Source organism: Arachis hypogaea, chromosome 10 (genome assembly GCF_003086295.3).
Source record: "Arachis hypogaea cultivar Tifrunner chromosome 10, arahy.Tifrunner.gnm2.J5K5, whole genome shotgun sequence".
In the NCBI taxonomy this organism is placed as follows: domain Eukaryota; kingdom Viridiplantae; phylum Streptophyta; class Magnoliopsida; order Fabales; family Fabaceae; genus Arachis; species Arachis hypogaea.
In genome coordinates this window covers 114,035,714-114,171,199 of record NC_092045.1, presented here as the reverse complement: position 1 = coordinate 114,171,199, position 135,486 = coordinate 114,035,714, and the positions used below count along the sequence as shown (strand labels likewise).

The window sequence follows — 135,486 nt, the reverse complement described above, 5'->3', positions numbered from 1 at the left end:
AATTATTTTTTTTAATGATTAGTTAGTCAATATAAAATATGACGTTATCTGATTAAATATATATATAAAATAATTTTATATATAAAATTATATATAAAATAATTTTAATTTTATAAAATAATTTTATACTAACAGTATATTAAAATTATATATATATATATATATATATTAATAAAATTAAAACAAGGATTCAATTTTCATATATTATCGGTAAAAATTTTATTCATGCAATAGTTATATTATTTCGTTATTAAAAATTAATTATATAAAATTAGCAGTCACTAAATAAATTATATAAAATTAGCGAATGATAATGTATCTCTAAGAAAAATAAAGGGTGTTGTAGTGTCTTTTTAGAAAATATTCTGCTATTAGAAATAAGAAATAAAATTAGTAGGTTTTGAGTTTTTATGTTTAGTAGGTTTTAAGCTTTTAGAAAATATTTTTGCAATTATTTTATACTATGAGTGTGACATAATGAAACGCCAACGAATTATATATTTACTTAGATCTTGCGAATTCGAGACTTATTCTTAGCTTAAAAAAAAAAAACGTGACATGGTTAAACACTTAAGACAAACTCGGAAAGTATACTTATGGCAAAAACAGAAAAATATCTAGTAGAAGAAAACCGGACTCCGTTGTTGAATGCGAAAGGTGAAACGAAAAGACAAGTGGACACGTGTCAATGTGAACATAGAAGCAAGCCCACCACGCCTTTCTCTGGTCTCTAAAACGATAACTACGTTGTGAATTACCTTAATCCACCTGTGATTTCATCTTTTCCCTTGTTTTGCGTCCACGTACATCGCCCTTTCATTCCACACACAACACTACTTTAATTACAGATCTAATCAATAATAATTATTATATTTTTGTGTGTTGTTAGATCTAAGCTATTATTATGGACGTGGATTACAAATAAATCAGCCTATCTATATATTTATTTATTCACTAATCTTCCCCTCTAGGCTCTAAGTCTATTAAAGCACCTTGATTTTGTCATCCTCCCTGTTGAAATCAGCAACAGTGGATAAAGAAAAAAGTTGCCACCTATTTTACTATTTATATTATTTTGTGTAAATTCTTTTATAGGATGGGTATTTTGGTAAATTCGACTATGGGGTCGTCGTCCCAGGTCTCAACTCAAAACAGGGGGTCGCCTAACCGCCAGTTTCCAAACAATTCTATGGGGGCGCGAAGTGGATCTAAATATTGCTTTTTCTTTTATTTTTTTAATTTAATTTTTATACACTATTAATTTTTAAAAATTAAAAAAATTACACAAATAATTAATTATATATTATTATATTAATAAAAATAATTAAATTTTAAATTAAAATTATTTAAATATAAAAATACATATAATTATATCTATTTTTTTAAATAATTATTCACACATTTAATATAAAAAATATTTAATTTTACTGATATTATATTATTAAATACACATATAAAATTATTTTATAAAATACATCAAAATTAAAATTATATTCATTTTTTTATTTGATCTTGTTTTGATTCTTCGTAGTTGCAATAACGGTTGTCACTTGTCAACATGGCACATTGGCACTACATTCCTAAAAGAAAATAGCCCATGGTTTTCAATCTTAGATTTCTCTCTCTCTACACTTTCTCTCACTCTAAATTAATTCCATTATTCTTATCTCTCACTACATATAAATATCACCTCCAATTTCTCCCAATCTTCTCTTACATCTTCAGAAACCTCATCGTACTGTAGCAATTTTGATACACGTTTTATTTAAGTTATTTGGGTCATTTTTGCAGAAAATATCAAAGATTCTCTTTCTTTCTCTTTCAGTCAACCATTACCTATTTCATTCTTTAGTTCCAAATCAAATTTATAGTAATATCAAAACTACCAGAAGAGTTTCCATTTTTGAATCACTCCAAAGTTGTTGAAGAAGAAGAAGAATCATCAAATTTAGAAGTCCATCTCCAAGAGGAAAATGTTGATCCAGCTGAAACACTGAAGAAAAAATAGAAGTTCGTTCGTTCATTCATTCATTCATGGAGGGTGGTTTAAGGATTGGTTGTGCAAAAAGGGTGATCGCGAAGAAGAAGAAGCCTTATCGGAGAGTAAAGAAGGCAGTGCCTAAAGTTCCAAAGGCACTTGAGGATCTTTTCCTTTCATGCAGAGAAACATTCAAGGGTCCTGGAACCGTTCCTTCACCACAAGATGTTCACAAACTCTCTTGCATTCTTGGTACGACATATATGATTTCATTTCTTTGGATTTTCATGTTCTTTTATAATTACACTCACAGGTTGATTATGACTAATTAATTGGATTTAATTTCCATTTACGTGTACTGGCTATTTGATTGTTTTAGCCTTTGCACTACATATTTCTTTTTCTGCCCAAGTCTTTTATTTATTTATATTTTGTAGAATTTTATGCTTAACTATTTTCCAATTTTATGCCTAACTATTTAATTATGTAATGATCTAATGTCAAGTTGCTGACTGCGTGTATTTTCATCCAAAAGAATTGCACCGAGTGCATCGAAATTAAACTCTACCTAGATAATGTAATGACATTTCAAAGTTTATTGTTTATGAAAATATAGACATTTGAGGACAATGCACCTTTCTTGTTTTTGCTAAAAGTACATTTGACAACATCAATTAGGAGAAAAATTGAGGGGATTTATTTCCGTCATTCAAGGTCCTTAATTCTTGATTGATTTATGACTTTCTCTGAAATGGTGTGTGGTTAACAAAACAGATACCTTGAAGCCAGAAGATCTTGGACTAAGCAAAGACTTGCCATTCTTCAATCCTGAAAACCCCATCAAAGATAACCCAAGGGTCACCTACACAACAATATACCAGTGTGATAATTTCTCGGTATGTCTTGGGAAGATTCATCAATCTAAAATGATGTTAATGTTAGGATACTTACTAACTTTCTTTTGTTCTTGCAGCTCTGCATCTTTTTCCTACCAGCAAAAGGAGTAATTCCTCTCCACAATCACCCGGAAATGACAGTTTTCAGTAAGCTTCTATTGGGGAAAATGCACATCAAGTCTTATGATTGGGTTGATCCTGAGATCACTCGCCGTCTTTCGCAGACACAATCACAATGTATGTATTAAATTTGTTAGTCTTGAGTTAATGAGATTGAGAATTGAGATATACACTAGCTTCTCAAATCTAACCCATATTCTAAACCTTGTCTTGCAGTGAGACTGGCAAAATTAAAAGCTGACAACGTCTTCACAGCGCCGTGCGACACTTCGGTTCTGTATCCAAAGACAGGAGGTAATATCCATGAATTCACAGCCATAACACCATGTGCTGTGCTTGATGTAATTGGTCCTCCTTATTCCAAAGAAGACGGAAGGGATTGCTCCTACTATAAAGATCATCTATTCACTACATTTTCCGGTAAGCAATCCCTTCATTTAGACAATTACTCGCTTTGATTCAAACTGATAAATTGTTTTAACTTATATTTGGAATGAATGGTTTCATGACATGGTAAAAAAATCAAGCAAACTCAAAAGAGTCTTTTGCTTGAGCGGGAGTATTAGAGACATAACTATTTATGGTGTCTCATCTTATTAGCTTAAGCTTTTGGGATGAAATCGGATGAATGATTTCATGACACATCCATTCATAAATGTATGTTTGCATGCAATTTGGATTCATAAATTTGTTAATATGAAATGAAAAAAGTGTTGTATAAGGAATTGTCACTTCTTAGACATGTAATTCATGTCTTCACAAGCAGGATGGATTTTGTTCTTTGTTTAGGAAAAGGCCTCACCTTTAAGGTTTGGTTTGGTTGGATAGATATTTGTTCCTAAAATTTTTGTCTGAATTTAATTTTGATGACATTTAGACATATATTGTCACATCAATAAAAATAACTAATTTTCAAATCCGCTGCTTAATTATCTAACATCGCATAGCATTAAAATTAAATTCTTTTTTGTTCCATAAATAGAAAATCAATGTCCTTGTCTCTGTTTTTTGTCAATGTATTTCTTAGATTAAGAGACGATCTCTAAACACAACCTAATATTTTATTTAGAATTACACTATGGTGAAATTTGGGTGATTAAGCTAATTAATTATGCTAATTATGTAGATGGCAAGGAAGCTGAGGTGAAAGAGGAAAGTGATAGGTACGGATGGTTAGAAGAAATTGAGATGCCAGAGAATTCAAGAATGGATGGAATCAAGTACTTGGGTCCTCCAATTACTGCAGACAGAGAGTTGTAGATCAATGATATCTGTTCCATTTAGGTCTTAGTTCTTACTTCTTACTGTTCATAACCACAGGCATATACAAGTCACCTACCACTTCGTCATCTGTTTTCTTGTGTTGGTTTTAGTTTTTTTTTTTTCCCTTTCAATTTGTTTGGGTGCTGTCGGTTGTAGATGTTTAATGATACCTACATGTTTAATCACGTTGAAAGTAAATCTCAAATCGGTAATTTCTTGTTACTACCTTTAGTTTTCATGTTCTAAGTCATTTGCATAGTAATTAAGAAATCTAAAGCTTGGAATCAGTTGTAAAATATTTTACTATTTTATGGAGGGTGAAAATAGAAAATGCCAAATAGAAGTATATCAAATGTGGAGAGTAATAAATGAGTTTAATTAAAAATTAATTATTTTTCAGTTAATTAATTTTTTATTTTAAATTTTTAATTTTTTGCATAAAACTTGTCTCATGAGTGGCTGTAACGAGTTGACCTACTTAACCTAGCTAAAATCCTAAAAGTAAACTGTTCAATTATAATTATAACTATGTATATGAATTAATAAAATATTAATAACATTTGATTAAATAATGTCTGTACAAAATTATTTTTTATTAATTATCCAATTCTTCTATTTATTTCTTCCCTACTTATTCTCTGTTATTCAGTTAATAATTAACTGAATTATTACTTTGGACCAAGTTGAACTATTGGTGACGAGGTGGGTTCGGGTTAGACCAGTTTTTGGAATATAACATCCATTTTTTTTGTGAGGTATTTGGTGTTGTGACGAGGCTTAGCGCCCAAGAAAATTAAAAATGATAAAACGGGGTAATGATACCCCTCTAGCATCATCATCTATAATGTTGATACCCCTCTAGCATCATCATCTATAATGTTTCTTAGCCTTGCTGGCCAATGAGTTATTACAAGGCGGAATTCGAACTCTCAACACTTGCTTAAGTGGACTAGTGATTTAACTACAGACCAACCTAACTTAGTTCACATACAAGTGTTTAGTCATGGCTGGTGTGTCCAATTTAGCATGGAAGGCCCAATAACTTTATTTGCATGACCACACTGTCCAAGATTGTGTCATGCATTTTCATGATCCGTCTTCAAGAAGCTACGCCTTGTCCTATCAAAACCTAAACACCTTACGGCTTACGTGATCCTACAAATGGTTAATTATTTCCTATCTTGTTATTCTTTCTCTGTTCGCATCATTCTTTAACTTTAAGGTAAGAGTATGTCCGTAGCCCCATGTTTTCATGTTTCTTCCTCTTCTTCGGGAAACTTTGTTAACTCATGTTTAGATTTAAATTTTAGTAGCACGATAGCGGTTAAATCACTAGGATCTAGTTATGCATTATATATATGTTCTAGGGCTTTGTCTATGGAGGGAAAAGTATAATATGGATCATGAAGGACCAGGTAAAAAAATTGAATTTGCTTTAAAAAGAGAGATCTGTTTGTAAATAGCATGTTGTAGCAAAAAAAAAAAAAAAAAAATAGAAAAAATTGATATTTATTCCAAGCCTGCACACCACACATGTCAAATCCTTCCCCTTCTCTGCACAATTTTTAAAACTCCAGTCACCTAAACGAACTATATCTATTAATCACGGCTTCCTATCATTATAATTAAATTTTCTTTCTTTCTTCTTAGAATAATTAAATTTTTTATATAATTTTTAATTTAATTTTAATATAATATCAGATTAAATATTTTATACATATATTTAATTATGTATTATAATTAAAATATTTTTTTATATTTTGTCTTTAAGTTTGATTATTTTATTCTATTATTTTATTCAGTCTCTATTTTTAAAATAAAAACTTATTTAAACGTCTATAGATGTAAATTATTTGTTAATACGTATTTTAATAATTTTTTATAGAAAATAAATTGTGACAAAAAAATAACTTTTTTCTTTAATTTTTTAATTATTTTTTAATGTGACTTTCAAAAAAGAGATTTAAAAAATGGAAAACAATTTAACTACTATAAAAAAAGTAAACAAAAATATTTTTATTAATCATAAAGTATTTACTTTTTTTAATTTATAGATGTTCAATAAAATTTAATGTTTATTTTAATAATTTTATACAATTAAAAAATAATTGATTTAAAAAATAGTGAATATAAAATAAAAATAAAAATAAAAATTAAATAATAATAAAATATTTTAAATGATATATTTTAATTAAAAATTATAATATATGATTATGTAATATAGCTTTTTTTTTTTAAAGTGTAATATATAACAAGAAATAACATGTCTTAGTAGTGGTCAAGTTGTCTCTCATCTTTCAAATTCTCTGTTAGAATCCCAACCCAGCTATAATGTTGAAGATAATTGTATTTTTTAAGGTGTAAAAAATAAAATTAAGTGTTAGGAGTTTAAATTCCGTTTTGTGTATGCAGCAATTCATTGTTCAGCGATTTTTTAAATAGAACTCAGTTCTGTAACAGATTAGTTCTTAACCTATCGGGTTAGGAAATATCATGACTAAAAATAAATTAGTAAGATTAAAAAATATAAAAATATTAAGATTATATAAAAAAAAAGCAAGAAAGTTTTATATAATGATTAATTTGATCAATTTCGTCATGTAATTTCTATATATATTTTCTTCGAGTTATATTTGAAAGAATAAATAATTCTCCTTTAGACTAGTAAAAAAAATATCCAAACCATCAATAAAAAATATAAGATAATGTCTAATTTTAACTTATTTTTATTCATTTTTTCTGACGTGTTTCATTACTTGCAAATAAATATAACAAATCAAAAGAAATTAAGAAAATATTTATCGGAGTTGTACTAAAAATATATTAAACTAAAAAATATCCATTCACAAAATCTTTTTTTCATATTTGAAACAATGCTCGATAAAGAACATTGATATTAAAATCGGGTCGGATTGACTAGTTCGACCCAAAAACCGATGAATCGGATCCTAAGTCAATCTGATCCGATGATCTAACTATACAAGACAACAAATCGATACGAACCGGTCAAATCTAAAGTGAATCGGTCAAAACTGGTAAGACCGGTTCAGCCAAACCATTTGAATTTTAAAATTCTCCAAAATGTGAAAGATAGGGTTCAAACCCCCCATCAAGAAAAAAAATGACACTCAAAACCACCACGCTGTTAAGTTTGTTATTAATATATATGCAAATTAATATAATATATAAATATCTTTTAGCAAATAATTTACTTCTATTTATTTATTTTAATTTTAGTTATAAACTCGTTCATTCTTAAATTAATTATATTTTTATTTAACAATAATTATAAACTTACTTATTTTTTTTATAATTATATAATATCTATTAATATTATTTTTCAATAAATACTTGTAGTATATAATAGTATAATAGATATAAACTAATTAATAAATTATTGAAATTCGAAAATAATTGTTATTTTAATATAAAAACAAAATGAAAATATTTATGATAGAGTAAAATTAACAAAATACCTATTGTTCCTGTTTCTTATTATTTTAGAATAGCTAGATATTTTTAAAATACTAGTAAAAATATGTATTTTAAATTTTAATTTTAAATTTTTTACTATGTTTTGTTTTTTATTTACATAGGACCGGATCAATCGGTTCAACCCGTGACCCACCGGTTGAACAAATAACCCAGTGACCCAGTGATCTAACCGATTCGATCACCGGTTCGATTCTGACAACTATAATAAAGAATATAGGTCAACAAATTAATAAATTGCTTTAATTATAAGGGACTCGTTTGCTATTAGAAAATATTTTGGGTCACACTACAAACATACATGGGTATGTCTAAAATCACCCCAAACATGTTGTGTGTATTAGATGTACTATTTTTTATGAATTATTAGATTTTATTAAATAAAAATCAAAGGATATTATGAAAGAAAAGTATTGATAGACTTTATAAATATAAAATATATTAGTATATACATACATAAATACATTTTAATACAGAATATTTTAAAAATGGCAAGTATAATCTTTTAGTTTAAAATAAATATAAAATATATAAATACATAAAAAATTAATATAATTTTTTTTATATTATAAAAGTTTATTGCATAATAATTAATCTAAATAAATAAAAAGTGTTCGGATATTTTATATTTAATTATTTAAAAAATAAAAAATTTTGTTATTATTTAAAATATTGTCTATTAAAGTATTGTCATTTAAAGTATTTAATTATGTAATAGGATATTCTCCATTGATGTTCTTATATATTAACCTTTGATTTCTATATAATATAATCTAATGGTCTATATAAATGTGACATATCCAATAAACATATAATTATTATGTTCATTTTAGACATACCCAACAAACATAAATACTTTACCACCGTAACATTGGCCACAAATTAGGAATCTTATCAATAGGTCTTTAAAGAACTATAAAAAATATTTTATTATTATTTTATTTTTATTTTTATTTTTATTTTATATTCACTCTTTTCAAAATTAATTTTTTTAATTGTATAAAATTATTAAAATAAACATTAATTTTTTCTGAACATCTATAAATTAAAAAAGTAAATGCTTTATGATTAATGAAAGTATTTTTGTTTACTTTTTTATAATAGTTAGGTTGTTTTCCATTTTTTAAGTCTCTTTTTTAAAATTTACATTCAAATATAATTAAAAAATAAAAAAAAGATTTTTTTATCACAATTTATTTTCTATCTAAAATTATTAAAATACTTATTAACAAATAATTTATATCTATGAGATGTTTAAATAAATTTTTATTTTAAAAACAGAAACTCTGGATAAAAAAATAGAATAAAATAATCAAATTTAAAGATAAAACATAAAAAATATTTAATTTGATATTATATTAAAATTAAATTAAAAATATATAAAAAATTTAATTATTTTAAAAAGAAAAAAATTAATTATAATTATGGAAAGACGTGATTAATATATATAATTCATTTAGGTGACTAGAGTTTTAAAAATTGTGCACGGAAAATTTGACATGTGTGATGTGCAGGTTTGGAATAGATGTGAATTTTCTCTATTCTTCTTTTGCTATAAAATACTATTTACAAATCGGTCTATCTTTTTAAAGTAAATTCAATTTTTTTATTTGGTCCTTCAAGATCCATATTATATTTTCACCATCGAAGAACTCTCCATGTTCTAGAGTCTTAAAAGGACTAATTTTTTAAAAGATCTGTTGCTGACTAATGAATTATTATATACATAAGCTAAGATTTAAATTCTTTATATTTGTTTAAATGGATTAATGAACTGACCTCAACTAAGTTGGTTCATTGCTTTTAGAATTTGTACTTAAAGGCTACACATTTGGCAAGATTTATGAAGAAATTTTTTGCATCGGAATGATAAGTGATTAACATATGTAATTAAAACAAAAGTCTCAACCAATCCCTATCTCAAATTACAAACCGGAACTTTCATAATCAGCTAGACCCTCATATTATCCAAAACTTTTGTTTTATTAGATTTTGAATAATAATAATAATAATAATAATAATAATAAATAAATAAATAAATAAATAAATAAACCTCTTAAATGCCAAGAACCACCCTTGCGCTCGTGTCACTTCTATTCCCACCCAGTGGCTGTTCTTTTTGGTGAAACAAATAGAAAGTATTCTAACTCATAAAAAGGTATAAATTTGAGCATTATTTCATAGAGAACATGATTTTCCGAGGAATAAATTATCATTTTTCATCATATAAATTTGAGTTCTGATAATCCTAATTAAAAAAAATATACACTAATTCAATACTCATAAAAAACTACAGAGATGAGTAATATTCAATTGTTAATTTTATGGAATTAATTATCACAACATTGGATAAATAACAAATTACTAAACCTATTTCATGATCAGAATCAGAACAGTGAGGACTCCCGTTTTGATTCTGAAACAATAATTTACTCTTTTTGAGTAACTTTGGTAGAAATTCGAGTGCAATTAATTTCATCCGAAACTGATTATCATCTAACGATATTCAGCTATCAACTTTACACGAATTAAATACCAGTCACTTTTCTAGACGCCAAGATTGCATACACTGGCGGAGTTTCCAGCAGCGACTAGTGACTTGTAGATCTGAACTATCACCTTCTCGTCGTACTCTTTGGGATGGGCCGGCCCAAGCGCACCAAGAGCTACAGAGTACGGCCCACCGAAGCCCGTCGCGGAGGCATTCATGGTCATGACACGGGAGTTGGCGAAGCCGAGCATCATCCTGACATAAGCATCCCTCAGCCACAGCAACATCTTCTTTGGCGAAGGGACTCTTCGGATTCGGATCTTGGGCGAAACCTTGACCCGCCATCCCCAGAATCGGGTCCGACGCCGTGACCCGAGTTGCTCAGACTTTGATCTGCGACCCGAGCCATGGAGCTTGCGGTAGCGCCTCCTCTTTTGGAAATCCTTGAAGCTCTTGTAGACGCTCACTGTGATGCCTTCCATTGGAGTTAGAGAATGAGAATGAGATTGAAATGAATTAGTTAAGGAAGTGAAGGGAGTAATAATGGTGGTAGGTGCATGTGGACAGGGACACCGTATAGTAGACATCATACATTAATACATGGGTTTGTGCTAAGCATTCCTTGTACATTTGGTTCGGGATTCTTTTGGATTTTCTGTATACCTATTAGAAAAAAAATTATATGTATTAAAAATAAAAATAAAACTTTTTATTTTATATAAAAAATATAAATGTTAGTTTTAGTATATTTATTATGTATTTATTAAAATAAAAAATAAAAAAATTTATTTATAATAATTTTATCAGATCTTCTTACTTTCAACTAAATTCTTATAGGAGCCGCCAAAAAGCACAAGCCCGAAAACACAATATGTGCTCCAGCCACACCTTCATAACTCCAAATACTTTTCCATTACTTACAAAAAGTGAGCCACCGGTTCAGGTACAAGAAACTATCATTACCGCCTGGACAATTAGACATCCAACCCGTAATCGCAACGACCCAATTGCAAGAGCGGAGCTCTACCAACTGTGCGCTGCCGAACTTATTCCAATTCAATAAGAGATCTCAATATTATGCCTTGAATAGGACTCGATGTTTGCTCGCGGCAATTGTAGCGTCTCGGGAGAATTGATGACTGCATCAAAGATGCACTTGCTATTGCTAATACTAGTACATCGGAGAATTCTGAAGACGTTGAAAACATCTTTTTATAAAGATATTTTTTAATAATTAAAATTTAACACATATAATCGATTAAATTATGTTATTTTTATCAAAATTAGGCTAGATAAATTGATTTGACCAAAAAATGGTAAATCAAATCTTGAACTGATCTAAATTAATATTATTTTTTATAAAAAATGACTATGATACCTTATTATATATATTAATTTTGAGAATTTTAAATTTTAATTTTTTATTTTTCTATCGTAGGATTAGGATTTAATTAGAATTATATATATATATATATATTAAGAGTATTTTAATCATTCTCTATAATAAGGGTATTATAGTTATTTTTTATAAATAATATTAATTTAGGTACATTCAAGATTTGATTCACTATTTTTCGGTTAAATCAATTTGTCTAACTTAATTTTGACAAAAATAACATAATTTAATCAATTATATATGTTAAATTTTAATTATTAAAAAATATTTAAAAAAAAAGCGTTTAGGAGCCTTTAGGCTCCCAACTCTTATTATATTTACCAATTACTATTCCTAAAATTTCTACTCTTAATGCGTTGACAAATTAAGAATGTATTTGATTTGTATTTTTATTTTTATTATTATTTTATTAATTTTATGAAAAAAAATTAAAAATAAAAAAATTTGAGAAAATAAATCAAACCGAGTCTTTAATTTCTAAATTCAATACAATATTAAATAGTAATAAATAACTCTCCTAATAAGGTATTTTCTCTCAGATTAATTTCTTAGAGAAACTTTGTCTATGAAAAGGTCTATTCATATTGAAGTTGTCGGGATTCATAAATTGTAAGTACTTTTAAATATGCTGATATAAATATCTCTCCAATATATCCATCTGAAGAAACGAAAATCTCTCCAAGTAATTTGATTGTGCAAGAATAAAAAATATTTGCCTTGTAGAACAAAATTCCTTGCATTATTGTAACATGTACTCCATATTACATCAAAATGAAGAAACTGAATTTCCAAGCATGCGCATACTTGTAATGTATGTATTTTATCTATTTCTTATATATTCATATGATTTTAAAAGAATTTAGATCCGAGTAAATTTTTATAATAGTTTTTGAAATTTATGAGATTATTTAATTTAATTTTTGAGATTTAAATTTTATTATATAAATTTTTAAATTAAATTTCAGCCACCATAGTAGTCTTTGAATAATTTTTAGTAATAATTAAGTCATTTCAGTGATGACGTGGCTACAATGTGCCTTGATGGTCCCTCGGCTACCCTTTAATTTTTTCCTTTTTCTCTCTCTCCATCATACTCTTTTCCTTTCTTTCTCCATCATATTCTTTTGAAAAAATGCTCAGAAATTATTATGGTACCAAAAACTCAATTTAAAGAATTATTAAGGTAAAATTAAAATCTTAAAAATTAAATTAGATAATTCTGTAAATTTTATGGACTGTTATAGAAATTTACTCATTTAAATTTTTTAAAATAAAAAAGTTAGTAAAATAAAAAATTAATCACCATTAATTTATATTTTTTAAAATATATAAATTTTATTATTTTAATTTAAAAATGATTAATTTTTATTTTATATTTTAGAGAATGTTGATCCGGTTTAGGAGGTGAGGCAGACGTGACATATTAAATGGGCAACGCAAGCTGGTACCTATATTTCGTGCACATTTAGTCATCACTCTCTTTTAATGAGTTTGGTAGAACTTAGAAGTTGCATACTTGCATGTGCTGATAATTTAATTATTTGTGGCCAACTAATTATAATTTATTAGTTTTGAGCATTTGTTGTATCATTGTAAAGGCTCATAGTTAAATGCACACCCCAACAATTGTTTCTGACTTCAATATAATGTTTCTAACTTCTTAAATTTCAATATTGTATGTTCCTCCAAAAATTGTTTTTATTTTATTATTTGTATATTTCCAGATAATCTACTTAGACCCACCAATTACTCCACATATCTTTTCAGTCTTCTTCGAATTCTAATTTCAAAATATTTCAGTCACATAGTCTCCTATTTCCTTATTTGCAATTTTGTATGGTGCACAACTTGGTAATTAAGTTTCAATGAAAAATGGCTAATGATCAATTCATTGTAGTGATAACATTAACAGAAACACGGACATATTATGGTGGGATTTATTGTTGGATTTCTCGACGGTAATAGAACAAATTAGAAATATAAAAAATTACCATTGAATATGAAAATTTGAGATTAAATCTTACGTAATTCTTGCGCCAAAAGTTGACTCAATTTGAGTCGAATGTTACTCTCAGTAATAGTTGAACTAAAGACATTTGATTAGAGGTAAATATTAAATTAGTATTCGAAAAATTTTGACGCTCATAAAATGATATCTGATTTTTATTATTGACAAAATAATTTTTTAAGAAATTTAAAATTTAACAAAAATAACCCATTGTCAATTGAGTTATATTGAGTTAAAGTTTAAGAATGATGTATAATTAACAGTGATCATAATTACAAAAATTACTTATTTTTTTAAGTGAAGAACTAGAAGCTCTCATTTCAGAAGTTTTCATTTTCGATTGAATCAATTTCGGTATTCAGTGACAGTTTTTCGTTGGAGAATTACGAACGGAAGAGACTGAAAATGCAACAACAGAGAGAGATGAAAATGAATCTAAAGAAGGCGAAAGGAAAGAAACCGGGACGAGTGACAAAGGAGAAAGAAAAGAGAAATTGGTGGGGATATGCAGTGAGAGAATTAGGGAAGAAGAAGAGAAAAAATAGATTAGGATTTTTATAAAATTAAAATTAAAATCTACTCATTCTTTTATAAAAGTTTGGAGGGGTCATGACCTGTCATTGTTTATGAAAATTATTATCGAAATTTTTTTACAAATAATAAAAAGGGAAATCTATCATGAGAATACTATCCAATGCTAAGTTAAAACCGCATCATTTTTATCATTGAAATCGTTACTATCAAATTAATTCAATCGAAAATCTAACACTCATATACCCTAAAATTCAAACTTCACGCCTCCTCTCTTCCTCTCCTAATTTTCGAGCCCTGCCCTACTTGAAATTCTCTCTCGTCTTCAAACCATCATCTTCTTCTTCATCACTTCAAACTTTTCAAAATATCTAACAGTAATAATTACTATTTTGTTAAATCTAGGTTAGTATTTAATGTGAAAAATTTTTACTCTAAATTCGACAATAATTATTGTTAGACAAAAAATTTGATAGTAATATCCATTTTTATATTTTGCGTCGAGATTTTTATTGTTGAAAAAATTTCAACAGTAAATTTAAAGATTAATCTAATGGCAACTGGCGAATTTTTTAAGTATAAAAGACGTTGAATGGTCGATTAGAACTAATTAAGATTATTTAGAGTATATATTTTAAAACTTGTACTTGAATAAATATATTAGAAAAATATTAAAATCCTCAAATATTTGAATTTTTGTTCAACAAAATCTTATTTATTAACATTCTATGTTTTTGGTTCAATTTTATTCTTCTTTTTGTTGCTTCAAGTAAGTACATTGAATCATGTAATATAGTGCTAAACGACTCGTAATCTTTGGCATCGGTGAATCACAAGATCCTTGTAATTATTACATAGACATAGTTGACTTTTCCTTTTATTATACAGTCTTACATTGCATTTTCGTAACGTCTTTCGTTATTTGGCATTTTGGCCAAGTGAAATTGTAATTCTCTGAAGTTGCGTAAAGAAGTACATATTTTAGGAATTTTAACTTTTAGCAAAATTATGTGCACTCAGCTTAAATTCTATCATTTTGAAATATATTTATTAGGATTAAATAAATTATTTTTCTTAAGATTCGGTTGAGAATGGTGGATGGTGGTGTGCATGGAAAGTCATGGAAGTCTTGAATTATCATGATAACAGAGCTGAGAAATAATTTTCTAATTTCGAATATACTCTTTTAGGTATATATCAAATCTTATAAATATTCTTGGAATTTTGAATTTTTATGTTACGGAAACAAATAATTTTATGAGATCAATTAAAATATTCTTAAAAATTATATTTTCTCTCATGTTGCACCATTCTAACACAACATAACGTTAATCTATCGTTTAACAAAGGAGAAAAAAAGTAAAAAACAATATGTTCCGGACCTAAGACCTGGGACTGTAGTAGGACCGAATACGATCCGACTCAAACAGCTTTCACTATTCATAATTATCAGGCCTAACCATCTTTTGGATATCAAGGGGATCCCTCTAACAGAAAAGATAAGACAACCTTTCATAGCTATAAAAAAGAGTCCCTTTACTCCCTCATGTATGATCATTCTTCTCTATATACTTACTTTTTACTTTTCTAGTTCTCTAACTTGGGTGTTGGAGTGTCATTGTAGGTACTACCCTCACTCTGAGGATCTTGCCTTGCCACCTTGCCAGACCAGCAGACACCCAATCCATCTCATCCAACCGAACCATCAAGCAATTCTCTTGTATATTGGTGCTGGCTGTGGGGATCGCTAGGATCCCAGCAGTCATGGCAGATATTCTCGAAGAACGTTTCTTGGATATCGCTGAATCAATCCCCCACCACCAACCCGAGCAACTCGAGCCCTCGAACCACGACGACCATCCAACTCAAGGAAGGATAGCCAGCATGATCCAAACTCGCATGACACACAACCAGCCTAGCCCACATTCGCAAGGAGATAACTGTCAATCCAACAAAAGCAGGCCGGTCGACGGCTTAGGAGAGAATATGAACCGAATAATCCAAGAACTCTGCCACCGAATGCAATCCCTAGAAGGCAGAGTCGCCACTAACGAGTGCTACAAACCGGAGCACATAGGCGAAGCGATCTCCTGGACCGCCTCCTAACGGGTTAACTGGTCAAGAACCCCAGTTCACGATCACGGGAGGCATAAGGATAGGAGCAGATCTCGCGACTCCGACCCTGACACATACCGATATGATTGTGATGAATGACGCCAAAGGGAACCCAAGTGGAGAAGAAGCAATCACAAAATAATGGGAGCCATCTCGTTTACCGAAAAAGTCTTAAGGGTCAAGCTGCCAAAAGGTTTCGACAAGCCAACCGATATGAAATAGGACGACACTAAAGACCCCCAAGAACATCTAATGGCCTTTGAGGCCAGAATGAATCTAGCAGGAGCTGCTGACGCTGTCAAATGCCGAGCCTTCCTAGTAACGCTAGGCGGCCCAGCCATTCAGTGGTTCAACGCGCTTCCAAATGGCACAATTTCTTGCTTCGCTGACATCTCCAAATGATTTATGGCCCAATTCACCACACGGATTGCAAAGGCAGAGCATCTAATTAGCTTGCTTGGAGTCACCCAAAAGCCAAACGAGTCCACAAGAAAAATATCTGAATAGATTCAACAGCGAATGCCTCCAGGTAGATGGATTGAAGAACTCAATGGCCAGTTTGTGTCTAACTAATGGACTCATGAAAGAAGATTTCAGGAAGCACCTCACAATCAAACTAGTATGGACAATGCACGAATTTTAGAATGTAGCAAGAGAATTCATAAATGATGAGTAAGTGAGCCAGGTCGTTACAGCCAATAAACGACATCATGACAACAGAGCACCATGATTCAATCCTTCAGGTAAGGAAGCATCGAAAGAACAAACCAAAACACCCGCCACTAGCCGGCCTCCCCAAATGGAAAAGTTCGCAAACTACACACCCTTGCCGGCCTCGATCACCAAAATTTATCATCAGATAGCAGAACGAGACATGCTTCCGAAAGCCAAACAGCTGAAAGAGCATGCGAAGGGAAACAAAATTCTATATTGCGACTATCACTAGGGTTATGGACACAAAGCCCAAGACTTTTTTGACCTCAAGGACGCTCTCGAACAAGCCATTCAATAGGGCAAACTTTTTGAGTTCGCCAACATCATCCGAGAGTCCCGGAGGACCAGAAGGGAAAGATCACCCAAACAAGAAGGAAGAAACCACAAGGCGGTATGGTCAGGCAACATGAGAACCTAGATACTAACCCGACCATTGTAGTAAATATCATCACCGGGAAGGACACGTCAGGGAAGTCCAAAACCGCAATAAAAAAGGACATCCGTGTCTTGGCCGTCAAGGACAAAAAGAGGACACCCCTGCTATAAAGATGATAACATTCTCTTCAGATGACTGCCAGAACGGCACACTGGAGGAGGATGCCCCCTTCGTCATCTCAGCTAGAGTCAAAACCGGACTGGTAAAATGCATCTTTGTGGTCACAAGAGCCGACTCAAACATCCTGTTTAGGGTAGTCTTCAACAAGTTAGGGTTTTCGAGATGAAAATTTACAAAGCCTTCGCAACAGAATAATCGGACACGGAGACAATTTTCTCAAGTCAGACGTATCCATAGTTCTGCCCATCACCATTGGAACCGGTAGTCAAAGAAAACTGCGCTCTTCGATTTCGTAGTCTTGAAAGACTCCGCGACCTATCATATCATTCTCGGCATGAAAACTATCAATGACCTCTCTGCCTCCATATTCACCAAATTCCTGGTCATGAAGTATCAAACAGACGACAGAACCATTAAAACTATCCATGGGGATAAACAAATAGCAGTAGAATGCAACAATGCTAGCCTAGCACTCTGAAAATGCTCTCGCAATGCGACAAGAATCTTCCTCACTGGCCTAGGCACGCTGCAAGACAACTTGCCGAGACCGAAAGCGAAAGGAGACATGGAGACGTTAAAGATTGGGCAGTCTAGGGAGGAGATCACTTACATCAACTGGAACCTGCCTTTCAATATGAAAGGACCACTAATCAAGATGCTAAAGGAGAACAGAGACTTTATCACTTTTACGCCTGCCAATATGCCGGGAATAGACCCAGAGATAATGTCTGATCAACTAACCGTGGATCCCAAAGCCAAACCGATGACCCAAAAAAGAAAAAAATGTCCCCAGACTGAGCAAAGAAAGTGAGAGAACAAGTTAAGGGCCTACTGGAAAGAGGATTCATCCGAAAATTGCCCTACGCTACTTGGCTAGCGAACGTCGTGTTAGTCAAAAAAGTAAACGGAAAGTGGTGAATATACGTCGATTCACCAAAAGATGCCTTCCCCCTGCCCAAAAGATGCCTTTTCTGTGCCCAACATCGACGGCACATTGCATCGGAACACTAATATCTTAGATTCATGGATGTGTACTCTAGGTACAACCAAATACCCACGCACGAATTGGATGAAGAAAAGACCGCGTTCGTTACACTGGAAGGAACGTACTGCCATACCATCATGTCGTTTGGCCTAAAAAATACAGGCGTAACATATCAAAGACTTGTGATAAAAGTTTTCAAAGGTCTTTCAGGAATGAAGCTGGAATTCTACATAGACGATATGTTGGCCACGAAGAAAACTGGTGATGAGCTCATCAATGACCTCAAGTTGATACTCGAAACCCTAAGAAAGTATCAGATGCAGCTCAACCCATGCTGAGAAATTCCTAGGCTTCATGTTCACGCAACGTGGGGTGGAAACCAACCCGAAAAAATGTCGAGTGATTCTCGAGATGAACAATCCGTCAAACCTCAAAGACATTCAAAAATTGACTGGACAACTAGCTACCTTTTTCCGGTTCCTTGGAGCTTCAGCACAGAAAGCCCTCCCGTTCTTCAAACTTATGAAAAAAGGCATCCACTTTCAATGGGGACCCGAGTTCAAAGAAACTTTCTAGCACTTCAAAAGGGTGTCAATGGAACCCCCCATCATTTCCAATCCCAAAATGGGGGAAACGTACTTCTATCTCGCCATAACGAAAGAGGCACTAGTGGCAGCGTCGGTCCGTAAAGACAAGCAAAAAATCCAAAAACCAATATCCTTCATTAGCAAGGTGTTTTAAAATGCTAAATCTCGATACTCTCATATCGAAAAACTAGCCTACGCCCTGCTTACGGCTTTCCGATGCCTTCGTCAGTATTTTCAAATCCACCCCATGGCAATTCGAACAGACCAAGCAGTCAGACAAGTCCTTCAAAAGCTGGACATGGCGGGACGAATGCTCGCTCGGTCGGTGGAGCTATCCCAGTATGAAGTCAAATTTGAGCCCAGAAACGCGATCAAGGCTCAAGCCATGGTAGACTTCGTCGCTGAGATGACCCCGAGGGGCGAAACGCCTGAGCCATGAAGGCTACACGTCAACAGATCGTTGAACGTAGGCTCCAGAGGAGCGGGAGTAATATTGGAAAATGAGAACGGAATCTACATTGAACAGCGAATTCGATACGAACTTCGTATCTCCAATAACCAAGCTGAATATAAGGCCCTCCTGGCTAACTTAACACTAGCAAAAGAAATCAGCGTAAATTTAAAGGCTCTGAAGGTCTACGACGACTATCAGGTTGTCAGCTCTAGGTAAAAGGAGATTACCAAGCACAATATCCCTTTTTACAAAAATACCTATCCAGGGTGAAAGAACTGACCACCGAATTCGATGTAGTAATGGTTTAGCACATTCCCAGAGAGAAAAACGCAAGGACAGACCTGCTATCCAAACTAGCAAGTACCAAGCCACACTCCAGAAATCGATCCTTAATCCAAAAATTCTTACAGACGCCTCCCATCTTGTCGTCAAGCCTGACCTACATGCCTTTTTCTGACCAACCGACCTAGACAACCCCCTCGTCCAGTACCTGGAAAAGGGTGAACTACCCGAGGACCCGACGGAAGCGAGTCGCATAAAGCAAGATGGGACCAAATAAACTATCATGGCGAGACAACTATACAAGAGGGGACTCTCCCAACCCCTTCTCAAGTGCATAGAACCAAAATAAATAGACTACATCCTGCGAGAAATCCATGAGGGGTATTGCGGCCACCACATCGGAGGCAAAACACTGGCCCAAAAGATTATCCAGGTTGGATACTTTTGGTCGACCATAATCAAAGACCCCCTCTAGCTAGTTAAGACTGCAAGCAATTTTAGATACATGCCGACTTCAACCAGGCAGCCCCACATCAGTTCAGATCCATATCGGCGAATCGCCCCTTGGGGACGTAGGGAGTCAATCTCATGGGGCCCTTCTCAACGGCCCAGGGGAAACTTCAATTCCTCATTGTTTCCATCGATTACTGTACTAAGTGGATCGAAGCAGAGGCATTATCAGCAATAATGGCCACCCAATGCCAAAAGTTGTTCTAGAGACAAGTCATCACCTGATTCGGCATTCCTGGAGTCGTAATCTCAGACAATGGCACCCAGTTCGCAGATAAGTGATTCAGGGAATTCCTAGAACGACTCAGAATCACCAAACAATTTAACTCGATAGAACACCCACTTACCAATGGCCAGATAGAAGCGGCCAACAAGATAATCCTGAAAGGGCTAACAAAGATACTAGACAAAGCTAAGGGACTGTGGAACGACGAGCTAGGATCTGTTCTCTGGTCATCTCGAACTACTCCTCAAAGCTCAACTAGAGAAACACCCTTCAAGTTGACGTACAGCATGGAGGCCGTCATTCTGGTTGAAATAGGAGAACCAAGCTCCAAAAGAAACATTGAAGGCCACGACGAGGCGACAGAGTAATATCTCGTAGATGAGGTCAGAATCATCACCCATCTAAGATACCTCACCCTAAAGCAAAGAGTCAGCTTGAGGTATAATAAGGATGTCTTGAAGCGGAAATTCAAACAAGGAGACCTGGTCTTCCGACGAAATGACAGCAGCCCCCCAACGCTGGGATAAGAGACGCTGGCTCCAAACTGGGAAGGACTCTACCGAATCAAATCTGTGATCAGGAGAACGACCTACAAGTTAGAATGGCTTATCGGCAACGAACTACCGAGGTCATAGAACATTGCGAACCTACAACGCTACTACCTGCAAATCACTCTCCCAACTTGGTAACTTGGAATATTTGTCTTGCTAGTTATGTTTTTCTTTTTCTTTTTTAAAAATCCTTTTCTTTTCTTTTCTGAGTTCGAGCACTCTTTGATACCCAAAATTGCGGGGAGGTTTTAACGAGGCCTACATCCCTCCAAAACTCTTAATAAAACTTTCACATTTTTTTTCAAACATTCATTTTATCTTTCTCGAGTGAGTGAAAACCAAAAACTATAAAATGGAAACTCAGAAAAACAAAAAGGCTACCCCAAGGACCGATCACCCCCAAGGCAAACAAAAATAGATATCCATAATAATAACTAAATCAAAGTTGGCCCACCAAGAGGCCCAAGAGTTCATAACAAAACGGCCCCAAAGAGGCCACCAAAAGCAAGTATATACACCGAACACATGACTTACAAACTGAATAATTTTTAAACAAAATAAAATAAATTCACTCAAGGTCCACAATCTACCCATCCTTCACGGTTCGGAAGACTCCCATGACAGATACATCAACCTTCGGAGCCAGCACCTGGACCTGGGCCTTCAAAGCCTCTTCAATTGCAGAAACAGTAGCCTGAGCAACAGGCAGCAATTTGGCATTCTGCTTTTTTAGACCTTCCATATTTGCCCTTACAACATTAGCGACAGCTTTCTTCGCTTTAGCAATCAACTTCTGAGCAGCAGTCACCTGAGTTGTGAGGGCAAGCTCCCAATCTGACAGACGCTGAATCTCCGAGTTAGCACTTTTTGCTTCCTTAACCGCCTTTGATTTAGCAGCCTTAAATGCCTCTAACTAGGATTTTAGAATGCCAATATCTACCCGCGCTTAGCAAAGTTTCCAGAAGGAGATTCTGAGCAAGCATTGGTTTTGCCTTTCAAACTAAGGCTGCAGAGCATAGCAGGACACGATACACTGACTTGGCCTGTCAGGAAACATCACAATCTTTGAAAAACGTCTTCAGTCCTGGGCAACAGATGCTGAAAAATAAACCCGGGCACATAAAAGGAGCGATCCATCATCCAAGAAACTGTGCCCCCTTGCCACTTCCTACACCACTAACGCCCTTGGCCGGCCTCTTGCGTTTCCTATCAGGCTCAGAAACCGTGATCTCCTGAAGATTGTCATCCTCATGAGTTCCCTCAATAGCAACTTCCTAAGAAATAGTCTGGAAACTAGGGAGAGAAGCAGCCTGGATAGTCGAATGGGAGGTCCTATCACCCCCGCTCCCTGAGCCAACAACAAAGGCAGCCTTCAACCTAGCCAAAGTCATTTGACCATCAGCCATCCCAACTACAAAACAAAAACAAAATAAAAATAACATGTGACAAAATCGAAAACCCAAAAGCATAAACCCTGAAAATACCCAAAAAACCTACCAACATAAGACATGCCTACCTCGAGATTCCCCATAACATCTCGAGGATTCAGGGACCTGTCCCCAAATATCACCAACAAAACATCAGCAATATCTTTCTCGAGCGATAAACCTTTGTATGTTATCCTTGTCAAGTAAGAAGCCCCTGCCTCGAAGATCCAATAAGTGGAAATTCGACACTCCCCTTCCAAGGTCAACCAAAATGAGTGATGCCTGATGCAAATTTTTACAAATCACAAACTACCAGCAAGTGCACCAAATCTTATCAAGTAATATCATGGTGAGTGAGTTATCGTTCCCATGAGGATTAAAAGACTAAGCAACAATGATTAATTGATTGTTCTAATTTGACAAATCAAATAAACAGAGGAATGAATGAGGAATTCAAAACGTGTAACAAAGAGCAATAAAACTAGCAATCAATGAGTGAAAGAAGACAATAATGGTGAGAATGTTAAGGTTTCAGAGATGTTCACCCTCTAGGAAAACAATCTTTATGTTCATTTATTTAAGGCATGCAATGATCAATCAGGACAAATCACAATTAATCAAATTCCAATTCCTTGGTAAATTAATTTCTCTTTAACCTAATTAATCGCTAATTCCTTAGTCAATTATTTAAAAAAAGAGGTGAAGTACAATTCTGATTTAATTTCAAATAAGATTCAAGAATAGTCCTTAGGTTGAATTATATGTTACCTATCCAAGCTAGTCCTAAACAATTGAAACCTACAAGAAAAAATTATTTTCAAAAGTTTTATAATCCGAATTTTATGTCGCTTGTTCAAACTAGAGCAATTGAAAATTAATACGTGCCACACACTCTTTGAAACACTATTCCTAATTAAATCAAAAAGTAATGAGAACGTGTTTTCAAGCTAATTCCAATATTACTTTTTCCAAAACAATATTTAGAATTCAAAACAGAGTTAAAATATTTTTCAACAATTCTAAATCTTTAGAGATGAAGAACGAAAACTCAATCATGAAATGATCAAAGCATAAACCTCAAATAAAGTAAAATACTTTGATTAACAATCCATAAAAAGATGAACAAAGCTCATAACCTTAACAAAGGAGATTAGTTGCTCAAGATGAAAAAAAAGTGTGGTGTAATGTGGTGTCCCTGTCTGTTCATGCACAATGATTTATTAAAACTTAAAAGCTAAACCTAGAATTCAAACTCAAACTAAATAAAAACAAAATCAAATCTAATCAAATCAAATTTTTTTAATAATTCTTAATTAATTAATGATCTTTCTTGTAATTGAAATTCAAAAATTGATGTGCCTTGTTGAAATCATGGGCTTAAAACTAAATCTTGGGCCATCCAATTAAGTGCTTGAATAATTGAAAGATTTGGAAGAATTAGGAAGTGATTTATCAAGGAATCACAAGCCCCGGGAGTAGCTCACTTTGGTGTGTGAGAAGCATGAGATGGAGGCGTGAAGCGCAGTGATGATTAGATTTTTGACGGTTTAGAATTTCACCATTGAAATCTCGTTGCAAGTATAGTTTCTAAACCAACACAAATCCTTTCATACAAAAATTTGGTTGTCACTAAGTGCAAACCCCTAAAATCAATAACCGAAGTATTTAAACCTCGGGTCGTCTCTCAAAGGACTTGCAGGGTAGTGTTCTTGTTATTGGTTACGGACTTGTTTATTTTGGGGTTTTAGATGAGAAACATGAATAGTAAATGGTAAGAAAACTTTATTAACAAAATGGTCTTGGCAAGATTTGGTTGTCAAGGGTCTTCATCATTATCACTAGCCACAAGTATGGTAGTTGCAAGGATTAATCCCACTTAGTCATCCTTAAATCAATTAACAAAGGAAAGTCAAGTGAGTTATATCAATCCTAGTCCATAAATCCTAGCTTCCCACTAATTGGATTAATGAAGGCTAGAGTTAATGGCTATCAACTATCAATCAATTGGACACTAGTGACTCAAGAGATCCTAAGTCACGTTCTCAAGCCAAGAACATAGAATTCTACTCTAACATCCTCTCAAGCATTTCATCAAACACTTGGAGGGTAATGAAAGAAAGCATTTTTATTTGTAAGAATAAAAGGAATCAACAACTAACAATTACAAAGAATTAACAAAACAACAATCAACAACATCACAATCACATAAATTATCTCAAATTGCATTATTAAAAGAAAACAAAAGAACAAAAATATCTCAATTACAAAACCTAGAAACAAAATAAGAGAAATTACAACAAGAGGATAGGGATAGAAAGAAGAACCAAAGTGTAGCAATCATCAATTGAAGGTAGAAGTAGAAGGAGACTTGAATTAAACCTAGAACTATGAGATCCTAATCTAACCCCAATTCCTAATCCTAATTCTAGAGAGAAGAGAGAGCTTCTCTCTCTAACTCTAACTACTTCTAAAACTAAACTATGACTAATGATCAAAGGTATCTAAAGTATATTGATTTCTCTTCAATACTTGACTTAAATAGCATCAGAAATGAGTTGGATTGGGCCCACAAGGCTCCTAAAACCGCTGGGGACGATTTCATTAAAGTGGGCCGCGGACAGAATCGGCGCGCGCGCGCAAAGTGGGCGTGCGCGCCCTTGAACGCGAAGTAACATATGGCAAAATTTATATCATTTCGAAGCCCCGGATGTTAGCTTTCCAACCCAACTGGAACCGCATCATTTGGACCTTTGTAGCTCAAGTTATGGTCAATTAAGTGCGAAGAGGTCAGGCCTGACAGCTTTTTGGTTCCATCATTTCTTCATGAGTTCTCCAACTTTACATGCTTTTTCTTCATTCCCTTGATCTAATCTTTGCCTCCTAAATCTGAAATCAATTAACAAACATATCAAGCATCTAATAGAATCAAGGGGAATTAAATTTAGCTATTTTAGGTCCTAAAAAGCATGTTTTCACTCTTAAGCACAATTAAAGGAAAATATACAAAACCATGCTATTTTATTGAATAAATGTGGGTAAAAGGTTATAAAATTCCCTAAATCAAGCATAAGATAAGCCCTACAAATGGGGTTTATCACGCAGCCCAAAATACAAGGAGTTGGAGGCCTCTGTGAACTATGCGTGAGGTGCACACAACCATGCGTGAAGTGCATGAGGAGAAGGCAAAGCTGGGAGCTCTTTGTTGAGTATGTGTGAAGCGCACAAGTCCATGCGTGAGGCGCATGGCATGGAAGGTAGCTCTTGGGTGTCTCTGGATGCATGCGTGAAGTGCCTAGGCTGAGGCGTGAAGTGCATGGGGAGAAGGCAAGGAGAAACAGCTCCTGGAAGGTGAGGTTGTTGAGGCGTGAAGTGCATGCATGGCAATTGCACTTGAGATAAGGATGCTTTCAACACTGGAGGAAGCTGTCTTAAACGCATATCCACTATAGACTATTATATATTGTTGGAAAGCTCTAGAAGTTAGCTTTCTAAAGCCACTAGAACTTTCTCATTTGGACCTCTGTAACTCAAATTATACTTATTAGAGTGTGAAGAGTTCAGGGACTCATGCGTGAAGCACATAGGTTGCTGCGTGAGGCGCAGGGAATTTTGAGCTTGAGATGGGGCTGCATTCAATGCAGGATTTGGGTGTGTTAGAAGCATGTCCACTATGGATAATTATATATCGTTGAAAATCTCTAGAAGTTGGCTTTTTAATTTTGCTTAAACTACTTCATTTGGACTTCTTTAGCTCAAGTTATGCATGCTGAGAGGTCAGGGTTACAAATTCTTTTTGAACTTCCCTTGGCTTGTTTTCAATTCCTGGTTTTGTGGGAGATTGCTTTCTTTTGCATGCCATCTTTCTTAGTTCTCCCAGGAGCTTCTTGGGTTGTCTCTCCCTTCTTTAGTCCCAATGTTCCTCTTGCTTGCTTCTTTTCATCTTTATTTTTGCTCATTTCAACATTTTCCTACACATACCAAAGCTCAAGAGGACTTCAAGAAATATTGATTAGAGTAGAAAAAATCTCAATTATAACAAGAAAATCACTAACTTCATTCAAAAAAATAATAATAAAATAACTAAAGATGCTCATGCATCAATGTCCTAGGGCAGGACAAATCTTAAAATACTCTGCCTTGAACCCATTAAACAAATCCTTGAATAAATCGAAGATCCGACGATTCGATTGGCCCGAAAAGAAATATAACCCTTGTGATGCCTTCCTTCCTTACGAGGAATGGTGCAGAGGAAGAAATATAAAAAAATCTCGACCCAAATAGGGATCTCCAGGAAAGTACAATCCAAATCGAAAGTCCGAATAGTATCCCAGCTATTCGGATGTAGCCGACTTGGAGCTGCAAAAACCTAGTTCAGAAGGGCTATAATGAACTCATAAAAGGCAACTGAATCCCTACCTTCGTGAACAACGATTTGTGCACCCACCTCCAATCAAGGACAGTAAGTAAATCTAAATTAAGGTAGCATACTCTCTTATTCACATCGTCGAGTAAGAGCTCCTACTGCTGCTCTACCTCCACAAATGGCTCCCTCTTCCCGGAGCCTCCGAAGATCATCTTCGACCAATCTGGAGGGCGTACCCGACACGTCAGAAGTTATCTAATGATAACAGTTCGGTACACCCCCGGCCGGGAAGATGGGTCCCGGGTTCTCCTGAACCGCCTTCTGTGGCATCATACCTATATTCAAAGGGGCACCACCATCAGCCCACTACCCAGAATTTCAGGAAAGTATACATCCTAAGAACAAACCCGAAAGACAAAATCTTACCAGTTTTAAAGCTACAAAATTGGCATCCCCATTCTTTCTATACCACCATAAAAAATTTCCCATAAGAACAAGAATAAAACAACAAATGCAAAACATAAACAGAAGAAGAGGCACCAACCTGTGTCAAAGATTGAAAGGGGAGAAGAGCAATGAAAAGCACGGTCACAGGGGAATGTGGAACCACAAATCCTCGAGAACAATAATGAACAAACAAAGGTTCAAAGCAGACGCTCTCACAAACAAAAAAGAAATAGAAAGAGAAAAGAACAGTTATAAAGAAGGGCAGAAAATAAAACCCCTAAGACCATTCAAATAGTAATACGGAGGGACAAGGAGAAAAAAGGGAAAACAAAGAAAATCCTTCTCTCTCCCATCACGTGCCATTATGACACCTCAAGAAACGCAACAGACAGGTACAGGAACAGCCCGGCACCCTTTCCACGACATCCCAAACTGCGGGATAACTGAACTCATCAATACCAATATCGAGACCAAGCGAGTATGCTTTCACCCTCAGGGAGGCAACTGTTCCGGGCCTAGATCTAGAGCTATAGTATATCCAAACACGATCTGGCCCAAACAACTCCCGCTTTTCATAACTGCCCGACCTAACCACCTTCCGGATATTAGGGGTCCCCTCCACCAAAAAAGATAAGATAACCTTACAAAGGTATAAAAGGAGAGTCCCGTCACTCCTCCAGGTATGATCACTCTTCCCTATGTACTTACTCCTTTTCTCTTTAGCTCTCTGACTTGGGCGTCGGAGTGCCATTGTAAGTACCACTCTCACTTCGAGGATCTGCCTTGCCACCTTGCCGGATCAGTGGACACTCGATCCATCTCATCCAACTAAATCGTAAGATAATTTTCATGTACATAATAAATTTTTATTCTTTGAAAATTATTCAGAATAAATTTTAATAAACAAAACAATATTTTTTGGCAATTTCTACCCAACTCCCTCCTAAATAAAAAGTTAGTTATTTTTTATAATATGTTATTAGTTATTGAAAAAAATAAACTGAATCATCATTGTAAATATTAACCATATCTCTAACTTGGGTTTGAAAAATCAAATCAATTAACTTTGTTTTACTCAAATTTTTGTTCCATTATTAATAACAAATAAATTAACAATTTTTGAGTTTTGTTTCACAATCTTAATTCAAGGAGCGGAAACGATTCCTTTTGTGGGTGTCTAAAGGTCTCAATTGTAGTTTCGAAAGTAAAATTAAAGATAAAAAGAAAACATACAAGGTGCTGGAGGCAAAGTAAAATGCAGAATTTAAAAGAGAAAGAAAGAAGAAGAATAATAATAAATAAAAAGTAAAGAACTTTGATAAAAAATAGAAAATAAAGTACAAGTTTGAGTTCAGACTTAAGAGGAATTACTTAAGATTCTCAGTTTTATTTTGTGATGCCAGAGAGGCTGAGAGCGTTTTTGAGTCTCCAAGTGTTTTCCAAGAAAAACTGAACTGATTACAATATTTTCTTAAAACTCTATTTATAGACTAGCCTAATATCAGTTAACAGTTACCAAATTTGAATTTTTTGTAACTGTTTTCGCACTTGTTTTCTTGACGACTGTCCTGTATCCTACTTTGATGCACCATGTTGATAACTGCTCCTGCATATAGCACGTCCTATAATTCAGGCTTAATTCAAATTTTGAATAAAAACGGCATCTTTGCTAGTGAATTAGAAGTTTCCCCTAATATATTGAATCTGGCTTCATAAGTTAATAATAATATTATCTTATATTTATTTATTTAAAACAAATTATTTTTTTCCTAAGTGATAATAATTTTTTGCCTAACAAGATGCCCCCAAGATTTCTCACTTGAAGATATGCAATGATTGAAAGTGAAAAAATTTAGTTGTTTATTGACATTTTTCTTATTTTTTATATTGAGAGTCAATTGATATTTTAGACACATCCGCTTGACAGATTAAATGCCTACTAGTAATAGACTTAACAGAATTTCTAAGTCTATAAAAAATTTTACATTAATAGTTGAACTGTCAATGGGGTCTATTCTTTTGTATAAAATTTTTAAGTGTATCAAATGATATCTGTTCTAATTTCGACACATTAAATGTGTATCAATTGACCTTTGTTTTGACCTTTAATATTTCAGTTAAGAGTTTTTTGACACACGCTTTCATTGTTTTAATCGACACAATTTTTCTAACTTCAGAAGTAACAGAATCTTAACTTTGTGAAGTCGTTTTTTTCATATGTTAAACTCTAGGTATCAATTAAATTTGATAAAATTTTTAATCCTATAAAATCTCCACACTAACATTCGAATAGTTTTGACTCCAAGTGCTAATAGATTCAACAGAATTTCTAAGTCAATTAGGCTTTTGTATTTATGAAGTACATACCCAAATGTCAATGAGAGATTATTTTTGTCCAAAATTTTAAACTTGATGCATCTCTTTTTTTTTTTCAGACAAGTCACTTTTCTTATACTTCAGAAATTTCTTTTCGATCATCCTCTATATGGCTTATTTAATGAGATGTTTGATGAATATTCAATCTCTCTTTTATCATCTCTTTATATTTTGCTTCTTTCTCAATTTTTAACTGTTCAATTTGTCTAACATATTCAGCAAGTCGAGTCATGTCATGATATTGTTGATTTACAAGTTTCTTTTTAATTCCAAATTCTAATCCATTTATGGCAATTTTGACAATTTCAGAGTCTGGAACTGGAGTACAACATCTATTTCTCATATTTTTGAATCTAGCCAAATACTTATCAATTGATTCTTTGACATTGCGTTTGATGGAGAATAAATCACTTAAACTAATTCTTAATTCACTACGAAAAAATTGTTTATGAAAATCTTTTTCTAATTGCCTCCAAGAGTGAATTGAATTTGGCTTTAGATTAGAAAATCATATAAAGGCATTTCTTGTTAATGAAGAGGAAAAAATACTCATTTGATGCCACTTCATTGATTTTGACAGTATAGCGAGCAATGTGCTCTACTGACGATTCTTCATCTTCCCCAGAAAATGTAGTTAATGACTTAGGAAACTTTCATCCCTCAGGTAATTCAGTTTGTTGGATAAATTTAGGAAAAGGAGACATAAACTGAGGTTGATTTGTACATCCAACACTAAATCCTAATCTTTTTAGAATTTGTTCAATCACTTGATTGACATCTTGCCCCCCAATATTATTTTGCCCAAGTCTTTCTAACATATCATCAGCATTTCGACCATGTCTAGGCATATGAACATCATAATTAGGAATTGCTCCACCGTTCTGACTGACATTATCAAATCTTAAACTCAAGTTGTCATTTTCTTCTAAATTTACCACAGTAGCAATCCTATTGACTTACCTATTTAATTGTTCAATTCTAGTGTTTCTGTTTTCTAAAAGAGGATTTAAAACTGTCACCATTTGATGAGTTAACATGTTTACAAGATCATGGTGGCTTTCATCCATCTGTTGCCTAATATTTGCTAAAGATCCCACAGTTTGACTAGGTTGATTAACAGGCATTGCTCTTGACATGTTAGAAAATACAGGTCTGGACTTTTCTACCCTAGTGACAGTTGACGTAGTAGAATTAGATGCACTGTTATTTCCTGTATTAATAGCATGTGAAAAATTTTGTTGTGATACGTGTTAATCTGACGTCCCAAAAACAGGTACATTTGACATGCCATATGGATTTTGATAAATAGGATTTTGAAAAGTTGAGTAAAGAGGCACAGGAATCCTTGTGTCACCATGGAGGGGACATACCCTGGTGGCATGCCATATGGCGGCCACCCCACAGTATTTATGTGAGTTGCATTTAACTCTGTATGGGCATGGCCAACGCCATCATGCCTCACTGACATCAAGGTAGGCTCTGCATTTAAAATTACAGGAGAATTTTCAGATTCATTTCCTCTAATCTCATCACTAAAAGTAGAAGAAGATGCTGCAGATGTATTTGACATGTCAACTGACGTTGATTTCTTGGTCTCTGAAAACACAATCTTCCCACTACGTAACCACATACAAATTCAAAACTTTTGCTGCAGATGTATTTGACATGTCAACTGACGTTGATTTCTTGGTCTCTGAAAACACAATCTTCCCACTACGTAACCACATACAAATTCAAAACTTTTGATTTTTTTTTGATAAACTACAATCTATTGACAAGGTCCCACCGGACGTGCCAATTTGTTTTACTCAAATTTTTGTTCCATTGTTAACAACAAATAAATCAACAATTTTTGAGTTTTGTTTCACAATCTTAATTTAAGGAGCGGAAACGACTCCTTTTGTGGGTGTCTCAAGGTCTCAATTGTAGTTTCGAAAGTAAAATTAAAGATAAAAAGAAAACATACAAGGTGTCGGAGGCAAAGTAAAATGCAGAATTTAAAAGAGAAAGAAAGAAGAAGAAGAAGAATAAATAAAAAGTAAAGAACTTTGATTAAAAATAGAAAATAAAGTACAAGTTTGAGTTCAGACTTCAGAGAAATTATTTAAAATTTCCAATTTTACTCTGTGATGCCAGAGAGGTTGAGAGCATTTTTGAGTCTCCAAGTATTTTTCAAGAAGAACTGAAATGATTACAATATTTTCTTAAAACTCCATTTATAAACTAGCCTAATATCAGTTAACAGTTATCAAATTTGAATTTCTTGTAACTGTTCTCGCACTTATTTTCTTGATGACAGTTCTGTATCCTATTTTAATGCACCATGTTAATAACTGCTCCTGCATATAACACGTCCTATATTTCAGGCTTAATTCAAATTTTGAATAAAAACAACTTCTTTGCTAATGAATTAGAAGCTTCCCCTAATATATTGAATCTGGCTTCATAAGTTAATAATAATATTATCTTATATTTATTTATTTAAAATAAATTATTTTTTTTTTAAGTGATAATAATTTTTTGCCAAACACTTACATAAAAGCATTCAACATTTGGCACAAGAAACTTGGTTTCAAATTTGCCGTGGTCATTGTCATCAATCCACACATGGAACACAAACAAGAAAACCTTCAGAGTCACTACTAATCTTCCAAAAGACGATTGTAATTTGCCAAAACTTTCCGGTCAAATTCAATTTGTCTCCTTTAAATTATTGAAAAGTGTTATTATGGAATCAGCGTCTCTTCATTCTGAATTCCAAACGAACCCTCTCTCAACTCCTTTCTTCTCCTTTCTCAACGATTTCTGTCATGACTTTGTTTTTCTACAGGAGCTCGTCATAATGCAGAAAGAGATTTGTTGATGTTCAATTTTATTTTTTAATTTTAAAGTTTCTCTTTTTAAATTTTGATTTTTTTTTTGTTGGAACATATTAAAAGAATGGTTAGTTTTGTAAAAAGATGAAATCCTATAGTAGAATTTCTTTCTAAACTCTTGTAATTTGTTGAAATGAGTTTATTCTAATTAATTAATTTAGTTTTTCTAACTTAAGTAAAGAAATATTTAAAATAAACTATGATGACTCAATCTATTTCTTTTAATAATTATAAAGCATATTATAAAGAATCATTATCCTTTTATTTATGGGAGAGTTAAATAGAAATTATTTTTATTTTTATATTTTTTATAATGTGTAACAACTTATTTTTTATATTCTATATCATTAAATAATTATATATGTATCTAATTATTTAACCTGTTAGCAAAAATAATATTAGATAATTTTACAAAATTTGTATATTATTTGTGTATTAAAATTAAAATTTTCGTGTATACATATACAATTATATTAGGTAACTAATGACTTTCTTGAACAACATGAATAATAGACTCTAAAATTGGCCCAATTCAAGTAAAACACATTAAACCCTCAAATTACTCACCTATATCTTAATACTAAAATAACCATTCGCATACCTAATGAATTAAACATACGATATATTCATTATTCACATTATTTAATATTTTTACTGTCTATCTATACTTCTCCATATATATATTTCTTTTAGTATATACATTGTAAAGATAATTTGGTTTGGCTGCATGTCCTTAAAATCATTTGTGTATGCTGACGTGGCACTGTCAGCTCTTCATGTGATGTGAGAATAGAGTGAGCACAATCTCACTGTCAAGAGTACTCTTCTTCACTAGTTCAATGATCACAAATAAAATGAAAGAAAGAAAGAAAGTGAAAAGAAAGAAAGGCGGCAAAAGCAAAAGACACAAACAAAATGAAAGGTCACACAAACAAAGTTGAAGTGTGACAATAAAGCTAACTAAACTAGCTATTAGCTAAGGCTTACCGCTCCTTGAAAGCAAAGTGTACATCACAGTACTGTCTCCCAAAACCATCTTTAACAAATATTAATTAATCAACAATATTTATCATCTCAAAATTATGACAAAATAAAGTTTTTATTTGATTCACAATTCTTTTGAATGCTAAAACACTAGATAACAAATATTAGCATTATGTTTCGATATGATTTCTTTGGAAACTAGCAAAAAAAAAAATACACAATACATCACATGTAAAATATGTTACATAGAAAGTACATTCATAGAAAATATTTTATTTTATTTTATTAAATTAATAGCATCCCAATTTTCGTATTAAAGCATGCAGCCTAAGAAATACTAAACGAATTTCGTAGCTCAAAGTAGCTATGGTTTTACAAAATCTGTGGAATCCACATGATGAAATGTGGATATGTTGAGGAATTATATATAGTGAAGAATAAAGGGTTAGCTTCTATTGAAGAATCTCTCTTTTGCTTTTTTTTTTCTCGTTGAAAGCCATGACTTTCCTTTAGGCTTAGCTTCCAAAGAAAAAGAGATGATGAAAACATTTATACATCATTTTGAAAAATATTAAAAGGTCATTAAAATTTATTGTTGTTGTCATTAAGTTAATTATTAATATTTAAAAGTATGAGATAATATATTGTTAGATTATTAGACTAAAGAAATTGAACCGATGACTAAATGACAATAAAAAATAATAAATTCTGATGGTGCTAACATTTCTGGTTCATTTATTGTTTGACAGTGATGAAATGTCGGTTTCTGAGTTAGTAGTGTCCAGTGTGTGAGTTTGTGACCCCCCGTTCATTTTCATTCAACCCGTGTCACCAAATTTGTCTTGGCCTTTGCAGAGAAAAAAATGATTCCCATGCTTCACTAAGATTTTTGGTGATGTGAAATTATTGTAAGGTGCAAAATGCTACTTCTCAAGGCATTTACACTTGTTTGTTTTCTTTCCATTTGTTTTCACTTCATTGTTTGAATTTTGTTTATTCATCACTCACTTTGATAGGATAAAACTTTTCTCCAAGTGCTTCAACTTTTCTTTTTCTTTTTTCTCTTTCTTGTTTACTTGAGCAGCCACATTCTGTTCTTGGTACCCTGCAAATGGCAAAAACACTTCATCCTTCAATGCTTCTCATTCTGGTAACAATTACACTCTCAATTCTCGATTCGGAGCAACAAAGAATTCAATCAACGCAATCTAAGGCGCTTCTAACAATCCAACGGCTATTAAACTTCCCTGCTGTTTTAAGCAGCTGGAACAGCAGCACAGACTTCTGCAGCTCAGATTCAAAAACTTCTCTAACTGTTGTGTGCTATGAAGGCACCATAACTCAGCTTAACATCGTAGGCGAAGCGAAAGCTTCGCCTCTTCCGAAAACTTTCTCAGTTGATTCCTTTGTCAAAGCACTGGTAAAGTTTCCTACATTGAAAGTACTCACACTGGTTTCTCTTGGCATTTGGGGTCCCTTGCCTGCTAAGATAGCTCGTTTGTCGTCGCTCGAGATACTTAATCTGAGTTCAAATTTTCTCTGTGGCGCCATCCCTCCCGAGCTTGCTTCGCTTTCTCATCTACAAACACTAATTCTTGATGACAACATGTTTGCCAGCCGTCTTCCAGACTGGCTGGATTCCTTCCCGGCCTTAACCGTGCTGAGTTTAAAGACTAATTCATTCAACGGTTCGCTTCCTGATTCGCTCGGTCAGTTAGAGAATCTGCGCGTTCTTTCGCTTTCTCATAACAGGTTTTATGGAGCAGTACCTGATTTAGGCCGGTTGGTGAATCTAGAAGTGCTGGAATTGGATGAGAATGCTTTTGGACCTGACTTTCCGAAACTTGGAAACAAGTTGGTTACTTTAGTGCTAAGAAACAACAAGTTTAGATCTAATATCCCTGATGAATTAAGCTCATACTATCAGCTCGAACGATTCGATATCTCTTCGAATTCTTTCGTTGGGCCCTTCCAGCTGCAACTGTTATCACTTCCATCTATTACTTATCTAAACATTTCTGGAAACAGATTAACAGGAATGCTTTATGATAATGTTTCTTGCAACTCTCAACTCCAAGCAGTGGATTTATCCTCAAATCTTTTGGCTGGAAGCTTACCAAAATGTTTGGAGTCGAATTCGAATGGAAGGAGTGTCCGGTATGCTGGGAATTGTCTCGAGGAGACGGATCAAGATCAACACGAATCGTCTTTTTGCCACACTGAAGCCATAGCAGTGGGAATATTGTTACCTGAAAGGAAGAGGCACAGAAGAGTGTCTAAGGCAGTTCTTTCAAGTGTGATAATTGGTGGAATTTTTGGACTTGTAGCTGTTTTTTCATTGATTTTGTTTATTGTTAGAAGAGGAAATTCCAAAAGCAAAGTGAAGAAGAATCCTCCAACAAAATTGATATCAGAAAATGCAGCTTCTGGATACACCACTAAGCTACAATCTGATGCAAGTAACTTTTCTTTCTTTCTCCCTTTGAAAATGCTCAAATGATATTCACTAAGACTTGATGATAACCATTTTGCATTGTAATCAAAGGGTATGTATCTCAAACAATGAAGTTTGGATCTGTTGGTCTGCCACCTTATCGAGCTTACTCACTGGAAGAGATTGTGGTAGCTACAAACAATTTTGACTCAGCTCGTTTCATGGGTGAAGGTTCTCAAGGACAGGTATATATATACCAACTCTACTTCACTCCATCTTGTTTTCTTAGTTATATGAAAGCTTCTGTTTCATGAATATTTTGACACATTGCTTAAGTAGACGAATAAACTGACCGGTTAATCAATCCAAGTTGGTTGATGCACGTGTACTTTGATTCAAAGAAAAATTGAAATCATAATGCATTCTGTCAGATGTACAGAGGTCAACTTAGGGATGGTTCACTTGTTGCCATAAGATGTGTGAAAATGAGGAAATGCTTCAGCACTCAAGACTTTATGCACTACATAGAGCTGATATCAAAGTATAGGCATCTCCACTTAGTCAGTGCCCTTGGACACTGCTTTGAATGCTATTTAGATGATTCAAGTGTCAGCAGAATATTCCTTGTCTTTGAATATGTACCCAATGGCACACTCAAGAGCTGGATCTCAGGTAATTCCCAAACACCAAGGATTAAGGTAGCATTTGTCTTCGGAGCCGAAGACTAAGATTTAGTATTGTGTTTTGGTGGTCAGAAACTAGAACTAAAATTTCAGTATTGAGACTCAAAATTTCAGTCATTTTAATGTTTCTAGAAAATGAAGATATAGGAGAATGAAATTTTTTAAAATGGAGACCAAAATTTTAATAATATTTCTCTTTAAAAATATCTTCATTTAACTTTTTAAATTCTAAATCTATCGCTTAATCTTTATATTTATCTTAAATTAAACATAATAGTGAGACATAACTTAATCCAGGATATTTTATACTAAACACAATACAGAGACTTAATTTAGTCTCTGTTTCTTAGTCTATCCTCTTAAACTTCATTGGCACTTGTGAAGTTGAGGAGTCACATCTTTTTATCTTTGCATGTTATTTGGCAGATGGACATTATAGAAAATCACTGAGCTGGACACAACGGATAGCAGCTTCAATTGGAGTAGCAAAGGGAATTGAATTTTTGCATACAGGGCTTGTCCCTGCTGTATTCTCAAACAATATCAAGATAACTGATGTTTTATTGGATCAGAATTTTGTTGCAAAAATCAGCAGTTACAACCTACCTTTGTTATCTAATATTGTAAAGGTACCAATAAATTAGTCCTTAATATAATGTCTTTCTCTCACAAGTTTGATAGATCTTTTTTGTTATACCAAATTGTTGAAATAACATTTTTGTTTCTTTTTCTGATAAAGATGTTATACTGTTTTCTTAGTAAATTTGGTCTATTCATGCCTGATGCAGAGTGGAAGTGGAAATCTTTCCATTGGATTCAGAAGTCCAAGCTTTAAACAAAGGTGATTTACTAGAAAATTTTTCTGATAACAAATGTAACTATATATGGTATGACAACTCATTAAGAATTGACAAGTGATGTTATTTTGCAGTTTAAGATATGAAGATAAGTCAGATATTTATGACTTTGGAATAATACTACTTGAACTCATTCTTGGAAGGACAATAAAACCAAGGAATGTAGACACCTTAAAGGACCTGGTAATAAATGGATACTGATTGATTTATATATTATTCAGTATTTTTAACATTTTTATTTTCTTTCTTTACATTTTTTAAAAAAAAAATTAAGTTAGAAAAATTTGTAATGTCCAAAGTCCATGCAGCACAGAAATTAACCAAGAATATCAATTATTTTTTAAAAGAGTAAAGTATGGTTTTTGTCCCCAACGTTTGGGGTAAGTCTCAAAGTTATCCCTAACGTTTCAATCGTCATATTTAAGTCCCTAATGTTTCAAAACTGACTCAATGTTATCCTGCCGTTAGAGATCCGTTAACAGAATTGACGGCGGGACAAAATTGAGACGATTTTAAAACGTTAGAGACTTAAATATGACGAAAATGTTGGGGACAAAAATGATACATAGAAATAAATTTTAATTTTATCCTTCAATAATATCAATATTTTACTATACATAGTATTCAATTATTTTTTAATCACATCTAAATAAATTACAATTAATCATATTACTTTCATTTTAAATAAATTTAATTTTTTTTATAGTTTAACTCTTAAAGATTTTTAGTTATTATGAAATGTTTGTAGAATGACTAGTATATAAACCGACAGAAAAGAAAAAATAATATATATATATATATATATAATAAAATATAAATTATACCTTTTGTCTCTAATGTATCAAAATTCTTTAAAATTATAAAAAAATATTTAAAATGAAAGTAATGTGATTAAATGTAATTTATTTAGATGTAATTAAAAAATAATTGAATACTATGTATAGTAAAAAATTAATATTAATTATACCTTTTGTCTCTAATGTATTAAAATTCATTAAAATTATAAAAAAATTAATTTATTTAAAATGAAAGTAATGTGATTAAGTGTAATTTACTTAGATGTGATTAAAAAATAATTGAATATTATATATAGTAAAAAATTGATATTATTAAAAGATAAAATTAAATTAAATTTTATTTTTATGTATTGTTTTTGTCCCTAACGTTTTTCTCCTATTTAAGTCCCTAACGTTTTAAAATCGTCTCAATTTTGTCCTGCCGTCAATTCTGTTAACGGATTCCTAACGGCAGGACAACATTGAATCAATTTTAAAACGTTAGGATTTAAATAGGACGATTGAAACATTAGAGACAACTTTAGAACTTACCCTGACAAAAACGATACTTTACTCTTCTTTAAATTATGAGAGTTCCTATAGTCTATTTTCTTCGAATTAATATATTGAAATATTTCGCAAAAAGATTGATTTTATCTAAAGATTTTCCGCACGCATAAATAAAAAATGTAATCAATTTTGACTCTGTACTTTTGTGTCTCTATCTTCAATGTCTTACTACTGAAATCGAATGCATTAACATATTTAGAGTATCAATAATGCTAGAGATAGTCAAATTGTATAGATAATAGTAGTTTTGTTGAATAACGGTTCACTATATTTGCAATACAATATTTGTGACTCTGATGGTTCCATTGATGATGGGATTGTGAGGTAGTTGCAAGCAAGCATAACATCAAACGATGAAGCTCGAATGAGCATCATAGATCCGGCGATTCGCAAGGCGTGCTTGGATCAATCACTGAAGACAATGATGGAGGTGTGCGTGAGGTGCCTGGCTAAAGATCCATCAGAGAGACCCTCAATAGAGGATGTTCTATGGAACTTGCAGTTTGCTGCTCAAGTCCAAGATGCATGGAGAGTTGACTCTCAAAGTCAAAGCAGTGATGGCTCTTCCATATCACCTTTGGCGTCGCCACCAATGAACTTCCATTAGCAGGGTCACTGCTTAGTTTAAGATTTAGGATTTAGGATTTAAGATTTAAGATTGACCTAAGTTTTTCAATTTATTTTTCTTCTTTGATATATCTTAAGTTTAAGCCTTGAATATGAATGGTTAGAGATTGTGAGTTTTCTGAGTTTTAAAGCATGAGAACTGTACAACTTCATCATGAATTCATGATGTAACAAAGTACGAGTTACAGGTTAGTTTAATACAGAATCGTTAATTAAAATGATTGATAATTATAGAAATTAGATTACGAAAGATTGTCATCTTAATCTATTTCTATTATTAATTAATAAACACTAATTAATGAATATGAAGTTGTGAAGTTTACATCTAAACATTTATATTACATGATAAATGTATGTAATATTTAGATATTGTGTTCTATAGTACGTCATTTTTTAACTATTTGATACAAAAATAAAAAAATGGGATCTACTTTTATTTTTCTCATTTTTTAGATAAATTAGACAGTAATAATTTAGATATCATGATTTTTTTATTTGTATTTAGATTTTTGGTGACTTAAATAAATTAAACAAAGAAAAACAAAACAAATAAAACAAGGAATTGCTTAAATAGGGGGACAGTCCCGCTTAAGACTACTCTTAAATTCCTCCCAAGGTGAAAGAAACTCCACATGCGAAAGTTGTAACTTCATCGCCATTTTTGCCATAGTATCTGCTATCGTGTTTGCATCTCTCATAATCAAACGAAAGTCAACACGCTAATTCCAATGCATGATATCTCTTATTTTGAGTACCAATGGATCACTAAACCCAAAACTATCTTGTGTAACAAGATTAAATGCTTCCACACAATCCGTCTCACAAATAACATCTCGTTGACCCACATCCCAAGCTATGAGATATCCTCTCCAAATAGCAAATAATTCTCCTTGAAGAATACTATTACTCTCAATCATTCCCAAACACCCCTTTTGCCAGCTCCCATTACAATCTCTAATAACACAAGTACAACCAACACTATCACCTGAACCAAAATAACTAGCATCACAATTAATCTTAAAAGTACCAATGGATTGAGGATTCCAAAAACCATTTAAAGTAGAGGGAAGGGACATACGTTGTAATTCAAAAATATTCCTAAGCTCCTTTTCTGAAGTTAATGCCAGACAAATCACTTTTTCCGGAGGCCAAGTTTCATGGGATTAAAGATGTCATTATTCCTTGCTCGACATATCCACCAAAGTCCCGAAAAGAACTTGAACGGATGCTCTCTGCTATGATACAAGAACCAGTTCTTTAAATCCAAAGGATGACAAGAAATATCCAACCTATGCCAGACAAGTTGAGCTTTTGGACAATCCCGAATACAATGTAAAACCGATACCTAGCTAGAAAGACATCTTGGACACCTATCCGATGACGACATCCCTCTTCTAAAGCGAAAACTTGCAGTAGGAAGAGCCTCCTTAAGACACAACCAAGCCAAAAACTTATGCTTTTCAGGAACAAGTTGACGCCAAAGCCAAAGCCAGTTCTCCCACTCTTCCCAACCAAACAGCTACTTACACAACCACAAGTAACCATTGCGTGAGTCATAGACTTTGGCAGCAAACCCACTCCAATACCAACCCGCTTCCTGACCTGCTTGTTCATCTGGATTGTAAGAGAGAATATTACCTCTCAGATTTTGAGGTAAAGGAGAATAATGAATATCCAAATGCCACCTACCAACCGACCAAATATCCTGTATCCGGAGATTCGAATAAGAAATGTGAACATAATCAATCTCATTAGATAACCGTCCTTCTCTCCTCCAGCTAGAAAACCAAAAATTTTGGTTCAAATCTCCAATACACCAAGCAAACTCATCCTTCAACACTTCCCAAGCCTTGCAAAGACACCTCCAAATGGGAGAGTCCTTATTCTTAAAATAACTAAAACAGTCATATAGAGATGGTCGGTATTTGGTATCCAACAATTGGACCCATAGCTTGTTTGGCTGCTGGAAAAAAGTCCAAACTAGCTTCCCAAGAAGAGAAATATTTACACAATAAGGATCTCTAATCCCCAAACCTCCATATTTTTTTGGAGTAACTAGTACCTTCCAACTAACAAGATTCAATCCTCTTCCATCAACTTGTCCTTTCCAAATAAAATTCCTCATCATAGACTCCAATTTACTAATGATTCTTTTGGAAAAAATAGAGACCTGCATCTGGTACGTGGGAATAGCGGCGGCAACAGAATTAACCAAGCAGAGTCTACCAGCCCGATTGAGTAAACTCCCTTTTCAGCTTGCTAGCCTACTCCGAATCTTATCCAAGACACCATTGAAAGCTGAACGAGTCACCCTAGAATGGCTAAGGGTAACTCCAAGATACTTGCCAAAGTCCTGGACAAATCTGATAGAGGATATCCCAGTGAAAACCTCTTTCTTTGTTGCAGAGATTCTTGGAGCAAAGCGCTTTAGACTTCTCCACATTAATCTTCATCTCAGATGCTTTGCAAAAAGTCTCTAAAACCAACATCACATTTTGCACTTGTCTCTTTGTAGCTTTACAGAATAGAAGCAAGTCAGCCGCAAATATTAAGTGGGATATTCTTGGTCCCCCTCTAAAAATAGCAACTGGCTCCCACAAGCCTAAATCAACCTGATGACTAATAAAACATGGCAATCGCTCCATACACAACTGGCTAGGAGTAAAGCCATTCAGATGACTCCCGTTCCAAAGAATAGATAAGGAAGAAGCAGTGACACAATTCATAATTAAATTAAGTGTAGGAATAGAAAAACCAAAGCTCTTAAGGGTATGAGCTAAAAACCTCCAGTCAACTATGTCATAAGCTTTTTCTAGATCAATCTTAAAGGTCAGTGTGCCTTTCTTTGATTTAGTCTTCTTCATAAAGTGGAAGACTTCTTGTGCAATAATGATGTTGTCAGGAGTTCCTCGTCCCGGAATAAATCCTCCTTGAAGTGGGCCAACAATCTCCGCAAGATAAGGACGAAGCCTATTAACAAGGACCTTCGTGATGATCTTGTAAACTACATTGCAGAGATTAATCGGCCTAAAATCTTTCATAGATACCGGTGATTCAACCTTTGAAATGAGAACCAGTAAAGTCTCCAACATTCTCAGATCAAGAGTAACACCAGAGAATGCCTGCTTAACCATCTTCCAAATATCAAGACCAATGATCTCCCAATATTCTTTGAAGAAAAAAGCTTGAAACCCATCAGGACCCGGAGCTTTAAAAAGTTCATGTGAAAAACAGCTGTTCTGACTTTCTCCATAGTAACTGGTGCCGTAAGATTATTGCAAGCTTTCTCATTCAGAGAAGGAAGAGGCACATCACCAAGGCAACCCAAATCAACATCATCCAAATGACAGAATAAGCTTTTATAGAAAGACTCTACTTCTTGACTCAGAACCTCTAGACCAGTTTTCCACACTCCATCCTTGAGAAAAAGGCCATGAATCTTATTATGCTTCCTTCGCGCAAGAGTTTGAATATGAAAGAATCTTGTCTTCCTATTCTCGAACCTTACCCACTGCTCTCTGGACTTTTGGAACCATATGATCTCTTCTTGCACTAGAGTATTATTATAATTATCAAGCAAATGTTGCTCTTTCTGACACAAATAAATATTATCCACCACTTCCAAACGCTTTTGTAAGTAATTAATCAGCTGCTCTAATTCACATTTCTTAACAAAAATATTACCAAATACCTTCGAGTTAAACTCTAGTGAATTCTTCTGTACTTCCGAAAGCTTGCCATGAATCCCTCTATTACCAGACCACCATGAGTGGTTCACAATATCCCTATACCCAGGATGAGTAGCCCAAGCAGCAACAAATCGGAAAGGTCGATTCCCTTTAGGCTGAGGACGACCTTTACAACGCACCAGAATAGGGCAATGATCAGACTGGAGCCTATTTAAAACTTCTACATAAGCCTCTGGAAAGATAGATAACCAACTACTATTTATACAGACTCGATCAAGCTTTTTTGCCACGTCAACATAATTTTTTACCCTCCTGTACCAAGAAAACCGCCTCCCAATAGTCTTCAGATCAAACAAACCACTATCCCCTAATGAAGTAGCAAACATGTCTGCTCTTTGATGAGAAAATTGATAGCCCTTATATTCATGAGAAAATTTGACTTCATTAAAATCACCAAGAACAATTCAAGGTCCTTGAAAAATCATGGATTGTGCAACAATATAATCCCAAAGGAGAACCCTTTTATTAAATTGAGGACTGCCATAAATACCACTACACCTCCAAATTAAATTATCAAAGTGAACCTCCACAGTAACACCCTGATCAAAAGCATCAATGAACTTACAACAAACACCCTTCATAGAGGATAGAAACCAAATACTTCCCTTATGCCCCTCCGCTTCTACTATACCAATAGAGTGATACCCCAACCTTTCCCAAAATAATTTTAAATGCTGAAAAGGAGAGTGAGTTTCAACCACAATAAAGAAAACATGTCTAAATTTCCTAACAAGTTCCTTACAATACACCCGGACTAACTTATTAGAAGCACCCCTAATATTCCAAACAATCATATTTAAACTATCCATAAATAATAGCATTATGTTTTCTACATGAATAATTATGTTTTGCTATTATTTATATGAAAAAATATTTACTTTGGTCTGTAAAGTTACACTTGAGTCTTAATTTAGTCATTAAAATTTTAATTAACTCAATTTAATCTCTAAATTTTTCAAATTTTAATCACATTAGTTCCTATCGTGATTTTCATTCATAGTCAATTGAAAAGTTTAGGGACTAAATTAAAACAATTAAAATATCAAAGACTAAATTGAGACTCAAGTATAATTTCAAGAACCAAATTGAATATTTTCTGTATGTATATACTTGTGCCATACATTTCAAATAGCCAAACTTTGGGTATAGTTAATTATATATGTATAATGATAGGTGAATAATTAAAAAAAAATGAATTGTCTAGAATAAATAAAAAAGAATATGACCTACTATAAATGTAAGATTATACTTTATTGCCAAAGTATTCACACTCAAAAGAGTTTTCAATTTGTGTAACACTGACCAAATTAAAGAATAAAATCAAAACCAAATGGTCAAAATAAAATTAAAATCAAATGAAAATCTTGATGGCAAAAAATATTTTTATTATTTAATAATTTTTTTTGTAAATAAAAATCACATAGATAATGTTCCTAAAACCTATGACTTTTATTAAAATTTATTGTAATACAGAAACATTTTTATTAAAAATAGCATATTATAGTAAATATCATATATTTTATTAGTGAATTATATAAAAAGATTGTTTATAAAATATACCAAATATTATACAAAAATATTTCGAATATATTTTAAATTATTTGTATATAAGAATTCTACTTTTACAATGTTTTTTCTTTAATTTAAACATATTTTTAACATTAAAAATAAAATTAAAACAAATAAATTCATCGATCTTTCCAAATATACATTATTCGATCAATCCTAAAAGTTTAATAATTGGTACAGGGTTGTCAAATGTAGGGGTGTGCATGATCCGACCCGGATCCGAACACTTTAAGAGTTATTTTGGTGTAATTTTATCAAGTTTAGAGTCGGGTAAGGGTCTCAAAAATAGACCCGATCATTATTTTGGGTCGGGTCTGGGTCATGTCTCAGGTCGCTCGAACTCGACCCAGTAGTCCGGTCATCATACACAATATTTTGTGTTATTAGTGATGGATGATGGATATTCTTATGTGGAATTTAAGTATTGTAAACCTTATTATTTTGTGTTATTAATTATTATAAAACTATAAGTTAATGTTTTATGTTTTAAATGCATAAGATTTTAGACTAATGCATAATATTGTGTTATTTGTATTGATTTAAATATTTGGTGTTATTAGACAATATTAGTATTGATTATGGTTATGCTTTAATTTTAGAGAAGAGTTGGTTCTTATTATATTTTTCTAAGTGAATTTTACCATGTCAAATAATGATTGGAGTCTTAGAAATATAGATATTTTCACATGCTAGCTTATAAGAAGGTATTAAGGTATAATGTAATATTAACGGCTCGGTTTTTACCCGGTATAATCGTGGCCCGAAAATGTATAGATTTCATCGAGTTTAGGGTCGGATTCGAGTATAATAAATAGGCTCAGTATATATTTCGGGTCGAATCTGAATCACATCAAACTCGATTTCACCCTACACACCTAGTCAAATGAGTAGACGGGTTGGATTCAAGCAGATTCATCACCATCGGTAAAACAAAACTAAAAAAGATGGACTAGCCTGAATTTTAAACAAGTTAGGAAAATATCAGCTCAATTCGATTCGTTTATTTTTTTATTTTTTATTTTTTAAATATTCCTACAGAATTTTAGTATTTTTTAATTAATTTTCATACAGATAAAAAAACTATTGATTCATATATTTTCATAATAAACTATCTAAAATCTAAAACGTAGTTAACAAATATATAATACATAATATATAAACTCATTAAGCTTCGTTAAAATGGATGAGAAGAGTAAAGTCTGAAAGAGGAGAGTTGAGAGCTTACTCATGTGTGTTTGTTCGATCTGAATCTGTTTAACTCAAAAATTATTGTAGGCCAGTTAAATTGATCTGCTTCTAAACAAATAAAAAAAATACCATCTCAATTTGACTCGTTTGATTCTTTCTTTTCTTTCTAAAAAACCATTACATAATTTTAACAATTATTTTACTCAAATTTCATATCAATAAAAAAAATTGTCATATATTTAGGGATGATAATCCAACCCTTATCCGCTCCATCCAATCCGGTTGATTTACGAATAGGAGTGAACGCAGATCGGATAGGATATGGTCAAAATTTCGATTCGATCCGCACTAAAATACTACTTCTAAACAAATAAAAAAAAATATCATCTCAATTTGACTCGTTTGATTCTTTCTTTTCTTTCTAAAAAACCACTACATAATTTTAACAATTATTTTACTCAAATTTCATATCAATAAAAAAAATTGTCATATATTTAGGGATGATAATCCAACCCTTATCCGCTCCACCCAGTCCGGTTGGTTTACGAATAGGAGTGAACGCAGATCGGATAGGATATGGTCAAAATTTCGATTCGATCCGCACTAAAATAATCGAATCAAATATCCGCAGTTTTTAAGTTTAGATTCGATCCGCATATTTACGCATCAGATATCAAATATATCCGCAAAAGACAAAAATATTTTTAAAAGTTTACTTTTATTAAAAAAATAAATAAAATTTATTTTTCTATTCTTTTAAATATGTTTACTTTTAAAATAATATTAAATATATTTTTTTTAAATAATGAATTAAAATAATTTGAAATAAAACATAAAAAAATATTTACTTATTTATTTCTTTATTTTTGCGGATACGCGAATATGTATATCTCTACACAAAATTCGCAATTCGATTCCATTAGTATGTGAATTAGATCCGATCTGATCCATATCCGCAATTTTCAGATCGGATTTAAATAAATACCGCGGATCTATGAACACCCCTATTTGCGAATTATCTGCTCTGATATATATATATATATATATATATATATATATATATATATATATATATATATATATATATATATATATATATATATATATATATATATATATATATATATATAAGATAAAAAAAAAGTTTTGAGGGGGTAGATTTTTATTCAGGTGGATCAAGAGTCGGATTTTGGCTTTACTCGTTTCAGTATATATATAATATAATATAAAAGATAAAAAAAATGTTTTAAGTTTTAAGAGATTATAGAGTGAGTAGGAGATGGGGTGGATAGCAATGGGTTAGGATACAAAATTTTGCTATTCGCGAGTAGTAGCAAAATAGATTTTTCGTAGAATCGGATAGTCGTGTAAAAATCTGTCACGATGTCATCCTTATATACATTCATATATTTTCATAATAAACTATCTAAAATTTTAAAATAGTTAACAAATCAACGACACATAATATAAACTCATCAAGTTTGGTTAAAATGGGTGAGAAGGGTAGAGAGTTTAAAAGAGGAAGAGTTGAGAGTCGCAATGAGAGAGTGTACTCGTGTCTGCTTAATTCAAATCTATTTAACTCAAATTATTCGAGTTGAGACAAAATTTGTGTTATAGTGTTTGCCCTATATATGCTTAGTGGATACAAAAGAGGAAGAAATGAACAAAAGAGAAAAGCAATCTTTGGTAGTCGTCTAGCCATGACATGAATGCATGTTTGGTGTTTTGCATATGAATCCCCACACACGCGAAGAGAAGCAAAAAGACTACACAATTCTTGTGTGCTTGCTTCCCCACCAAAGATAAATTATAAATATCCTTTTCAATTATCTCATCATAACAACCACTATTTAACCGTTATAATAATATTTATACATAACGCCTAACAAACAAACACAAGTATTTTATGTGCTACACTTCCATACAATAAAAAGGGCCACATTAGCCACACCATCATCACTCACTTCGCACGTGCTCCTCACACACACAACCCTCACCAACCTTAACGTTTTCTTCTTTCACAGGGCCACATTATTCACCATGCCAATCAACTCACAAGACCAACGTGCATTGACGCCCCCCAAAAATTTCCATATAAGGATCAACTCTCTATTCCCATCTAATTAATCACATACCATACAAAGATATTTCAATTCATATCCCAATATGGCTGAGCCACAAGGTGGTGGTGCTGAAGGAAGCAGGCGTAGAAGCACTAGTGCCGCAAGGCGTGGCGCGGCGGCGCCGACGCAAGAGGGAGCGCCGCCGCCATCTCCGAGTAGTCCATGCGGCGCTTGCAAGTTCTTGAGGAGGAAGTGTGTTGCAGGATGCATCTTTGCACCCCACTTTAGCTCGGACCAAGGTGCCGCTAAGTTTGCGGCGGTTCACAAGGTGTTTGGTGCTAGCAATGTGTCGAAGCTTTTGTTGCATGTTCCGGCACACCGCCGCAATGAAGCGGTGGCGACTATTTGTTACGAGGCTCAGGCAAGGCTATCTGATCCGGTTTATGGTTGTGTGTCCACCATTCTCTCTTTGCAACAACAGGTTAATCTTTAATTTTGCACTTGCTTTTTACAACTCCTGGTTTTTTTTTAGTTGTTTAAATTAAAGCATGCTTGCATGAATTCAGTGACACCAAGTAGCTATATGGATCGTCAATGCAGGTAGTAATGTTACTGGTTTGCAATTAAAACTCAGAAAGATAATTGATTTCAAAAAAGAATTAACAATGATGGAAGATGTTTGGACATAAACAAGAACAATTTTATAAGAAATTAATGTATTAATTAATACTAACACGTCTATTAATTTATTTTTTTTATAAATTAAATACGTAGAATAATAACAAATATAAAGCAAGTCAAGATAGTAAATATATATTTAATGTTCTAATTAAGAAGCTTTATTACATTCAAACTATGCACACGGACACTTTCCTGAATTATTATATCAGCTCACATTTTAGAATATTTGTCTACATTCGTCTGTACGCGTGGCTACGGTATCTAACCGTATTTTAATAAAAAAAATTACAATAAGTTTAAATACACTTATATACCATCATATATTAACGTATTCAATATTCTTAACATGTATTTTTAAAATGAGTTTATAAATAGTATATGTTATTTTTTATAAAAATAAAAAATATTTAAAATACTTTATATAATTAAAAGTAGACATTAAAACAGTTAAAAAAATATTTTATATTTTAATATTAATAAAATATAAAAATATTATTATAATTTATTTAAAAAATATTTTATATTTTATATATAAGATGTATTCCCAAAACACCAAAAATATATCTGCGTGTTCCGTGTTATATCCGTATCCGTCTATCATAAGATTTGAATATCATAAGATTTGAATATACGAAATAGTGTGTATATATATATATATATATATATATATATATATATAATGAATAACATTTCAGACAAAAAAAAATTGTGCTTCAAACTCTTCCTATATTCCAATAATAGATGACAGATTACAAAAAGTAAAATCTCTAAAACAACATCAACTAAGTTTTAAAGTATATACGTATTCTTGTACTAAATATTATATTATTAAAATATACCGTATATTGAAATTGCATATGGAATAACAGGTGATGTACATATCACGTATTCATTCTCGTAGTTATGCTCTAAGTTTAGGATTCAGGATTATATGTCGATTGACGCAGTTATATGCTCTTGAATGACTAGCTCCTAACTTGCATCCTACAAAACATGTACTTGAATGTTTAAGGCATTCTTACTATTCTTATAAATTTCTCCCCACCTAAAAAAATCATAAGAAAAATAAAGACCTGGCTAAAATTCCTAATTAGCACCTTCAATTTTATAAAATTTATTATTAAATTCTCTTTATTTTTTCACCACTAATTATAGATCCATCATCTATAAAATAACGTCATTATATATAAGAAAACAGAAGCTCTAAATCTTTTGAATATAAAACTCTGATATCATATCATGAAACTAATCATCCTAAAAATTTAAATAGATAAGAAGAGACAACACGAATATTATATTTCTAACAAAAACTAAATTTTCTCTTGGACCAATTCAGGTGGCATCTTTGCAAGCAGAGGTGGCTATGACTCAAACTCAAGTGATGAATGGAAGGATTGCATATGCAAGTGTTCTTGACACCACCCAGCAGCAGCAACAGCAACAACAAGCACTACAGCATCACCACCCAAACATGATCAACACTCTGGGGCTGTATCCGGCATTCTCAAACAGCTCATCTGCCTCCACAACTAACCTTATGAACATCACCAACTTCAACCCTGCTACCGGTGGTTTCGACCTCTCAATGGAGGCGGCAACAGCACCCTCATCGTCTCACAGCATTCATCCACTTCATCATAATAGCAATTTCTCTCGCTTGTCTCAATATGATGATGATGATGAACAAGAAAGCAAGATTCCTCCGGTCTTTAACCCTGATCTTTAGTAGCTATTTATATTCACCGTAAAAAACCATCAGTTTTTGTTTAATGTTTGGTCTTCCTTTGATTTACTCTTTCTATGACTCTGTCAGTTTCAAGTTTACATGCGAAAGAGAATTGAGTTTGGGGGGTATAGTTGGGGGATTAATAAATGATAAATTTACCTAAACTTTTTCCAACTAAATGAAGTTTTAAGTTTATAATATAAATTATGGTCATTGCTTGATTGATGGAATGACAATGCAATTCCCTTTTTACTTAAGCATGTTGTTAATTGTATACAAGGAAGGCGGAAAATCCTGCTTTGTAAAGCATTAAGGATTTAAGTTAGATTAAATTTAGGTACTAAACTCAAAAAACATAATGGTTTCCTAACCCTAACTTACCTCATTTGAGAAGGAGTATGATGCAAATTGTTTTAGCAACATCCTCTTAAAATATAAAATTGTCTTCTTTTAATAATTTGTTTATTTAATTTATTATTATTCCCTCCTTCTTCCTTTCTTTTAATAGTTTGAAGGCAATGACTCCCTCCTCAATCAATTCAAAAGAACCTTTTACTTTGTTGCTTTCTACCCCAAATACGTTCGCCAACTCATGTTATATATAACATTAACAAGGCACTAAATATAAAAAAAAATGACTAAAAATGTACATTTAAAACTAGGTATATTTAAGATTTATTCAAGTCAAATGAGGTTGACCTAAAGGAAGAGTTTATCCACATTAACTCATTTTGTAAAAGCTCATGCCAACAAAAACATCGGTATTCCTTTCACAACTAATCCATATCCTTAAACAAAAACGTGTCTCAAGTGTCTTCCGAAGGCAAAGTTCCAAAGCATGAAGGGCTGCTGCAAAAGCATGGCAGACCATTGGCCTTTTTCCTGATTTCTCCATAGCTAAATGTAAGCTCTTCATCTTTCTGGATATCTTTCGAAGCAAAGAAGCAGAGGCGGGGGAACAAAGCTCCTGAACTTCTAATTAGCTTTGTGCTTAAGTTACCACCATCACAAGAATGATTAACAAATCGGGCAACATTTCCTATTCTTGTGGCATCAATATTCAATCTCAAGCATACGTTTCCAGATGGAAGATGTTCCCTTACAACCAAAAGCGCAGAAGAGAATCTACCATGTGATGATTTTTCATCATAACATTGATGTCTCCTCCGCGCTTCCTTGGTTGTCAAGAGTTCGCCTTTTCCAAGCAGGAAACCATGAATCAGTTTTACATTCGTATGATGTATTGGATACACTAAAAGAAATCCAAGTGTGAGAGCACAACTTAAAGAATCAAGGAATTATTAGCAACCAAGGTAGTTAACAATGACATCCTAACCAAAATACAAAATACTTCTCAAATGTGTATATATGCATGATAAGCAAACCAACCTTGGAAAGACATCTTATTAAACACAAACTCTTAACTACAAATGCATAATGATTTCAAAAGAATCAAAAATAAAAAATCAAAAGAGAACAGCTCAAATAGATAACTTGTGCAAATATCTGGTTCAAATCCCCAAACAGAGATAGCTAAAGCAGACAGATCGCATATCAGACAACTAAAGCACCCGACAGTGAAATAAAATTGATCAAAGCAATTAGCATCAACAAAAAAATTATCAAACAGTCATAAAACTTCACAACCAGAGAAAAATTAGAATCATGTGACTCGAACAAAAAACAGAGCACTGAGTAAAACTCAAAGCAAAGTCAGAAAAAGAGAAGAAGCAAACTAGAAGAACAGGTTGTACGAAAAAGCGAAGAACAAGACCATCAGATTGAAAGACAAGCTCAGAAGAGTTTGACCGATGGCACCCACAAATTTGAAGCAAGCACGCAGAGTTCACTTATCAAGCATTTTGAGGATGGGACCAGTGGCCCTAAGACTTCATATTTATATTTCAGGGCAGGCTCTTCAGTTTAATGTTCAGAGATAAACAACTCCTAACTTGTTATGTGCAATCCCATCAACCCCACAATCAAACACATCGATCTCAATCTCATACAGAGACCAAAGGAGTTCCTAAAATTACTTGTAGGCAAAGCAGCATTGAAAAATAATAGAGAATAAGGAATCGGATCATAAAACACCATAGAAAATACTAGAACGTGGCTTGAACTAATATTCATACAACTTTATAAAGGGCAAGAAGACATCCGATCTCATAATTGAGAACCATTCAGTTCTGTCTATGTCAACTGCCTTTCACATAACCCTTCTAAATAGAAGGTTGCAATTGAATGCCTCACTTGATGACACCAGTGAACTTACAATAACTTCTTAGGTTCATTTCCAGATTTCAAATATGCATTCTGCGAAGATACTGATTTCACCTCCTATATGGATTGCCATAAGCAAAGAGGCCTCTGTCTCTTTCTAAATAAAGACCTCCTTAGTCCTTATAGCTTCAAAGCAACCTAGGTGAGTACTTAACCAGCACAAAAATTCAAACAAGAAAGAGACTTATGCCACTAGTTAAAGGACACTCCTACAACATCAGTCAAGATTCAATAACTTGAACTCATACTTGGATTTCAAGTATTCAATGATATACATAACATTGATTGCACCTCCAATATGGGTAGCAAAGACCAAAAAGCAGAGAAACCAGTGCTTCTAGGACTATCTAGTATCTATTGATCTATAACCTACAGCCAACTCAATCAAACAAACTAACAATTTTCATATCTATAAAAATACTTCTCCTATCAACCAGTGCATTATTTCATCACTAGGCCCTGTTTTGTACATTGTATAAGGCATGATAGAATTTTATTTAACACTATCAAATCGAATTTTATCACATGTTTGAAGCTATATGAGTTAAACACTAAACTTAAAAGAAGAAAACACAAAGAAATGATTTAGCAGATACCTGCATACTCAAACAAGAACTCCTCTTTCCGAATCCACTGGTCAGAATGCAAACACCACCCTTTCCTTGCATCCCTCACAATCTTCACCCGAACAGCAACCCCATTCTGAGTCAACCGGTTTCCGCACTCTGGTCCGCACCCACATCCCGGCCCGCACTCACTGCCCACGTCATCCAGCCCACCCAAGCCCAAACAAGGGCAGTCGGAACCCACACCGCCACAAGCCTCGCAGTCGCAACCAGACAACACACTCTGACCTAACTCGTCGACCAAACTCACCGATTCCGCGGGGATCCGACTCGGCGCGGAGGCGAGAGGAGCAGCGGCTCCCCAGGGTTGGCGGAGGAGGCGGGATGCGGCGGAGGGAAGGATGAGGGAAGGGGTGTAGAGGAAGTAGGCGTAGGGGTAGTGGTCGACGGTGTTGCGGAAAGGGACTGGAAGGTTCTCGAAGGTTCTAGATGCGTCGGAGGATCGGCGGGTGGTGATGGAGGCGGAGGCCTTGTGGAGGGATGTAGAGGTTATGGAGACAGCGGCGAGTTCCGGTGGGGTTAGCCATGGAAGGATGAGGTCGGCGCATTGGAGAAGTGGGTCGTTGGAGCAGCTGGCTTTTCTGGGAACTGTCTCTTCTGCCATTAACATGAAATGCTCAACACGATGATAAAACTAATTTAAATTAAAAGATGAAAACTTTATTTTTCAGAAGGAAAACAAAAATTAAGATAGTATTATTTCGAAAAAAAAAAACATTATTATTGCAAAAATTATTTTTTAAATCATTTACTATGTCTTTCACATGGTTCTTCAATTCTTAAATCATTTACTCAATAATCAAGTTTGATCCCTCGATAATTATTTTGTGAAATGAGAGAGAGACACAGAGATGAGACGAGAGAGCTTGCTATAATGTGAGAGAAATTATTAGTGTGAGTTTCAAGCTAACTAAATTAGTTAGAGTTATACAATATATATATATAGCAAGTGTTTACACTTAAATAATAACTTAACTAACAACTAATTGCTATACAAATGGTCTACCATATACCAAATCAAGCATGGGAAGTTTGGACACACATTTTTGTTGATCTTAAAATTCTAATAAAAAACAGTTTTGATTGATTGAATTTCTACGAGATCATTTTCATCTAGAACCAACTCATCCACATAAATCAATATCACAGTAAAGGAAGAATCAGAATTGAATTTAGTGAAGAAGGAACAATCATGTTTGGATTGTTTGTAGCCATGATTGAAAATAACAGAACAAAGTTAGATTTTATTATCTACTAGCTTGTTTAAATTCATATAGAGACTTGTCAAGTTTACACATCAAATCAGAGAAAGAAAAAGTGGCAAGTTAAGTAGTGGACGCGTATAAACCATTTTTGTTGAGATCCATAGATCAATATATTGTTGGTTATGATACCATGTTAAATGATAAAGAATAGAGAAGTAAAAATGTGACAGAGAAAGAAGATGAGAAGAGAGAACTAGTTGTAGTGTGAGAGAAATGATTAGTGTGAGTTTCAAATTAACTAAATAAGTTAGAGTTGTTACAATATATATATATAAAATATTTACACTTAAATAGCTTAACTAGCAACTAATTGCTATACAAAATGCCTACCATCTACCAAAATGCAGATGAAATATCATCTAAGTTAGGTAACATATTTCATTGACTTTCGTGAGTAGTTATCAAATTTGGACCATTTCAATAGTCGGACCGAAAATTCAATTATTCGATCATCAATTTGAGATGGTTCATCATTTAGACCGATTAAGTAATTAACTCAGTCAAATTTAATTAGACTCGGTGAAATATGTTCAAAATTAGGGGGTAAATGCGGATTGAATATGGTTAAAATTTCAATCTGATTTGCACTAAAATCATTGGATCAAATCCAATATTCGTAATTTTTAAGCTTGCATCCAATTTTATCTGAACCGCACAACTTATTTTTATTTAAAAAATATCAATAAAATACTATTTTCTACTATTTTAAATATGTTTACTCTTAAAATATTATTAAACATATTTTTCTTAAATAATAAAAATAAAATAATACAACATATATAATAATTATTACTTTATTAGTTGAAATAAAACATAAAAAGAATATTTACTTATTTATTTATTTATTCTTGCGAATCTGTGAATATGCGGATACCTATATGAAATCCGCAATTCAATCCTATTAGTGTGCGGATTGGATTCGATCTGATCTTATAGTCTTGCGGATCAAATCGATATCTGCAATTTTTACATCAGATAAATATCCGCAATTTTACATATATACGAATCAGATTCAATTCATGAACACCCCTATTCAAAATTGGTTTAAACTAACCTAGTCAAACTAGAAAAAAATATGATTTTCTATACATAATTTTTTTTATTAAATGTATTACGTAAATGAAAAATTATATTCACAAATTAAAAAAAACATTAACTACAATATATTTTCTATTTCTATAACTTCTATTTTTATTTCTTTCTATAAATATTTTTAAAAAATATAATAAATATAAATTAATTGATGAGTTATGTTATTAAAATTTAAAAATAATAATTAATTAAATACAAAATAAAATTAAAAAAAATATATTTATTATAAAATAAAAAATTATATATAATTATTTAATTATGACTGAATCAATCAATTCAATATATAATCTATTAATTAAACTAATAATCTAATGATCTAATAATTTAACCGGTTTAATTATATCTCCAATTCTGATAACTATACTTCTGTGATGATCAATAAAATCCAAAACTAACTCTTAAATATATCACCAGGGTAATACAGCTCTTAAGCTATGACTATGATGATCATCCTATGATTCTTATACTGCTCCTTTAATGTGATGTTTTCTTCTTCTCTCTAGACATTGTGATCTTGTATTGATCTATTTGAGTGAATTAATTTATTTAAATGTTTATATAGTTGTGAGTTTAAGTTAATTAGTTTTTATATAGAATATATTTTGATGGATGTGAACTGCCTCTACTTAATCATTTGTTATATGCCTTTAATTTGTAGTGTAGGCCGTTGCTTATATATAGTTTCATGAGATTGTTGGATTGTAGACAAACATATTATTTTTAATTGTCAAATAGTTAAGGGTGTTGAGCATGATTAATGCGCAAACAAACATAGTTGAAACAATAATATTGAATAATAGTATAATACTGACAGCTTGGTATAGAAAATATTTTAATTCAACTTAAAAAATTATATCATATAATATAATCGAGGATGAGTGTTGTGTGAGAATTATTATTATTTTAAGGGTTAAATAAGTCAGAATGTAGAAAACATTTTTTTGTATCAATAAATATGTATGCAAAGATTAATGGAAGCAAGATCCTTTTCGTGTAAAGTGTATTAGATAAGCAGCCTTTAACCAAACAAGATTGCGAGCTGCAAATAAATAAGATTAGTCATAATATTATATTATTAGACTACTAATTAACATTATTTTATTACTGAGGCCACGCCGATTGAATCTATTACCATATTTAAATCAAATTTGGTTGCAGATCCCAACTACAATGACAACGACAAGAGAAAGAACCGAAGAATGTAAATCTACCCACATGACCACATGGCCTTCCCAAACATATGGATTATGATAGATCCACACGTATGCATGCACCTATGTCAAAATATCAGACCCCTATCCTTGCCTTGTCTCACTAGATTTGCATATTTTTTTTTAAATTTAATTATTTTGTCAATTCTATAATTTTATCAAAATTTTAATTAAATTTTTATATATTTTTTTAATTAAATCTTTATATCATATCAGATTTTATAATTAAATTTTTATTATGACAAAAATATTAAAACAATTAATAGAATATTCTATTAAATTATATAAAATATTTAGTCAAATGTTAGGCATATTTATTTTGCTTATCCCAGCATTTTTATTACAATAGAGATTTAATTATAAAATTTAATATAGTATCGAAATTAAAAAATATAAGAATTTAATAAAAATTTAATAAAACTATGAAGACTGATAAAATAATTAAATTTTTTATAAGAAATATTTAAAAGTAAGAAGAAGTTATTATTTTTAATTATTAATTTAATTTTTTTATTTAATAATTTAATAACATAATTTTAGTTTATATTTTTTAAATATTAATGGTTAATTGATGGTCAAAAATTTAAAATTAATAAATTCTATTGATTATTTAATATTTCTCATTTCTTATATAATCTTTTTTAAATAAAGACAAGTTTTGAGAAGGGTTATACGAGAGAGATAATTTCTTATTTGTTATTTATTAGACAATTTTTTAACTATACATCTATAGTAACACAAATTGATGTGTAGTGAGAGAATTAAAGACATAAAATGAAAGGGTAATGTTAGGGAGACAAAAAAAATAGTCAAAATTTGTCTTATATAGCATTTATTAATTGTCGCAACAATTAATAAATGTTAAATAAGACAAGTTATGACTGTTTTTAGCTGATTTTCTTTGGTTATTGTACAAGATGTCTCTGGTACGGGTTGAGAGATGGATCGGAAACTTGCGGGTCAAAGCGGATGCCGGATTATCTGATTGGAACAATGGGGGGTGGTACCTGCAAAGACACTCCGACGCTCAAGTCAGAATGGATCCAAGAGGTATAAGATGTGAGGAATGAATGAATACCTGAGGGGGCTGGGGCTTCCCTTTATATAGGCGATGGAAATAATTATCTTATCTTATCTTATTTGGTTAAGATAAGGGAGGTATTTGAATTTGATTGTTAGTTAGAAGCTCTAGTGGGCCGGTTCCAGGCTTTGTAGAAGGGCGAAAGGGGTCGGACCCGGGTAACCGGGTTCAGGGACCGTTTCGGGTGTAGGATCCGTGGGCCGGATCCGTAACAGTTGTCCCCGGAGCGAGAGAGTGAAGGTGCTCGGTCTCATCACTGAAGGAACCTTTTTTCTCGCCGTTGTGGTTTGGCAAGGAGATTGTTGTTTGATTTTTTCGGTCGAGGTCGGGGATTCGGAGAGTTCCTGACCGTTTCATGGTAAGGCGAGGAGTGCGTTATTTGAGCGTCTCATCCCATGCTGGGTTTGATGACCGTTCCGAGGAAGGGCTTGGAGATCAGATCTGGAATAGTTCTGTTATTTAGATATCCGTTTTGTTGATTGGATATAGTTCTATTGGCCTCGAGAAAATCAATCGCCGGGCTGCCATTTTTTATTGTTTGGATACCCGTTTTATTATTCGGATATCCATTTTTGTTGGCCTTGGGGCAATCGATTCCCGGGTAGCCATTTACTTAGTTGGATATCCATTCTGTTATTTGGATATCCATTTTGTTGGCCTCGGGATAATCGATTCTCGAGTAGCCATTTACTTAGTTGGATATCCATTTTATTATTTGGATATCCGTTTTATTGGCTTCGGGGTGATCAATTCCCGGGTAGCCGTTTACTTATTTGGATATCTGTTTTATTATTTGGATATTCGTTTTATTGGCTTTGGGGTGATCGATTCCCGGGTAGTCGTTTACTTATTTGGATATCCGTTTTGTTGGCCTCGGGGTGATCGATCCCTGGGCCGCCATTTTTTGTTATTTGGATACTCGTTTTGTTATTTGGATATCTGTTTTGTTGGCCTAGGGGTGATTAATCCCTGGGTATCCGTTTACTTATTTGGATATCCGTTTTATTATTTGGATATTCGTTTTGTTGGCTTCGGGGTGATCGATCCCTGGTTTGCCGTTTACTTATTTGGATATCTGTTCTGTTATTTGGATATCCGTTCTATTGGCCTCGGGGTGATCAATCCCTGGGTCGCCATTTTTTGTTGTTTGGATACCCGTTTTGTTATTTGGATATCCGTTTTGTTGGCCTAGGGGTGATCGATCCCTGGGTAGCCGTTTACTTATTTGGATATCCATTTTATTATTTGGATATCTGTTTTGTTGGCCTCGGGTGATCGATCTCTGGGTAGCCGTTTACTTATTTGGATATCCGTTTTATTATTTAGACATCCGTTTTGTTGGCCTCGGGGTGATCGATCCCCGGGCTGCTATTTTTTTATTTGGATACCGATTTTGTTATTTGGATATCCATTTTGTTGGCTTCGGGTGATCGATCCCTGGGTAGCCGTTTACTTATTTGGATATCCATTTTATTATTTGGATATCCGTTTTGTTGGCCTCGGGGTGATCGATCCCCGGGCCACCATTTTTTTTATTTGGATACTCGTTTTGTTATTTGGATATCCGTTTTGTTGGCCTAGGGGTGATCGATCCCTGGGTAGCTATTTACTTATTTGGATATTCGTTTTATTATTTTGATATCCGTTTTATTGGCTTTGGGTGATCGATCCTTGGGTAGCCGTTTACTTATTTGGATATCTGTTTTGTTGGCCTCGAGGTGATGATCCCCGGGCCGCAATTTTTTTTTATTTGGATACCAGTTTTATTATTTGGTTATCCGTTTTGTTGGCCTAAGGATGTTCGATCCCCCGGGGTTGCCACGTTTAGTTCATGCCATCAGACGAGGAAATGCTTTTGAAAAAATGAATTTCATTTGTGGTTTGGTCCAAGTTAAAACCTCCCAATGTGGGTAGAAAAGAGAGCCTCGATCTTTGTGGAATTCCAGAATCTTGAGAGTTTGGTCTCATCTAGTCTTTCGAGCCTGTAGGCTCCTTTTTTTATTACCGTCTTGATTTGGTAAGGACCCTCCCAGTTGGGCGTGAGCTTCCCTTCTCCGGGAGTGGGTGGACCGATGTCGTTTCCTCCCTCGATTCTGCGCGGACTTTGGTCTTGGCGTGCATCGAGGTCGGCGAGGAAGATGCCTGTCGCGTTTCGGAATCTCTTGCAGAGGGGCGAGCTGGTGTTCTCACACTCTACCACGACTGTCCGGTCCCCGTATATCATTTCGATAGTGCCGTTATCAGCCTGAAACTCATGATTAGAAACTTGGTGAAAATGACGGCGGATAAATCGTTAATGGTTTTTCTTCCGAAGATGATGTTGTTGGCGGTAGAGTCCTTGAGGACGACAAACTCGGATAGGACTGTCGTCCTCTGGCTACCGTCCCCTATTTTAAGGGGGAGTATGATGGAGCCGTCAGGTTTAAGGAAGTTATTCCCGAGCCCGGTTACCCCATTACGGTGGGTTTGTTGGTTTTCGTTTCGGAGCCTGAGTTTGTCGAAGGCTCCCCAGAAGAGGATGTTAGAATCCGCTCTGATATCAACTAATATTCTCCTAACTAGTCCTGTTCTAATCTTTGCTGAGATGATGAATAGGGCATCTTCCACCGAGGTGCCGTGTTGGCAATCCCCGGGGGAGAACGTTATTGCTTCAGTGGTGATGAGCTTTGGTGGTTGGTTTCTTACTGTCAAGACTTTAAGGTCCTTCTTTAGCGCTAATTTTGACTTTTTTAGTGTATCATTGTCCATAATGACGTTTACGACTATGGTCGGGTCCGTTTCTGGGCTTTTCCGATGGGCTTGCCTTTGTGTCCTTGGGTTGCGTCCTTCACGTTCTGGTGACCTGTCCCTTTCTGTGCGTTTCATTTCCCTGATAATCTTGGTGAACTCGGGGAGCTTGTCGTCTCGTATGGCTTGCTCCAGAGTGTCCTTTAAGTCGAAGCAATCCTATGTTTTGTGCCTGTATCCTCGGTGGTAGTCGCAATATAGGCTTTTGTTGTCGCATGTTCGTTCCTTAAGTGGACGAGCCTTTGGGAGGACGCCTCAGTCCGCTATTTGTGGTAGATCTCGGTGATGGGAGCTGGCAAGGGGGTGTAATTTGAGAATTTCCCGACTCTGGGGTGTCGGTTTGCATTTTTCCGGTTTGGGATGTTCCTTCTCTTTTTCTCTTGGTAGGGTATTTTGCCGAGGTGCCGTGATGTTGTTCTGCCGTTTGTTGGCAACCATGACTTGTCTGACCTCCTCATTGTTTATGTATTCCTTAACGACGCTCTGAATCTCGTGCATAGTCCAAATTGGTTTGGTGGTGAGATGCTTTCAGAAATCCTTGTTCATGAGCCCATTGGTCAGACAGAGGCTTGCGACTGAGTCCATAAGTCCGTTGACCTTTAGGCATTCGTCGTTGAATCTGTCCAGGTATTTTCTCGTGGACTCATCCTGTCTTTGGGTAACTCCTAACAAGCTGATGGGGGTGTTTGGCTTTGGTGATTCTAGTGGTGAACTGGGCCATAAATTTCCTCGAGATATCGTGGAAGCTGGTTATGGACCCCTTTGGGAGGGCGTTGAACCATTTGATTGCAAGTCCAGCTAGGGTTACCGAGAAGGCTCTGCATCGGACCGCATCAGCAGCCCCTTCCAGGTTCATCCTGGCCTCGAAGGCCGTCAGGTGTTCCTAGGGATCTTTGGTTCCGTCATATTTCATGTCCGTGAGCTTGTCAAAGCCCCTGGGGAGTTTTTCTCTTAGGATCTTCTCCTTGAAGGGGGTGGCCCCCATTATCACGTGCTCGCTTCTTGTGCGCTTGGCTTCCCGATGTCGACGGTTATCCTCCGTGTTGCGTCAGTGTCCTGGGTCGCGGGAGACGCTGCGATCATGTCTTTTGCCGTGTCGCCGCTCAGGTGACCTGTGGCAAGATCTTGACCTGGAGGTAGCGTGGCTTCTACTTTCCGTGTGGTGCCGTTCCTTGGTAGTAACTCGGCCTTCGAGTTCCTGCACCCGAAGGAAAAGGTCCATGATTATCTATGCCGCCTTTTCTCCTAGGTTGTTGGGAGCTCGTGTTTCGATGGCTGTCCGACCATTCGGCGGCGGTGTTGGTTGGTGGACAGCGCTTGCGACCCTTCCCTGGGTGGGGGGTTTGACCTCCCGGCACTCGGGAGTTGGGCTTCTGGTCGGTGAGTTACGGTGATGTCTTGGGGATCGCTCCTCAAGTTCATCCGCCATGTTGTCACGACCTGTTGTGTCTGGCTTCATGGGGGGATCAGGTTTTGGAGGTCCTGTGGCTTCCGTGTTCCGTGTGATGCCACTCGGCCCTCGAGATTTTGCATTCGAAGGCAGAGGTCTTGATTTATCTGGATCGCTTTTTTTCCAAGCCGTCGTGGGCTCGGGGTTCATGCTGTGGACGACCTTCCCCCTTTGGTTGTTGCTGGGGTGAGGTTGGCTGGCGAACAAAACTCGTCACTCTTTGGTGAGTGGGAGGGATGGTCTCCTGACGTTCGGGGGTTGGGGTTCGTGTATGTGAGTGGTGAGGGTCAGGGGATTGCTCTTCGGGGATATCCGTCATGCCGTCACGACGTTGCAAGTTTTCCACAGACGGCGCCAATATACAAGATGTCTCTGGTACGGGTTGAGAGATGGATCGAAAACTTACGGGTTAACGCAGATGCCGGATTATCTGACTGGAGCAATGGGGGTGGTACCTGCAAAGACACTCCGACGCTCAAGTCAGAATGGATCCAAGAGATATAGGATATGAGAAATGAATGAATACCTGAGGGGGGCTGGGGCTCCCTTTTATATAGGCAATGGTAATAATTATCTTATCTTATCTTATTTGGTTAAGATAAGGAAGGTATTTGAATTTGATTGTTAGTTAGAAGCTCTAGCGGGTCGGTTCCAGACCTTCTAGAAGGACGAAAGGGGTCAGACCCGAATAACCAGATTCAGGAACCGTTTCGAGTATAGAATCCGTGGGCCGAATTCGTAACAGTTACCAAATATTTTCGAAATGAAAAATAAAACTAATGATATTAGGTAGCGTTTGTTTTGAGGTACTGAGACAGAGACTGAGAGACTGAGATTCAGTATCGTGTTTGTTAGTTCAGAGACTGATACTAAAATTTCTGTCTCTGTCTCTAAAATTTTAGTATTTCAGTACCTTCAAAAAGTAGAGACACAAGGGACTGAAATTTTTAGAGATGGAGACTGAAACTTTAATAACATTTTATACCTAAAATACTTTCATTTCAATTAATTAATTCCAATTTTACCCTTAATTCCAATTTTACCCTTTGTACAAATTAAATTAGAGTTTCATTCTTGTTTCAATTACTGTCTCCCATTTTACACCAAACAGAATACTAAAATTTATTCCAATCTCTGTCTTTTAGTCTCTGTCTCTCAGTATCAGTCTTTCCATCTCTGTCTCTCCACCAAAAGGTATAGTGTAAATAAAAGTTTATAACAGTTTATTTAGACATTATTGTAACCTTTGGTTGTTTGGCAATTGGCATAGTGAGTAAAATGTCTCTTTTCACAAATTTAGCGATTAATTTATCTCATAATTTGAAAATTTAGGGATTAACAAAGAAAGATAAATAACTCAAGTAGTTACTACATACTAAAAACTCAATGAGGACCAGTTGAGTTTTTATTGGGACAAAAAAAATAGTTTATTCGTTATTGGGACAAAAATATTATTTATATACTAAAATTAGTTATTAATATATTTATATATAAATATATATAATTTAATTTATTTTTAATATATATTTATAAAAAAAGTTTTAAAGATTAATATTTTTATTAAAATTTAGCTAATAGTTAATTATAAAAAAAATAAATAATCTTATATTATTAAATAAAATTTTATATTATTAAAAATATTAATAATAATTAATTAATAATTATAAATTATAAAAATTATTAATTTTTTTAATATTTTTTATATTTATATTTTAACATATAATTTTATATTAATAACTTATTTTACTATACACATACTCATACTCAAGTAACATGGTTGATAATAATCAATTAATCATAACAGTGACAACAATCATGACATGCTCTTAAGATAATACTCCTGATTTAAGCATTGGCAAATAAAAAATCAAAGATTCTAATTCAAGTGACGTAACACTTTTGGAGGCGAGAATCATTTTTTCTTTTTGGTGAAAGGAGACGAGAATCATTGACAATTTAACCATATATATGCCATTATTGTGGGCCATTTCTGCGACGGTAATGGGCAGAGTCGTGGAAGAATAATGGAGGATAGAGATCCCTTTTCCTCTCATTTTAAAATTATCAAGATTTTTCGTCCTTTTTTCTTTTTCATTTTTCATGGGGATCAATTTTCTTCTTTTTCTTCTTCTGAGTTTTTGACATTTGACCATGCCGATTACGTCTTCAGAATAACGTTTCAACGATTGATTTGTCCATAGAATTATTTCAAACTATGACTTGTGAAATGAAATAAACCATGTTTTAGCAATAAATCGTGTGATTTTATTAAAAACATTATTTATACATTAAAATTAATTATTAAAAATTAACAATTATATTATATATTTATGTATAAATTTATATATTATTTAATTTATTTTTAATATATATTTTATAATAATAACTGATTGTATTTTTAATTAATTACGAAATTCTGAAATTCAACCGTAAATTATGTTAATACCAAATTAAAAAGACACTCTGCAAAAATACTATGATGTTTAATTTAATAACTGATTTGATATATTCCTAATATAGTTGATATTTTATTAATAAAAAAAAATATAGTAGTAAATGCCCTTAAACTAAAAAGTTTATATATTTGTATTATTTATTAGGAAAGATCGCATAATTAGTGAATTTTTTTATATTTTTCCTTTAACCTTTGTATGCTGATTTTCGTATTAAAAAAATATTAATTTTAAAATAAAATAATTAAATTTATTATTACAAAATAATAAAACTATTTATTTTAGCAACATGATTACTTTTTTTAACCTAACATTCAATGATTCAATTGTATTATTCATTGCAATTTGCAAATAATTGCTACCTAACTTTCTATAAACACATGAAACCATTTTGAGAATTGTAGCGGCACAACAGAGACTGGGACTTGTCAACAACAGATTGGTAAGGCGAGAATTTTTCATTCTAACTACCAATCAATCTTCTTCAACGTATCACAACATTATCATCTATTGTTAGATTTACCCATCATTTCTTAGGGGAAATAAAAAAGAAAAAGAGAATCTTCTGAATTTGCTAGTTTGTCAAACTCAACAAAAAAAGGAAGCTACTTTTGTGATGGGAATTTTGGTTGATTCACAAGATGGTGGTGAAAATGGAACTCAGGGTTCATGGATGTTCTTCACTAGAAGGAAGAAGGTTGATTCTGCCAATGAAAGCAGCTCTAAGGGTCAACTTGCCAAGGAGTTGACTGTGCCTCAACTCATGGCAATTGGTAATTCAGTTTTCTTTTCTGATAATTAGAGAATCATGATTCCTGATTTTTATTGTAGGATGTTGTTTAGAATATCTTATGATCTAAGTAATTGGTTTGAGATTGATTTCTTGTTCTAGCTGAATTTTTGTTCTGTATTGTATTTGGGTCCAGAAAGGTAGGCTTTTAACAATGGTTGAGTTGGATCTTTGTTACAAACTTTGAATTAAGCCACTTATGCTTGCTTCTTAGGTTAGACTGCCTGCATTAAGGGATGCACTTCTATGGTATTTGGATCTAAGCTGTTTTGATGGTTAATTCATTTAGTTTTGGCTTTGATTCAGGTGTTGGTGCAACAATTGGTGCTGGTGTGTATGTTCTTGTTGGAACCGTTGCTCGCGAGCATTCCGGTCCGTCGTTGGCGATTTCTTTCCTGGTAGCTGGATTTGCAGCTGCTCTTTCAGCTTTTTGCTATGCAGAGCTTGCGAGTCGCTGCCCTTCTGCTGGAAGTGCCTATCATTATTCATACTTATGTGTTGGGGAAGGGTAAGTCACTTTCTTTGGATTCATTAGTTCTAAATCAATAAGGTCCTTTATTCAGAAAGATTTTCAATTGAGAAATGTTTATATCTGGAAAATTATTCATTATTCATTAATATTATTATTTTGTCAGAGTTGCTTGGTTGATTGGTTGGGCCTTGATACTTGAATATACAATTAGTGGATCTGCTGTTGCTCGTGGCATAACTCCCAATTTGGTATGTTTTTCTATTAACTATTCTATTGAGTTATTATTTGTCTTAGCAACTTTGATTGTATATTGTACCATTTTAATTATTCTACACACCACATTATTTGAGGTTGATTTGACTTTGACTTTATTTGTTCATGTTTACTTTATTTACTATTTATGGAAGTTTTCTAGTAATTCTGTTATTCACTCATTTGTTACCCATTCTACTAGAAACAAAGTCTTAGGTTTGAACTATTCTTTGAAACTACCCTCTGAAGCTCTCTGTTGTAGGTTCTTATTAGCAAATACATGAAGTACACCCTTGAATCCATCATGAATAACTTGGCATATGCCATGGTTTGTTAGTCCTAATTGGTGTTTGACTCTAAAGTCTAAAGGAATATTAGCAGATTCATTTGTTGGAACTGTGAGTAGAGTTGTACAAATTTTCTGATGCAACTATTAACTTCAATATATATTTCTCTTTTTAGGCTGCACTTGTTGGAGGTGCAGAAAATTTGCCCGTCTTTTTATCACGTCATCATATTCCTGGGCTTGATATTGTTGTGGATCCATGCGCAGCAATCGTGACATTTATTATCACTGCACTCCTCTGTTTTGGGATTAAAGAGGTATATTTCTGTTAGAATCATTTCTATAGTATGATATTATTTTAAATTTTGCACTTAGCTATGTTTTTAGATCTCATGCTCTTGAGTTTCTCTAAACTTTGGTTACTGCAACTTATTGTATTTATCCTTTGCTTATATTCACTCCCCCGAAAACCCATTCGAATGTTTTCTTAATTTTTCTATGAATTCATGATATTGCAGAGTGCAATGGTACAAAGTGTAGTCACATCAGTGAATGTATGTGCTTTGATGTTTGTAATTTTAGCGGGCGGTTACCTTGGATTCAAATCTGGATGGGCTGGATATAAACTTCCTACAGGGTACTTTGCATCCTTACTTTGCTTTTCAACATGCATTTTGGTGTCTTATAGTTGCTGATTACTTCTCTCTTGCTCTTTTTGTAATAGGTACTTTCCATTCGGGGTAGATGGGATGCTTGCTGGTTCTGCAACTGTCTTTTTTGCTTATATAGGTTTTGATGCAGTAGCCAGCACTGCTGAAGAGGTAGTATAAATGATGACACAGTGCAGATTGTCTATTCTTGTTTCTAAATGCCATTTCTGTGCTTGATACATACATAATTAAGGATGTTCTTCTAGCTACTTACTAATGTGTTACTTTGATCAACAGGTTAAAAATCCTCAACGCGATTTGCCACTGGGTATTGGTGGTTCACTGTTTCTATGTTGTGGATTGTATATGATGGTTTCCGTTGTTATTGTCGGTTTAGTACCTTATTATGCTATTGATCCTGACACCCCCATATCATCTGCGTTTGCTGACCATGGGATGCAATGGGCAGCGTAAGTGAAAAATTAAGCTACGCTATAGTACTTATGATTCTTCACAAAGTTTACACCGCCTAGTATAAGTAGTAAAATCACTTTTTCTCCCCAATTTGTGATTTGCAGTTATATTATAAATGTTGGGGCATTTACAGCTCTATGTGCATCATTGATGGGTGGGATACTGCCCCAGGTAAATTAATTGGAACACTTCTGGGCTACATTAAACTCTGAAATTGTTTAGTTTATTCTTCCCTCGATGCTTTTGCAATTTCTTTTACTACGTACATGATCATAGGGATTAATGCTTTGGATGCATGTTATGTTTGAACTTTGAAGTTCATCAAATTCCAAAGGGTTAAAAGATGCATATCGAGTATCAAATTAGGCATGCCTTTTGTCGTCTTTAATTACACTTGAGTCATGTAAGTTTCATCGTTTCTATTAGCCTCATACTAATAGGCTTCTTTGCTTAAATTTTATGCAATAATCTAGTCATAGTCTACTGGTTTCAATGAAGACTACTATTATGTTCCTGGTAATAGGTGCACTTTTTCATGCTAGTTTTTGGCTTTTTTCAATGATTACTTTATGCAGTTATCGCAAAATTTTCATTTTCATTTGACGTCTTCTATTTTGAGGGCCAAGAATTTTAATCTGTTTTCTTCAATATCTTTCAGCCGAGAATTTTGATGGCTATGGCAAGGGATGGTCTGCTGCCACCACTCTTTTCTGATATAAATAAGCACACCCAGGTTCCTGTCAAGAGCACAATAGCTACTGGCCTTGTCGCTGCAGTTCTTGCGTTTGCTATGGAAGTCTCTGAACTAGCTGGCATGGTAAGTCTAGTAGGTTTATAACAGTTAGCATTGCTCTCAAGAAACAACTCCATCAAAGAGCTTAAGCTATTTCAATCTGAAGAATTGCTTTTATTAGTAGTAACAATCCGTATATTGCTAGAGCAACGAAATCCCTCTGATGAAATAATTGGCTTTTCCAATTTTAATCCAGAACCTTTTTTCCTTTCTATTCCTGATTGTTTTGAAATTATTAAAACATTTCTAAGGCTGTTCTCATGGCCTGCATGGAGTTGTTTGTTGGCTGCGAGTGCCGTGTATTTGAAGCATTAAAAGTGTATTTGGCTTGTCATCTGCAGGTTAGTGTGGGTACCCTTCTCGCATTCACTGTTGTGGCAGTATCTGTGTTAATACTAAGATATATCCCTCCGGAAGATTCACCGCTGCCCGGTTCCCTCCAGGAACCAATTATCTCAGTTGATTCTTCTGGGGAACATATACGTTTAGTTGTGAAAGAAGATGTATCAGCTGACTTCATTTCTAAATATCTTTCTGCTGGCAACTGTGAGTTACACATCCTTCTCCATTATCATTTTCTCTGTCATACATGATGCAAATTTTGTTACTAAGAGTTGTAATTAGTTTTGCTACTAGCATACACAAGTTTTTTCCATTTATTGTCTACTTTTTCTTCTGCCTTTTGATCTGCTGTTTTACACCATATTCCTTATTGGCGCAGATTTACACGATGGTAACAGACGAAAAGTTGTAGGGTGGGTAATAGCATCGACATGCATAGGGATATTCGTCCTGACATATGCAGCTTCAGACTTGGTTCTTCCCAGGTTGGTTTTAGATTCATATTGTTATTTTAATTTTCATTCTCATTTTTAACAAGATCAAATTGTAGACAGTTTAGCACCTGATTTGAGATGCTAAATGGACTATATAGGGACTTTGCTTTATCTATAGGGAAAGAGAGGGTCTTGATTTTGCAGGATAGTAGCTAAACTAGAGTTGTATTCTTTAGTAATACTTGTCTTGCCACTTGGGTATTTCTTGATGTTCTTACTTCTTGTGTTTACTTTTAACCAGTTCTATTCGATTTACACTGTGTGGAGTTGGTGTCACTCTTCTTCTGTTTGGTCTTGTCTTCCTAACTTGCATCGATCAAGATGATGCAAGGCACAACTTCGGGAAATCGACTGGTATGGCTTCCCATTATGATCTTAGGGTAATTAGATTTATCCAGGATGAGTGTCTTGATTTTATTCAACTAACATGCACATTATTGACTCAAAAGCATTTTATCTGGCAAAAGCTAAATTGTTAAATTAATAGATTCTCCATAGTCTTTTACTAATATTCCTCCATTCTACAATACATTGTTTAGAATTTTTTTTGTACATTCTTAAACTAATGTATCCAGAATTCCAGATACATTGATTATTGATATAAGAATGTATTAGATAAAATTTGGCTTGGATGTAAAATGATAAATGATTATTTTTTTTACTGATTTATTTTCAGGTTTCACTTGCCCACTTGTGCCACTGCTGCCCATAACTTGCATTCTGATCAATTCCTATTTACTTATTAATCTTGAGTAAGTATTCATATTCAATTCTGAAAGTACATAGAACTTATCCTCTCCATTCATTACCTTGGAAAAGCAATTAGTTTCTTGATTACATACCAAATCTGTGCCATAACTTGAACCTAGGGAACACTTGAAGAACAAATTAATAGGATATTACTGACTTTCAGCATCCCGATTACTCAGTATAGCTCGTTTAACCTGTATTTTTCTTCCATTGCGCAACTTATCTAGTCGGTTTTTACTTCCAGGTCTGGTACATGGGTGCGTGTTTCTATATGGCTGGCAATAGGGCTACTTGTTTATGTATTTTATGGCCGAACCCACAGCATGCTGAAGGATGCAGTTTATGTGCCGGCGGCGCAAGTGGACGACGCCTATCATGCATCGACAAGTTGTCTTGCTTAATCTTGGTGGCATCCCAAACTGCAGCTCCACTTTTGTTGTATATATCTGTAATTTCTGTACAGAAAATGCATATAATATCGAGATTCAATAGTTTAGCAATTATAGTGTGGAATATGATTTCCTTTAGCAACAGTTGTATTATGCCTTATACAACAGCTGTAATATTCTTTTTATACGGATTATACCTTCTGTATCATCCTAAATGCAAATATAATTTAAAAAGTTGATAACGAAAATGAGCAAACATCTCCCCAGATTTAAATTTTTCATTCCGTATTGATGTAGCCAAATCTTGACACTATAGTGATTTCCAGGGCAATTAGAATGTTTAATCTGTTTTTCTTTTGTCACTATTGCTTATTCAGATATAGTCAAGAAGTAATGTAGAGATGCAAAAGTGATCATCATTATGAAACCAGAGAACTATTACATTAGAAGTATTTCATTGTTGAAATGCTGAGGAAGGGCTAATGTTCACTCTAGTTCTTGTAAGTATACTCGTGATGTAACTAACTTTGTAAGTGGAGTGACATGTGTCATCATGTCGCTATTTTAAATCACTTGTGCAACTACAGGCACACTGTCACTTCCAGATGAACCACCATTTATATTTGAAACTTCGTCTGCTATGAGTACAATTCTTCCACTTCTTAATTGCATGCATACACTATGGCAACACACAATCATTTGTCACACTTAAACTTTCATACTGTGTCCCACTGGGCGTGCCGATTTTTTTTATCAATTTTTAGCAAATGGAAAGTGGTTCGATATCTAGTGGTTTGGGAGTGAAACCTACTAGTTATCCAAAGAAGGATTCTTTGACTTGAACTTCCTTGCTTCTTGAACAACTTTACAAGTACACCATAAAAATTTGCATAGAAGTTACTTGTAGCTAAGTTCAAGCTTCAAACAACACAGTAATTTTTATTCATTTGAACCAAATTTGAACACAGCCTAAGAACAATAAGATATTTATTGCATAGTTACATGAAATGCAACACGTTCTGATATTCTTACGCGGTACGCCATATGTAAAATATTTTATGTGAAATATATGCGTACGCTACCTATTTGGTGAATTTGTAACTATGATTTATGCATTTTAGCCACAAAGACATACATTAGAATCTACGAAAATAAAAGGATGAATTGATCATGAAGTTACATACTATCAGGATCAACTCTGGCACTTCGAATTGTTGGCATCTTAATTCTTAAGACCTGTCTCTTCAGATTGACTAGCTTCTTCATTGTTGCAACACTGCATCCAGTTTTGTTTATCAGGGCCCTTTTCTACATCTCCAGTTTTGACAGAACTCCTCAATATTTTACTTGTAGAAGGAGAAGATACTTCTGCTGCTGCTTTCAGTTTTTTCCTCGGCCAGCCTCGTGGCGGCAGTTCATTCAAGATCTCAATCGAATTGTCATCGCCGATGTGATCCAAGGAAGGATAGTTGATTTCATAGCCATCAATGATGTCAAAAATTTGTACTTCAATGTTAGAAGTTTCATTGTACGCAAATTGCAGCAGATGGCCATTATCCAAAGAGTAATATGAAGCAAATTCTTTCCAACCATTTTCAAATTGAATCAAACCATCATACAAAGACCAATCTATCTTCCATGCAGTGCCATCTGGAGGCTTCAGATACACTGGATTTGGAACACTATCACCATATTCCTTACTGAACTTTTTTGTTAACTTCTGCAATTCAAATAAAAGTATGAAACTAGTCTTAGTAATAAGCATTGATGAAGAAACCCTTACAAGGGAAAAATCACAAAGAGAAATGCATGCATTAAATAATATTATAAGTAAAGAGGATATGAAGTGAAGAAAATGCTTACAAGGTTTCCATCTTCAAGGCTTTTTTTGAGACCAATCTTGAAGAAACGGATATCAGAGGAAATAGAGGAAGCCATGGATGTTCTTCTTGTTCACAGACACAGTCACAGTCTCCGGTAAAAGACAAGTTAATTGAAAAAGCGAAAGAAGATGACAGCCACAGAAGAGTATTTAGGAGGTGGTGGATGATGAAGTTATATAGAAGAACTGTCATCAAATCTAATACTAGATACTTATATAAGCAGTTATATATATACACACAAAACAGTGAGAAAAAGTAACACACACCGTGTATCCAGAAGTGATAAATCAAAAACTATATTTAAACTCTTAATTATAGAGGATTAAAATTCTAGTGATAGTACTTAAAAATGGTTTTATCTTTAATGTATCAATAAGGTTCTTTAAGTGTGGAAAAGACTCAAAAATTATTTTAAAAGAATTCTTAACCTCTCCAATTTTTAAAAATTTTATTTGATAAATAAGAAAAATTTTCTCTCAAAATAAAAAGCACAAATTTAGTACATTAGTATTCTAGAGAAAATCTTACAAATATTGGAATTATAATAGACATAAAATTAATTATAATTATTTTATATTTTATTAATCTTCCATCTTTTTTATGATATACTATTTTAATGAGTTGATGGATTAGATTCATAGGTAAAAAATCCATGAAAATTCTGCCTCATTTTTTTTTATCCCTGTACCAAACACAACCTTATCTCATTTTGAGAAGATAAACAATGCAATCATAAAGTGACAAAACAAGAAGTAAAATTAAAACACTTAGTTCATATATATATATATAAAAACTGGTGACACCAAAAAGCATAGGAATATAGGATACAGTAGAAGTTTGATTCAACAAAAGAAAGCTGATACATTCTTCACAAACTTAACTTGTCTAAGAATTAAGATCTCTTAGTTTCTGAAGTTATAATACATTAGCCTAGCATTGAACTCTACAGATATGAACATTAAATAGATCTTTTTTATTGATGAGCTCAAAAACACAAACATCTCCAGTTTCTAATTTACTTGCTCTAGCAAAAGAGCTCCAACCAGCCGAAATAAAGGTGTTTCTTGACGACGGATTGTAGATTATCGTAACAGGCCACATCTCCTTTCCGAACTGTAACTTTACATTCTGCTGATTCTTTTTAAAATATTTTCTGTAGAAGATAGCTGATAAATTCTGCACCACATTTCATTTTTGAATCACTATGGTTAAAAATAGTTATAAAATTACAATTTGTGAAATTAAGTATAAACTAGCACTCAAAAAATTTGTATGGCATATTATGTTTATCAGAAATAAACTTACAGGCCTTGATCTTCTTGGATCACTGTCTTTTATCTTAACCATGAAAGAGGGATTCTGTGAATTGAGCTCCTTAACTTCTTTCAGGAGCTGAATTCCACGAGTCACTGGTTTGGAAAGTGACTCTGATATCATAATAGAATTGTAAAAAAATTAGTATGAATCTTACTTGTGGAGAATTTTGGATACAAGCTATAGCTATAGAGTTGGAGACCAACAAAAATTTTATCATAAGATTAGTTTATATAACAAATTGTGATTACATTAAGGACCAAATACATAGCCATTGTAGTCTAATTGCATTCTCAGCCAAAACTAACAATAGTTCTCTTGAGATTGGAATTCTACTGCTATAAATGTTTAGAGGAAGGGAAAAATGAGAGATTTGTAAAATGTACTCCAAGTCAAACACAGGATCAATTAATTTTTAATATAATTTTTTTTAATGAGGATATTGTTAAATTCTTTTCCATTATTAAAATTAATTACGTTTTCAATGTTGGACTGATATCTTAATTTTTTTTACAGAATAACACAGTTTAAGAATTTCTAAACAATTGCCTTACCGCGACGTTGTCGACGACAAATATGAACATCAAGCACGGGATCTTTTCTGTTGACGAGCTTAAACAAACAAACATCTCCGGCTTGTAATTTACTAGCTCGAGCAAAAACGTTCCAACCAGCAGAGATAAAGGCATTACATGATGATGGCCTATAGATCAACTTAACAGGGAACAACTTCTTTCCAAACCTTATATTTGCATTTTGTGGATTATTTTCAAAATACTTCCGGAAGAATTTAGTTGAAAAGTACTGCAGCACATCATATTTATGTCAAATGGATGCACGTGGAGGTTCACATGATACATAATTTTCAATACGGATATATGTATAAATTTATACTTACACATGGTGCTTTTGTTTGAGACAGTTGCTTTATCTTGATGATGAAAGAGGGCTTTTCCCACTTGAACTTGTTAGCTTCTTTCAGAGATTCAGGTTTTGTAGGATAGGGCCTAACAGAAGATTCAGAATCTTTTCTTCTTCTATTACTTTTACCTTGTACATGGAAAACAAAGAATTAGAAGCTACCACCATAATATACAAAAAAAACAGTTACAAGTTGTAACTACAAAAGTAATAACGGTTGAATCCACAAAAGGAAAGGACGATCCAATCATGAGACACATACCATTAGAATCTTGATTGACAGACACTGTCATCTTATGGTTTTTCTTTTTAGATTTAATACCTTTCCTGATTTGTGCGTCATTTTCCAACTGTCTACCTTTAGAAGCAGATGATACTGGTGCTCTCAGTTTTTTCCTCGGTTGGCCCCGGACTCCTCCTGACAGTGGTTCATTTAATCTTTTCTTCTGCCGTCCCTCGTTAAGTCTCATGTTTTGAGTGTTGGGACTGTTATCCACATCTCTAGTTTGTTGTTCTTTTGGCCTTTTCACCGGCTGGCCCCTATGTTGTGGCGGGTGCTTTTTGATCTGATCATTGGCAGGATACTCTATTTCGAGGCAACTCATGTCAAATATTTCTACTTCAATGTGAGAAGTTCCAATATTATACTCAAACCATAACACATGGCCATGATCAAGAGAGTAATATGCAACAAACTCTTTCCAACCTCTTTTAAACAAAGTTCTACCATTACGATTGGTCCAATTTACTCTCCATTCAGTTCCATCTGGAGGCTTAAGATATAGTGGGTTTGATAGGCCAGAACCATATTTTCTGGTGAACTTTTTTGATAACATCTGCAATGTTATGAACTTGATATTAATAACCATATTAACAATAAGGTGATACACATTAGCATGTCTTCACCAAGATGTTGACATGTATTATGTTAAATAATTTAATCAAATATATCAAGCCATTAGTAACATTATACCCCCAATTCATCCTTCACTAGTAATTATAAATAGTGCAATAAAATAATCTAAGCATATTAGTCCTAAATTTTGTATGTAGGTAAAGATTAATCGTTCACCTATTTTAAAGGAGAGACTAATTTCAAATCTCAAAGAACTATTTTGCAACATGATTTACATAGTTAGAAACTAGAAGTGAAATAAAAAAAAGGTTAAAGATGGAATTGTCCAACATAAAAATTAGTAGGGACGAAATCAGTAATGATAAGAATCAGAACTAATGCACAGTGAAAAATTATTAGTGAAAGTGTTACCTGATCATTTTTAATTAACAATAATGTAGATTTAATTGTAATTAATTTTGTAGTAAGAATACATCAGGAGTACATAAGATGTAACCACTTAACAAATATAATTTTAGGTTTTCATTTCATCTTATGTATGTTTTATCTATTTCTGCTGCAAAATTAATTATAATTAAGTCTATATTATTGCTAATGAAAAATAATCTAGATAACAAGAAGCAATGAATAGTAATACTATTAATTTTAAAGAGCTTACTATTACTATCTTTGCAGCTAAGAAGTCATGCATGTGTGTTGTTCTATGAGAAAAGTGTTTATAAACAAAAAAAATCATATACAAAGGAATAAAGAGAGAAACTATTGTTGAATCGAACAATATCTCAAAAGGTAAACAGTTCAAAAAAAAGAAGAAGAGATGGAAAAGATGAAAAAATGCTTACAAAGTTTTCATCTTGAAGACTTTCTCTGACGATAATCTTAAAGAAACGGATGACAGTAGAACTAGAAGGAGAATGCTTGTTTTGTTGATAGTTAGAGGGAGCCATAGCAATAGATGATGGATGGATTTGAGTGTTATTGAGACTCACAGTCTCCCTCACCGGTGTTGGTTAAATAGCTTTATTTTGGGATAATAGTTAAATTACAAAAATAACAAGTGAGTACTAAAAGTAGTTATATGTGTTTTAATTTATTTTTGTGTATTATATATTTTTAGATAATTTTAATATATATTTAATATAGTTTAATAAATTAAAAGGATGAAATTAGGGTATGGATTCATTCATAATTGATTACAGAGTTATATAACGTTAATGGTATTACTCTAAAAACAAAAAAAATATAGTTAGAATTTATCTTATAATTATTTTTGTTTTTTCTTATCAAATATTTCTAAAATGGTAATATGAAACACTATTAGATAAGTTAAACAAAAGGAGCTCATTTTTTCCTATATGAAAACAATAATGGTGTAATACAATAAAATGGATGAATAAACAAAAATTTCACTATTATGGTATCAATATAAATCATAACCTGCGTTTTACCATTTTCAATTGTTTTTTATTTTTTTCATCAAAATAATAAAACGCAACTCCTGTTTTATTGTTTTCACTTTTTATTTTTTTAAACAACAAAATGCAATATACGTTTTTTGGATGTCAGATTTTTTTTTTAAGAATAGAAAATGCAAGTTGGGTTTTGAGGAAAAAAAATATTTTAATCAATGCGACATTAATAATGGTTACTATTGGTGCCGGCGATATTGAAAAAGCCATATATATTCTTATGTATAATCTTATGTATTTATATATATTCTGAAAATGATGATAATGGTTGTCATTATAAAACTTAAGTATTGGAAAAATTAAAGTTTAAAAATCTATGTTTAGAAAAATAATAATTTTTTTATTTTATTTTAATGAAAAATATGTTATAGCTGTGAATTTTTTTTTACAGTATTTAGTATAAAAAAATCGGGTTAGATGAGGTTGAAATTATGAAAGATGTTAGGAGATTACACCAGACACACGAAGATGTACATTTAAATATACTCTTTATATCAAGTTTGTTGAATCTGGATAAATCTTAATCATGTGCCTTTATATTGATGATTTGATCTATATTAGTAATAACTTGAAGATAATTGCAGAATTCAAAGAGGTTATGGTAAAGCAATTTGAAATGACAGATATGTGGTTGATGTCTTATTTCCTCGACATCAAAATCATTTAGAAAGATGATGAAATCTTTATTTCACATAATAAATATGCAAATGATATTTTAAAAAATTTTATATGGTACATTCCAAATCAGTTCCTACTCTGATTGAAGAAAAGTTTAAACTGTCAAGAAGAGATAAAGGAAGAATAATAAATTATACTTATTACAAAAGTTTGATTAAAAGGCTGAGGTACTTCACTACAACTAGACAACATATTATATTTAGAGTTGGATTGCTTAGCAAATTTATGGAGAGTCTTGTACCAACTATTTGCAAGTAGGGCGGTCAAACGGGCCAACCCGAACTATTTAGCCCTGACCCGTATAAGTTCTCTTTATTCGCAGGCCATAATTTTTTAGCTCATACCATTTATGGTCAGCCTGATTGGTTAAATGGGCTGGTCCGTTTATCATTTTATTTTATTTTTTAAAAAATGTTTTGAAAAAACAATATTACTTTTAGGTCAAAAACTTTAAACAAATAGTATTTTTTTAGTTGATGGATCAGATTTTTGGGTTGAATCAATAAAAATGTCGGCTAAAAATACTACTTTTTTAAAAAAATAAATAAATGGATCGCGCCGTTAACCGATGGACTAGCCCATTTAACCCTTTTTTTTGAGTTAATCAAATTCAGCCCATTTAACCTGAAATTTAAACGAACTTAATTTTTAGAGGCAAATTCCACCCATTTAACTGGATAAATAGGCTGGCCAGATAGGTTTAACCCATTTTGACGGCTCTATTTGTAAGCGGTAAAAAGAATTCTTTGATATATCAAAGGTACTTTAAACGGTGGTATTTTTTTATGAAAATACTAATGAAATAAATCTTGTTGATTACATTGAGAGCGATTGAGTTGAAGATATTGAAACAAGAAAAAATACTTCAAAATTTGCATTTTATTTTGGTTTTGGTGTAATTTCATAATCTTCAAAAAATAATCAGTAGTAGCATTCTTTACCGTAAAAGTAGAATATATAGCAATAATAAATTATGCAACGCAGGCAATATAGGTAAAAAAATTCTTGAGAAATTGAACAAGAAATAAAGTACTCTAACAACGATATTTTGTAATAACAAATTAGTTATTGCACTTTGTAAAAATCTTGTATTTTATGAAAGATTGAAGCATATTGATATTCAGTTTTACGGAATCAAATAATTAGTGAATAAGAAAAAAAATTTAATTAAGTGCTAAAGATTAAGTACAATCGTAGATATTTTTACAAAATTGTTAAAGACCAAGATATTTAATAAGTTGAAGGAGATGTCGGAAATGATTAATTTTATAAGCTTAGTTTAAGGAATATAATGTTAGATAATTTTTTTTTTGAACAAGATGACTCAATACAATACAATGGAGCAATAGACAATCAAACTGAGGACATGAAAATAAAGGAAATAAAACAAAGTAAATCAACTACCCCTATTGTTATCTCCGACATAGCCATCAACAACAACAAAGTTTTTACTACTCCACTCTCCATAACTGGTTAAGGATCGTTGATACACCTCTTCTGAACCACTTTTGTTAGAATTAAAAATACGCCTGTTCCTCTCAAACCATATATTCTAAATGACCGCAAAAAAGTACCTCAGTCATCGGTTCCACTCCTCTTTTCTGTTCACGACACCTGTCCAACTCTCAAAATATAATATGTTAGATGTTACAACATGCTCAAAACAGACTACACATATAATGAGGATGTAACAAAAAAAATATATAAATAATAGTCTCTACCAATTTTGTTACAGAAAAGATTGGATAAAATTATTAGTTTAAAAAAATTGATATTTTAAAGATATTTAGAATTTTGATTAAGGACGAAAATTTAATTTCAATGCATCTTTAATACATCCATTTAAAATCGTTATCTTTTCAATATATTAGGTCGATTATTATTATTTAATTAGTATTTATTTTTTGTTTTTTTTATAAATTACAATAAAAGGATATTATTTGCACAAGAATAACAAATAAGGGCAAAAATTTAAGAAACTTGTTTTTTTTTGTTTTATTTGGAACGAACATAATATATCTATGATAAAAACTAAACTAAACGCAGTGACATCCCTAATAAATTGTAGAAAAAAATGTATTGTTAAATTATAAACTGGAGCTTGTTATTTATTTACTTTTGACCCTTTTTAAAATTATTTTATTCATTTATGTCACCACACAAAAAAAAATGAATTAGAAAACAAACGGGTCAAATGTCATCAAAATCCGTTGTTCTTATAGTAATCCTAGGTGCCGTCACAAATAATAATAATAATAATAATAATAATAATAATAATAATAATAATAATAATAATTTATTTACTAAATGACAAATAATATTAATGATGAAAACTTGAAAATTGATTAAAAAATTTAAAAATAAAACATACATACTTTAAAAGTTGAAACAAGTAAAATAATACTGTACAAAAAAAAATAATTAACCAACAATTCCAAATAAAAAAAGTAAGATAAAATAAAAAAAAAGTATGTTGTCTAAGGCAGTAATTTATTATGGCACCTGTATTGTTGTGCAGTACTTTAACTCTATGAAGAGAATGGTAACAATCTTTTTAAATTTGGTTGTGCAGTACATTACACTCTTTCTTTTACGGTGAATTATACGATAAAAATGGTAAATTTATAGTTTTTTTATAAAATTAAATAGTACTTAAAAAATTAGATTTTATATTTTAAATAATAATAATATAATAAAAAATAACAATAAAATAAATTTATATTTTTTATATGATTTTAATTTATATAATATTGTATCTTTTTTTACATTTCATAAATATATTTGTTATTTTTACTTTTCTATTGATATATTATTCTTATTTTTTTTACTTCACATACATTTGTTTTTTTATTTTTATTATTTTGTCTTATTCACTCATAAATATTTACAACACAATTTAAATATATATACAAGTTTGAACTTATTCTATTCAAAATATTAACAAAAAAAAAAAGATATTGAAGATAATTTTTATTGATATAGAAACAAGAATAATATAATTTTTTTAGGGTTTATTTATCATACGTTTTAAAAACACATATTAAGATTACAAAACAAAGATTTTTTATTAAAAATATAAAAAATTTAAGAGAAAATGACAAATCAATCTCTAATTTTTTGATTTACAGACACTTAAGTTCTTAAAGATTTAAAAATATATTTAAATTTCGGATATTTTCAATCCCATATTAAAAACTCTCTCACATATACATTCGTGAGTAGAATAGAAGTCACATTTGATTTTTTCGTTGACCCAAGTGAACATAAAGAATCGATATGTCCAAATTTTAAAAAATGTTAGAGATTTAAATATATTTTTAAATTTTCAAAAATTTAAATATTTGCAGATCAAAAGATTAATCATTTATTTATCTTTTTCTCATTTAAAAATTTTATACATTTATTTTGTAGTTATTAAATAAAAATATTTAAAAAATTTTATTAATGGTAAGTTTATCATGTATCCATAAGACACATATTAACTAAATCTTTTTTTTATGAGTGAATTGATGAAAATTTTTTATAAATATTACATGATAAAATAAAAAAATTGAAAAAAGAAAAAAATTTGCGTTCAGAAATTTAAAATATACTTAATATTGAATATGTCTATTTTGCTTCAGATTTTGAACCATCACTGTGATATTCTCTGCAGAAATATATTTTTGTAGTAAAAAAGATTCGATTCTTAAGTTCACTGTTCACTACATCACATGCCTCAACCAATGCATGCAGCAGGTTTAATTTGCATGTTTGTTGATTGGATGTTTTGTTGGTCCAATAAAAATCTTGAGCCTTCGTTTTTGGTCTTGAGGAATATTGAATTTTTTAATCGATGGAACTGAATTTTTTTTCACACAGAATAATAATAAGTGCAAACTAAATTATCAACTACTTTTTTTCTAAAATATTATGTTAAACAAAATTCGAAATTTACACTAGAATATTAAAAAAAATCAAAATTAAATTGAATTGAAATTAGAAATCAAATTACACCCTAAATTAGATAGTAAAAACTATAAAAATATAAGTTATTTTTCTAGTATAATACAACATAATATTTATGAAAAATGAAGAATTATAAATGGAAAGTTTTAAATTAATGACTAAATTTAAAAAAATTAAAATAAATTTAAATAAAGAATTTGAGTAGTCAAAATTTTTGTTAAGGACAAAAAATTTAAGAAACTGGTTTTTTTTTTTTTTAACGAACATAATATATCTATGAGAAAAATTAAACTAAACTCAGTGATATCCCTAATAAATAGTAGAAAAAAATGTATTGTTTAATTAAAAACTGGAGCTTGTTATTTATTTACTTCTGACCCCTTTTTTAATTATTTTATTCATTTATGTTAACTCACAAAAAAAAAAGAATAAAAAAATACAAACGGGTCAAAATGTCATCAAAGTCCGTTGTTCTTAAGTACTGCCAGATTCCAAGGTACCATCACAAAAAATAATAATAATAATCTATATGCTAAATGACAAATAAGGGAATCTGGGAACTAACAAAAAAATTGAAAAGAGAGATTCATGCTTTTTGGAAGTTGGAAAAGTAAATGACACACAAGAAGAGTAATTGACGACGGAGAATCCAAGAAAGAAAAGAAAGAAAAAAAACAATGGTAGTCTACATGCACTGATTTATTATGGCACCTGTATTGTTGTGCAATACTTAACTATACCAACACTCTATCAAGGGAATGGCAACAATCTTTTAAATTTGTGCGTGAAATAAATTGTAAAATTAGTTTTTAAAAAATTATTTGTTTTTTAAATTGTATTTGAAATTATTTTTTAACTAAATTTATTTTTTAAAAAATTTTAAATTAATTATATTAGTTCCTTCGTTACTTCTATGACTAACAATATTAGAATTTGTTAAATTTGGTCTATTTAGATAATTTTTTGAGAAATTTCCTTTTGCTTAGTTCAGGCTTTATAATGTGAACACCTCATTCTATTTCTATTAATAAAATTTTATTGTCTTTGAAAAAAAAATATCACAACATATATATAGTAGTTATAATTCACTATTAACATTATTAGTTTATAAAATTAGATTAAACCAATTTCAAATTAAGAGTTTATAAGTTCTTTTGCTTTTATGTATTTTATACTTTTTGGCCCTCTCCTTTGCTTGTGATGCTTTTAAGAATTTATAGAGCATGAAAGATATTTGATATGATTGTACTCACATATCTTCTAATTCATTTCTTCATTTATTTAAAATCTTTTGATAGATTAAAAAGTGACCGTTGATGCTTTATACCTTCATTTAGTGGATAATTTTATTATTGACGTTCTTCTTCTTCTCTTACTATTATATCTTGTTATTTTTCTTTTGTACTGTATTACTTAATCATGATCATAATACATGCAGCAGGTTTAATTTGCATTTTGTTGATTGGATGTCACAGAAGCAAAAAATAACATTTTGATACTAAATTTTGAAATAGACACGCAACAATAAAATTGTCAGTCTTTGTCACATAAGTATATAGAAATAAGAAAACCAATTAACTTGGCTAAATATTTTAATTTGCTAGCATAATCTATGAATTTAACCAGAACGATAAACTGGGTAAGATTGAATCAATATTATCCATTTTTTTATTTCTTTTTGAAAAAAAAATCAATAATCACATATCTAAAATCATGAAAATATTCATATGTTGTTGAACACTAATTTTGTTGGCTTTCATTTATTTTTTATTATGATCAATTGAATAATGTTCTAAATAATTGGTGCTTGAAATAGAACAATATTAAAAAAAATAAAAATAATTCTAATTTTTTTTATTTGTGATGATATAAAAAATATAAAATATACATTAATAAAAATTATTTTCTTGAATTTCTCATATTACAGCTTTTATCAATCTAATAACATTCATACACATTTTAAAAGAATGGATGAGAAATATGTTATTGAAAACAAAAACATATTTAATTATAAATAAGTGACTTAAAATTACAAATTTTAATGTGAGATTAAATTATATTTATACTTCTTGTAAATTTTCCTTTTCCGTTTTTTTATCTAATAATAACTATATAAATAAATTACTATTACCGAAACTTTATGATAACAAAAATAGATTGAATGAATTATATAATTTTTTAAGAATAAGTTCATCTTATTAGAAACAAAATTCTATCTAAATATAGCATACAGGTAACATCTAATTTTTGAATGATGATTAGTTGCTATAATTTAATGTTAATTAGTAGTATCTTTTTTGTTGGGCTTATTATTTTGCTGGGCTAAAAAAACAATAAGCTTCAGTTAGTTTTGTGGACTCTTGAAGATATATTAGTCTCGCTCTTTATTTTTAGATTTTTGTGGTTTTAAGATTGAAGGTCCAAAGTTTGAACTCTGAACAATATAAGGAAAGGAGATAATCAAGACCCAACTATGTTCATGAGTTTCATTTCAATTAGGGTTTAGAATCTATACTTGCAAATTTGGGTTCAAATACTTATTCTCTCTACCTTCTATCAATGAATTATCAATACCATCTAGTGATTAAAATTATTTTTTTTCATTTTTTTAAAATTAGAGTAATGTTACTGTTACGGTAGGTAACCGGAGATTAATAACGCGGATGGCGTTAGGCGGCCCAAGTGTGTGATGGAGGAAGACTCCGGGTAGGTCCGCAACTCGGGAGGCTCCGTCCGACTTGTGCTCGCGTGTGAATGGGGGGTGGTACCTGCAAAGACACTCAGATACCTAAGTTAGCAAGAGCGTAAGCAGGTCTTAGAGAGTATTGGACTTAGGGATACCTGAGGGTGTGTCAGTGTATTTATAGAGATGAGCCAATAACCACCGTTGGTGTAGTGCCGTATCTTTAGGGTGGTAACCGTCCCTATTATCTTGGGGAGGTTAAGATATGGCTTTATGAGGTGGTTAGAGAGATTTTAGGGGCGGTTACTCATTTGAATGAGTGTTTACCTGCCAGCTAATCTTTCATCCGACCTCTTCTGACCAAGTCGTGGTTGATACCGACTTCTTATGTGAAGGTCGGTACCTAGTTAGGCTCTAATCCTTTAGATTAGGCCTTTTGATTGGACCTGGGCCTTTGTATTGGGCCAGGGTATGAACATTGCCCCTACTTGAGCCCAAATTTTCTTTAAAGTTTGGGTTCAAGTATTCAATTCGGGTGCGTAGTCGACTTGTTTGAAAGAACACGGATCTTGGAAACCGACGTGATTTCCGCGACTTTTGGTTTCTGACAGTTACGTCAATTCAAGCGTCGTGTCCGTTGAGGGATCTTTTAGGGATTGAGGGCTTTGGTAACGGTGCAGTCTCATTAATGACTGCTTTGCTTTTTACCATTATGCCCCTTAGCCTTTTTTATAAATACTTTCCCTCTTTTTCCATTTTCCGTTTCTGCAATCTTTCAAACTTTTTCTTTATCTTGTTCGTATTGCATCCTTGCGTTCGAAGACTTCTGCCCTTCACCAACCTCTATTTTTGGATAAAGGTTAGTTTTGCTTTTTCCATGTCATGCTTTATGTTTGCATGTTTTGCTTTGCGAGTAGATAGGTTGACCCGTAGATCATAGTTTCGAATCTCTCTTCTTTAGTGGCCGTGTTTTTTGATTTTCTTTTTTCTTTTTCCTTTTTGTAGGTTTTCTGCCACTTTCTTCTTTATATAAAAAATGGCTTCTGTAGACGTTCTTTCTCAGTGGGTTGACGATACGGTCCTTGGGGAGGAACCGTTGGTTGACGCTGAGTTCATCACCCACCTTCGTACTCATCATAGGCTCTGTACTTCGGATGAGGACGAGCCCAAATATGAACTGATAATCCCGGGTCCTGAAGACCGGGTCTGCTTTGGGAGAGTTGATGAGGCGACCCCTCACTTTTTCTTTATGTATGAATGCATGATCACCCGTTTGGGTGTTTTTCTTCCTTTCTCGGATTTTGAGATATCCGTTTTGCACCACTGTAAGGTTGCCCCTACTCAACTCCATCCCAATTCCTGGGGTTTCTTGAAGATTTACCAGTTTATAAGCCACGCTCTGGACTTCCCGACTTCCTTGAGAATCTTCTTTTATCTTTTCCATATGACTAAGCCCTTTAGTGGGCTAAATAACAAACAACAATGGGTATCCTTCCGAGCCATTCAAGGTCGGAGGATTTTCACCCTTTTTGACGAATCCTTCCACGACTTCAAAAACTTCTTCTTTAAGGTTCAAGCTGTAGAGGGTCACCACCCCTTTTTTCTGGATGAGCATTCCTCCCCTCGTTTTCCCCTTTACTGGCTGCCGGCCACCCCTTGCGAAAAGATTGGTCTAGATGACCTAGACGAGGTGGAGGCGGTCATTGTGGGGTTTTTCCGAGAAGCATGGGGGAAGGCCCCATACTTAGATACGAGAAAAATCCTTCAGGGGACGTCGACTTTTGTTCAATCTTGCATAGGTAGCGCATGCATTTCCTATTTCCGAGTTGTATTCCACCGACTTCTTTTTTGCCGACTTGTCTTTTACCGACTTGTGACTTGATTGTTTCTTTTGTAGATATGGCAAAAAAGAATGCTCAGGAGGCTTACCAAAGGGTCCAGGAAGCTAAGGCAAAGTCCCGGACTAGGTCCGGGGGTGGCAAGGCGGTCGTCTCTCCTCCTCCTCCTCCTCCTCCTCCCAGAAATGTTGGTACTCCCTCTCAACCTATTATCATCTCCTCCTCAAGTTTGGCTCGACCACTCCCTTCTGCCCAATTGCTCTCCGAGCCGGAGAAGAAGAAGCGCAAGACTTCAGAGTCTGGCCCTTCTTGGGAAGGTGGTGTTAAGGCGGATGCTCAAGCATTCGTCCGGAAGAACATCTATCCTCTTATAAGTATGGATGATGCTTCTGTTCGGAACCACCTTACCGCTCTGGCCGAGGAGAGCTTTAGGGCGGCGGGAGTTTGTGGCAAACTTTTGGATATCTTCGAGAAAACTCCCCTCAGCTCCTTGGGGACTACCTCAAAGGTTGCGGAGCTAGAGGAGAGGCTTCTCATGTTTGAAAAACATGAGAGGGAGTTGAAGGCGGAGAGGGATAAGTTGAGGAAGGAGAGAGATGACCTCCGGGAGAAGGAGAGCCAACTGCGAGCCCAATGTACTATGGAGGTAAATCTAAGGAAGGTAGCCCAGGAGAGTTACCAAAGCCTATTTAAAGATATGGTGGAGGTGAAGAAGGATTTGGTGAACTCTCGGAATGCTTATGCTGACTTGGAGGACTCTATCGCCGATGGCGCCGAGGAGTCTTGGAGAATTTTCCTAGAGCAGGTCAGGGTTATAGCCCCCGACTTGGATCTTTCTCCACTACATCCTGACAAAGTGGTGATTAATGGTGCCATTGTTGATCCTCCTGCTCCCGAGGTCCTTTCCGAGTCAGACCTAAAGACTCGGGGGCAGAGGATTATAGAGTCTCCTCCTCATTCCAAAGATGCTCCGAGTTCTTCAACCCTCGCTCCGACTTCCTCCTTGGCTCCTCCTTCCGGTCCTGGTGGCATTCCTCCTGGTGGTGGTGATTCCTCTACTCCATCCAAGAAATGACTTCTTTTTATTTTTGTGGCTATATGGGGGCCCGGCCTGTGGGTCCCCCCTTTTTTAAACTTCTATTTATTTGCTGGTGGTTGTGAACAATTTGCTTCTGGCCTTTTAAGGCCGTAAACAAAACATTCTGTTTGTTGCCCTTTTTGGATAAGGGTTTTAAACAAAATAAATGCCCTTTTTGGATAAGGGTTTTCTAATCGAAGTAGGTGCCCTTTCTTTGGATAAGGGTTTAAGTTACTTTGTGCGTGTGCATGCTTTTCTGTTTTGAATATGTTTGCTCTTTTTCGGAAAAACCTTTTGTTAGCTTGCATTGTTTTCTTGAGCCTTTTTCGTGCAAAGGCTTGTCTGCAAACTTTAAACTTTTCAGGTCTTCATATCTCTTTTGTTATCCCTTATACTCAACTTTGCTTTAGTGAGCTTTTATGACTTAGGTTATTTTTGCGATGCGTTTTTCATCTACTCGGAGCTCGGTTTTCTTTTACTCGGAACTCTTTCGAGTTTGCGTTACTCGGATTTCCTTTCGACTTAAGAGTCGGATAGTTTCCGAGTTTAATACGATCAACTCATATAACCTCTTTACACCGACTTGTACCTCGTCGTTTCATCCTGACGACCATGTAAGGTCGGTTCATGGGATTTTCACGCTTTGTCGAGCTTAAGTCGGCGCGTTTCGTAGAAAGACTTATATAAAAAATAGAGGAGGATATTTAAGAGAAATATAGTAATGAAAAAGATCTTTATTAATCGGGAAGGTACCTTTTGCTACTAAGGGTCTTGACAGCATATTTTCCCTTAGCCTCTACTATGATGCCTCGTTAAAAACCCCTCTCCAGAAAAAACCCTTTTTTGGGAAAAATTCATGAAGCTGGGAAAAGAGTACATCAGGGAGTAGAGTTCGCTTCTAGCTGTAGTACCTTTTCATATTACATGCATGCCACGACCTTGGTAACTCAATGCCATCCAGGTCGGTTACTTTATAATAACCTTTCCCCAACACTTCCTTGATTTTGTATGGCCCTTTCCAGTTTGCGGCGAGCTTTCCATCTCCTGACTTGTTGACTCCAATGTCGTTTCTGATTAGGACCAAGTCATCCACGGCGAATGTTCTTCGAATGACTTTCTTATTGTATCGGGTAGTCATCCTTTGCTTTAATGCCGCTTCTCTTATCTGGGCGTTCTCTCGGACTTCGGGGAGCAGGTCGAGCTCCTCTTTGTGCCCCTGTACATTTCCGACCTCATCATGGAGAATTACCCTTGGGCTTTGCTCACTGATTTCTATAGGAATCATGGCTTCTACGCCGTATACTAGTCGGAAGGGTGTTTCTCCTGTGGCGGAGTGGGGGGTTGTCCTATAAGCCCACAACACTTGAGGGAGCTCTTCAGCCCAAGCTCCCTTCGCTTCCTGTAATCTTTTCTTCAAACCTGCCAGTATGACTTTGTTAGCTGCCTCGGCTTGCCCATTGGCTTGTGGGTGCTCTACCGAGGTGAATTGATGTTTGATTTTCATACTGGCTACCAGGTTTCTGAAGGTGGCGTCGGTGAATTGGGTTTCATTATCTGTGGTGATGGAATAAGGTATCCCATACCTTGTGATGATGTTTTTGTAGAGGAACCTGCGACTTCTCTGAGCGGTGATAGTGGCTAACGGTTCTGCTTCTATCCACTTTGTGAAGTAATCTATTCCCACGATTAAGTATTTAACTTGCCCTGGTGCTTGGGGAAAAGGACCTAATAGATCCATCCCCCATTTTGCGAAAGGCCAGGGGGAAGTTATACTAATGAGCTCTTCTGGTGGAGCCACGTGGAAATTTGCATGCATTTGGCATGGCTGACATTTTTTCACAAAGTCTGTGGCATCTTTCTGCAAGGTCGGCCAATAGAATCCTGCTCGGATCACTTTTCTGGCCAGCGACCTTGCTCCGAGATGATTTCCGCAGATCCCACTGTGTACTTCTTCCAACACCTCGGTGGTTCTTGAGGTCGGTACGCACTTCAGCAATGGTGTTGATATCCCTCTTCTGTAAAGGATATTTCTCACCAAAGTATAATGTTGTGCTTCCCTTTGGATCTTTTTAGCCTCCTTCTCCTCTTTGGGGAGGATGTCGAATTTCAGGTATTCGACTAAGGGATTCATCCATCCGAGGTTCAGGCCGACTACCTCAAGTACCTCTCGTTCATCTTCTGCTTTTGATACCGAGGGCGCTTGGAGGGTTTCTTGAATCAGGCTTCTGTTGTTCCCCCCGGGTTTGGTACTTGCTAACTTGGATAGGGCGTCAGCTCTGCTATTTAGATCCCGAGTTATATGCTTGACATCGGTTTCCGCAAAGTGCCCTAGGTGTTCCAAGGTTTTTTCCAAGTATTTCTTCATATTGGGGTCCTTTGCCTGATATTCCCCACTTATTTGGGAAGTCACCACTTGTGAGTCGCTGTAGATCGTCACCTTTGCGGCGCCAACCTCTTCTGCTAATTTTAATCCTGCAATCAAGGCTTCATATTCTACCTGATTGTTTGAAGCCGGAAATTCAAATTTTAAGGAAACCTCTATCTGGGTTCCTTTTCCATCTACCAATATTATGCCTGCGCCGCTCCCTGTTTTGTTGGAGGATCCGTCTACATATAGTTCCCATGTAGTCGGTTTTTCCTCTTGTTCACCTGCGTATTCTGCAATGAAGTCGGCGAGGCACTGGGCTTTAATTGCGGTCCGAGTTTCGTATCTCAAATCAAACTCGGAGAGCTCTATCGCCCATTGAACCATTCTCCCTGCAACATCCGTCTTTTGAAGGATTTGCTTCATGGGCTGATTCGTACGAACTCTTATCGTATGAGCCTGGAAGTAAGGTCGTAGCCTTCGTGAGGCTATCACTAAGGAGTAGGCAAACTTCTCTAGTTTGTGGTACCTTAGCTCAGGACCTTGTAGAACCTTACTGGTGAAATAGACCGGGTGTTGCCCGACCTCGTCTTCTCTGATTAGGGCTGATGAGACAGCTCTGTTTGCGACGGATAGGTATAGGACGAGGTCTTTTCCCGGTACTGGTCGGGTCAAGATAGGAGGTTGGCTTAAGAATTTTTTGAACTCTTGGAATGCCTCCTCACATTCCGGAGTCCATTCGAATTGGCATCCCTTCCTTAATAGGGAGAATAGTGGAAGGGATTTTAGTGCCGATCCCGCCAAAAATCTGGAGAGGGCTGCAAGTCGGCCATTGAGCTGTTGAACCTCTCTCAAACAAGTCGGGCTTTTCATTTCTAGGATGGCCTTGCATTTGTCGGGATTGGCCTCAATCCCTCTTTGTGTTAGCATGAACCCCAGAAATTTTCCTGCCTCTACTGCAAAGGCGCATTTTGCGGGATTTAGTCTCATCCCATGCGACCTTATAGTGTCGAAAACTTGTGAGAGGTCGGTTAAGAGGTCGACTTCTTGCTTGGTTTTTACTAACATGTCGTCGACGTATACCTCCATTAGGCTCCCTAGATGGGGAGAAAACACTTTGTTCATCAGCCTTTGGTACGTGGCTCCTGCGTTCTTCAGTCCGAATGGCATGACCACGTAGCAGTAATTGGCTTTTGGTGTGATGAACGATATTTTTTCCTGGTCAGGTTCATGCATCGGGATTTGATTATACCCCGAATAGGCATCCATGAACGATAGGTATTGGTACCCTGAGCTGGAGTCCACCAGGGTATCAATACTCGGTAGGGGATAAGGGTCCTTAGGACATGCCTTATTCAAGTCGGTATAGTCGACGCACATTCTCCATTTACCATTTTGTTTTTTGACTAGCACTACATTGGCTAGCCATGTTGGGTATTTGACCTCTCTGATAAAGCCGGCTTCCAGGAGCGCCTGTACTTGCTCTTCTACTATGGAGGCCCTTTCTGGGCCGAGCTTGCGTCTTCTTTGCTGTACAGGTCGGGATCCTGGGTAAACCGAGAGCCTGTGAGACATGAGCTCGGGATCAATCCCGGGCATGTCGGAAGCCTTCCAGGCGAAGAGGTCGGAATTAGCTCTTAGGAGTTCACCCAACCTTTGTTTCAGGGTTTCCCCTAGGTTGGCTCCTATGTAAGTGTTTTTTCCTTCCTCCTCTCCGACTCGTATCTCCTCGGTTTTTCCTCCCGGCTGGGGTCGTAGCTCTTCTCTAGTCCTTGCACCACTTAATTCTGTGGTGTGGACTTCTTTGCCCTTCCCTCTCAGATTCAGGCTTTCGTTATAGCACTTCCTTGCCAATTTTTGATCTCCCCTTACCGTTGCGATTCCTCCTGGAGTCGGGAATTTCATGCAAAGGTGGGGAGTTGATACCACTGCTCCAAGACGATTAAGGGTAGTCCTGCCAATTAGGGCATTGTAGGCTGACCCTTCATCGATGACTATGAAGTCTATGCTCAGAATCCTTGATTTTTCCCCTCTTCCAAAGGTGGTGTGAAGGGGTAAAAATCCCAGTGGTTTTATTGGCGTATCCCCTAACCCATATAGGGTGTCGGGGTAAGCTTTCAATTCTTTTTCATCCAACCCTAGCTTGTCGAAGGCGGACTTGAAAAGGATGTCCGCCGAGCTTCCTTGGTCTACTAGGGTTCTGTGGAGATGGGCGTTGGCTAGGATCATGGTTATTACCACGGGATCGTCATGCCCGGGGATTATCCCTTGCCCATCTTCTTTTGTGAATGATATAGTGGGGAGGTTGGGTGTCTCATCCCCGACTTGGTAGACTCTTTTGAGATGTCTTTTGCGAGAAGATTTAGTGATTCCACCTCCCGCAAATCCTCCTGAGATCATATGGATATGTCTCTCAGGGGTCTGTGGTGGTGGATCTCTTCTATCCATATCATCTCGCTTTCTTTTTCCATGGATGTCCGACCTCTCCATGAGATATCTGTCAAGCCGACCTTCTCTAGCCAGCTTTTCTATCACATTTTTGAGGTCGTAACAGTCGTTGGCGGAATGACCATATATTTTATGGTACTCGCAGTACTCGCTGCGGCTTCCCCCTTTTTTATTCTTAATAGGTCTTGGGGGTGGCAGCCTTTCAGTGTTGCAAATCTCTCTGTATACATCCACTATAGAAGTCTTTAGAGGAGTATAAGAGTGATACTTTCTGGGCCTCTCGAGACCGGGTTCTTCCTTTTTCCTGACTTCCCTCTCTCTTTCCCTAGAGGAGGAAGTAGGTCCAGGTCGTGAACTCAAGTCTCTTAGTCTTGCATTCTCTTCCATATTGATGTACTTTTCGGCCCTTTCTTGTACATCACTTAGAGAAACGGGATGTCTTTTAGATATGGACTGTGAGAAGGGACCTTCTCTAAGTCCATTGACTAACCCCATTATTACTGCCTCTGTCGGCAGATCTTGAATCTCTAAACATGCCTTATTGAACCTTTCCATATAGGCTCGTAAAGACTCTCCGACCTCCTGTTTTATTCCCAGGAGGCTCGGTGCATGTTTTACTTTATCCTTTTGGATTGAGAACCTCATCAAGAATTTCCTCGAGAGGTCCTCAAAACTGGTGATGGATCTCGGGGGGAGGCTATCGAACCACTTCATCGCTGTTTTCGATAAAGTGGTCGGGAAAGCCTTGCATCTCGTAGCGTCGGAGGCATCAGCTAGATACATCCGACTTTTGAAGTTGCTAAGATGATGCTTTGGATCCGTAGTTCCATCATAGAGGTCCATATCAGGGCTTTTGAAGTTCCTTGGAACCTTTGCCCTCATGATGTCCTCGCTGAAAGGATCTTCTCCGCCCGGGAGTTGATCTTCTCCTTCATCGCGGGAGTTCTTGAGGGAGGATTCTAGCTGTAAGAGTTTCCTTTCTAACTCTTTTCGCCGTTCCATCTCCTCTTTAAGGTACCTTTCGGTTTCCTTTTGCCTCTCCCGCTCTTGTTCCAATTGCTCCAAGCGGCTATGGACCAATCCCATTAGTTCAGTTACGTGAGGTGGTCCACCCTTTTCTGATTCACGTCCATCTGAGGAATTTACCTTCGGATTCCTTACTCCGGAGGTACCCTCTCTGTGTTGGTCGTTATCTTGTTGTTGGGCTGTGTCTTCATTGTCATTTCCCATGTCCAGATTCTCTTGGTCAGAATCTGTTTCCACATGGCCCTCTTCGTGGGATCTATCCGCCATCGTTGAATGATCTCTCGGGTCCCCGGCAACGGCGCCAATGTTACGGTAGGTAACCGGAGATTAATAACGCGGATGGCGTTAGGCGGCCCAAGTGTGTGATGGAGGAAGACTCCGGGTAGGTCCGCAACTCGGGAGGCTCCGTCCGACTTGTGCTCGCGTGTGAATGGGGGGTGGTACCTGCAAAGACACTCCGATGCCTAAGTTAGCAAGAGCGTAAGCAGGTCTTAGAGAGTATTGGACTTAGGGATACCTGAGGGTGTGTCAGTGTATTTATAGAGATGAGCCAATAACCACCGTTGGTGTAGTGCCGTATCTTTAGGGTGGTAACCGTCCCTATTATCTTGGGGAGGTTAAGATATGACTTTATGAGGTGGTTAGAGAGATTTTAGGGGCGGTTACTCATTTGAATGAGTGTTTACCTGCCAGCTAATCTTTCATCCGACCTCTTCTGACCAAGTCGTGGTTGATACCGACTTCTTATGTGAAGGTCGGTACCTAGTTAGGCTCTAATCCTTTAGATTAGGCCTTTTGATTGGACCTGGGCCTTTGTATTGGGCCAGGGTATGAACAGTTACATTACCAACAATATTTATTATCTTTTTACCAATATTTGACTAACTCTAAACTCTAAAAATTAAATTCTAAATATTAAACTCTAAATCTTAAGTCTTAATAGTATAAAAATAAGATATTAATTAATATTGATAAAAAATATTAATTTTTTAATATTTTTTTCAACTATATTAGATTTATAATAAAAATTAACTACAAAATTAATTACACATATTTTATACATATTAAAATATTAAATATTAAATATTAAAATTTTACACATATTTTATACCTTCCCTTTGATAAAAACCTAATTTCTAAATAAATAGAATCAAAATATTAAGATAAATTTATCACATCCACAAAATACTTTGACAAAAATAAAAATAATAATAAATAATAACCCATATTGTATGAAAAATAATTACGAAAATTGTCTCATCACTATTTTAAAACAAAATATACATGTACAAAATTCTTATTATTTATTCTAGTAAATTTACTCCCTACTAATGCTAATTATACTCTTCACAAGCTTCAGACATCTAATAATAATAATAATAATAATAATAATAATAATAATAAGCAAAGATATTTATAAAAAAAAAATCTTTGCGTAACATCAAAAAGATAGAATACGACAATAATTTTTTTAATAAAAAATTAAAATGATCATATGAATAAAGAAAGAAAAAAATTGCAAATCAGAAGAACTGAAATGAGTCCAATAAGTTGTAATTTTTATTGTTAAGTAAAACTAACATCATAAACATAAAATATTAAAAAAGATAATATAAGATAATTGGTATATCTAAATTCATTATAAAAATTTATTATTTTTAAATTGGCTCTAAAAAAGTAAAACTATCGTAATGAAGAGAGACACCACCATATGCTCAATAAAGTTTACATAACCAGCCCATCAAAGCCCATAGTATAATATATTTTTGTAGCCTAATAAAATAATAAGCTCAAGGGAAAAAAAAATAATCCACTAATTAACATTAAATAATTACAGCAACTAATCATCATTGAGAAAGATAAAATCTGTCACTTACAGTTACTTTTTGTTTTTGTTTCTCACGGTATTTCCCAACCCGGCAGGTCAAGGACTAATTTGCCGCGGTACTGAGCTCTATTTAAGGGTTTGTCGCTGGCCAATAAGTTACTGCATGCACAAAGCGGAATTCGGACTCCCGACACTTGCACTAGTGATCTAACTACTAAACCAACCCAACTTAGTTGTCGCTTACAGTTACTATCACGGAACCTACTGCTTTAACTGAAAAATTTTAGATACCACAAGAGATATGTGTCGTTTAGGCAAGATAGATACATAAAATCCACACATGTGAATACTTTTCTTCATCCACACCGTAAAACTCCCCATTAGGCTATTATATTTACAAGCCCACAATCACGTGAAACACATATACTGATCCAATGTAATAAGCCCAAGACACAATAAATTATTATAAAATATTATTTTATTAATAAATTTATTAATCTGCTACGATCAAAGAGAAAGGTTTATTAATCTCTCACTATAAGTGACAGTTGATAGAAAAGTGTCAACATCAATTTTAAAAAATTTAAAATTATTCAGCCCACAAGATGTCTTTTTTATAAGTGTGCCACGATAATTCTATAGGTGTAGAAAATTTTTTCTTTCTACACCATAGAATTTACCTTCTAATAAAATGCAATTATAAAGAAGATATATAATAATTAAAATAATTTTACCAATTAAATCTTATAATCTAAATTTAATTCAATAAATTAGTTATTTACATGATATTTTAGACAACTAAAAATACTTTAAATATTTTGACGTGACGTTACTTAAAAAAATATTTTATTCTTCTTTTTTAAAAATATTAAAATGATATTCATCTCTCTTCTATTTATAAAATATATATTTTTCTTTATTATAATTTTTAAAAAATCTCCTTTTAAATTTATTTAATTTTTTTGTGTTAACTAATGTTAACTTTATCCATTTTTAAAGGAAAATAATTTTTTTTACAAAAATACCTTTTAACAAAAATTTTATTTTTTATCATTAAATTTTGTTTACCAAAATATCCTTTAATAATTTTTTTTATTGATTAAATTATATTTTTACCAAAATATTTAAAAAAATAATTAAATTATTTTTTTAAATACCCTTCAATAATTCTTTAATTAATAAATTGTGATTTTACCAAAATATTTGTTAACAATTATAATTATATTTTACTAATAATTTTTTGATATCAATATATATTATTTTAACATTAAATAAAAAAATCTTGGTAAGATTATTTTTCGATATCAATATATATTAATTGTTATACACATTAACAGTGGTAAGATTTTTTTATTTAATGTTAAAATAATATATATTGATATCGAAAAATTAATAGTAAAATATAAAAATAATTTTTAATAAAAAATTAATAGTAAAATATAAAAATAATTTTTAACAAAAATTTTGGTAAAATTATAATTTAATAATTAAAAAATTATTGAAGGATATTTTAAAAAAATTAATTTAATTATACATTTTTTAAAAATATTTTGGTAAAAATATGATTTAATAAATAAAAAAATAATTTATTAAAGAGTATTTTAGTAAGTAAAATTTAATGAAAAAAATAAATTTTTTTGTTAAAGGATATTTTTATAAAAAATAATTTATTTTTTCTTGAAAAATAGATAAAGTTAACATTAATTAATACAAAAAATTTAAAATGGATTAAAAAAGAGATTTTTTAAATTTTACAAAGGAAAAAAATGTATATTTTATAAATAGAGAAGAAGAAAGTGTCATTTTAGCATTTCAGAGAGGAGAGTGAAAATTTTCCTTATTTAAATATTACAACTTAATTATTTGTACTTTTATATATTGTTGAATATGTTTATAATTAATTATGAGAGCATTTTGAATGCTAATTTTAATTGTATTTTATTTTGGATTGTACAAAATTATTGTGAGTCTATATGTCATACATAGTGAGTTAAAAGTAAAAATAAATTTTGTTCCTCTAATACCTAATATTAGTTTAATTAAAATTTTATTTTATTTTTAATTATTTCATCAACATAATTATACAAGTACCAAAATTGTATTGGTCTCTATTAATGTAATACTTTATCTCTAAAGTAATATTGGTTTCATTTCATAAATCAACTCCAATAAAAATTTTAATTTAAAATTATAATTTTTAATTCATTTAATAAACTTAATTCTAAAATAGTTTTTATGGTTTAAATTTAATATTAAATATTATATTTCAACTTATTAAAATCAAATCCAATTTTTTCTTTCTAATTCAATAAAACAAACTTAATTATATAGTTGCTATTTTTTTAATTTTAAAATTACCTAAAAATGTATTTTAGTCCTTTAAAATCAAACTTAAATTTAGTATTATATTTCAATTTATTAAAATCAAATTCAATTTTTTCTTTCTAATTTAATAGATAGTTATCAGATCCGGCTCGATTTAACCGGTTCGACCGGAAATTCGGTCATCTAATTATCTAATCGAACCGAGCTACACATTGAACCGGTAAGACCCGGTTTAGCCCGGAGGGTTTAGTTTAAACCGGTGACCCGGCCAGGTGCTTTGACCCGGTCCGGGTCTGTGTAATTTTTTTTGTTTCTTCTAATCGGCGTCGTTAAACATTCCTCCCCTTTCGTTAAATCTGAAATCAATGAACCCTAGGCTATTCCCCCCTTCCCCATTGCCTCACTCACATCTCCCTAATGGCATCTGATCTGAGAGACTGAGACAGATCTCTTGAGTGTTGAGAGTTGAGTGTCTGAGACCAAAAATAAATTCATCAATCGGCCTCAACAGTCACTGCCGAACGTCGTCGTCACTCTCCGCGGCGTTCGTCACTCTCCCGGCCGTCACTGCTTCTCCCCTCACCTCGCCGTGTTCGTTGTTATATTGGTCATTTGTGGGTTGTGCTTCTTCTGCTTCTACTTCGTTGCTTTTGCTTCTGTGGTTTGTGGGTGCCTCACATCGCCAAACCCTCATCAGACGAGGTCACTCTCTGCGGCGTCGTTACTTCTCCCGGGCGTCACTGCTTCTCCCCTCACCTCGCCGTCAGAAAGCTCAGCAACAATTCCTCTTCTGCCTTAGTGCCTCTGCTCCCTCAGGTCAGTGCCTCTGCTATTGACCTATTGTTATGGAATCTACTAATAAATTTGATTTTTTTAGAGTAGTTGTTGAAGCTGGTTGAATTTTAGTTAAAATTGGTCTTAAATTGTATTGTTGGTGCATAGTGGTTGCTGGTTGGTATATTAGTTAACTGTTCTATTGTTGCTAGTTAAAATCTGCTGAATTGTGGAAAGGTTGCTGTGTTTTCAGTTGCTGGTTGTTACTGGTTGCTGTATTTTTTGTTGCTGGTTGCTGTATTTTTAGTTGCTGGTTGTTACTGGCTGCTGCATTTTTATATAATTTTATATTTTTTTAGTTATGACCGAATTAACTGGATGAATCAGTGATTTACCGATTGAACCAGTAATCTAATGACCCGATCAATGACCGAATTGATTACGGGTTCGGTTCTGATTAACAAACTTAATTATATAGTTGCTATTTTTTTATTTTAAAATTACCCAAAACTTAATTACATAGAGAAGGAGGCCAGGTCGACTGTCGACAGAGAAAATAAGAGGAATGAGGCTACAGCGGTGATAGAGGCCACTGCCGATGTTGGATCCGCAGAGCTGCGTCCACCGTAGAACGACGTCGCAGCCGTTCCTTTGCCAGTGGGTGCTGCGAATGAAGGATGGTTAGTTCTCTCGCTCACTCACTTTATTCTGTTGTTTGGTTGGTTGAAAACGCTAATTGAATTCAATGGAATGCCATGCCCACTTGAAGAAGATAGATTAGGAGATGTCGATGTCGGCAATGGTGGAGCTGGCAGCAATTTCCTATCCTCGCCATTGACACCTATGAAATGATGCAACAAAAGAGGGAAGCCCACAGCGACAAGCTTTTGGTGGTTTGAAGTCACTCTCTCAAAGAATCAGAAGGGCCAAGGAAAAGTCAATCATCTTGGGACTGGAATCATAGTGCAGGTAATCTTAGCTGTCACGTTTTAATAATATTCCTCTATCTATTCTCAGGTATTCATTTTTTGTTGTTGTTTTTGTTTTGCTGTTTAGGATTTCAAGACATATAAACGAGTTGCAGCTGAAAGTGTTGTCGTAAATGGTTCTGTAATTCACAGGTTAAAACTTCAATTTTTCTCTTTTCAGATCTTTTGTGACTATTAATTTGTTATATGTGATGACATTTCAAAATATCGATCAGATACAACTACAGATGCAATGATGTTTGAGGTCAGGAAAATAATGGTTATAGTTGTTGTCAAATATGTCACCCCCTGTTCTAATTTATTCTTTGTTTTTTTCTATCCTCATGTTAATGAATTTGGATTTTGAAACAATTTAGACCATAGAAAACACCATCTTTTATGAGCAGCAAGTGGAATAGGGACTGTGCGACTTGAACTATTTGTAATTGCCAAGTTGAATAGAGATAGGGCTCTTTGATTACTTGCTTTTTGGTGTTAGTTTGTTAGTGCTATGGTTTTACATGCATTAAGGGCTACTTTAGCTGTTTGCTTACTCATTTACTCTCTCTGTAATGTTAGTTTCCTAACCAAGGTTTTACTTTATTCTCACTTTGATGGAAAATTTTCTTTTTATGAAGTTTGAAGAGGTAAGTGTTGGTGAAGCAAGATTTCTAGAATGTTGTGCAAGTATAGTGATTCATTATTTTTTATTTGTGATTAAGGGGTTGTTTTTGTAATATAGATGGAGCATGCAAAAGATGGTTTTGATGTGAATGATGGTGACGAGCATGAGAAGGAATAAGGAAAAGAGGAAGAAGATGGAAAGGAGGGAACAGCTAAGAAAGACCAAAGTGGATGGAATAATGATGACATGGAACAACTTGAGAAAGTATATAAGAATCTTCATCACCACGAGCTGTAAGAGTTATTAACCTTTTATTCTTAACCTTCAAATTAGTTTTGGAATTTTAGGTGAGGAGTTATTGGACTTTTTAGTATAAGTTCTTCAGGTATCAAATTATCCGTAGCTAATTCTCTAATTGGTTACAACAATAAAACTTTTGTCTCTAATTGAATTTCACAACGTCTAAGATTAATAATTATGTTTATAATAGCTTGCTATAATTTGAAAATTCAACAGACATATAATATAACTAAATTAGTAGTTATTATGATAACACAATAGTGATATGTGGCAGTAGTATGCAGTGAGAGTGGTTCCCATTTCCCACAGCAAATGTGATAATAGGAAAAATGATAGAATAGTTTTGGCAAAAGAGCAACACCAAACCATGTTTGATCATATAGCAGTGGCAAAGGTGGTAGTGTCTCTGAATTTTTATATTAATGGTGAAAGTAGTATAATTTGTAGTAAGGTAAGAATGGTAGAGGTAATTGAATTGCTGTTTTGAGCAAATAAACAACTTGAAGGTTCTAAATGGTCCTTATTTAGATTATTTCTATTGTTTTCTAAATTTTCTTTTTTGAGTCTTCTCATCATTGTTGATTTAAAATAAGGAATTTTTTTTTCAGGAATTGATATGTGCGTATGTACGGAAAAAAAAAAGAAAAGAAAAGGGGCACTGATCATATAAATAATGTGAGCCTACTATCATTTTTGACCTCCCGAAAAGATTTAATTTTTGACAAAATATTTTTAAAAGCACCAAACATGGCCTTTTTTGTTTTATAATTTATTTGTAGAGTTTAATTCCTTTGCTTTTGCAGTGTAAAGATTTTTGCTATTATTATTTTGTAGTGCTCAATTTCTCTGCTTTTACAGCATTTAAGAGTTTTTTTTTTTCCCAAAAGAAGTTGTGGCATTTATGGTACATACAACAATCTAACACAATACTGAAATAAATAGACAAGTTTTGAAAACCAATAAAAATATTTGTCAGGATGAAACTATGCACTTTGATATTTTCACATTGTGAAGATAATTTTAACAAGATGGGCTGATTTTATAATAAGATCGACATTCAGACAATAAGTCTAACGGAAAAAAGTATTTTTTTTAAGTTGAAAATAATGTATGCTACTCCTGAAAAATATCTATTTTATTGTTCTCAACAAAATAGATTCAGAATAATGAATATATAGGTAATTTTTTATTCTTACTGTTAGTTGAATTTGGTGGTTTATGGAAGGACTTGAAGTTAATATCTATCTAATTGATTTCACGACCAAGGATTCACCCTCGACTTAAAGCTAAGATCAAAGGTGTACTTGTCCTGCAGTTTATTGACAATACTATTTTATGTTGTATTATCTGGCAAGGGTTTACACTACTAACACAAACTTAAAGGTGACTTTTCTATCTTTATTCTTTAATTATATCTCTGATTCTTTTTTAAATCTGTCTTTATTAGGATATAACTGAGAAAGAAGGAAGAAGAAACGGGTAGACAATACTTTGAAAAATAACTAAAAATGTATAATAATACTGATTAATTATTAGTCACACTTTGAACTTAGAAGAGATGCATTTTCCAAATAATTGATAGATTGGATAGTTGTATTAAATAAGAAGTTTCTTAGTCACCAAAAAAAAAAAAATTCTTCTATTCATAGGTTGGTCCAAGTGATAGTGTCAATCACACTGCGAATTTGAAAAGGCTACAGACAAAGACAAATGTCATGGCAAAGCTAAATGAGTTTGATAGTTCAATCGAATAGATAAACATTAAAAGTATTCTTGGGTCTCAATTTCAGTCAGATATACTTTTCATGCTTTGAGTACAATGTGAAGTAGACAAGTTAAAGCATGTTTATATTTTCTTTTCCTAACTGTTGAACTGTAATGCACAAGATTACATAACCCATTTTTCATATTTGAAGACGTACGTGGCATTACGTTGATCCTTGGACTTAAATCAATTCCATTAATCTGTTAATCGCTTTAAAGTACTAATTGTATTTCTTGATTATCTTTAAATGAAAATATAATTGGAGATGAACTATACTCAAATCATCCTTTTCTTTGTGCCGCCCTTACTTTATACGTGTTCTAATGACTTATTTGTCATTATATCTTTCTCTGTTTCAAAGCAGAAACGCCTTACTTTGTCAACTCCATAAAGCTGTTTGAGAATATTGGTTGCTGGAAAATGACAACGGAGAAAAAGAGAAAGGAGCTGCTCTTGCTCGGTTAATCACCTGAAGATATAAGTAAAGCATCGCAAAATTGTCTTCCAAAATATACCAAGCTTCCAGGCAACTGCAGAAGAGGTGGATCTCAACAATGATGCTCAGGTAATTTATCTATATACTTCATCCCAAGTGTCATAATGTCATCTATTTTTTCCTTCCATAAATCTTAAATAAGAATAGATAACAAAATAATAGATATGTTTTTCTTGGTTTCACTAAAAGCAATTAGGAAAAAAAAGAATTACATATGTTAACGAATGTTTTTGCATTCTTTAAATAGAGTGAGTCGACCTTATGGAAGTTGAAAAACAGACTTAAGAAAATCAGAGGAAGAATTCATCAGGAGGCACAGATGGCAATGAAAACCTTAATATTGAAAGCAAACATAAACAAATAGAGTTATTTATGCTATTGTCAAAGCTTCTAAGAACAAGAAGCCCACTTGAACGGCTATTTGGAGGAAGGAAATTGCTTTCTATGTTATCTAAAACGAGGTATAATGTATCCAAAAGAAGAAAAAATGGTAAAAGATAAAATAAAAACTTTATCTATTAAGAGATAGTATCTAAAATTAATACAGCATATGCTCTTTTGGTTGAATTTTACCTAATGAGAAAGCTTTATTTATTAAGAAATAGTGCATAGAACTAATCACAATATTTTTACGATAAATTTTGCTACATTTTTAAAGAAAAATCAATTGGATGTTCATTATGTGAATGCAAATTAAAATTTTAAAGATCAACAATTTGCTTATATATTTTTAGAATAATTTGGCGAAAATTATATATGCCCTTTTGCAGTTAAATATAGGCTCTTATTTTATTTTACTTTTTATTCTATAGCTTAATCACCACGGTAATGCTAATGCTAAATAGTCACCAAAAAAAAATGCTAAGGCTAAATGTGCATAGTTTATCATTTTTGTTATGCATAACACTTTTAATATGAGAAGCACTCTTGCATGTGTTTTGGCATTAAATTCATTTATTCTACCTCATAATTGATTTAACAAATACTCTCTTGCTTGATGAACCCAACTATTTTCTTGCTTGATGAACCAATCAAATTACCTTGGTAATGCATCCCTCCCTTATGAAAAGCCCTTTAGTTGTTGAGGTGCTGTTTTATTTGATGGATTTTTCTATTGGTTCATATATAATTTTGACTTAAAGAACATGTAGATCAATTATTACTACACACAGTTTGTTAATTTGTTTTCATATGTATTGTATTGTAAGAATTTCGTTTCAATTGTTTGTTCTTATGAATTAGTACTACACACATATTATTGCAAATTTGCAACGTTTAAACTATTTTTTCTTCCATTAAAATCATTATTCATTATTGATATTTCATAAAAATCAAATTCTACTCATTTTCGGTGATAAAAATAAATAGTAGAAAATCCAAAATATCAGTCATATCTTCACAGCATCACTTGTGAATAATAGCATAATATAATGCTCCTTGACTACCTTTTTTTTAAAATAGAAATTGTTTTAGCTTGCCTACAAATTTTCATATGTTTTTTCAAATAATAAAGATACTCTTATTTTTTACACCAAATAATATCCCAACTACACTTTACATTCATCCCATTTGCATTCGAATTTGTGTTTGGATGAGCAATTTACTTTTGCATGACAGACCTAACCTAGGGAGTCCTCTAGGGAACACTTGAAGAACAAATTAATGGGATATTACTGCACTTTCAGCATCCCATTTACTTAGTATAGCTCGGTTAACCTGTATTTTTCTTCCATTGTGCAACTTATCCAGCCGGTTTTTACTTCCAGGTCTGGTACATGGGCGCGTGTTTCTATATGGCTGGCAATAGGGCTACTTGTTTATGTATTTTATGGCCGAACCCACAGCACGCTGAAGGATGCAGTTTATGTGCTGGTGGCGCAAGTGGACGACGCATCGATAAGTTGTCTTGCTTAATCTTGGTAGCAGCCCAAACTGCAGCTCCACTTTTGTTGTATATATCTGTAATTTCTGTACAGAAAATGCATATAATATCGAGATTAAATAGTTTAGCAATTGTAGTGTGGAATATGATTTCCTTTAGCAACAGTTAACTACGGCTGTAATATTCATTTTATACGGATTGTAAATGCAAATATAATTTAAGAAGTTAATAACGCAAATGAGCAAACATCTCCTCGGATTTCAAATTTTCATTCCGTATTGAGTAGCCAAATCTTGACACTACAGTGATTTCCAGGGCAATTAGAATGTTTAATCTGTTTTTCTTTTGTCACTATTGCTTATTTCTTAGTCAAGAAGTAATGTAGAGATGCAAAAGTGGTCATCATTATGAAACCAGAGAACTATTACATTAGAAGTATTTCATTGTTGAAATGCTGAGGAAGGGTTAATGTTCACTCTAGTTCTTGTAAGTATACTCGTGATGTAAGATATTTTGATCCCTGGTTTTAATGAGAAATAAAATAGCAACTGTAAGAACTAAGAACTAACTTTGTTAGTGGAGTGACATGTGTCATCATGTCGCTATTTTAAATCACTTGTGCAACTACAGCCACATCCACCATTTATATTTGAAAATTCGTCTGTCATGCGTACAATTTTTTCACTTCTTAATTGCATATCCTATGGCAACACACAATCACTTGACACACTTAAAATTTTAAACTGTCCTACTGGGTTGGTTTGGGAGCGAAACCTACTAGTTATCGAAAGAGGGATTCTTTGACTTGAGCTTTCTTGCTTCTTGAACAACTTTACATGTACACCATAAAAATTTGCATAGAAGTTACTTGTAGCTAAGTTCAAGCTTCAAACAACACAGTAACTTTTATTCATTTGAACAAAATTTGAACACAGCCTAAGAACAATAAGATATTTATTGCATAGTTACATGAAATGCAATACGGTCTGGTATGGTACACATGCAATATGCGTACGATACATATTTGGTGAATTTGTAACTATGTTTTATGCATTTTAGCCACAAAGGATTACATTAGAATCTACGAAAATAAAAGGATGAATTGATCATGAAATTACATACTATCAGGATCAACTCTGGCACTTTGAATTATTGGCATCTTAAGACCTGTCTCTTCAGATTGACTAGCTTCTTCATTGTTGCAACACTACATCCAGTTTTGTTTATCAGGGCCCTTTTCTACATCTCCAGTTTTGACAGAACTCCTCAATATTTTACTTGTAGACGGAGATGATACTTCTGCTGCTGCTTTCAGTTTTATGCTCGGCCAGCCTCGTGGCGGCAGTTCATTCAAGATCTCAATCGAATTGTCATCGCCGATGTGATCCAAGGAAGGATACTTTATTTCAAAGCCATCAATGATGTCAAAAATTTGTACTTCAATGTTAGAAGTTTCATTGTACGCAAAACACAGCAGATGGCCATTATCCAAAGAGTAATATGAAGCAAATTCGTTCCAACCATTTTCAAATTGAATCACACCATCATACAAAGACCAATCTATCTTCCATGCAGTGCCATCTGGAGGCTTCAGATACACTGGATTTGGAACACCATCACCATATTTCTTACTGAACTTCTTTGGTAACTTCTGCAATTCAAATGAAAGTATGAAACTAGTCTTAGTAATAAGCATAAATGAAGAAACCCTTACAAGGGAAAAATCACAAAGAGGAATGCATGCATTAAATAATATTATAAGTAAAGAAGATATGAAGTGAAGAAAATACTTACAAGGTTTCCATCTTCAAGGCTTTTTCTGAGACCAATCTTGAAAAAACGGATATCAGAGGAAATAGAGGAAGCCATGGATGTTCTTCTTGTTCACAGACACAGTCACAGTCTCCGGTAAGAAGACAAGTTAATTGAAAAAGCTAAAGAAGATGACAGCAACAGAAGAGTATTTAAGAGGTGGTGGATGATGAAGTTACCATTTTACCCTCAATATGAGTTGTCTCTACTCTCATGAAAGTACTCAATGCAATACCAAGAAGAACTGTCTAGATACATGAGGAACTCGCTACTTATATAAGCAGTTATATATATACACACAAAACAGTGAGAAAAAAACAACACACACCGTGTAACCAGAAATGATAAATCAAAAACTATATTTAAACTCTTAATTATAGAGGATTAAAATTCTAGTGGTAGTACTTAAAAATGGTTTTATCTTTAATGTATTAATAAAGTTCTTAAGTGTGAAAAAGACTTAAAAATTATTTTTAAAAAATTCTTAACCTCTCTAATTTTTAAAAATTTTATTTGATAAAATAAGAAAAATTCTCTCAAAATAAAAAGCACGAAATTAGTACATTAGTATTCTAAAAAAAAAATCTTATAAATATTGGAATTATAATAGACATAAAAGTAATTCTACTTATTTTATATTTTATTAATCTTCAATCTTTTTTATAATATACTATCTTAATGAGTTGATCGGTTAGATTCATAGGTAAAAATTCATGAAAATTCTGTCTCACTTTTTTTTATCCCTATAACCAAACACAACCATATCTTCACTTTGAGAGGATAAACAATGCAATCATGAAGTGGCAAAACAAGTAAAATTAAAGCACTTAGTTCATATATATATATTATATATATATAACTAGTGACACCAAAAAGGATAGGAATCCAGGATACAGTAGAAGTTTGATTCAACAAAAGAAAGGTGATACATTCTTCACAAAATTAACTTGTCTAAGAATTACGAGCTCTTAGTTCCTGAAGTTATAATATATTAGTCTAGTATTGGACTCTACAGACATGAACATTAAATAGATCTTTTTTATTGATGAGCTCAAAAACACAAACATCTCCAGCTTCTAATTTATTTGCTCTAGCAAAAGAGCTCCAACCAGCCGAAATAAAGGTGTTTCTTGACGACGGATTGTAGATTATAGTAACAGGCCACAACTCCTTTCCGAACTGTAACTTTACATTCTGCTGATTCTTTTTAAAATATTTTCTGTAGAAGATAGCTGATAAGTTCTGCACCACATTTCATTTTTGAATCACTATGGTTAAAAATAGTTATAAACTTACAATTTGTGAAATTAAGTATAAACTAGCACTCAAAAAGTTTGTATGGTATATTATGTTTTGTCACAGATAAGAAATAAACTTACAGGCCTTGATCTTCTTGGATCACTGTCTTTTATCTTGACCATGAAAGAGGGATTCTGTGAATTGAGCTCCTTAACTTCTTTCAGGAGCTGAATCTCATGAGTCACTGATTTGGAAAGTGACTCTAATATCATAACAGATTGTAAAAAAAAATTAGCATGAATCTTACTTGTTAGAGAATCATTAGAATCAATTTAGATCAATTAGTATTTATATAGTATATCTGTATATTAATTGTAGGATTCTATGTCTTTATTACTTTGATTCATTTAGCACCTATAAATACCCCTTGTATATTGTACCTTTCAACACAACTCAATAATACACTTTTCAGATCACTCTCTCAGTCTCTTGTTTCTAACATTACTTGTGGAGAGTTTGGATACAAGCTATATCTATAGGGTTGGAGACCAACAAAAATTTTATTATAAGATTAGTTTATATAACAAATTGTGATTACATTAAGGACCAAATATATAGTCACTGCAGTCATAAGCTAATTGCATCCTCAGCCAGAACTAACAATAGTTCTCTTGAGATTGGGATTCTACTGCTATAAATGTTTAGAGGAAGGGAAAAATTAGAGATTTTTAAAATGTACTCCAAGTCAAACACGAGATCAATTAAATTTTAATATAATTTTTTTTAATGAGGATAATGCTAAATTTTATTCCATTATTAAAGTTAATTACGTTTTCAACGTTGGACTGATATCTTAATTTTTTTACAGAATAACGCAGCTTAAAAATTTCTAAACAATTGCCTTACCGCGGCGTTGTCGACGACAAATATGAACATCAAGCACTGGATCTTTTCTATTGACGAGCTTAAACAAACAAACATCTTCGGCTTGTAATTTACTAGCTCGAGCAAAAAAGTTCCAACCAGCAGACATAAAGGCATCACATGATGATGGCCTATAGATCAACTTAACAGGGAATAACTTCTTTCCAAACCTTATATTAGCATTTTGTGGATTATTTACAAAATACTTCCTGAAGAATTTAGTTGGAAAGTACTGCAGCACATCATATTTATGTCATTATCGTTAGAAATAAGATAAAGTTTGAAAGAATGATAGCACATGGAGGTTCACATGACGGATATATGTATTAACTTATACTTACACGTGGTGCCCTCGTTTGAGACAGTTGCTTTATCTTGATGATGAAAGAGGGCTTTTCCCACTTGAACTTCTTAGCTTCTTTCAGAGATTCAGGTCTTGCAAGACAGGGACTAACAGAAGATTCAGAATCTTTTCTTTTTCTATTTCTTTTGCCTTGTACATGAGAAACAAAGAATCAGAAGCTACCACCATAATATACAAATAGCAATTGCAAGTAATAACGGTTGAATCCACAAAAGAAAAGGATGATCCAATCGTGAGACACATACCATTAGAATCTTGATTGATAGACACTGGCATCTTATGTTTTTTCTTTTCAAATTTAATACCTTCCCTGATTTGTGTGTCATTTTCCAACTGTCTACCTTTAGAAGCAGATGACACTGGTGCTCTCAGTTTTTTCTTCGGTTGGCCCCGGACTCCTAGTAGTGGTTCATTCAATCTTTTCTTCTGCCGTACCTCGTTAAGTCTCATGTTTTGAGTGTTGGGACTGCTATCCACATCTCTAGTTTGTTGTTCTTTTGGCCTTTCCACCGGCTCGCCCCTGTGTTGTGGCGGGTGCTCTTTGATCTGATCATTGACAGGATACTCTATTTCGAGGCCACTCATGTCAGATATTTGTACTTCAATGCGAGAAGTTCCAATATTATACTCAAACCATAACACATGGCCATCATCAAGAGAGTAATATGCAACAAACTCTTTCCAACCTTCTTTAAACAAAATTTCACCATCATGAATGATCCAACCTACTCTCCATTCAGTATCATCCGGAGGCTTAAGATACAATGGGTTTGATAGGTCAGAACCATATTTTCTAGTGAACTTTTTTGGTAACTTCTGCAGCGTTATGAATATGATGTTAATAACCATATTAACAATAAGGTAATATACATTAGTATATCTTCACCAAGATGTTGATATGTATTATGTTAAATAATTTAATCAAATATGTCAAGCCATCATATAGTTACATTAAACCCCCAATTCATCCTTCACCGATAATTATAAATAGTGCAATAAAATGGTCCAAGCATATTAGTCCTAAATTTTGTATGTAGGTAAAGAATAATCTTTCACCTATTTTAAAGGAGAAACTAATTTTCAAATCTCAAAGGACTATTTTGCAACATGAAAATTAGTAGTGACCAAATCAGTAATGATAAGAATCAGAACATATGCACAATGAAAAATGATTAGTGAAAGTGTTACCTGATTATTTTTCATTAACAATAATGTAGATTTAATTGTAATTACTTTTGTAGTAAGAATACATCAGGAGTACATAAGATGTAACCACTTAACAAATATATTTTTAGGTTTTTATTTCATCTTATGTATTTTTTATCTATTTCTGCCGCAAAATTAATTATAATTAAGCCTACATTATTGCTAATGAAAAATGATCTAGATAACAAGAAGCGATGAACAGTAACACTATTAATTTTAAAGAGCTTACTATTACTATCTTTGCAGCTAAGAAGCCATGCATGTGTGTTGTTCTACGAGAAAAGTGTTTATAAACCAAAAAAATCATATGCAGGGGAATAAAGAGAGAATCTATTGTTGAACTTAACAATATCTCAAAAGATAAACAGTTTAAAAGAAAAAAGAGGAGATGGAAACGACGAGAAAGGCTTACAAAGTTTTCATCTTGAAGAGTTTTTCTGAGGATAACCTTGAAGAAACGGATCACAGGAGATTTAGAAGAAGAATGCTCGTTTTGTTGATAGTTAGAGGAAGTCATAGCAACGGATGATGAATGAATTTGACTGTTATTGAGGTTCACAGTCTTCTCACCGCTGCTGCTTAAATAACTTTATTTTAGGATAATAATTAAATTACAAAAATAACAAGTGGGTACTGAAATTAATTATATATATTTTAATTTATTTTATGTATTATATATTTTTAGATAATTTTAATATATATTTAATATAGTTTAATAAATTAAAAGGATCAAGTTAGGGTATAGATTCATTCATAATTGATTGCAGAGTTATACAACGATAATGGATAATGGTATTACTGGACAAAAAAATAGTTAGAATTTATCTTATAATTATTTTTTTTTTTATCAAATATTTCCAAAATGGTAATATGAAACACTATTAGACAAATTAAACAAAAGGAGAAGGTGTATATGAAAAAAAAAAATAAAATAGAAGCATAATGAAGTGGTATGATAATTGATAAATGTTAGTACATGAAATAAAAGGTGAATACTAATAACCAATTGAGTTAAGTTTGGCTTAGTTTAATAAAATTTTTATTTTATAAATGTAGATTATAAAAATTAATTTTTATATATAAAAAATTATAGTATTTATATTTAATAAATTAAAAATATTTTTAATAAACATAAGTAATAATAGGTGTATTTGATAAAATAAATTTTAAAAAATACAATATGCTAGAATATTAAAAAAAATTAAAATTAAATTGAATTGACATTAGAAACCAAGTTGCATCCTAATTAGAAGATGGTAGAAACTACAAGAATCAAATTGTTTTTCCAGTGCAAGACAACACAACATTCATGAAGAAGGAAGAATTATGAATTTAAAATTTTAAGTTGGACTAAATTTGAAGAATTTAAAGCAAATTTGAATAAGAAATTTGGTTAGTCAAAATTTTTACTAACTTCATGAAATATTAGAACCGTACTTCGTTGTTATAAAAATTATTTTATTTTAAAACTTTGCCCATATAAAGGCTTGAACCCACGTATTTTAATCATATTTTCATATGAATGAAGATGTATTGAGTTATTAAAAATTCTCTTTTTCTTTATGAGTGTGTTGGTGAGTTTGAAAGATGAAAAATATGATAGTATTATTTAAGTGAGTGAGTGGTCCTGAGACCAATAAAGTGCGGATATTATATTTATATTTGGTATCAAAACTGTTCAATTCAAAGCCAAGTGTTTGAGGGTTTGTGAGGTGTGGGAGTGTTCTCAGATAGTTGTTTATTCATATAGTCAGTATAGCAAATACTTTTAATGTTGTGTGGTCTGTTCCCAAATTAGATGAAAAACTTGATTACTAGGAGACTTTGATGTTTATCCATTTGAAGGCTCATAACTTGTAGAATTTTATTGAGTTGGGTTTGCAAGAAGGAGCTGATACTGTCTAATAGAAAAAAAATCAATTAACCCTGTCTCAAATTCACCAAGGTGTAGATTATACGGTGTTTGACAAAATAGCAAATGCCAGAAGTACAAAAGAAATATGAAACACATTGAAATTGCCATACAAAGACATAGATAAAGCTCAAAAAATAAAGCTACAGTCTTTGAGAAGAGAATATAAAAGGTACGAGATGATGTCTAACTCATAAACTGTTGAGCAATATTTTTCTCGTATTACAAATAGACAAGAGTCTATAAAAAAGATATTCCCAATAATAAAACGGTGGAAAAAAAATTTTGCACTATGCTGATGAAGTATGGTTATGTGTCGACTACAATATTAGAGTCTCATGATATGGATACTATGACGATTGCAGAGTTTCAAGGAGCCATGTAAAGTCACATTAGCAGAATATTAGAGAAGTTAGAAAAATCGACTCAAGTAGCTGTGAAAAGCCGAGTGAATTTAAATAATGGTACAGAATCAAGCTATACACAAGAAGGACGAGACCGTGCTTTCAATTTTTAAAGTAGAGGTAGAAGAAACTCCAGAGACAGAGGTTATGAAAATTACAGCCATGAAAGTTATAGTAATTTTATACCACCTAATCAAGGAAGAGGTGGAACAAATTTCAGGTTTGTCAACCGAAAAAGAAGTCGAGGCATTTTTATCAAGAACGAACTAATTTCAACTGTTTTCATTATAGAAAGTATGGAAACAATGTGGCAGACTACAAAATTAAAATGATGAATAATAATTAAGTACACGTTGCAGAAAATCAACATCAAAATACTGATGATAATTCAGATATTCAAACTTTATTTTTTACAAGTGACTCATATGCTGAAGATAAAAATATATGATATTTGGATAATGGTTGTGATAATCATATGTTTGGTAGAAAAATTTCTATTCAAATTTGGTAATAGTATAAAATCCCTATTGAAGGAAAAGAGCAAATACCAATTAGATTGAATGATGGTTCTCTGAATTATATTTTTTATGTTTTCTATACTCTCGAACTTGATTAAAATTTATTGAGTATGGGGCAATTATTTGAGAACGGATATAAGATAATAACATATAGTGGATATTTGCATAATATTTGACAACAACAAAAGGTTCATAGATAAAGTAAAGATGATTTCAAACATAATATTTCCATTAAAAATTCAACATGTTAATTCTTCTTGCATGAGTTCTGTAATACTTGATGATAGCTAACGGTGGCATATGCGGTCTGTATATTTTTATTTTTCTGGCCTAAATTATCTGTCAAGAAAAATACTTGTTTCCAAAGATTCATATTTCTAATTGTGTTTGTGAGATTTGTCAACTGAAAAAGAAGTATGGAGATCCATTCTCTACAGAAAAATTATGGAGAGTTTAAAGATTGCTTGAAATGGTGCATTCAGATCTTTGTTTTTTTTGAGATTCCAAGCAATGGTAGTTGCAAGTACTTTATCACTTTTATTAATAATTTTAGTAGATATACATGGATATACTTTCTATTGTTATAAAGCATGTTCATATTTTAGTATATAGAAAGTATACTCATGTATGTCGCAACAACCGTTTATATTTTAGTATATAGCAGGTATCCAATAAAAAGTGTTCGTAATAAGACTCCAGAGAAAGTTTGGAGTGAAAAGAAGCCTTCCATTAATCATTTTCAGAGTCTTTGGGTGTATTGCTTATACCCATGTTCCATATCAATTAAGGAAGAAGTTAGACGACAAAGGCGAAAAGTGTATTTTTAATGGCTATAGCATAAACTCAAAAGCATACAAGCTGTATAATCCAAAATCAAAGAAGATGATCATCAGCAAAAAATGTGACGCTTGACGACAAAGATATTTGGGATGGGAACAGAAAGCAGCCGATTGTAATTTCAAATTCATGTGATAAAGTAGAAGAAAGACAACCTAACACAACTAAACAACTAAAATCATCTAGAAGACCTTAAAGAAAACGTAGACTACCTGCTAGATTGACAGATTATAAAGTTGGCAGCGATGATGATCCATTTGATGAAGAAATCGCGTCAACTTTGCTTTATTTTCAAATTGTGTGCCGTTGAAATTTGAAGAAGTCTCTAGAGTCAACAATTGAAAAAAAAATAGATGAAGAGATTTATGCCATTGAGAAAAAGGACATACGGGAGCCGATAGATTTACCAACAAATAAGAAGTCTATTGGAGTAAAATAGGTTTACAAAATTAAATACAATTCCAACAGTGAAGTTGATCATTTCAAAGTAATATTAGTTGCTAAGGGATACAAATAAAAATCAAGTATTGACTTCTTTGAAGTATTTACTCCTGTTGCTATATTAGATATTATCCGTATGATTAGTTCACTATCGGCTCAAACTAAATGAAAGATATATCAAATGTATATTAAATCTGCATTTGCCACTTTAGAAGAAGAAGTGTATGTTGATCAACTTGCAAGATATGAAATTCCTGAAGAGTGAAGAAGAAGATACAGTTTATCGATTGAAGAAAATTTTATACAGATTGAAGCAAAGAATACTAGCATGATACAAGAAGATTATTTATTCTTTTTTCACTCAAAATGGTTTCAAAAGATGTACATTTGAATATACTCTTTATATCAAGTTTGTTGAATCTGGATGAATCTTAATCATGTGTCTTTATATTGATAATTTGATCTTTACTAGTAATAATTTGAAGATAATTACAGAATTCAAAGAGGTTATAATAAAGCAATTTGAAATGACAGATATGTGTTTGATGTCTTACTTTCTCGAAATCGAAGTCGTTTAGAAAGATGACATAATCTTTATTTCACAGAACAAATATGCAAATGATATTTTGAAAAAATTTTAGATGATACATTTCAAATCAGTTCCTATTTCGATCGGAAAAAAATTTTAAGTTGTTAAGAAGAGATAAAGGAAGAATAATAAATTCTACTTATTATAGAAGCTTGATTAAAAGTCTGAGGTACTTAACTGCAACTAGACAATATATTATGTTTAGAGTTGGATTGCTTAGCAGATTTATGGAGGAGCCTTGTACCAACTGTTTGCAAATAGGGCTGTCAAACGGGCCAACCCGGACTATTTAGGCCTGACTCACTAAGTTCGCTTTATTCGCAGGCCATAATTTTTTAGCCCATACAATTTATGGTCAGCCCGATCGGTTGAATGGGCTTGTCCGTTTATCATTTTATTTTATTTTTTGAAAAATATTTTGACAAACAATATTACTTTTTGGTCAAAAATTTTAAACAAATAGTATTTTTTTAGTCGATGGGTCAGATTTTCGAGTTAATCGGGCTCGGCCCATTTAACCTGAAATTTAAACGAACTTAATTTTTAGAGGCAAACTACACCCATTTAAATGGATAATTAGACTGGCCCGATAGGTTTAACCCATTTTGACGGCTCTATTTGCAAGCGGCAAAAAGGATTCTTTGATATATCAAAGGTACTTTAAATGATGGTATTTTTTTATGAAAATACTAATAAAATAAATCTTGTTGATTACACCGAGAGTGAATGGGTTAACAAAAAAAGTACTTCAAAATTTACATTTCATCTTGATTTTAGTGTAATTTCATAGTCTTCAAAAAATAATTAGTAGTAGCGTTCTCTACGGTAAAAACAGAATATATAGCAACACTAAGTTAAGCAATGAAAACAGTATAGGTAAAAAGAATATATAGCAACAAATTAGTTATTGCGCTTTCTAAAAATCTTGTGTTTCATGGAAGATTGAAACATATTGATATTTGATTTCACAGAATTAAATAATTAATGAATGAGAAAAAATTTTTAATTGAATATTGTCTTACTAAAAATTAAGTACAGTCGTAAATATCTTTACAAAATTGTTAAAAACCGAGATATTTAACAAGTTGAAGAAGATGCTCGAAATGATTAATTTTGTAAACTTAGTTTAAGAAATATAATGTTAGATAATTAAATTAAGAATATTTAAAAATAGTACAAATATAATATGTTAAATGTTACAACGTGCTCAAAATGGACAAATGAGAATGTGACAAAACAAAAATAAAAAATATAAATAATAGAGTCGCCACCAATTTTGTTATGGAAAAAAATTAATATTTTAAATATATCTAGAATTTTGATTATGCCTAAAAAAGGACGAAAACTTAATTTCAATGTATCCATAATACACTCATTTAAAACCGTTATCTTTTTTAGTATATTATGTCAATTATTATGATTTTATTAATATTTTTTTTCTTTTTTGTTTTTATAAATTGCAATAAAAGGATATTATTTACACAAGAATAACAAATAACGGCAAAAATTTAAGAAACTTACTTTTTTTTTGGAACGAACATAATATATCTATGATAAAAACTAAACTAAACGCAGTGATATCCCTAATAAATTTTAGAAAAAATGTATTGTTAAATTATAAACTGGAGTTTGTTATTTATTAACTTCTGACCCTTTTTAAAATTATTTTATTCATTTATGTTACCACACAAAAACAAAAACAAAAATGAATTAAAAAACAAACGGGTCAAAATGTCATCAAGATCGTTGTTCTTATAGTAATCCTAGGTACCGTCACAAATAATAATAATAATAATAATAATAATAATAATAATAATAAATGACAAATAATATTAATGATAGAAACTTGAAAACTGATTAAAAAATTTAAAAATAAAACATGCATACTTTAAAAGTTGAAAAAAGTAAAATAATACTGCACAAAAAAAATAATTGAAATAAGTAAAATAATACTGCACAAAAAATAATTAACCAACAATTTCAAATAAAAAAAAGAAAGATAAAATAAAAAAGTATGTTGTCTAGTGCACTAATTTATTATGGCACCTGTATTGTTGTGCAGTACTTTAACTACGCGTACACTCTATGAAGAGAATGACAACCATCTTTTTAAATTTATTTGTGCAGCACATTATACTCTTTCTTTTACGGTGAAGTATATGATAAAAATGGTAAATTTATAGTTTTTTTTATAAAATTAAATAGTACTTGAAAAAATTAGAATTTATATTTTAAATAATACTAATATAATAAAAAATAATTATAAAAACTAAATTTATATTTTTTATATAATTTTAATTTATATAATAAAGTATTTTTTTACATTTCATAAATATATTTATTATTTTTACTTCTTTATTGATATACTATTCTCTTTCATTTTTTTTACTTCATATACATTTGTTTTTTTATTTTTATTATTTTATGTCTTATTTACTCATAAATACTTGCAACACAATTTAAATATATATGCAGGTCTAAATTTATTCTATTCAAAATATTAACAAAGAAAAAATATATTAAAAATAATTTTTATTGATATAGAAGAAAAATAGTATAATTTCTTTTTAGAATTTATTTATTATACGTTCTAAAAACACATATTAAGATTATAAAACAAAATGTTTTATTGAAAATATAAAAAAATTTAAAAAAATGATAAATCAATCTCTAACTTTTTTTATTCTTAGACATTTAAATTCTTAAAAATTTAAAAATATATTTAAGTTTCAGATTTTTTTAAATTAAAATCTAGACACAATTTCTAGATTTAATTTGTCTTATTTTAAAAATTCTCTCACATATACATTCGTATTAACTATGTGAGTAGAGCAGAAATCACATTTAATTTTTTCGTTGACCAAAGTGAACATAACGGATCGATATGTCCAAATTTTAAAAAATATTAGAGATTTAAATATATTTTTCAATTTTCGAAAACTTACATATTTGTAGATCAAAAGATTAATGACCTATTTGTCTTTTTTTCATTTAAATTTTCTATACATTTATTTTGTAGTCATTAAATAAAAATATTTAAAATTTTTTTTATGAATATTATATGATAAAATAAAATAAAATTGAAAAAAGAAAAAAATTGCGTTCAGAAATTTAAAATATACCTAATATTAAATATGTCTATTTTGCTTCAGATTTTGAACTATCACTTTTCTTCTCCAACTTATTTTTTTATTAACTGTGATATTCTCTCCAGAAATATATTTTTGTAGTAAAAAAAGATTCGCTTCTTAAGTTCACTGCATCACATGCCTCGGACAATGCATGTTTGTTGATTGGACGTTTTGTTGGTCCAATAAAAAATCTTGAGCCTTTATTTTGATCTTGAGGAATATTGGGCTATATTAGCTAGACTTCTTCTATTTTTCGCTTTTTTTTATGTTTTCCTTTTTTTTTATTGATGGAACTGAATTTTTTTTCGCTCAGAAAAAAAAAAAGTGCAAACTAAATTATCAACTACTTTTTTTTAATATTATGTTAGACAAAATTCGACATTTACACTAGAACTTTAAAAAAATTTAAAATCAAATTAAATTAAAATTGAAAACCAAATTACACCCTAAATTAGATAATAAAAACTAAAAGAATACAAATTATTTTTTTAGTGCATGACAATATAATATTTATAAAGAATGAAGAATCATAAATTAAAAATTTAAAGCAAATTTAATTATAAACTGGAGCTTGTTATAATGTTATTTATTTACTTCTCACCCTTTTTTTAATTATTTTATTCATTTATGTTAACTCACAAAAAAAAGAATAAAAAAATACAAACGGGTCAAAATGTCATCAAAATCCGTTGTTCTTAAGTACTCCCAGATTCCAAGGTACCATCACAAATAATAATAATAATAATAATAATAATTTATATGCTAAATGACAAATAAGGGAATCTGGGAACTAACAAAAAATTGATAAGAGAGATGCATGCTTTGATTTTAGAAGTTGGAAAAGTAAATAACACACAAGAAGAATAATTGACGACGGACAGTCCAAGAAAGAAAGAAAAAAATATGTGTTTTACATGCACTGGTTTATTATGGCACCTGTATTGTTGTGCAATACTTAACTACACCAACACTCTATCAAGGGAATGGCAACAATCTTTTTAATTTTGTGCGTGAAGTAAATTGTAAAATTAGTTTTTAAAAGATTATTTATTTTTTAAAATACTATTTTTAAAAAATTAATTATTTTTTTTAATTTTAAATTAGTTATGTTAGTTTTTTCGTCACTTCTATTACTAACAACATCAGAATTTGGTTAATGTAGTACGTTAAGTAATATCACAACATATATCTAGTAATTATAATTGATTATTAATATGATTAGTTTATAAAATTAGATCAAATTAATCTCAAATTAAAATATTTCAATACCTTAAGTTCTTTCTTCAATTAGATTTTGATTTGATTCAACTTCATAAACTTATTATATTAATAGTCAATTAAAATTTTTAAATATATTTTGTAGTATACTTAATATGCTACATTAATAAATTTTGGCATCATTAATAAAAAAAATGATAAAAGAACTTTCAAAATTAATTTAATATTTTTAAAAAACGAATTTAATTTAAAAAAAATTTAAAGACCAATTTAAAAAATAAATAATTTTTAAAAAATTAATTTGACCATTTATCTTTTATTTGTATAGCTGCAGACATTACACTTTTTTTTTTTACATTCCATAAATATATTTATTATCTTTACTTCTCTGTTGATATATACACTCTTCTCCTCCATTTTTCTCACTTCATATAAATTCATTTTCTTGATTTTTATTACTCTATGCCTTATTCACTCATAAATACTTGCAACACAACTCAAATATGTATGCATGTTTGAATTTATTCTATTCAAAATATTAGCAAAAGAAAAAATATATTGAAGGTAATTTTTATTGATATAAAAGCAAGAATAGTATAATTTTTTTTAGAACTTATCTATCATATATTGTAGAGGCACAAATTAAAATTATAAAACAAAAATTTTTTATAAAAAATATAAAAAAGTTTTAAAAAATTGATAAATTGATCTCTAATTTTTTTATCCACAAATATTTAACTTTTTAAAGATTTAAAAATATATTTAAGTTCTTGATCTTTTCAAAATTTAAACACATTGATTTCTGAGTCTAAGTTATCTCATTTTAAAAACTTTCTCACATGTATATTTGTATCAACTAGGTTAGTATAATGTGAGTCACATTGATTTTTCCGTTGGGTATGACAGACCCAAGATGAACATGAGAGATCGATATGTCAAAGTTTTAAAAAGTGTAGAAACTTAAATGTATTTTTAAATTCTCAAAAACTTAAATATTCGCAAATCAAATTAAAAGATCAATGACTTATTTATCATTTTTTATTTAAATTTTTAATGCATTTATTTTGTAATTATTAAATGAAAATATTTAAAATTTTTTATTATTAATAAATGTATCATGTATTTTTAAGGTATATAATATAGCTATATCACTATAAGAAAAAAGACCTATGGTCACGTTTTTTTCTTGCCACGCTTTAAAAGTGTGACTAAAATTGGTCAATAGCCACACTTTTGTGAAGGTGGTGATAGATTAGAAATTTGGCCATTTTTTGTCACGCTTTAAAAGCATGGCGAAAAGGGTCAACGGCCACACTTTTGTAAAGGTGGCAATTGATTAGAGAAACGGCCATGTTTTTTTCTGCCACGCTTAAAAAGCGTGGCCATAGAAAGAATATGGACGTTTTAAAAACGTGGCGATAGGGTTTTATTACGGCCACGCTTTTAAAGCGTGGCCAAAAGGTTTAAAAAAGAAAAACCCTAATGACCCGGCCCCCAACCTGGTCCCCACCCTAATGACACTCTTTCAACCCGGTCCCCAACCCTTTCACCCTGGCTAGTGGCTACCCCCTAATCTAATCGATCGAGCTCACATCCCCTTTCACCCTGGCCAGCCTAATCGATCGAGCTCACAACAGCGCCGCAGCCCCACTCCCCCTTTACCCTCTCCGGCGCACACAACACAATACTCACACGCACCACCTCACCCACGCGGAAGAGGAGAGCTCTAGGAAGGAGACGCCGCCTTGCTGCCAGCTCCGTCGAAGACCAGCCCGCCGCCGCTGTCGAGTCAAACCCGAGAGAGAGAGTGTGTGCAACTATGAGAGAGGAGGAGCCGTCACCAAACGCGTCGCCGCCGCTGGAGGAGCTTAGCTATTCGCCGCCGCCGCCGAGGAGGGGAAAGAGGAGCTGCTCCCTCGCCAGTCACCGTCGTGCTTCCTGGTTGCCATGAGGGACCGCGAGAACCGTTGCCGTCGCAAGAAGGGGGGACGCGCGAGAGGGAGTCCTCAGTGTGATCGCTGTCGCAGCTGTTGAGTAAATCTTCCTGCTTTTTCAGTAAATCTTCGATCATCATTTAATCATTTTTTTTAATATTACAATAAATCTGTGCTTTTAATTGTTATTACTCTTTTCCAATTGATTTTAGGAAATCGAAGTTTTACAGATTCGACAAGGAAGGGAACCGGTGGAAGGAGAGAACCGATGGTACCGTCAAGTTCCCGAAGAACAAGGTTACTAGCAGGGTTTGGCTTCTCATCTGAACAAAATTGATTTGTGCTTCTTTGTTTATGTTTATTCTCTGATTCATTTGTGCTTCCCTAGTTCCCTGATTCTTCCGTTCGTAAGTAGTCAGAGAAGTTTAAATGATATTTGTTTGAGCCTCATATAATAATGTCGAACGTGGTTCTTTTGCTGTCATTATAGTAGTTAAATCTCAGAAGGTTAATTGGTTCATTTGTGCAACTAAGTTTTGTTCTTTTCTTTTTTGTGTTTATGCTGAACAAAATCATTGCTGAGTGTGGTTCTTTAGCTGTAAGCACTCCAAATCATTGAAAAAGGTAATTCATGGATTCCATATTTTCTTCACACAAATTGTCTCAGCAGGTTACATTTAGTTTATTGATTCAAACATTTTGTTGAGCTATATAGGATGGAATGTAATGTTGTGCTTAAGTGCCTGAGAACTAAAATATAGAAACACGAAGACAGAGACTACATAGAAAATCAGGCAAATTTTGTTCCTAGATAGAAACATTTTTTCTGTTTCTGTATCTATCTCCTTCAAATAGGTTTGTACTCTATATTTTTGTCTTGGTGTAGTTACCAAACGGGGCCTACTTGTTATCCTTTAATGATAAAAGTTATTATCTAATGATGATTATAGGTTAGGTACTAATGATATAAATCTTTGCAGGGTGCTATAACAAAGAGAATGACTGCAATTGAAGAAATGGCTGGAATGGATGTCCTATGCATTGATAAAACAGGCACATTAACTCTCAACAAGCTTACAGTGGACAAGAATCTAATTGAGGTTTGATAACTCATTTGTCCTAACATTTTGAAACATCGTTAAATGCAAAGAAGATAATTTCTTAAAGAAAGAAGATAATGGAAAGACAAAGAGTAACTCCATTGTCTATACAGCCATTCATGTGTTTTCAAAATACTAACCTGTTTCTTCTTTTTCCAACAATGATCAATATCTGGTAGGTCTTTGCTGATGGAATTAATCAGGACATGGTTGTACTTATGGCTGCAAGGGCATCAAGGCTAGAGAACCAAGATGCAATTGATTGTGCAATTGTATCTACGTTAGCAGACCCAAAGGAGGTACTATTTCAACTACCAACCTGGTTACTCCTTTGGATCATCTTCGAATCATTTGAAAAATTAAAAAATAAAACCGATGCCTTACTGACTACTAGTGGGAGATTATACCTCCAGAAATTTGTCTCAGGAATTAATTGTTTGTAACCAAGAAGGGAAATGGATCACATCTCATACTCTTGAAAAAAAAAAAAAATACCCTTACAGGTGATCAGCTTGCAATTACTAAGGAAACAGGAAGGTGTCTTGGAATGGGCTCTAACATGTATCCTTCTTCGTCGCTGCTAGGAGAAAGCAAAGATAATTTTGCTTCTGTTCCCGTCGATGATCTTATAGAGGATGCAGATGGTTTTGCTGGTGTCTTTCCTGGTAAGTATAATAGCAATCACTGAAAAGCTCTAATCCAAATTCTTGTCTATTTTCTGATTATATATGTTCCCTCAGAGCACAAATATGAGATTGTGAAGAGGTTACAAGCTAGAAAGCACATTTGTGGGATGACTGGTGAATGGTGATGGAGTGAATGATGCACCAGCTTTGAAGATAGCAGACATAGGTATCGCTGTAGCAGATGCAACAGATGCTGCAAGAAGTGCCTCTGATATAGTTCTAACAGAACCTGGGTTGAGGGTGATCATAAGTGCTGTTTTAACTAGCCGTGCAATTTTCCAAAGAATGAAAAACTACACAGTAATCCCCCAACTACGAAAATATTAAGAAAATATTGCAATAGTCCTTGTTGTAACGAAAAATTCAAAGCCTTATTTTATTTTTCTTTTGCAGATATATGTTGTATCTACACCATCCGTATTGTGGTAAGTTATAAGTGCATATATGATATATGGAGAATTTAGCAGTGATCAAGCCATCATTTTCTTTCCTTCTCATTTTCAGTTTATTTTGGGTTGCAGGTTGGCTTTATGTTACTCACATGCATTTGGGAATTTAACTTTCCTCCCTTTATGGTTCTTGTCATAGCCATTCTCAACGATGGTATTACTATCTGCTCTCAAATACCATATTTAAAATGCATTATTTGAAGGTCTTCTCTACAGTTATAGTAACATTAGCTACTTTCAAATATCATTACCTTTTCATGGTTTTGTTTAGAATATGAAACCATGAAGTTGTCTAATCCATATAACTTACTTTAGTAGCACAAATTTTCATTGTGTGTGCATGCGTGCATGTGTGTATCTTCTTCAAGAGTTTATATTCTTTCGCTTGACCCCTGATGCTATTTTACAAATGCTATGTTTACAGAATAGGAGAAATGAAGCAGTTGATGTGCTTTCTAAGATCTATATATGATCTTGCTCGCTTAGAGGATGAAGTTGATTTCCTCACAGCTCAATCAGAGCAAGACCGACAGAAAAGGAATAATGTCAAATTCTGGCATGTTTTTCGATCAAAGGAAATCAGATTGGCTTTTCTTGTTGGAGGAGGGCTTCTGGTAATAATGCTTGTTTCCTTTTCTTTTATTGTTTAATCTTCTTTTTAAAGTTTTTTTACAAGATAACACATGTTTTGGTCTGCGACTTTGAGTAATAGGCTAAAAGAAAATAAAGCTAGTGTTGCCTAGAATAGAAAGTGAAGCTTCAAAATAATTTATCAATTTTGTATCTGTTTTTGTCATCTTTTGCATGTAAAAAAGTTCACAAATGTTTCCGAAACAATTATGTATGATCTAAAGGAAGGAAGTTTAAGAGGGCTAGAGGAAGGAGGAACAGCGAAGGACTTAGGATTTAAGTTGTATTGTTTTTGTATTTTTCTTCAGTTTTTAGTTTTGGAATTTAAACTTGAGATTTATTTTGTATTTGAGTATTAGTTTTTTAATGTATAAAACAATTATAGCAAAAATTATATATGTCTATAATTATTATTTGATTTGTCTTGTAATATAAGTTTGGTAATAAAAAAAGGACTTTTTTTTTTTAATTTACAAGGCTATAAAAGCGTGGCCATTTTTTGTGATAGCTACACTTCGAAAGCGTGGCTATATATCTCTATCACTATGCTTTGAAAGCGTGGCCATATCTTTTTTTATTGCCACGCTTCATAAGCGTGGCCATATTAACCACATACGGCCGGGAGGCCATTTGTAAAAAGTGTGGCAAAAGAAAAAGCGTGGTGACAGGTCACCAAAAACGTGGCGATAGAGCAACCGCCACACTTTCCACTTTTTAAAACTTTCGACTAGTGAAAAATTTTCTACCCGACTGGACTCCATACAAAAAAAAGGAAGGAAAAAAAAGGAAACGCGGGCTTCCCTTTCCCGCCACTAAAGGAGAGAGATGCGCTTAAGTGCTTAACCTAACTCGTTATCGAGCCCTAAACCCCTCACTGGCGGCCGAACAGAGCACTACCCAGTGAGCAGAGGCAGGTGTCGTTTTTCTCCGTTACGCAAGCTGCTTCTTATCTGGTTTGTACCATTGCCCTCGTTTCAGCGTTTTTTTAAATGTGATTAGCGAGTCACTGGTTATTGTTAATCGTTCAATTTGCAATTTCTTCCTGTTATGTTCTTCCCTCGTTGATTTCCTTTACTGCAATTTGTGCTCTTTTGATTAAGTTCTATTAAGACGTACTGAAAATTTGTTTCTTTATTTTTAATTTTAATGTTTTGGTGAATAGCCTAATTTCTCTCAACTTATGGCTTCTCTCTCTCTTTTGGTGCGAATTTTTGAAATTTTTATGTTTTTGTATTTGATCTATGCAAACCCTAAGTTCTAGAAAATGTTCACACTCCTATCTCGCCTCGCCTCGCCTCTCGTCGGCTTCTCATCACTCATTACGGTGTGCTCACGGCTTTCCCTTCGCCGTTCTATCTTCGCAACACTGATGGCTGGCACCGATAGCTCTTCCTGGCAGCTCTAATCTTGTCATTCTCTCCGGCAGTACTCTTCACGTTCCCGGACGAGTAGTTTCTCTCCTGCATGCCATTTTTTTCTTAATATTTATTTATTATGTATTTTCTGCAATTGTTTTTGTATTGTTGTTGAAATGTCTGAAGTGGTTGAAATTGTTAATTGTTGCATAAATATATTAGGCGTTGTGTTATTGAAATTGGCACAGTTGTTTGAAAACTGTTTTGGACAAAAATGAGAATTTTTCTTTAATATATATGCCACCAACCTGCCAATCCACCAAAAAACGGGGTGGATTATATCTAGCCTATTTTTCTTTGGCAAGCTGGGCTGGTCCAGCGCCCTTTCTGGCAGGGTTTGGTGGGCCGGGGCAGGGCAGGGCGCTTTGCCATCTGTACTCCTGTGTGACATGCGCATCTCTTTCTTCTTTGACTCATGGTTGAGTTTGAACACTTGAAGGCTAACAAGAGGCATAAGGCAAAGGGATGTTGTGGGTGGACAAGTACCGGCCTAAAACTCTCGACCAGGTTATGGTCCATGGCGACATCGCACAAAATCTCAAGAAATTGGTACTGCTACTTCCTTTTTCTTTCTGCATGTAAATGTAATTTAATCAATCTGTTGCTTAAGTTTTTAATTTGTTTACTATTATTATTGTTATTCATGTGTGTTTGGATGTGTCTCCCTGTGATTACTTGTTGCAGGTTACAGAACAGGATTGACCCCATTTGCTCTTCTATGGATCACCTGGTTCTGGCGAGAAAACTCTAATAATGGCTCTTCTCCGCCAAATGTTTGGGCCTGGTGCTGAAAAGGTTCTTTTCTGACCTTTTTATTTGTTTGCTTGTTTTTCGCTTTCTCATGTGCCTTATTTGTGTTAAGTGATTTGCTTTCTGAAAAAACGTAAAAGGAAATTTTGTATAACATGAGTAGTGAGTAATGTAGTTCAGTTTTGGTTTATTGTCTTGGCGCCCGCAATATGATTTGTTCTAATTTTTTTTTTCATATACATTGTAGGTGAAGGTGGAAAACAGGACCTGGAAAGTGGATGTAAGCTTCCTTCTATTTACCAAGTCCTTCTTCCTTATTTGCGGCTTATTAGAAATACTTCCTTATATTATGGTTGGGGAGATTTTCTCTGATAAACTTTCAAGTCCTGAAGATGCTGATATCAACATGTCACTAATATGTGATTTTAAAAGATTATAATTATTCAAAGAAAAAATATTCTGAGGCAATAATATGTAAACTATATGACTTGACTTGGAAAATAATGAATGCCTCAATGTTCCTCAAAATATTTGTGTTGATCCTTTTAACTTAAAAAGATATCCCATTCCTATAAAAGTTACTCACTGTTGTGTGTGCTTGCCACAGGGGATCACACTTGTTCAATTTTGGGTTATTTTCCCCCACATGTGGATTATGATGCATAACAGATTATGTTTGAATTATATTCAAATGGTTTACATATATAGCAATCTGAATAATTGGCAATTTGACATTTTATAAATTATTTGTTTCTATTTTAAAGTACTTGAGAATTGGTTTCAGGCTGGTAGTAGATCGATTGATCATGAGCTGACAACACTATCAAGTGCCAACCACATTGAAATGAGTCCAAGTGATGCAGGTTTTCAGGATAGATACATTGTTCAAGAAATAATCAAAGAAATGGCTAAGAATAGACCCATTGATACCAAAGGGAAGAAAGGATTTAAAGGTAACTTGGATTCTTTGTTTTTAATTTTTTACATGAGTATGGTTTCAATCAAATAGGAAGTAGGCACCTTCCAATAGTCAACTAAGTTTGGTCGGATTTTTTGCACAATTTTGTCATCGTGGTTCCTGTATTTATTCATCTTTTGAAATATTTTATCTTGGACTGTTATATTGCTGTTTGATCTGGCATTTTCTAATTGAAAGTATTCTTGTTGTCCCTTTATTTTTGGCAATGTTAAAGGGGCAACCGCTTTCCCCTGGGGTTTTTTTAATTAATATATATGGACTAAAAGCTTTCGCTATGCCTTTCTTATTTTTTGTTGACAATTGCATTCTGATATTTTTGTCCCATATCAGTACTGGTGCTCAATGATGTGGACAAACTCTCTAGAGAAGCACCACATTCTCTCCGCCAAACCATGGAGAAGTACAGTGCTTATTGCAGATTGATTCTGTGTTGCAATAGTTCTTCAAGATTCACAGAAGCTATCCGCTCTCGTTGTCTGAATGTGCGAATAAATGCACCAAGTGAAGATAAGGTCAGCACTTAATATATGCTACAGTAGCTAGGGGAAGAAAGGAAACTATCTTTTGCTTTCCAGTTTCTATAAGAAAAATATTTTTCATCATTGTGGCTCTTTGCCTTTCTCTGGTGGGGATGTACTAATTAGTAGCTTTTGTTACCTAATTTCCTATTGAAGTAGGCACAATATTATGCTGATTAAGAAAGTTGGAAAAAGGAAATATAATTGAGTATAGAATGAGTTTGCTTATCTGATAAATGCAATGTTTGATTTACAACTATCTCTATCATTACTTTGTGAAGCTTTTCTGGCATGTTCTCTACTTAGAATTTTAGATATGCTTGTTAACCACTGCTATTCAGTATTTCAGTCGAGAAAAACTCATACTATTTGTTGAAGAAAGAAAGAAAACTAAGAACTCACTCTTGTTAACCACTGATAATAATGGTATATTTTGGCTGTTTGTTTCAATATATCTGAAGCTGCTCTCACTCTTGTTTAGATTTTGAATTTTGTACAATATGATATAATATAATATGCTACTGACCAGTATCCAGTATCCACTGTATATAAGATAGTGTCAAAGGAGTACTATTATTATATTGATTATATCTTCTCTAGTTTTCTGATTTGAATATTTATCTGTACTTAATCTTTGGGAATCTCTGTGGCAGATTGTTGAAGTTTTGGAATTCATTGGTAAGAAAGAAGGGCTGCATCTTCCCCCTGGTTTTGCTAGTCGCATAGCAGAGAAATCAAATAGAAATTTAAGGAGGGCCATATTGTCTTTTGAGACTTGCCGTGTACAACAGTAAGCCTCATGGATTTCTCACCATATTGGATGCATCACCTTAATTCATCATCTCAATTCTAAGGCACAACTTAATGGCAACTGCTGCCATTAATTCTATTTCATTTTGTTGCATGTTTCTGTGTTTCTTTTAGGTATCCTTTCACTAACAAACAAGCAATTCCCCCAATGGACTGGGAGGAATATATTTCCGAAATTCCATCTGATATAATGAAGGAACAGAGCCCAAAAGGTTTGCTTTATACAGAGTTTACCCTCTAGATTTTCCTCATAAATATTTTGCTAGAGCATTGAAATCACAATCAGGTCTACTGGTTTCATATTCAATAGTGTGCTCAATTTAATCTGAATTTCTTCACCTAAGTACCTTATGTGTCATGCATTACATCTCTTATCACAATGCTTAGTCTCTCACACATATATGCCTTATAGGTTGTTTCTAGTTCGAGGAAAGGTGTACGAGCTGCTAATCAATTGCATTCCCCCAGAGATCATTTTGAAGGTAAATGCCCTCCTTTGCAAATTTTCCTCATTCCATTCTAAAACTTATATGGGAAGTATTAAGGATACTGGATGCAGAACTAGGTCTGGTTTAGCTGATCCAGAGCATATGTTGTGGTTAAATTCTATTTTACGTGACTAGTTGACTCATTGACTTCAACTTGCATCTGTTGGCTGTTCTTTCAGATGCTTCTTTATGAACTGCTGAGGAATTAGATTATGAACTAAAGCATGAAGTATGCCATTGGGCAGCATATTATGTAAGTGCTTTAATATATACTTATACAGTAGAAGATTTTGTCTGGCCGTTTTTTCCTCTATTTTGAAGTATGGAGTCTCTTATTCTTTTTTCCCTTTATTGGAACAGGAACATAGAATGCGACTTGGACAGAAGGCCATTTTTCACATAGAAGGTATTTTTCCATTGTGGTCAAAGTCAAATTGTTAGCTATATCTTGTGAGCTTGTGGGCTAACCATTGCAAATTCTTATAGACAATTTTTTTATCTATATTAGCATTTGTAATGGTCTAAATATGTGAGTAGCAATGGGGTTATACTGAAGCAACCCCATATTAAGGTATTCTTGGCCACCAGGAGTGACTTTTCAAGATATGATTATAAGCACAATTCATGTCTCTCCTGAAGCATCCAAGAATCACTTATAATCTTATATACTATGATATATGTTTGGCCTGTACAAGAATTTATTGCTGACGGTATATTTTTCTTTTTGCTCTATATGTTGACAATGGCAGCGTTTGTGGCTAAGTTCATGAGCATTTACAAATCCTTCCTGATTTCAACATTCGGCTGAAGATCTAGCAATGGTTTGCTGTTCATGCTATATGACAATGCTACATTCCTGCTGAAGATCTAGCAGGAATTAGATTTTCTTTATAAAGTGATTTTATCTATGAAATTTAAAAAAATACGACAAAAAAAAAAAATAAGTGATAAGAACAAAAATTTAATTGATGTAGAGGAAGAAATCTAAGAATTTCTCTTTTAATGATATGATATGGAGAAAATAATTTACAAGGAACTGAAGGAGTAAGTTCAATTCTCATTGTCTATGTTATGTAACTTCAGTGAGTGACATGATTTGGCGATGGCCCATATAACTGAAATGATACCTCTCGGTTTCATTGTCTGTTGTTTCCCTTTCACTACACAGTGACACAGTTGAGAGTCTCTTTATTCTATCATGCAATAATTCCTAACTGAACTGGATTTATATATTTATTTTTCAGCCAATATTTATTTTGACCATATACTTTATATTTAAATTTGGTTTAACCTCTAATTAAACCGTTTGAAGCACTAGGTCTTCTGTATTACTCGGTTGCCGGCCATCCAGTAAAATATTTGGCCCATTCAATCAAAATTTGATGCAATGAACACAACTTTGTTAGTGGAGTGACATGTGTCATCATGTCGCTATTTTAAATCACTTGTGCAACTATAGGCACACTGTCACTTGCAGATGGACCACCATTTTATATTCATGCGTATAATTCTTCCATTTCCAATTTGTTGTATCGATTTTTAGCAAATTGAAAGTGCTTCGTATCTAGTGGTCTGGAACCGAACCTACTAGTTATCAAAAGAGGGATTCTTTGACTTGAATTTCCTTGCTTCTTGAACAACTTTACATGTACACCATAAAAATTTGCATAGAAGTTACTTGTAGCTAAGTTCAAGCTTCAAACAACACAGTAATTTTTATTCATTTCAACAAAATTTGAACACAGCCTAAGAACAATAAGATATTTATTGCATAGTTACATGAAATGCAATACGGTCTGGTATGGTACGCATATGCGTACGATACATATTTGGTGAATTTGTAACTATGATTTATGCATTTTAGCCACAAAGGATTACATTAGAATCTACGAAAATAAAAGACATACATTAGAATCTACGAAAATAAAAGGATGAATTGCTCATGAAATTACATACTATCAGGATCAGCTCTGGCACTTTGAATTGTTGGCATCTTAATTCTTAAGACCTGTCTCTTAAGATTGACTAGCTTCTTCATTGTTGCAACACTGCATCCAGTTTTGTTTATCAGGGCCCTTTTCTACATCTCCAGTTTTGACAGAACTCCTCAATATTTTACTTGTAGAAGGAGATGATACTTCTGGTGCTGCTTTCAGTCTTTTCCTCGGCCAGCCTCGTGGCGGCAGTTCATTCAAGATCTCAATCGAATTGTCATCGCCAATGTGATCCAAGGAAGGATAGTTTATTTCAAGGCCATAAATGATGTCAAGAATGTGTACTTTAATGTTAGAAGTTTCATTGTACACAAACATCAGCAGATTGCCATTATCCAAAGCGTAATATGAAGCAAATTCGTTCCAACCATTTTCAAATTGAATCACACCATCATACAAAGACCAATCTATCTTCCATGCAGTGCCATCTGGAGGCTTCAGATACACTGGATTTGGAACACCATCACCATATTTCTTACTGAACTTTTCTGGTAACTTCTGCAATTCAAATGAAAGTATGAAACTAGTCTTAGTAACAAGCATAAATGAAGAAACCCTTACAAGGGAAAAATCACAAAGAGGAATGCATGCATTAAATAATATTATAAGTAAATAGGATATGAAGTGAAGAAAATGCTTACAAGGTTTCCATCTTCAACGCTTTTTCCGAGACCAATCTTGAAGAAACGGATATCAGAGGAAATAGAGGAAGCCATGGATGTTCTTCTTGTTCACAGACACAGTCACAGTTTCCGGTAAGAAGACAAGTTAATTGAAAAAGCTAAAGAAGATGACAGCAACAGAAGAGTATTTAGGAGGTGGTGGATGATGAAGTTACCATTTTACCCTCGATATGAGTTGTCTCTACTCTCATGAAAGTACTCAATGCAATACCAACTCTAACTCGATACATGACCAACTCGAACTCGCTACTTATATAAGCAGTTATATATATACACACAAAATGAGAAAAAACAACACACACCGTATAACTAGAAGTGATAAACCAAAAACTATATTTAAACTCTTAATTATAGAGGATTAAAATTCTAGTGATAGTACTTAAAAATAGTTTTATCTTTAATGTATCAATAAGGTTCTTAAATGTGGAAAAGACTCAAAAATTATTTTTAAAAAATTCTTAACTTCTCCAATTTTTATAAATTTTATTTGATAAAATAAGAAAAATTTTCTCTTAAAATAAAAAGCACGAAATTAGTAAAATAGTATTCTAAAAAAAAATCTTATAAATATTGGAATTATAATAGACATAAAATTAATTCTAATTAATTTATATTTTATTAATTTTCAATCTTTTTTATAATATACTATTTTAATGAGTTGATCGATTAGATTCATAGGTAAAAATCCATGAAAATTCTGTTTCACTTTTTTTTATCCCTATGACCAAACACAACCATATCTTCACTTTGAGAGGATAAACAATGCAATCATGAAGTGACAAAACAAGTAAAATTAAAGCACTTAGTTCATACATATATATATATATAACTAGTGACACCAAAAAGGATAGGAATCCAGGATACAGTAGAAGTTTGATTCAACAAAAGAAAGGTGATACATTCTTCACAAAATTAACTTGTCTAAGAATTACGAGCTCTTAGTTCCTGAAGTTATAATATATTAGCCTAGCATTGGACTCTACAGACATGAACATTAAACAGATCTTTTTTATTGATGAGCTCAAAAACACAAACATCTCCAGCTTCTAATTTATTTGCTCTAGCAAAAGAGCTCCAACCAGCAGAAATAAAGGTGTTTCTTGACGATGGATTGTAGATTATCGTAACAGGCCACAACTCCTTTCCGAACTGTAACTTCACATTCTGCTGATTCTTTTTAAAATATTTTCTGTAGAAGATAGCTGATAAGTTCTGCACCACATTTCATTTTTGAATCGCTATGGTTAAAAATAGTTATAAACTTACAATTTGTGAAATTAAGTATAAACTAGCACTCAAAAAGTTTGTATGGCATATTATGTTTTGTCACAGATAAGAAATAAACTTACAGGCCTTGATCTTCTTGGATCACTGTCTTTTATCTTGACCATGAAAGAGGGATTCTGTGAATTGAGCTCCTTAACTTCTTTCAGGAGCTGAATCTCATGAGTCACTGATTTGGAAAGTGACTCTAATATCATAACAGATTGTAAAAAAAATTAGCATGAATCTTACTTATGGAGAGTTTACAAGCTATATCTATAGGGTTGGAGACCAACAAAAATTTTATCATAAGATTAGTTTATATAACAAATTGTGATTACATTAAAGACCAACTATATAGTTGCTGCAGTTATAAGCTAATTGCATTCTCAGCCAGAACTAACAATAATTCTCTTGAGATTGGGATTCTACTGCTATAAATATTTAGAGGAAGGAAAAATTTAAAGATTTGTAAAATGTACTCCAAGTCAAACATAAGATCAATTAATTTTTTATATATTTTTTTTAATGAGGATAATGCTAAATTCTATTCCATTATTAAAGTTAATTACGTTTTCAATGTTGGACTGATATCTTAATTTTTGTACAGAATAACAAAGCTTAAAAATTTCTAAACAATTGCCTTACCGCGGCGTTGTCGACGACAAATATGAACATCAAGCACTGGATCTTTTCTATTGACGAGCTTAAACAAACAAACATCTCCGGCTTGTAATTTACTAGCTCGAGCAAAAAAGTTCCAACCAGCAGACATAAAGGCATCACATGATGATGGCCTATAGATCAACTTAACAGGGAACAACTTCTTTCCAAACCTTATATTAGCATTTTGTGGATTATTTACAAAATACTTCCTGAAGAATTTAGTTGAAAAGTACTGCAGCACATCATATTTATGTCATTATCGTTAGAAATAAGACAAAGTTTGAAAGAATGATAGCACATGGAGGTTCACATGATATATAATTTTCAACACGGATATATGTATTAAATTATACTTACACGTGGTGCTCTCGTTTGAGACAGTTGCTTTATCTTGATGATGAAAGAGGGCTTTTCCCACTTGAACTTCTTAGCTTCTTTCAGAGATTCATGTCTTGCAAGACAGGGACTAACAGAAGATTCAGAATCTTTTCTTTTTCTATTTCTTTTGCCTTGTACATGGTAAACAAAGAATCAGAAGCTACCACCATAATATACAAAAAGTAGTTGCAAGTAATAACGGTTGAATCCACAAAAGAAAAGGATGATCCAATCGTGAGACACATACCATTAGAATCTTGATTGATAGACACTGGTATCTTATGGTTTTTCTTTTCAAATTTAATACCTTCCCTGATTTGTGTGTCATTTTCCAACTGTCTACCTTTAGAAGCAGATGACACTGGTGTTCTCAGTTTTTTCCTCGGTTGGCCCCGGACTCCTAGCACTGGTTCATTCAATATTTTCTTCTGCCGTACCTCGTTAAGTCTTATGTTTTGAGTGTTGGGACTGCTATCCACATCTCTAGTTTGTTGTTCTTTTGGCCCTTCCACCGGCTGGCCCCTGTGTTGTGGCGGGTGTTCTTTGATCTGATCATTGACAGGATACTTTATTTGGAGGCCACTCATGTCAGATATTTGTACTTCAATGTGAGAAGTTCCAATATTATACTCAAACCGTAACACATAGCCATCATCAAGAGAGTAATATGCAACAAACTCTTTCCAACCTTCTTTAAACAAAATTCCACCATCATGAATGATCCAATCTACTCTCCATTCACTACCATCTGGAGGCTTAAGATACAATGGGTTTGATAGGTCAGAACCATATTTTCTAGTGAACTTTTTTGGTAACTTCTGCAATGTTATGAATATGATGTTAATAACGATATTAACAATAAGGTGATATACATTACTATATCTTCACCAAGATGTTGACATGTATTATGTTAAATAATTTAATCAAATATGTCAAGCCATCATATAGTTACATTAAATCCTCAATTCATCCTTCACCGATAATTATAAATAGTGCAATAAAATAGTCCAAGCATGTTAGTCCTAAATTTTGTATGTAGGTGAAGATTAATTTTTCACCTATTTTAAAGGAGAGACTAATTTCAAATCTCAAAGGACTATTTTGCAACATGAAAATTAGTAGTGACCAAATCAGTAATGATAAGAATCCGAACATATGCACAATGAAAAATGATTAGTGAAAGTGTTACCTGATTATTTTTCATTAACAATAATGTAGATTTAATTATAATTACTTTTGTAGTAAGAATAATCAGGAGTACATAAGATGTAACCACTTAACAAATATATTTTTAGGTTTTCATTTCATCTTATGTATTTTTTATCTATTTCTACTGCAAAATTAATTATAATTAAGCCTACATTATTGCTAATGAAAAATTATCTAGATAACAAGAAGCGATGAACAGTAACACTATTAATTTTAAAGAGCTTACTATTACTATCTTTGCAGCTAAGAAGCCATGCATGTGTGTTATTCTACGAGAAAAGTGTTTATAAAAAAAAATCATATGCAGGGGAATAAAGAGAGAAACTATTATTGAACTTAATAATATCTCAAAAGATACACAGTTTAAAAGAAAAAAGAGGAGATGGAAACGACGAGAAATGCTTACAAAGTTTTCATCTTGAAGAGTTTTTCCGAGGATAACCTTGAAGAAACGGATCACAGGAGAATTAGAAGGAGAATGGTCGTTTTGTTGATAGTTAGAGGAAGCCATAACAACGAATGATGAATGGATTTGACTGTTATTGAGGTTCACAGTCTTCACACCGCTGCTGGTTAAATAACTTTATTTTAGGATAATAATTAAATTACAAAAATAACAAGTGGGTACTAAAATTAGTTATATATATTTTAATTTATTTTATGTATTATATATTTTTAGATAATTTTAATATATATTTAATATAGTTTAATAAATTGAAAGGATCAAGTTAAGGTATAGATTCATTCATAATTGATTGCAGAGTTATATAACGATAATGGATAATGGTACTACTGAACAAACAAAAAAAATAGTTAGAATTTATCTTGTAATTTATTTTTTTTATCAAATATTTTCAAAATGGTAATATGAAACACTATTAGACAAATTAAACAAAAGGAGAAGGTGTATATGAAAAAAAAAAACAAAATAGAGGCATAATGAAGTGGTATGATAATTGATAAATGTTAGTACAT

The 135,486-nt window shown here is 33.1% G+C and overlaps 12 protein-coding genes, 1 long non-coding RNA gene and 1 pseudogene across 40 annotated transcripts; 6 read left to right on the top strand and 8 right to left on the bottom strand.

Moving 5' to 3' along the window:
• The first annotated feature begins 1,473 nt into the window (after nt 1-1,473).
• LOC112716835 (plant cysteine oxidase 2) lies at nt 1,474-4,479 on the top strand. The gene is made up of 5 exons (XM_025768852.3): nt 1,474-2,230; nt 2,753-2,874; nt 2,952-3,111; nt 3,211-3,414; nt 4,121-4,479. Exons 1-5 carry the CDS (start codon nt 2,035-2,037, stop codon nt 4,252-4,254), a joined length of 816 nt encoding a protein of 271 aa, XP_025624637.1. The 5' UTR covers nt 1,474-2,034; the 3' UTR covers nt 4,255-4,479.
• A 5,817-nt stretch (nt 4,480-10,296) lies between these two features.
• LOC112716834 (uncharacterized) lies at nt 10,297-10,722 on the bottom strand. Its single transcript, XM_025768851.3, has one exon. The coding sequence runs from the start codon at nt 10,720-10,722 to the stop codon at nt 10,297-10,299; it is 426 nt and encodes a 141-aa protein (XP_025624636.2).
• Nucleotides 10,723-34,407: 23,685 nt separating this feature from the next.
• LOC112716833 (probable inactive leucine-rich repeat receptor-like protein kinase At3g03770) lies at nt 34,408-39,905 on the top strand. 3 transcript variants are annotated; one of them, XM_025768850.3, is made up of 8 exons: nt 34,408-34,541; nt 34,713-36,087; nt 36,174-36,307; nt 36,494-36,734; nt 37,172-37,374; nt 37,534-37,586; nt 37,677-37,785; nt 39,277-39,905. In XM_025768850.3, the coding sequence occupies exons 2-8, from the start codon at nt 34,740-34,742 to the stop codon at nt 39,553-39,555; spliced, it is 2,367 nt and encodes a 788-aa protein (XP_025624635.1). In that variant the 5' UTR covers nt 34,408-34,541; nt 34,713-34,739; the 3' UTR covers nt 39,556-39,905. The 3 variants fall into 3 exon arrangements, 2 of the variants coding, with proteins under 2 accessions (XP_025624635.1, XP_072061639.1); XR_011866981.1 differs by lacking the exon at nt 34,408-34,541 and having other exon boundaries at nt 34,588-36,087; nt 37,505-37,586; XM_072205538.1 differs by lacking the exon at nt 34,408-34,541 and having other exon boundaries at nt 34,588-36,087.
• An 8,199-nt stretch (nt 39,906-48,104) lies between these two features.
• On the top strand, nt 48,105-50,718 carry LOC112716832 (uncharacterized). The gene is made up of 2 exons (XM_025768849.3): nt 48,105-48,628; nt 50,165-50,718. Exons 1-2 carry the CDS (start codon nt 48,251-48,253, stop codon nt 50,552-50,554), a joined length of 768 nt encoding a protein of 255 aa, XP_025624634.1. The 5' UTR covers nt 48,105-48,250; the 3' UTR covers nt 50,555-50,718.
• A 483-nt stretch (nt 50,719-51,201) lies between these two features.
• On the bottom strand, nt 51,202-54,375 carry LOC112716830 (histone-lysine N-methyltransferase SUVR3). Of its 2 annotated transcripts, none has more exons than XM_025768848.3 (2): nt 53,434-54,375; nt 51,202-51,749 (listed from the first exon to the last, which is right to left on the bottom strand). In XM_025768848.3, exons 1-2 carry the CDS (start codon nt 54,071-54,073, stop codon nt 51,361-51,363), a joined length of 1,029 nt encoding a protein of 342 aa, XP_025624633.1. In that variant the 5' UTR covers nt 54,074-54,375; the 3' UTR covers nt 51,202-51,360. The 2 variants fall into 2 exon arrangements, with proteins under 2 accessions (XP_025624633.1, XP_025624632.1); XM_025768847.3 differs by having other exon boundaries at nt 51,202-51,806; nt 53,434-54,300.
• Nucleotides 54,376-65,106: 10,731 nt separating this feature from the next.
• LOC112716828 (cationic amino acid transporter 2, vacuolar) lies at nt 65,107-70,742 on the top strand. 2 transcript variants are annotated; one of them, XM_025768844.3, is made up of 15 exons: nt 65,107-65,244; nt 65,340-65,575; nt 65,899-66,100; nt 66,228-66,312; nt 66,779-66,919; nt 67,121-67,239; nt 67,327-67,423; nt 67,550-67,722; nt 67,831-67,897; nt 68,385-68,543; nt 68,861-69,065; nt 69,241-69,346; nt 69,597-69,709; nt 70,032-70,107; nt 70,350-70,742. In XM_025768844.3, the coding sequence occupies exons 2-15, from the start codon at nt 65,419-65,421 to the stop codon at nt 70,504-70,506; spliced, it is 1,857 nt and encodes a 618-aa protein (XP_025624629.1). In that variant the 5' UTR covers nt 65,107-65,244; nt 65,340-65,418; the 3' UTR covers nt 70,507-70,742. The 2 variants fall into 2 exon arrangements, with proteins under 2 accessions (XP_025624629.1, XP_025624630.1); XM_025768845.3 differs by having other exon boundaries at nt 65,132-65,244; nt 65,467-65,575.
• Nucleotides 70,743-71,413: 671 nt separating this feature from the next.
• Nucleotides 71,414-72,576, bottom strand: LOC112716829 (B3 domain-containing protein At4g01580). Its single transcript, XM_025768846.2, has 2 exons — nt 72,358-72,576; nt 71,414-72,214 (listed from the first exon to the last, which is right to left on the bottom strand). The coding sequence occupies exons 1-2, from the start codon at nt 72,430-72,432 to the stop codon at nt 71,717-71,719; spliced, it is 573 nt and encodes a 190-aa protein (XP_025624631.1). The 5' UTR covers nt 72,433-72,576; the 3' UTR covers nt 71,414-71,716.
• A 554-nt stretch (nt 72,577-73,130) lies between these two features.
• LOC112716827 (B3 domain-containing transcription factor VRN1) lies at nt 73,131-76,514 on the bottom strand. 3 transcript variants are annotated; one of them, XM_025768840.3, is made up of 6 exons: nt 76,311-76,514; nt 74,875-75,448; nt 74,590-74,741; nt 74,246-74,495; nt 73,683-73,804; nt 73,131-73,553 (listed from the first exon to the last, which is right to left on the bottom strand). In XM_025768840.3, exons 1-6 carry the CDS (start codon nt 76,413-76,415, stop codon nt 73,308-73,310), a joined length of 1,449 nt encoding a protein of 482 aa, XP_025624625.1. In that variant the 5' UTR covers nt 76,416-76,514; the 3' UTR covers nt 73,131-73,307. The 3 variants fall into 3 exon arrangements, with proteins under 3 accessions (XP_025624625.1, XP_025624626.1, XP_025624627.1); XM_025768841.3 differs by having other exon boundaries at nt 74,935-75,448; XM_025768842.3 differs by having other exon boundaries at nt 74,971-75,448.
• A 20,975-nt stretch (nt 76,515-97,489) lies between these two features.
• Nucleotides 97,490-104,235, top strand: LOC112716825 (uncharacterized). Of its 22 annotated transcripts, XR_011866978.1 has the most exons (10): nt 97,492-97,970; nt 98,452-98,608; nt 98,698-98,897; nt 98,985-99,049; nt 99,639-99,814; nt 100,430-100,496; nt 101,047-101,204; nt 101,951-102,151; nt 102,330-102,543; nt 103,849-104,235. It is a non-coding gene; the product is annotated as an uncharacterized lncRNA (long non-coding RNA). The 22 variants fall into 22 exon arrangements; XR_011866975.1 differs by lacking the exon at nt 102,330-102,543 and having other exon boundaries at nt 97,490-97,970; nt 98,705-98,897; XR_003160492.3 differs by lacking the exon at nt 102,330-102,543 and having other exon boundaries at nt 97,490-97,970; nt 98,705-98,897; nt 101,024-101,204.
• Nucleotides 104,236-104,850: 615 nt separating this feature from the next.
• On the bottom strand, nt 104,851-106,036 carry LOC112716824 (B3 domain-containing protein At3g18960). Its single transcript, XM_025768839.3, has 2 exons — nt 105,759-106,036; nt 104,851-105,615 (listed from the first exon to the last, which is right to left on the bottom strand). Exons 1-2 carry the CDS (start codon nt 105,831-105,833, stop codon nt 105,172-105,174), a joined length of 519 nt encoding a protein of 172 aa, XP_025624624.1. The 5' UTR covers nt 105,834-106,036; the 3' UTR covers nt 104,851-105,171.
• A 536-nt stretch (nt 106,037-106,572) lies between these two features.
• On the bottom strand, nt 106,573-110,064 carry LOC112716822 (B3 domain-containing transcription factor VRN1-like). The gene is made up of 6 exons (XM_025768838.2): nt 109,922-110,064; nt 108,549-109,119; nt 108,281-108,432; nt 107,922-108,171; nt 107,156-107,277; nt 106,573-107,018 (listed from the first exon to the last, which is right to left on the bottom strand). The coding sequence occupies exons 1-6, from the start codon at nt 110,024-110,026 to the stop codon at nt 106,773-106,775; spliced, it is 1,446 nt and encodes a 481-aa protein (XP_025624623.1). The 5' UTR covers nt 110,027-110,064; the 3' UTR covers nt 106,573-106,772.
• Nucleotides 110,065-120,112: 10,048 nt separating this feature from the next.
• On the top strand, nt 120,113-129,537 carry LOC112716821 (replication factor C subunit 3-like; annotated as a pseudogene).
• Nucleotides 129,538-130,014: 477 nt separating this feature from the next.
• LOC112716820 (B3 domain-containing transcription factor VRN1) lies at nt 130,015-131,233 on the bottom strand. The gene is made up of 2 exons (XM_025768837.3): nt 130,954-131,233; nt 130,015-130,810 (listed from the first exon to the last, which is right to left on the bottom strand). Exons 1-2 carry the CDS (start codon nt 131,026-131,028, stop codon nt 130,334-130,336), a joined length of 552 nt encoding a protein of 183 aa, XP_025624622.1. The 5' UTR covers nt 131,029-131,233; the 3' UTR covers nt 130,015-130,333.
• A 550-nt stretch (nt 131,234-131,783) lies between these two features.
• LOC112716816 (B3 domain-containing transcription factor VRN1) lies at nt 131,784-135,065 on the bottom strand. Its single transcript, XM_025768826.2, has 6 exons — nt 134,918-135,065; nt 133,550-134,120; nt 133,282-133,433; nt 132,907-133,156; nt 132,345-132,466; nt 131,784-132,207 (listed from the first exon to the last, which is right to left on the bottom strand). The coding sequence occupies exons 1-6, from the start codon at nt 135,020-135,022 to the stop codon at nt 131,962-131,964; spliced, it is 1,446 nt and encodes a 481-aa protein (XP_025624611.1). The 5' UTR covers nt 135,023-135,065; the 3' UTR covers nt 131,784-131,961.
• Nucleotides 135,066-135,486: the final 421 nt, after the last annotated feature.

What these genes read in the sequence shown, in the direction of transcription:
- LOC112716829 (XM_025768846.2), bottom strand. Translation starts at nt 72,432, where the DNA reads ATGGCTTCCTCTATTTCCTCTGATATCCGTTTCTTCAAGATTGGTCTC. An exon ending in GCCTTGAAGATGGAAACCTT is followed by an intron (nt 72,215 to 72,357) that starts GTAAGCATTTTC and finishes TTTGAATTGCAG; the next exon opens with AAGTTAACAAAAAAGTTCAG.
- LOC112716835 (XM_025768852.3), top strand. Translation starts at nt 2,035, where the DNA reads ATGGAGGGTGGTTTAAGGATTGGTTGTGCAAAAAGGGTGATCGCGAAG. An exon ending in CAAACTCTCTTGCATTCTTG is followed by an intron (nt 2,231 to 2,752) that starts GTACGACATATA and finishes TTAACAAAACAG; the next exon opens with ATACCTTGAAGCCAGAAGAT. An exon ending in TCTATTCACTACATTTTCCG is followed by an intron (nt 3,415 to 4,120) that starts GTAAGCAATCCC and finishes CTAATTATGTAG; the next exon opens with ATGGCAAGGAAGCTGAGGTG.
- LOC112716827 (XM_025768840.3), bottom strand. Translation starts at nt 76,415, where the DNA reads ATGGCTCCCTCTAACTATCAACAAAACAAGCATTCTCCTTCTAGTTCT. An exon ending in CTCAAACAAAAGCACCATGT is followed by an intron (nt 74,496 to 74,589) that starts GTAAGTATAAAT and finishes GATGTGCTGCAG; the next exon opens with TACTTTTCAACTAAATTCTT. An exon ending in ATCCAAGAAGATCAAGGCCT is followed by an intron (nt 73,554 to 73,682) that starts GTAAGTTTATTT and finishes AATGTGGTGCAG; the next exon opens with AATTTATCAGCTATCTTCTA.
- LOC112716828 (XM_025768844.3), top strand. Translation starts at nt 65,419, where the DNA reads ATGGGAATTTTGGTTGATTCACAAGATGGTGGTGAAAATGGAACTCAG. An exon ending in TACTTATGTGTTGGGGAAGG is followed by an intron (nt 66,101 to 66,227) that starts GTAAGTCACTTT and finishes TTATTTTGTCAG; the next exon opens with AGTTGCTTGGTTGATTGGTT. An exon ending in GTGGCATAACTCCCAATTTG is followed by an intron (nt 66,313 to 66,778) that starts GTATGTTTTTCT and finishes TTCTCTTTTTAG; the next exon opens with GCTGCACTTGTTGGAGGTGC.
- LOC112716834 (XM_025768851.3), bottom strand. Translation starts at nt 10,722, where the DNA reads ATGGAAGGCATCACAGTGAGCGTCTACAAGAGCTTCAAGGATTTCCAA.
- LOC112716816 (XM_025768826.2), bottom strand. Translation starts at nt 135,022, where the DNA reads ATGGCTTCCTCTAACTATCAACAAAACGACCATTCTCCTTCTAATTCT. An exon ending in TATCAATCAAGATTCTAATG is followed by an intron (nt 133,434 to 133,549) that starts GTATGTGTCTCA and finishes ACCATGTACAAG; the next exon opens with GCAAAAGAAATAGAAAAAGA. An exon ending in CTCAAACGAGAGCACCACGT is followed by an intron (nt 133,157 to 133,281) that starts GTAAGTATAATT and finishes GATGTGCTGCAG; the next exon opens with TACTTTTCAACTAAATTCTT.
- LOC112716820 (XM_025768837.3), bottom strand. Translation starts at nt 131,028, where the DNA reads ATGGCTTCCTCTATTTCCTCTGATATCCGTTTCTTCAAGATTGGTCTC. An exon ending in GCGTTGAAGATGGAAACCTT is followed by an intron (nt 130,811 to 130,953) that starts GTAAGCATTTTC and finishes TTTGAATTGCAG; the next exon opens with AAGTTACCAGAAAAGTTCAG.
- LOC112716833 (XM_025768850.3), top strand. Translation starts at nt 34,740, where the DNA reads ATGGCAAAAACACTTCATCCTTCAATGCTTCTCATTCTGGTAACAATT. An exon ending in ACTCAAGAGCTGGATCTCAG is followed by an intron (nt 36,735 to 37,171) that starts GTAATTCCCAAA and finishes GTTATTTGGCAG; the next exon opens with ATGGACATTATAGAAAATCA. An exon ending in TAGACACCTTAAAGGACCTG is followed by an intron (nt 37,786 to 39,276) that starts GTAATAAATGGA and finishes ATTGTGAGGTAG; the next exon opens with TTGCAAGCAAGCATAACATC.
- LOC112716832 (XM_025768849.3), top strand. Translation starts at nt 48,251, where the DNA reads ATGGCTGAGCCACAAGGTGGTGGTGCTGAAGGAAGCAGGCGTAGAAGC. An exon ending in TTCTCTCTTTGCAACAACAG is followed by an intron (nt 48,629 to 50,164) that starts GTTAATCTTTAA and finishes GGACCAATTCAG; the next exon opens with GTGGCATCTTTGCAAGCAGA.
- LOC112716830 (XM_025768847.3), bottom strand. Translation starts at nt 54,073, where the DNA reads ATGTTAATGGCAGAAGAGACAGTTCCCAGAAAAGCCAGCTGCTCCAAC. An exon ending in GTTCTTGTTTGAGTATGCAG is followed by an intron (nt 51,807 to 53,433) that starts GTATCTGCTAAA and finishes GATTTCTTTTAG; the next exon opens with TGTATCCAATACATCATACG.
- LOC112716822 (XM_025768838.2), bottom strand. Translation starts at nt 110,026, where the DNA reads ATGACTTCCTCTAACTATCAACAAAACGAGCATTCTTCTTCTAAATCT. An exon ending in TATCAATCAAGATTCTAATG is followed by an intron (nt 108,433 to 108,548) that starts GTATGTGTCTCA and finishes CTCATGTACAAG; the next exon opens with GCAAAAGAAATAGAAAAAGA. An exon ending in CTCAAACGAGGGCACCACGT is followed by an intron (nt 108,172 to 108,280) that starts GTAAGTATAAGT and finishes GATGTGCTGCAG; the next exon opens with TACTTTCCAACTAAATTCTT.
- LOC112716824 (XM_025768839.3), bottom strand. Translation starts at nt 105,833, where the DNA reads ATGGCTTCCTCTATTTCCTCTGATATCCGTTTTTTCAAGATTGGTCTC. An exon ending in GCCTTGAAGATGGAAACCTT is followed by an intron (nt 105,616 to 105,758) that starts GTAAGTATTTTC and finishes TTTGAATTGCAG; the next exon opens with AAGTTACCAAAGAAGTTCAG.